General features: G+C 41.3%; 6 protein-coding genes and 1 pseudogene across 14 annotated transcripts in view; 3 read left to right on the top strand and 4 right to left on the bottom strand.

Moving 5' to 3' along the window:
- The window catches only part of dpf3 (double PHD fingers 3), a 38,813-nt gene extending 31,647 nt beyond the window's left edge, over positions 1 to 7,166 (bottom strand). For 2 of the 4 annotated variants that reach the window (XM_084081662.1, XM_084081663.1), the window contains exons 1-2: positions 7,054 to 7,166; positions 796 to 861 (exon numbers count right to left, since the gene is read on the bottom strand). In XM_084081662.1, the coding sequence (XP_083937788.1) occupies positions 796 to 861; positions 7,054 to 7,085 (98 nt within the window). In that variant the 5' untranslated portion in view covers positions 7,086 to 7,166. The remainder of the gene's footprint in view (positions 1 to 795; positions 862 to 7,053) is intronic. The other 2 variants (XM_084081664.1, XM_084081665.1) reach the window with 1 other exon arrangement.
- A 2,684-nt stretch (positions 7,167 to 9,850) lies between these two features.
- Positions 9,851 to 26,653, top strand: wdr21 (WD repeat domain 21). Of its 2 annotated transcripts, XR_014602576.1 has the most exons (14): positions 9,851 to 10,254; positions 12,980 to 13,083; positions 16,955 to 17,112; positions 18,704 to 18,786; positions 19,585 to 19,687; positions 19,863 to 20,006; positions 20,716 to 20,765; positions 21,031 to 21,110; positions 21,401 to 21,493; positions 21,837 to 21,934; positions 22,373 to 22,549; positions 22,885 to 22,999; positions 23,972 to 25,918; positions 26,283 to 26,653. XR_014602576.1 is itself a non-coding variant. In XM_084082688.1 (13 exons), exons 1-13 carry the CDS (start codon positions 10,169 to 10,171, stop codon positions 24,205 to 24,207), a joined length of 1,527 nt encoding a protein of 508 aa, XP_083938814.1. In that variant the 5' UTR covers positions 9,851 to 10,168; the 3' UTR covers positions 24,208 to 26,653. The 2 variants fall into 2 exon arrangements, 1 of the variants encoding a protein (XP_083938814.1); XM_084082688.1 differs by having other exon boundaries at positions 23,972 to 26,653.
- Positions 26,654 to 26,787: 134 nt separating this feature from the next.
- Positions 26,788 to 32,041, bottom strand: LOC311063315 (uncharacterized protein). 2 transcript variants are annotated; one of them, XM_084082689.1, is made up of 4 exons: positions 31,818 to 32,041; positions 30,679 to 30,783; positions 30,168 to 30,254; positions 26,788 to 29,628 (listed from the first exon to the last, which is right to left on the bottom strand). In XM_084082689.1, exons 1-4 carry the CDS (start codon positions 32,028 to 32,030, stop codon positions 29,482 to 29,484), a joined length of 552 nt encoding a protein of 183 aa, XP_083938815.1. In that variant the 5' UTR covers positions 32,031 to 32,041; the 3' UTR covers positions 26,788 to 29,481. The 2 variants fall into 2 exon arrangements, with proteins under 2 accessions (XP_083938815.1, XP_083938816.1); XM_084082690.1 differs by lacking the exon at positions 30,168 to 30,254.
- Positions 32,042 to 50,474: 18,433 nt separating this feature from the next.
- LOC311063835 (leukocyte elastase inhibitor-like) lies at positions 50,475 to 55,117 on the bottom strand (the record flags this gene model as incomplete). Its single annotated transcript, XM_084083444.1, has 4 exons — positions 50,475 to 51,648; positions 54,272 to 54,414; positions 54,631 to 54,719; positions 55,030 to 55,117. 4 exons carry the CDS (start codon positions 55,115 to 55,117, stop codon positions 50,475 to 50,477), a joined length of 1,494 nt encoding a protein of 497 aa, XP_083939570.1.
- A 15,950-nt stretch (positions 55,118 to 71,067) lies between these two features.
- On the bottom strand, positions 71,068 to 112,365 carry xrn2 (5'-3' exoribonuclease 2). 2 transcript variants are annotated; one of them, XM_084082922.1, is made up of 31 exons: positions 112,123 to 112,365; positions 110,985 to 111,112; positions 110,642 to 110,753; positions 110,057 to 110,168; positions 109,228 to 109,286; positions 108,898 to 108,987; positions 108,338 to 108,410; positions 107,753 to 107,803; positions 107,128 to 107,285; positions 106,061 to 106,135; positions 105,646 to 105,779; positions 104,932 to 104,989; positions 104,418 to 104,525; positions 104,108 to 104,152; positions 101,702 to 101,845; positions 101,162 to 101,206; positions 99,046 to 99,125; positions 96,384 to 96,519; positions 92,538 to 92,645; positions 91,626 to 91,715; positions 91,203 to 91,275; positions 90,611 to 90,694; positions 89,867 to 89,967; positions 89,680 to 89,759; positions 88,296 to 88,352; positions 87,958 to 88,026; positions 85,674 to 85,820; positions 83,625 to 83,755; positions 76,402 to 76,480; positions 73,428 to 73,680; positions 71,068 to 71,464 (listed from the first exon to the last, which is right to left on the bottom strand). In XM_084082922.1, exons 1-31 carry the CDS (start codon positions 112,195 to 112,197, stop codon positions 71,396 to 71,398), a joined length of 3,024 nt encoding a protein of 1,007 aa, XP_083939048.1. In that variant the 5' UTR covers positions 112,198 to 112,365; the 3' UTR covers positions 71,068 to 71,395. The 2 variants fall into 2 exon arrangements, with proteins under 2 accessions (XP_083939048.1, XP_083939049.1); XM_084082923.1 differs by lacking the exon at positions 101,162 to 101,206.
- Positions 112,366 to 112,795: 430 nt separating this feature from the next.
- LOC311063833 (disintegrin and metalloproteinase domain-containing protein 10-like) lies at positions 112,796 to 129,547 on the top strand (annotated as a pseudogene). The gene is made up of 11 exons: positions 112,796 to 112,800; positions 113,637 to 113,856; positions 114,462 to 114,722; positions 115,531 to 116,002; positions 116,226 to 116,360; positions 117,171 to 117,245; positions 121,471 to 121,571; positions 122,449 to 122,516; positions 123,173 to 123,267; positions 124,413 to 124,588; positions 127,393 to 129,547. The product of its transcript is annotated as a disintegrin and metalloproteinase domain-containing protein 10-like (transcript).
- Positions 129,548 to 133,947: 4,400 nt separating this feature from the next.
- Positions 133,948 to 142,716, top strand: LOC311063330 (paired box protein Pax-1-like). 2 transcript variants are annotated; one of them, XM_084082708.1, is made up of 6 exons: positions 133,948 to 134,127; positions 135,149 to 135,805; positions 138,669 to 138,799; positions 140,339 to 140,534; positions 141,620 to 141,705; positions 141,758 to 142,716. In XM_084082708.1, the coding sequence occupies exons 1-6, from the start codon at positions 134,124 to 134,126 to the stop codon at positions 141,767 to 141,769; spliced, it is 1,086 nt and encodes a 361-aa protein (XP_083938834.1). In that variant the 5' UTR covers positions 133,948 to 134,123; the 3' UTR covers positions 141,770 to 142,716. The 2 variants fall into 2 exon arrangements, with proteins under 2 accessions (XP_083938834.1, XP_083938833.1); XM_084082707.1 differs by having other exon boundaries at positions 133,949 to 134,127; positions 141,620 to 142,715.
- Positions 142,717 to 144,179: the final 1,463 nt, after the last annotated feature.

Here is a 144,179-nt window from a genome sequence, read left to right as displayed (position 1 = left end):
ACTCTTCAGATGACGTGTGTGTGTGTGTGTGTGTGTGTGTGTGTGTGTGTGTGTGTGTGTGTGTGTGTGTGTGTGTGTGTGTGTGTGTGTGTGACTTACACATCTGTCTGATTCTCACCACAGATTAGATAGAAACATAGATAAATGTTTCCCAATACTAAAAGACAATGGATACCCTCACATGAACCATAGCGTGTCCCTATTCTGGCGCGAACATTTGTCGAAAATAGCCCGTCTACTATAGCTCACTACGCGGCGCAACGTGTTGTGATCTTTATTGCAGATCGGTTATTGTCGCTGAAGAGATTTAGTACTGTATAGAGCAGGGGTTCTCCAACGTTTTTATACCCTATTTTACGGGGGAAATTCTTTGGCGACCTCACTGATTTATTGTGCAATTTCAAAGTTGAAATGAAGCATATTTAAAGATCAAAACATACGTTGCTAGTCTTGAATAGGAATATTTATTAGAAAATACATTTACAACGCTGTGATTGCTGTCTTATCAGCGTAGTTTAAAAGCTACGGAAGTGTTTTGTAAATGGAAGCATCGGTTGCCAGAACGTTCTTTTTTTTTTAAATAAACTAAAAAGATGTATTCACATGCTATGCATTTTTTTTAAACAAATAAAACAGACTTAAAGGGCAAGACCACTTTGGTAGAGGTTTGGGTTGTGTAGTTACCTTGCCATGATGTAACTCAAGGTGGACAAGAAATCAAAAATAATTGCTCCATTGATTAGAAATTGATCATTCAAAATATGCTGTTTTTTTTTTTATAAAAAACAAAATTACCTTCCTGTTGCTTTTACTATTTGAAGATCCGGATCCGGATCCATGGATCCAGTCCGGGTTTTCTTCCTAATAAAAATGGAAAAATCAACAGGAAGTTAAACATTTTTTATAGAAGAAAAAAACAGTACAAGGTTTTGTGATGTTCTATATCGTCTGAATCAACTTTGATTGCGTTCGTTTATGTGCTAAAAGAGTGAGTTTGAGAGCTGTTTCAGTGTACAATGTAAGTCAACGAGGAGCATATTTTGAATTATCAATTTCTAATCACTGGAGGAATTATTTTTTATTTCTCGTCCACCTTGATCTACAAGCTCACAACGCCTCGCAGCGCGAGGCGTTGTGAGCTTGTAGATCTGCTATTTTTGGCTAGTTCTCCTCAGAAAAGGGATGCTAGGGTTCAAGTGTTTAAGGTAAAATAAAAAATCCTATCACACAAAGATTTGGCGGACCCCCCGCAGTAACTCTGAGGACCCCCTAGGGGTCCCGGACCCCTTGTTGAAGACCCCTGCCCTATAGTTTGAGAACCTCTGGTATAGAGGGGAGGAAATGTAGGAGGCATGGATTAATGCTGATTCCTAAACAATTAAAACAATATGTAAAATGATTATGTTTTAGTAATATTGTTCCTGCTGTTGTACATACTGTGTCAACCAGGTGAAGAAATCACAGACTGAGGCTTTATGAAATATCCGAGACATGCAGGTTTTTATGGAAGATGCTTCTGAACGTATTGCTATGACCACTTAGTTCAAATGCTCTAATCTTTCAAAAAGCGTTAGCCTCATTATCCTCATAGCATAATTGCCTCAGTCACTTTTTGGTCAAATTGACATTTTTGCCTGGATCTACTCTCCTAACACTGGTGCATCATTGTGCCTTATTGCCTATGTCCTAAGCCAATCAGAATACTTGTTACATTTCAAAATGACTTAGGCAGAAAGTGCTTTTAAGTCAACTTAGGCATAAAAATGGGTTTTTGAATGTATTCTGTAACAAGCATTCTGATAGGTTGAGGACACTGGCAACAAGGCAGGATGAATCAGCAGTGTTAGGAGAGTAGAGTTAGGCAGATCTAAATAAAGGCACATAAACATGACTTAGGAAAATTTAGTTTTTTACTCATGATTGAAGTCAACTAGACTAGATCACTTAGGCAGAATGTGATTTTTTGTTTTGCCTTTCCTGAAAACCTTAAAATATGCATTAGGCAATTATGCTATGAGGTTAACGAAATAACCAAAACGACGCATTGAGAGCTTGTAGATAGGATGTTTTCGCTGCGTGACATGCTTCCATAGAAGACATGCCCGTCTGCCCGAATCCAAATGACTGAAATCAGTCAGACTGAGGACTTTAATCCATGAGGCGGACTAACATTGAGCCCTTGGGGCTCCCGGGTCAATTAAGTACAGGGTTTAAGTGGAAACAACAAACACAGTTTTCCCTCCATTTAATTTATTTATCGTTAATTATCTGTTGTTGTTGTATACGGTTTAAGAGCCAGATGGAGGGATATCTCCCCTCCCCCCTCCCTCCATCCATCCCTCCTCCATCTCTTCTCATCTGTCCATCTCTCTAGGCTCCTCTCTGACAGATGGACCCAGGAGGATGCTGGGACATTTCTAATCTGCAGACCCCACTCATGCACACACGTTGACCCCAGGCACACAGACAAAGGCAGACATAAACATTGGCGCAACAGACACACACACACACACACACACACACACACACACACACACGCACACACACGCAGCTTCCCCCTCAGAATAACCCATTTCACAAGATTGCAATAACTTCAAGCCATTATTCCTTCACAGAGGCCGTTCTATCAGCTCAGACAATAACAACCTTTATGATGAAACAACACCTGCTGTAAATCATCTGTGTACACACGCACACACACACACACACACACACACACACACACACACACACACACACACACACACACACACACACACACACACACACACACACACACACACACACACACACACACACACACACACACACACACACACACACGAATAGCCACCGTTTCACCCGCTGTGGCCTTCCAGGTCATCTCGCATGTTTCTTCGGAGGAGGAGGAGGAGGGGGAGGGTGGGTGACATGATAATACTAGTGTGGGGGGGATGGGGAGACGACGGGGGTCCCCTGTCTCTCAGAGCTGCGGATTAAACGACCTGATAACAGCAGACTCGTTCTCATTCTACTGCTATAACACCAAAATGTGAAATGCCCTGACAAACCGTCCACTGGTTTCTTTCAAAAAATTGGCCTGAAAAATCATCTATCAGGAGACCAGAAGGGGAGGTGAATGTAAATTCCCATCGAATGGAGGTGTCGCCGTTTTTCCTTTATCTCCTTTGTACATATAGTGTTTTGTAGTTGTTGATGACATGTATTATTGTGTTATTTGTTATGCTATGTTGATGAATTGAATAGGCTACATAGGACCACAATGGTAACACGTCCTCAGGACTTTTTTGTCTTCAGGACTTCTTTTTTTTTTTTTATTAACCACTTGAACCCTAGAATTCATTTTCTGAGGGGAACATAAGCTGAGAAATAGCAGAACTACAAGCTCATCTGAGCTTGTAGATCTGCTACTTTTGGCAAAGAGGTATAGGTGTAGAGGGAAAAAAAGAGTAAACCAAGTAAAAAAACAAACAAACACAATTTTATACAATATAGAGGGGGTCCCTGCTTCATCTCTCTCTCAGCTAGGGCGTCCTTGGGTTAAAAAAAAACATTGAAGACCCCTGCTCTACTGTATAGCAGCAGTTATCATCCACTGGAGTAGTAGTGTGGTGGTGTTTACCTGCAGAAACCCACTGCCCTCTCGCTGTATTTTGGGTGTTTTCACTTGGTTTTGGTAGACCAACAAAAAATACCACATCCCTGTCTACCAAAACAAACAGTGAAAACGGCAAAATACAGCGAGAGGGGAATGTGTTTATGCTATAATGTTTTGTCATGTAAACACATCAGGCCAAAGATATATAGTTGTACACTGTAGATTCTCACTACACAGACACATGGCGGTTTTCTTGAAAAACACTGTGTGTTAGAAGAAAACCTTCACTGTGTTTGTCCAAGAATGCAGACTGTTTTTTATAACCTCCTGTACAATAGACTGTGTGAAAACTGTCTAGCATCCCTCCGCAAGCCACACACACACGCACACGCGCACACACACACACACACACACACACACACACACACACACACACACACACACACACACACACACACACACACGCACACACACGCGCACACACACACACACACACACACACACACACACACACACACACACACACGTATGTTTATGTCACTGTACATCTGAGGACATCATCATTTTAGGACAGTAATTTTATGAATGCATGCCATAGTTACAATCCCTTGCTATTTTTAACTGTAACCCTTAGGCCAAAAATAGCAGCATCTAGGCTACAAGCTTGCAACACGTCACACTGCAATGTGTCATGCGCTTGTAGATCTTCTATTTTCGGTGTACAGCACTACTGCATGGCGCATAACTAAAGTACAAATCAGGCACAGCTCCTCAACAATGTCTATTTCTCAAATTGTGCTATACTTGTGGGGACATGTGGCCCTCACAAGTGTAGTAAAACACACACACACACACACACACACACACACACACACACACACACACACACACACACACACACACACACACACACACACACACACACACACACACACACACACACACACACACACACACACACACACACACACATTCCTCATGACAGTGGTAAACATCTGCTGTCTGGGAGTCAGACAGACAGACAGAAAGGGTTCTCACTCACTGAGTCAACACATTCATTTTAGAATTCTTTAAAAAAAATCAAATCTTCTCTTCTACAGAACCTAAGTTCTTTCTACTAGGCCTCTATCCAGATGGACACATATTCATAGATATTTGTCTTTTACAAGCCAAAAGAGTAATTGCATTGACCTGGAAGAGGCCGGATAGACCAAGCATTGCACAGTGGTTCAGGGAATTGTCTTTATGCCTACCCCTAGAAAAAATCACATATATACTTAAGGACAAATAAGAGATGTTTCAGGAGGTGTGGGGTTGTTTTATACAGTATATGGAAAATAATAATCTGCCACATTTAATGGAAGAATCTGGAGAGGAGTAGTGCTGATGTCAATGTATGTTTTTCTTTTGTTATTGTTTTTGCATTGATTGTCTTGTATGTTTTATTGTAATTGTCTTTTTTTGTTTTCTGTTGTATTTGTAATATAATGTTGAAATATGTTGTGAAAAGAAAGGAAAAAAAAAAACTTCTCTTCTAGGGGTGCTGCATGGCGCAATCCTTCGAGATGGGGGTCCACCACGGCCAAATATGTCAATTTGGGGGTCTTTAACATGAAAATGTTTGAGGACCACTGGCTACTAGTAGGCCTACTAATTAAAACCGGGAACACATCTGCGTCATTTTAGATGTTTGTGTTGGCTATTCAAAAGTAGCAGATCTACGAAATAGATTGAGAACTACTGATTTTTAGAAGGCATTTGTAGAATCGGCCTCATGCAGGTCTTAATGGGTTTTAATGTGGGACATTATGCATGACCCCAAGCAGCAGTGGAAACAGCTTGGTGGTAGCCTATACGGATACAGGATAGGTGGGAACTAGGGACATCTGGGCACCTCGATGTAAAATTGGCTATTTTGTCCAAAAAGTTAAAAAATTTAATATTTGAAAAATGGTCTTAAGAAATGTAAAGTATACATGATGTGACGGTACATCATTATCAGACTTCATTTTATCCTTCAACTTCTGCCCCCTTCATGCCCCAAAATGACTGGATAAACAGGTTGTGTAGCAATTTGTAGCAAGTGTAGAAATATTAGACCATAATTATCGAATGTTTAAGCATGAACTTCTGATCATGTATACTTTACATTTCTTAAGACCATTTTTCAAATATTGAATTGTTTTAATATTTTGGACAAAATAGCCAATTCTACATCGAGGTGCCCAGATGTCCCTATAGTGCCCACCTATCCTGTTCCCATTGTAATGACATTATCCTGCCAAAACGTTGAGCTGTGTGCATTTCTGTTCTGACAGCCTGTTCCTGATGTGGAAAACAGTGTCCTTCTTCTCATGCATGTATTATCATTGGTGAAATACATGGAATGCAATGACATTATAATGAAAGCACATCCAGAAAAGTCCTTTAAAGAGAAAGCTGTGACAAAGATGCAAACGCACAATGAATGTAACCATTCCAAGTGGCAACTTTTAGATCTGAGTGGAAACGGAAACCACTGAGCAGCAGGCAGGCTACCACTGGTGGAAAGTAACTAAGTACATTTACTCAAGTACTGTACTTACGTACATTTTTAATTTTTAATTTTATTTGTTTTACTTTACTGGGCAATTTTCAATACGTTTACTTCTACTCCACTACATCTCGGAGGCAAATATTGTACTCCACTACAATTATTTGAAAACTGTATTAGTTTACTTTGTAGATTATGATTTTTATTACAAAACATACATTAACCACTTCAGCCTTATGTACAATTCGGCCATTTGAAAATAGCCGATTTACAAGCTCTTTATCTGCTATTTTCAAAAGATTTAGCAAAATGAGTACTTCCTACTTTTGGCACTTAAAGTATATTTTGATACCAATACTTTCGTACTTTTAAAGTACATTTTGAACTCCGAACTTTTACTTGTAACAGAGTATTTCTACTTTTACTTGAGTAAAAAAATGGAGTACTTCTTCCACCACTGCGCAGGCTTAAGGCTACAACACAAGAGCGCAGATGTAACAAGGCTAATTTATGCTCCGTCCGTAGTACAACCGAACGGTGTCGCTTGCCGATCTGTTCGGCCAGCGACACCCTTGTTGTTGTGCCATGTAGCTAGTAGTCTGCAGATTCATATAAATTCAGATTTACGCGCGGAAAGATCTGGCAATAAGGCTATGCTTTTTGCGTTAGTCCCAGTAGAGTAAAAACATGCTTATTACACAGTAATTACAAACAAAGGAATTCTTACCAAAAAAAAACTCACCGAGTTTGGTTATGCATCTGTGATGTATTTGTGTATGTATGTAAAATACAGTAGTCTATTGTGAGCTCGGCATCTATCTATATAATGTGTGCACATGTCATCAATGCATGCATTCAATGCACATTTATGTGCAATTGTTTTCCCCCATGATTTGTTATTTATTTATTTTAATGTACTTACGATTTCAGAGGATTATGAATGACAGTCGCCATTTTCCTTGCAGCAGCAGCAGCAAATATTCCAAATCTCAGTGTGTAGTTTTTTGGGACGCTTTATGGAGGCTGCTGCTGTGCAGCCAATGCGGGTCCTGTGTGTGTACTGTGTGTACCACCATCAGCGTTGCCAGATCGTGTGAGAGAAATAAGCAACCATGTCTAGAAAAACAAGCCCAAAAGAAGCAACATAGGCCAGGGGTCTTCAACGTTTTCAGGCCAAGGACCCCCTAGCTGAGAGAGAGATGAAGCAGGGACCCCCTACTCTAAAATTGTGTTTTAGATAAACTCTTGCTGCTCTTTTTTCCCTCAACACCCATAACTCTTTGCCAAAAATAGCCAAAAATATCTGCTATTTTTGGCTAAAGTTCTCCTCAGAAAAGGGATACGAGGGTTCAAGTGGTTAATGTAAAAAAAACACACAAAGATTTGGGGGACCCCCTGTAGTAACTCTGAGGACCCCCTAGGGGTCCCGGACCCCTGTTGAAGACCCCTGACATAGGCACATAGGCTATTTGAAAATAGCCGATCTACAAGCTCACAACATGCGACGCGTTGTGAGCTTGTAGATCTGCTATTTTCATTCTAACAACACAAACATTCTAACAACACAAATCTGGTATATGGGGCTCCCTGGCACAAAACATTTTCAGATGGGGTTATAGGGACAAATACATATTAATGTGGGGGTCCTTGACTTGAAAATGTTTGAGAAAGACTGGTTTAAACGACATTAGGAAACAAGCCCAAAATAAGCAGCTACACTAGAAACAAGCCCCAACCATTATTTAAAAGCAACTTTACAGAAAAATAAGCCGAAAGTCGCTTATAATAAGTGGACATGGCAACGCTGGTAGCAGCCTGTACTGGCCAGGCTCCTACCAATACAACACACAGAGGCGTGGCCTCTACATCCAACTGTCACTGCCAGTGTCCCTGTAACATATACACCCACATACTGGTCATTTAGGATGGATACATAAATAGATAAATAGACAAATAGATAAATAAATAGATGAATAGATGAATAGATAGATACATAGATAAATAGATAAATAGATAAATAGATAAATAGATAAATAGATAAATAAATACATAAATAGATAGATAGATAGATAGATAGATAGATAGACAGACGAAACGACACATTTCGAGCTTGTAGATCTACTACTTTTGAATTTGAATCCTGAAAAGTAGTTTTGGACATATAAGGTTTCCACCATAAATAATACCTATATAACTACATCATAATTTACTGTCAAATTCTCAGTCTTCTTCCATAATCCATAGATATAAAGAGCTCATTAAATATTTTCAGTTCTTCAGAACAAGCTCTGGTTGTAAGGCTATGTATGTTGTTGTTTGTTTGTTAGTTTTTCTATTGGTGTAACTGAAATGTTTATCCACAAGGTCTCTTTTAAATGATTTGAATTCTCTCTCCTTGATCTGATTTGATAAAATCAGCATCCCCACCTGAAATGTATATGTTTACTAAAGAGCTGTGGTGGAAAGTAAATAAGTACATGTACTCAAGTACTTAAGTACACATTTGAGGTGTCTTTACTTTACTGGAGTATTTCCCATTTTCAATACTTTTGTTTTACTTCTACTCCACTACATGTCAGAGACAAATATTGTACTTTTTACTCCACTACATGTATTAGAAAACTTTATACTAGTTACTTTATTATTATTATTATTATTTGCAGATTTGGATTATTATTACAAAACATACAATAACCACTTACAGCCCTATTTAAACTTTGGCTATTTGAAAATAGCCGATCTACAAGCTCACAACACGTTGCTGTGACGTGTTGTGAGCTTGTAGATCTGCTATTTTCAAAAGATTTGTATACGTTTTATACATTTGAAACCTGTTAAATGGGATATTCTGCATAATGGATACCTTTACTTTTGATACTATAATTATATTTTGATGCCAATACTTTTGTTCTTTTACTCGAGTAAATTTTGAATTCTGGACTCTTACTTGTAACAGAGTAATTCTAAATTGCAGTATTGATACTTTTATTTAAGTAAAACATGTGAGTACTACTTTTACCACCACTGCTAAAGAGCTGGAGAGACGGGTGGACCTCATTTTACTGATCAAACACAGTGATTATATTAAAGCTTTGGAGGATTATTTGAACAGGCAACTGTCGTTTTCGGCATTTGGCCACAGGGGGGAGACACGCACGCACACAGGCACAAACACGCACGCACGCACACACACACACACACACACACACACACACACACACACACACACACACACACACACACACACACACACACACACACACACACACACACACACACACACACACACACACACACACACACACACACACACACACACACACACACACACACACACACACACACACACACACACACACACACACACAAGTTTGAGAACCACTGCTGTATGGCTACAATTTTATTTTAAGCATAGTTTTGTTTATTTGCACAATATGGCAACAAAAGTACAGTATAACATGTATATTCTATTATGTAATATTGTAATATTATCATTATCATTGTCACTATCATTATTATTATGATTATTACATAGTATTTTGCTTTGTTCCCAGCACAGGAGTCCACCGTGACTGGTCAACGCAACCAGATTGACACGAGTAATCAACCAATGAACGCCTCCGACGTCACGGACCGAATCAATCATGTGAGCGAATCACATTTCGGGGTAGGCGGTACCAAGTCATCACGTGACCGCAACATGGCAGCAGCAAGGTACTTTTAACATCAGAGGAGCTGTTGGAATAATAACAGAAACACTACACGCTCTGTTTTGGTAGCAATCAATGAACTGCCGTCCGTTAGTCAATTACTTGGCTTCGGTCTTTTAAATGTCCACTTGGAACGCTGGAATGATTACATATTTATTCCATATTATTTAGACAAATATATGCAGGTTAGCCTCTGAGTGCTAGCGATAGTAGCCAGGCAGTCAGGCTGCATTCTGAGTTGGTAAACACGCTGTAGTGCTGCCTGGCTGCTGCTGCTTCTCATTACAGTACAGTACAGTCACATAGGAGCTGTTCACAACTCAGGGGATGAACAGAAGGGACAGACGAGAGAGAAATCGGAGGGGATACAGTGGATCACGTCGTGAATGGCACAGGACCACACGGGAACAATGGTAAAACATTTATATTATAGGTTATTATGAGCTGTTCGTACCATAGCAAGTTAACCAGAAAACCTGGGGAAATGTTTTAGTTGCTCCACTGCGCCCCCTACAGATCTTGTCAATGGAAATATTCCATTGACCAGATCTGTAGGGGGCGCAGTTGAGTAACTAAAGTTATTTTTCCATCCGATGAAATATTTTCTTTGCTGGCCCAAAAAGTTTATTTTAGACGTGAGGTGGGGGGCTCCGAGTGTCCCCACTAAGGAAAGTAGGCTTTCAACATCTCAAACCAGTCTTTGTTTTGATGAGTAGCGAAAGTGTATTCTTGTATTTTTAATACGGACGAGATGCTGCGCTATCGGGGGTGTGCGGGCAGCGGCTGAAAAGTAACATAGTGTCAAGGAGAACTCTTTCTAACGCTATGGACCAGAGCAGCAGCTAGTTTTCCTGCAGGGGCCACATAAAAGCAAACAAAACAGAAATTGCAAATGTAATTGATTAAAAAAAAACTCAATACATTGATAGTGTGGTGATTACTAAATGCATTAATCCATAAACAATGTTTGTATGCAGTGCAGTTTATGCACGCTATTTAGTTGCGACTGCGAGCAAGTTAAATGCCATCAAAATAGTATTGTTGCAACTTTGATGCAGATAGCAGCAGCTAGCAGCTATCTGGATCAAAGTTGCAACAGCCCATTCATAGAAACAGATAAGTCCTTTCTGATTATGTCGATAAACAAACCAATATTGCTGCTGTAAGGGAAGCTTGGGTTAACTTATCCTAACCGCAAGCAACTATCTGGAATCTAGAGTTGCGATACCAACCCATGACAGCCCATTCATCCAAACAGAAAAGTCCTATCTGATTGTATTAAACAACGTTAAACTCACCAACAATGCATCTGCACGGAACGCTTGGATTATCCTCTTTAAATGAAAAGTTTGTTTCAGAAAAATACACCATAGACATTATTAAATACACCATGACGTTATATAAGCTACTTTCTGTAGATTCCGTGCAGGTGATTATTTTACTAAGTGTTGGCGTTTGGAAGCTCTCGTTGGAAATCACTCAATGGTCCTGCATACATACACCACCTGTTTCTAAATTGCACATGATTCAGGACGGTTACATGGCGGCTTTCCGACATGTCGCCTTTCCGACATGTCGCCTTTCCGACGTTAACGAACCCTATACCTAACCCTCACCCTAACCCTAACCGCACGCGGAAGCCACTAGTCGGAGTGGCGAGATGTCGGCGTGGAAGACTGTTACCATTCAGGACGCAGCAGGACGTTGCGTTAGTGAAAAGAGTTGCTTGCGGCTAGGCTAGGGTTATCCCATTTGTCTGTGTCAAGACTTTCTTTGAAAATAATCCATTTGCTGTCATGTATTTGTCAGTGAAGCGACTGATTAAAGCCATGATTTTGTCTTGTGTTCGAGTTTCACTCCTTTTAAATCACTCCAGGTCCTGCTGCATCTGCAATTTCGAAACGTGGTATGCAAGTGGTAGTAACTACTTGGATGCAAATGATTTAGTACAGTACACATTAATAAATAATAAAGTAATCCTGTTGATCAAATAATGTGTTTAAATATATATATTTTACCCAAAATGTGAATGTCTGTCTTTGTTCCTTTATTATAAACAAATCTGCAGGTTGCTCCCACACTTAGTCCAACCCTAGCACAAAAAAACACAAAGCCATCTGTTATGAAATCCTTTAGGGTCTAGGGTGGAGTTTGTAACATATAGACAGCCTTTTATAGACAGCAGATGGTGGTGATTGGATGAGGTGTGGGGCCAGGTAACAGGATGATTGACAGCTGATGAGACCTGTAGTGAGTGACAGAGGGAAGGAGAGACAGACAAGGGAAGGAATACAGAATCCTTTCTAATTTGTGTTTGCTATGCCACAAATGCGATGAGGTTTATGCAAAATATCAGTGAACAGCAATTTGTGGCTGTATCAGGGGCTAATTGCTGACATTCCAGACTCTAACCTGAGGCTGTCAGCTAGACCACAGGTTCTCAAACTTTTTCATGTCAAGGACCCCCAAATTGATATATATTTGGCCGCGAACCCCCATCTGAAAATGTGTCGTAACAGGGACCTCCAGAAAAGAAGATTTGTGTAAAAAAAAAAAAAAACTAAAATGTTTTGAATAGCCAACGTATGAAATATGGATAAAGGGGTTCAAATGATTGTGATATTGTGTTGCCAAATTTACCAAATTTAGCTGGGGACCTCCTGGAACCCCCTCAAGGACCCCTGGCGGTCCCTGGACCCCACTTTAAGAACCACTGTACTAGTGGGAATGACATTATGTCCTGCTAGACCAGTGTTTCTCAAACATTTCCCCCTATGCGAACATATTTTATGCCGTGGACCCCCATAACAGAAGATTTGCATTTGAAAACATTTCAAACATTCTCTCTCGAAAATGGCAGATCTACAAGCTCATTATGCGTTGCATCGTGACACATTCTGAGCTTGCAGATCAGCCTAAAATATAAAATAGGGGTGAAGTTGCCATTTCCGGTGCCATTTCGGGATAATGGTTGCGTTGCAAGGAGTTGCAGTTGTAACTTGTGAATCTTTGGTGTGGACTGGCCTTCATGAACACTACTGAGCTCTTGAGCTGCAAACGGTGCAGCTCTTCTATTTCTTTATTCTTTATCACTTGAACCCTATTCTAAAATAAAAATCTGTTTATTTTGACCCTCAGGCACGGCGACCCTCGACCTGGACCTTCTCAAACAGCCTCTCAGACGAGTCAAGATGGCGGCAGCTCAACCCCCTCTGCCTCTGCATCCAGCACTGAGCCCCCTGGTGAGTACAGAAAGAATAGGGGGGGGGGGGGCACAGCCAATGGTAATGACGACTACAACCCCAGAGCACACATAATTCGGGTGTTAGCCACACTTCACTGCCTACCCATTAAGTCCAGAATAGATTTTGAAATCCTTTTAACTACTTATAAAACACTACATGGGCTGTCCCTGCTTTATATCACTGACCTACTGCCCCCTAAGAACAATGTGAGATCCCTCAGGTCCTCTGACAAAGGCCTTCTGGAGATACCCGCGACCAAGCTCAAAACAAAGGGTGACCGGGTTGCTCCTTACACACCGTGGAACGCCCTACAAAAAAAAAATGCTGAGTCAGTCGACGGTTTTAAGAGCATGTTAAAAACACATTTATTTTGTGAGCATTTTGTCTCATGAAGTTTTTACCTGACTCACTGGTACAGGTCAATGTTTTGCTTTAATCCTTGTTGTATTGTATTATTACTCTATTGTGCTATTATACCCTGTTTTTAACTTGTTTTAATCTTGTTTATTTTGTGTTCAATTGTACAGCACCTTGTAACATTGTTTCCAAAGGTGCTTTATAAATAAAATGTACTTAATTACTTACTTACATCTACAAGCTCACGTGTCTTATTGCGACGCGTTGTAAGCTTATAGATCTATCAGCCATTTTCAAATAGCCAATGTACTGGATATATAGTGTATGTCATTGTGTATTTTAGTGAATGTTTCATATAGATTCTTGTAAACCATGTTTTTTCTGATCTATAGACCCAGTAGGACACAAAAAAAACGGTTTACATTTTTTTTGGCCCATAGGTGGCGCTACAGCAACCAATTCAAAACGCTAATTCGTGATTACTTACAAACTACTCATCAAATATTTATCAAATTTGATGGGTTGTTGCATCATGAGCTGAGGCACAACCTCTGAAAATTTGACCACAATCCACCTATAGCTGGCGCTACAGCAACAGATTCAATATGCAAATACACAATGGTGCAAGAGCTACCTGACGATTTTTAACAAATAGTGTATGTAGTTATGTAGCAAAAAGAAGTTAAGTGAATGTTTCATATAGATTCTTGTAAACCATGTTTTTTCTGTTCTATGGACCCAGTAGGACACAAAAAAAGCGGTTTACATTTTTTTCCCCCGCCCTGGCACTATTTTGGCACCATGGCAACATTTGGCAATGTGACGCAGTATTTTATGTCTGTCTCTATTTCTGTCAACATCATTTCTTCAAATCTGCATGGCCAATCTGCACAAATGTATGATGTGTCCCAGAAGACACCATAACATTTTCACCATGATCGGCCAATAGGTGGCGCTACAGCAACCAATTCAAAAAGCAAATTCATGATTACTTACAAACTACTCGTCGATTTTTTTAATCAAATTTGATGGGTTGTTGCATCATGAGCTGAGGCACATTACGAGGGAGCAGAGAACTTGGATTTTTTTGTGAATGAGAGGGTCAGAGGGGAAAATAACATGTGGGACAAAATGTCAAAGCTTAAGTATCGGACCTGGAAAGATGGATGCAAAACTATCAAGCTTAAGGCATCATCTGAGGTAGTCAGCTTGAAATCAACCAACTCACTGTTTGTTCGCCTGCTTCTTCGTTGCCAAGTCCTCTAGAGAACTTGACCTGCAGAACGTTGTGGGAACATACAAATTTGCGGATCACAATGCAAGCCTAATGAAGTCTGATGGTTCTCTGTTTCCGACTTCAGCCAAGTCTGCTCTTATCCATGAATTGGAAGGAGTGGTTTCAGGGACTGCATCTCCTGAAGAATTGATAGAAATGCAGAGTAGCCCATCAGCACATGTTGACCAGTATCTTGATTGATGGCATGGCAGTCGTGCAGGAGATAAATGTCCGGAAAGGTGAAATAAAATGTTGCCGAGATCTTGCAGAATGTTTTACTCGGAGTGTTGACATGAAGGCACGAGAATACACAGATATATACCTGTTATTTGACAACTATACAGTCACAAAATCCATGAAGGACCGAACAAGACAAATCCGTACAGCAGGAAGAGCATAAGACAAGGGGTACAAAGTAGAAGATTCCACACCGATCAAAGACTTCAAGGCTTTTCTAGGAACCAAGGAAACCAAGGTCAACCTTGTTCTCTACCTTGCACAAAAAGCTGTTGATCTTTGCAAACTGCCAATCACAACACACACACACACACAAGGGTGTCATGTCCACAAACACAAACATGGTGAACGTCACAAGTACACAAGAAGAGGCAGACACATTACTGGTTCTGTATGCAGTAGCAGTGAGTCGTTTAGGTAAAACACCACATATATACTCATGTGACACTGATGTGTTGGTACTTGCCCTTCGAAGGGTACCAGACCTTCAACCAGAGAGCGCAATCATCATGGGCACTGGAGATCAAAGACGGATGATAAAACTGAGACCCATCTACATGGCCATTGGTCCTGAACGAGCAGCAGCTTTGCCAGGATTTCACACGCTTACTGGTTGTGATACCACTGGTCACATCAGAGGAAAAGGAAAATCTACCTGCTTCAAATCATTCATGAAGGCTGGTGATGATGTACTCCATGCACTTGCTGAGCTTGGTGTTGGCCCTTATCCATCCTCAGAGGTGTTAGCTGGGTGTGAAAAGTTTATGTGTCAGCTCTTCAAACCTGGCTATGAATCAGCTGAAGTACTTCGGTGGCACATGTTTAAACAGCTCAAGGCCAATCAGGGTGTGGAAAAGATATGTCCAACGCAAGGGTCCATCATAGAACATATCCTGCGAGCACATTGGCAAGCAAATGTATGGGCACAAGACATTGTGGCTCAGCCAAAGGTTTTAGATCCACTATCTTTGGGATGGAGGCAGCAAGAGGATGGAAGTTGTGTCCCTGTAGTCTCAAAGGTTCCACCTGCACCAGAGGCAGTCGTAGAACTAGTCAAGTGTGCATGTGTTGCCAGCAAGTGCAGCGGCCGCTGTTCTTGCAAAGTCAATAATCTTCCATGCACAGAGCTCTGCAAATGTGAAGCTGCAGAAGATTCATGTAATAATCTTCAAGATGATGATGCTGAGAGTGATGACGATGATGCCTACAGTGATTGATTCTTTGTTGATTTGTTAAGTTGAGAATGTGTACTGTTGAGCATTCCTTTTATATATTTTTTCTCTGGAGGGGGGAGTATTATTATTTTTGTTTTCTTATTAACAAGGATCCATGTTCCATTTTATCAAAGGTTCAAGAATAAACCCTTTGAATTGAAAATAAACACTTTCTGTTTCTGTTTAAATAAGGTTTTTGTTAAAAATCGTCAGGTAGCTCTTGCACCATTGTGTATTTGCATATTGAATCTGTTGCTGTAGCGCCACCTATAGGTGGATTGTGGTCAAATTTTCAGAGGTTGTGCCTCAGCTCATGATGCAACAACCCATCAAATTTGATTGTTTGTAAGTAATCACGAATTAGCGTTTTGAATTGGTTGCTGTAGCGCCACCTATGGGCCGAAAAAAATGTAAACCGGGTTTTTTGTGTCCTACTGGGTCTATAGATAAAAAAAAACATGGTTTACAAGAATCTATATGAAACATTCACTTAACTTATTTTTGCTACATAACTACATACACTAATAGGGCTAATGTGGTTAAAGTGATTTTCATGCTGTTATATTATTTGCCTTTACCCTCTTAGTTATAACATAAGCATCACTGATTATAAATGATCAGAGATCTAATTTTGTAAATATTTTGTGAAAGCAAACAAATGATTATCCCCACAATATTGGCACTATCGTTATTGAGGTATTGGTCAAAACATTTTTTGTCTGCTTGTTTAATATAATTATTTCATTTCATTGTTCAATCCCGTCTCTTCTGTCCCTTCTTCCAGAGCTGCGAGGGTTTTACTTCGACGCGGACAAGAACCGTTATTTCCGCCTGCTGCCTGGACACAACAACTACAACCCACTGACCTGCGAACAGCTACTGGAGCGGGAGAGGGAGCGACGGAGAGCAGTGATGCTGACAAAGGACGATATGCCCAATAAAGTAGGTCTACTCTGGGAGCGCACAATCCTAGCTGTCCCATGATTAGAGCCCGACTAATGCAAGATCTGTGGGCCGTCCGATCCCGATTTTGGAGAGTCCTAGACCACCGATTACCAGTGTTTTGACCGATATAGGATAGAATAGAACATTTATATTGGCATTAAAAACGCCAACGAGGATGAACACAAAACAGCCAAAACTTGTTTCCATTGTGGTCCACTGTTTGGTCAAGAAGTGCAATTGATTTTCAAATCAATTTGAAAAACTAGATTTGATTAAAAGTTTGTATTTCTGAACATTTAACTTGCAGTATAAGCAAACAAATCTAAAATGCACATAAGGTAAACTTTATTTTATTTAGCCACTTAAGGCATATTCAAAAATGGCAGATCTACAAGCTATTTCTGAAACATTTTGAAAATGTTAAAATGACTGGGTTGAAAGTGGTTTAAAATCGACGCATTGGCTGCATAATTTGCAGATACAGATGTAATCCAAAAAGTCAAATAATGACCGATATAACGGCCAATCTGACACATCAGTCTGGCTCTACCCATGATAAGGAATTATTCCATTAATAGTAAAAGATATCGATAGAATATCCGCCGAGAAGCTAATAGCTAGTTTCAGCCCTAATCTCTACCTAGAAACATGCTCTCATCAGAGCAAGAAGAAATGTCATGCAGATATGTACAGTACTTCAACGTGGAAAGGGCGTGAATGTAGATATCGCCTCTTGTCTGGTGGAAACTAGGGATGCCACCGATTATTCGAATTTTAGAATATTCGTTACAGTCTCCATAATCGAAAATGATTTTTAAAATTCGATTTTAATAAAAAAAAAAAAAAAAAAAATTATTAAAAATATTTTATTTTTTTTTACTTTTTACTTTTTTTTTTTTTTACTTTTTACTTTTGTATGCCTTAGTTTCAATCAAAATATATGCTAATACTAATATTATAGTCTTAATAATTGTAAATGGCCACAGTTTCAGAGCGTTTCACTGTTTCAGCCCAGCCCAAACATGAACTCTGCAGCCGCACTGAGGCCCCTGCTGGAAAGCATCCCAGCCCAAACATTAACGTAACTAATAATTGGGCCGCGCAACCCAGAAATGACCGTGATAATGCTAAAACAGGAGCGAAAAAAAAAAAAAAAAAAAAAAAAAAATGTTTTTTTTTTTTTTTTTGAAAAATATTTTTCAAAAAACGGCGCCGTCGAATAATCGAAAAATATTCGCCAGGGCTGTCCGAATTTCGAATTGGCTGAAGGTCAGATTGTGGCATCCCTAGTGGAAACCTCATTTATGTCCAAAACTGTTACTTTTCAGGATTCAAATTCAAAAGCATCAAAAGTTGCAGATCCACAAGCTCAAAACACGTCGCGAATCTCGCGATCTGCTTCTTTTGATGCTTTAGTGTGACGCTGTAGTATGATCAAGTAGGGCGTTGATTTCCGAAAAAACACAAAAAGTTAACATTTGGAGAGAAGAGGTTTCTGCCCGACAGCAACGATGTATTCGCTAGGGCCTTTGTTACAGCATTTATTGATGCAACAGTGGATGTGATCATGTGTGTTACTGTTTGACAGAAAGCTCCAAGAACTGGTCTCAACACAGCTATACTGATGAACCAAAAACACCTCGGCCTGCTATCTGGGAACGCCTATTGTAGGTACTGTATCAGAGCACACACACACACACACACACACACACACACACACACACACACACACACACACACACACACACACACACACACACACACACACACACACACACACACACACACACACACACACACACACACACACGCGCGCCAAATAGCTATCAATATTAACAGACTGTATCAGTCAAACCGTGTTGCTAGGGTCCAGGTTTATTTCCTGCCAGGCAGCTACTGATATTCACGAACATAGCAACAGTAAATAAATTTGGACCCATTTAGATTGTTTTATGTGGTCAAAAGGTGAGAAAGTCTATACTGACTTGCCTATAGGCACTTCCTCTCTCGCTCTTTCTCTTCCGTAGAAAGAAAGCAGCCCATCCTCTTTGCTTTGTCACACTGTTTCTCACATTTGTTTTTTTTTAGAAGGTGTGTTATTGAGACGGATGCTTTTTTTCCTTTGCCTTGTTTATTGACTAGAATTCAGGCTTACTCTGCTTATTCTGATCTCACACTTGTAAGTGCAAGATCCGGACACACACACACACACACACACACACACACACACACACACACACACACACACACACACACACACACACTTACAGAGTGAGGGACAGATGAGCGACAATCCAATACAAAAACAAAATACAGTGGGGTCAATTTATGGGTCATTAATGTCAGCAGCATTCAGTCTCTCTATATATGTTAAAAAAGGTTGCCAGATGGTGTAAAATGTCAGAGCACACCCCCTTGTGGAGTAGAAATAGATTTGACATTTTTGATGGTTTACTGTGTGTTCTATAGGGCTGTCCATGAGGTGAAAGTGAGTGGAATGAGACGGCACAGACTGACGGTTCAGAGCTCAGACAGCAGCTACCCCGATACAGACAACTTCAGGCTGATAGTGGTAAACACACACACACACACACACACACACACACAAAATGGTGATTGGTGCATTTCTAAAGCACCTTTCAGTCTGTTTCACGAATCACACATTAGGACCTATGGCCTATCAAAATGTTTTCAGTCGTGAGATTTTATTTGGCTTTAATCCATGGCATTCTCGCCGGTCTCTCCAGGGCGACTCGGCGTGCGAGAGGGTGTTTACGGTGAACGACGTGACTCACGGCGGATGCAAGTACGGCATCATGACCTTCAAGGGCTGCAAGAGGGGCTCCATGTCTGCAGAGATGTGTGACAACCTCTACTTCACCAACCGCAAGGTGGGAACGAACACACACACACACACGATGGGATTAACGCTACTTATGTACAGTAAATCAATTATGCCACAGTTAGTTTCAGCACTCAGACAGCATCTCTATAGAATAAAGCAATAAGCCCCAAGAGGCCGTGGTTTTCTGTAGATTATACCACGGCTAAGAGGCGCAATGAGGCACGACATTATACCGTGTATACTCATATCGCAGCTCAAAAGTTGTCCCAAAATGACAGCATTCACAATTCATTGCAATAATAATAATAAACTTACAAAGCGTTTTTCGAAAACAGTGTTTACAAAGGGCTTTACAGTGCCAAGATAAAAGCCATCCATAGGGATAAACAACAATAGTCAATTTTAACCTATACATAAAGGTATATACACATATTGAAAGTACCACAATGAACACATTGAGTGCCGTTTTTTCAAATCCAACCGTCGAGTGCCATAAACGGCTATATCTGTTTTTTCACAATTCTTTTTCCACAATGATCCTAGGACTCTGTAAAATGGAATGGACGGATGTGAATCCACTCCAGTTTGGAACCGACATGTACCGGTATATGTTTTCTGAAAAGTTGACTTTATAGATATGCAGAAATGTGACGCCTCTTATTTTGCCTGTAGGTTAAATCCCCACCCTGTGCCCTTCTGAAAAATCTGAAACCTTGACCTGCTGTCTCAAACATGAACGTGTGTGTGTGTTTCAGGTGAATTCCATCTGCTGGGCGTCGGTCAGCCATCCAGACTCGCATGTGCTGTATCCTTCATTCATTCTTTGTTCCTAACAGTTTTCTGAAAAACCTATGTTGCTATATCAGTGGTTCTCAAACGTTTTTCATGTCAAGGACCCCAAAATGATATGCATTTGTCCACAGACCCCCATCTGAAAATATGTTGAATGCCAAAAACACAATTAAATCGTTAATCGCAATTATTAGTGTGACAATTAATCGTCAACTTAAATTTGTAAGCCCTAGTGGTGGTGTTGAGTGTTCCTTAACCTGAGCCCCCCCCCTGTTCAGGCTGTGTCTGGTGGGCATTGCAGAAACCCCTGGCTGTGTCAGCCTGCTGCCCGTCTCTCTGTTCAGCAACTCTAACCCAGGTCAGATAAGATCAAGAATCACTGAGTTTACTTATTTATATCTATAATAATAAATGTTTCCCTTAAAAAACCTTCGCTATCCACACGTTTCACACAGATTTAATTCCTTTGCTAAATAGTTACTGTATTGATTTGAAATCATTGTATCGTATCGCCATGAATGAACGAATATCGTCAACCATATATCGTGATGCGTATTGTATTGCTGTTAAAATGTATCGTTACACCCTTACTAATTACCCATCTGTCTCTCCTCTTTGTGTGTGTGTGTCTCTGCGTTGTGCTCTCAGACCAGCCAGGCATGTTGTGCAGTTTTAAGATCTCTACGGCGTGGTCGTGTGCCTGGTGCCTCAACCCGCAGGCAGACAAGATCTTCAGCACAGGTCAGATCAACCACAATCCCCTCTAAATACACTTTTTATTGTCACATTACTTTGTGTATAGTTTGTACTTGTCTTATGGTCTGCACTGATAAAAAATACTTGCCAAATGTCCCCACAAGTATAGCAGAATTTGAGAATTACACTTGGTTGCGTGCGGGTGTCGCCCACTGAAAATAGCTGATTTACAAGCTCACAAAATGTCGGCCCGACACCCGCATGCAACTAAGTATAACGCTTAGCTTTAGGGTTAAGGGTAAAAATGACCATGAAAAAAAACTGTCCTAAACTTTTGATGTCCTCACAAGCATAGTACAATAATACGTGTGCGTGTGTGTGTGTGCAGGTCTCTCCCGTAGGGTGATAGTGAAAGACGCAGAGACGGGGCGCACGCAGACGTACGGCGTCAGCAGTGACGTCCTGGCTCAGCAGTTTGCTCTCAGGGTGAGAAAACCGGTGTGGACTTGTAGATCTGCTAAGTAAACTCAGTCGCTTGAGTGGTTAAAATCTTAAGTCAGAGACGGCGTCGACAGAGATATTACAATTGTATATGGATTTACAATTGAAAAAATATTTGACTGTTATAAGTATGCTATTTTTGCAGAGCGACATGTTGCATGACACTTTGTCACAGAAACATAAATCAGGCTTTAAAAGGTTTGCTTCCTCCCTCACCACCATCTCTGTCCCCCACACACTCAAACCTCCTTTTCTCTCTCTCTCCCCCTCTATTCCTCTCTCCTCTTCCCCCCTCTCCATCTCACTCACTTCTTTTTTCTCCTCTCTCGCTCCCCCTCTACCCCCCTATCTCTGTCATTCTCTCTCTCACTCACTCACTCCCTCCTCCTTCCTCTTCTCTCTCCCTCCCTCCCTCCCTCTCAGGCTCCTGTGTTGTTTAATGGCTGTCGTTCGGGGGACATCTTCAGCATAGACCTGCGTCAGCGCACCAGTCGTAAGGACAGCTGGAAGTGCAGCCGCTTCCACCAGGAGTCTGCGGTCACCTCCATACGCATGCTGCACGACGAGAACTATCTGCTGGCCGCAGACATGCTGGGACAGGTCAGCGTCACGGCCCTCTCCTTGTTTCCCGTCTCTCTTCAATATGAACTGTAAAAAGAGGCAGACAAAGCTCAGAAAATCTCTCTATATATATATATTTCTGTTTGCCTTTTAGGCTAACATGACAAACTGGAGGTTGTTTATTTAATAATTGTATACTTTCTAAACATAACGGAAATAGACAATCTTTATCTGACATCAACCTGAGCCAAATGAACACGTACCCCCAGACGCAATTAGAAGAATGCATTACATCTACTTATGAATATTTGATCTATTTGATCTGTGTTTATGTAAAACCATTAGTGTGTGTGTGTGTGTGTGTGTGTGTGCAGATCAAACTGTGGGACGTGCGAGTGTCGAAGGTAGTGCAGGAGTTCAAAGGGCACAACAACGAGAGTGCCTACCTGCCCGTCCATGTCAACGAGTCAGAGGGGCTCCTCCTAGCAGGTGGGCTGCCTAGCAACCTCTGTAAACAAACGTGTCTGTTCACATGTCATCGCTGTCGGGACGAAACCTTGCATGTCCAAAACTGTTTATTTTAACCCACACACACACACACACACACACACACACGCACACAACCACTCTCCAAAATGTCAATTTGTGTGACACTTGTATGACTTAACCCATTTAGACCGGGAACCCATTTTTCGGGTTTTTACCTTTCAATCCGTGAACCCTTTTGGGGTAGTTGTTGCTATGTACAGTATGTAGCAACATAATGTTTTTAGAGTCGGCCTCAGGTCTAAATGGATTAAGCAGGGCATTTATATACTGCTAAAAACGGCAATAAAAACGTTATCTTTTTATTGAGAGAAAAAAGCCACGAAAATCCCACAATGTCACAATTTGCAAGAAAAACTAGTCAGGGCAGAAATAAGCTTCCATTATGATAATAATACGTACGATTTATATAGCGCTTTTCTAGGTACTTAAAGTCCATACATTATGTGTTTTGCTTTGATGTTATTTTTCCACAAGCGTGAGACAAAATCATGACACATTTATTCCCTACACACACACATTGGAACAGCCAGCATCCCTCTTCTTTGATTCTGATGTGCATTTCAGTGGCTCTCAAAGTGGGGTCCTTGGGGGGGGTTTCAGGGGGTCATTTTAACCACTTTATCCATATTTTATACATTGACTATGAAATTAAAATGCAGATGTACAAGCTCACAGTGTGTGCTGCAAGCTTGTACATCTGCTATTTTGTCGGGAAACAGGAAAAAATGCATCTTGAAAGCAATTGAAAAGGTTGAATAATAATAATTTTCTCTTCTGGGGGTCCCTGGCACAATGTTTTCAGACGGGGGTCTGCGACCAAATGCATATCAATTTGTTGGTCCTTGGCACGACAAAGTTTGAGAAGTAACTGGTCTATTTATTTCACTTCTCTCTCTCTGTGTGTCTCCACAGTGGGTCAGGACTGTTACACCAGGCTGTGGAGTCTGAGTGACGGTCTGCTGCTCAGGACCATCCCCTCGCCTCACCCCGCCGCCAGGGACCTCATCCCCAGCGTGCAGTTCTCCTCTCAGCTGGGGGGCCGCGGGGGCGCGCCCGGCCTGCTCATGGCCGTCAAACACGACCTCTACTACTTCCCTTACAACACGGACTACCAGGACGCTGCGCCGCAGCAGCAGCAGAGCGCCTGAACTGGAACTGGAAACCGGACCGGACTGGGTTCTGAACTGGTCTGGGTTTGTAGGTATAGGGCTGAGCGATATGGGCAATTTCTGACTAAAACGGAGGTCTTCAACACGCGGTACGGGACACCTAAGGGGGTCCTCAGAATTACTACAGGGGGGTCTCCAAATCTTTGTGTGACAGGAACCTTTATTATTTTATTTAAGTTAACCACTTGAACCCTAGCATCCCTATATTCTGAGGGTAACATTAGCCGAAAATAGCAGCTCTACAATCTCACAACACGTTGCAGCTTGTAGATCGGCTATTTTCAGCAAAGAGGTTTGGTGTGGATGAAAAAGGAGCAGACCAAGTACAGAGCCTATAAGGTCAAGTTTACTAAGTGTTGAGAGTTTTAAATGTCTGGAAATACACTGATGATAGTGCTGTCAAACAAATCTATGAAAAAGTTTAATATGCAACACAATTGTATACAATATGTAGTGGGGGTCCCTGCCTCATCTCTCTCTCAACTAATAAGGGGTCCATGCATGGCCTGAAAAACGTTGAAGTCAAAACCCCTGGCCTAAAACATCGATATAGATAATGTGACGATGATATCAGTTTAATTTTCAGGTCTCCAAATAAATAAAAAAACACCAAAATACCCGATCTGCAAGTTCACTTCGCTATTTGTGGACCCCCAGTTTGGCATGCATAAGGCCATGGACCCCCGTAACTCAAGAGAGTCCATTTGGTTCCATTTTGCACCCTCGCAGAGTTAGTCCTGCAAGGGTCCATTTGGTTCCTATAACTATCAATAATTTAGCTGGGGACCCGTCCCCGCCAAGGACCCACTTTGAGAACCACTTAAAATAAGGCGTAAGTGATTAAAACCAGGGAAATATAACATAACACTAATGTCATAAGCCTATATTATGATATCCCAAATCCCAGATGTTATCGAGTCTCTTATGAATATATATTGATTGTCCAGCCCTATGGCCCAGCCCAGACCGCGTTCTGAACCAAGCCCGTTCCCGGGTTCCAGGAACCGTGATGCGTGAGTTGGCTCTCATGCCAGTGCCACACGCATCCCACAGCTTTTGCAAGAGGGAAAAAAACAAACGGGAGCTATGCTAAATTTACCGTTTATAAGAATGTCTATGGCCTCCAGTGACTCACAAACACACACACACATCAAGCTGTTTTTCTGGACTCTAATCTGCCTCAGCTGTGGGCTCGGTCTGCAGGACCCCCGCGGTGGAGCCACGCTTCAAACTACAGCCAACTGACAGAGCATCCATCACTATCTGAAGAGATATATACCGCTGGTTCTCAAACTTTTTTGATTTCAAGGACCCCCGGGTTTGGTATGAATTAGGGCGCGAACCCTTTTAACTCTGGGAATGCACCAACAGTATTGGTCCATTTGGTCCTATTTGTATACTCTCAGTGACAAACCTCTTAAAGGTCCATTTGGTTCCTGACTATCAATAATGTAGTCGGGGACCCCCTGGATCCGCCTCGAGCACCACTCGGGGGTCCCAGGACGGACAAAAAAAAAACAGACAGACCATGTGACCGCAGTTTTACATTCAGAGACTGCTGATGATACATCACCTGTATATCAAACTATCATTATTGACATACGTTATGGAAAAGAATTATGCACAATGCAGAGGCTAACTAGCTTTATTTTTATCATTGTTTGGGGCATTTTTATTTTGTATAGCAGTGGTTCTCAAACTTTTTCATGTCAAGGACCCCCAAATTGAGACTTATTAGACTTATTACGGCTCTAGCAGTGATTCTCAACCATTTCAAGGACCCCCAGTTTGACATGCATTAGCTACGGACCCCCATTTAATGGCATTTCTATCTCTTGGACCCCAATTTATATTGTAAAATCTATGTTGATTTAACTCTGAGAGTGTACAACGGGTCCATTTGGTTCCATTTGTACACTCTCAGAGTTACAGACCCATAGGGGTCCATTTGGTGCCTAATCTATCATTTAACTGGGGACCCCCTGGAACTCCCTCAAGGACCCCTAGGGGTCCCCGGACCCCACTTTGAGAACCAATGCTGTATAGGACAGGAGAGTGTAGAGACAGGAAACGCAGGGCAGAAAGACGGTTGATGTGCGCACTTTGAGAACCACTGCCTAGTCTTCCTGGGATCTTGAGCATAGTAAATCTACCTAGAAACCACAGTCAGTCAGACTCAGACACATACGCGTTTTATGTTTCCCCAAAAGGTTGAACGTTCTATTGAAATCCATGTTTTTAAGGACAGCTTGTAGCTAATGTTAGCTTAGATAACATTAATACAGTACAATTTTGATCATGCATATGCATTTTGAACGGTGATGAGACCTTGACCTTGCGGTTATCTGAAAATTAATGCACACCCTCCCGCCAATCCGAATCTGTTTTTCTCGGGGGCAGTATAATAAATCATGAATATAATCTCCATATCGCAAGAGTTTGCCTTTGTTACAATAGGAAAATCATTTGGCAAAGTATTGTGTTGCTGTGTATATCGAATCTGAGGCCTACAAATCACTACGAATCAAGTTTCAGGAAATCTTTCCTCGTTTCATTGTTTTTTTTCTTGACGACAAAAATGTTTTGTTCATGTATCCCTGAATATATCACAATATTGTCACTGTCAGGTGGAAACCTAGCATGTCCAAAATGTTGCAATGGATCCAATGTAGTTTAGTCAAAAGCTCTTAATGTTAATACTTACCATTGGTTAAATATTTATAAAGCCCACGGACAGACTTAACCACTTTCAACCTTGACATCCCTATTTTGGGAATGTTATCATAAGTGAACAAACAAAAAACAGCATATCTTCAAGCTCATAACATGTCACGTTGCAAGCTTGAAGATCGGCTACTTTTGTGTAAAACATGGCATTTATTTATTTTTTAAACGCAAGGTGCAATATGGAGATAAAAGGTTTCTGACTGACAGTGGCGAATGGCGATGTGAAGAATGAATCCTGATTTATTTTGTTCATCTCTTGCAACATTACCGGACGTGTTCGCGTCTAACTCAGTCTGACTTCAACAATCAACTTTTTTTTTTCCTTCAAAATAGTAAAACATGCATAAAATGTTTATAGGAATAAGGCAGTGTGCAAGATAGGACCCATAAACCTTACATTCTCAGGAGTACACAGTAGGATACAGTAGGAATGCCACATTCGGTAATTGGCCCTAGACCTAGAAAGGTGTAATTATACATTTTTAATTGGATTTGTGTGTGGGGGGTGGGAAGCAAACACGCAAACAGTACAAGTGTGTTAATTAGAAGGGAAGGGGTAAGGTGTGGTGGTGAAGGGCTCGGGGCAGGTGGAGGGTGCGTGATGGCTTTTGAGGTTGCAGTGCAGAGATGGATAGCCTCAGGGTATCTGGTGGCAGAATCCAGTGGTTCTCAAACTTTTTTAATTTAGATTAGTCCCCACTCCTTGGGGTGTTTTTTGTCTCTGTATATTTGCACATTATGTGAAATTTTCCCTCAGCATTTACCCATCCCATAACTACTAGGAGCTGATGGACAGGTTTATTACGTGTGCCACTACGGCGGCAATAGCAACGGCTGCTTTCTGAGGAACCAGAGATCCAAATTCATAATCAATTTAAGGGTAGCATTAGGTAGCAGCAATACAGCCTGCTGATAAGGTTATGATCAAGGTTTCAGGGCAGGTGGAGGTAGCCTGGTTCCAGACGAATCTGCCATTGCAGAAATAAATTGCCCTCGGCAGACTAGGATTAGGTCTGGCCCCTCTCAATAAAGATTGGATTTCTCTCCCTCCGAAGTTGTGAGGGACCAGTCAGGGCCCAGTATGCAAATGTGGTTTCACAGTACTTAAGTAAATGTACTTGGTTACTTTCCACCACTGTCTGGGGCCCATGGATTCCTCCACCCTCTTCTCAGCTGTGGTGAGTTACCTAGTGAGACTGCTCCTCTCCAAGTGACTTCCAGACCCTCTGCACAGTGGAATCTGACTGGAAATAGATTTCAGTTTCAGATTATTATTTTTTTAAATAAATGAATGCAATTCCTGCAGTGTGCAGGAATACGTTATTCAGTACCGTTACTTTTGTCCAACTCACCTGTACAGGACAGTTTGAATGTGTGAACATTTCTTTCTTAAAGGCTTTAGTCAGTGCTACAAGAGTAAACAGATGTATGGCCACCACGTTGGGGAAAAGTAGCTTTGAGGCATGTTTTTATTGTCTAAAATAAAGCCATGTTCTCGTTTGAACTCCAGACATTATCCACAGAATCAGGTTGGGACGTTGTGTGGAGCTGACCCTTTCACACATGAACGTGTTGAAAGCTCCTCCCAATTTAACATGAGGGAGAGATGCGAGGAGGACTTGTGATATTTTCTTTTATCCATTTACTTCCATAGAACATGACGGACTGTTATGACTATAAGCTCTGTAAATAAACATAAAAGAAAACCATTATTGAATTTGTACGTTTATTTCACATGCTGAAATGTTTATACTGATGAGTAGGGTCTCCCCAGTTGATTAATCTGTCGGTTTTGTCTTAGTCCAGAGATTCTACCAGGGGGGTCCCCAGATGATTTGCTTAATGTGCAACATTGTTTTCTCACTCAACGGTAAACAAAGCAACATACAGTAGAAGTGTATTCAGGGTATCTGCACATTTCTAAAGTTACAATTTAAGGACTTTTTAATACCGCTAAAATTAAACAAAGTACACCATTTCTGTGTCAATAGCAATCAACGTCTGCTATAATAAATGTCTTACGTTGGCTAAATTGTGAATTACCTGAGAAAGAGGCAAAACTTTTGAAAATAGCTAATCTGTGGAACCGAGTCAAACTAAATGTAAAGCCTCAACTCCAACAATTCCAAGTGCTTGTCAGGTTGGGGGTCCCCAGTTCAAATATGATTTTTTGGGGGGGTCGAGGCCTGAAAGGGTTGAGAACCACTGCACTAGTCCATCAATCTGGGAACCCATCAGCAAAAACAAAGAATCTGGGTTCTCAGATTTGAGAATTGACTCTGAGACTCTTATTTTATTGTGAATCTTGGAGGAGGCAGCAAATACAAATTTGTAACGGCTAATTTCACTATTTAATTATGTTTGCGTTTCTTTTCTTTCTTTCTTTTTAAGCCATTTCACAAAAGGGGGCAGAGGCTAGTCTATTTGGGGCTCCTTGATATGGATTAGTACATAAACTCAATATAGAGTGAAAGTATAGTCATATTACATAGCATTCAAGCAGTGTATCCCCTTCATTTTAGATATTTAACTGATGTATTCATCTGGAATCACATCATCTTCAATTAGACTCCTTGTGGTTAGGTTGTCATTGTGTATCGGTCTGCTGGCTCTCATCAAACCACCCATTCCAGGGAGTTTAGTGGTGCAGTGTTTATCCCATGTGGCGTGACGCTGAAACAAAACAATAGGGACACATGTCTTAGTGGTTTTCAAAGTGGGGGTCCCCAGGGGAGCAAATTCTAAAGGAGAAGGAAAATAAATTAAAATAAATACACACACACACACACACACACACACACACACACACACACACACACACACACACACACACACACACACACAAATTCAATTGTGCCAGTTTATTCACTTTCAACCTGGTGTTCCTATTCCAAAACATTTTTGAAAATAGCTCAAATAGATGATCTGCAAGCTCACCCAGTGAGACATTGCATATCTGCTATTTTAGCTTTTTCTAATGCCATTTCACAATGGGGAAGGCAATGGCTATTTGGAGGTCCTTGGCATGGATACGTTTGGGAACCCTTTATGCAGTAGTTTGAAGGTCAGCATGTAATTATATACTAATAATAGCAATAATTACAGTAGGTAGGTACCAGCATCCATATTCTATGGAGAACATTAGCCAAACATCTGTTGTATGGAGATAAGAGGTTTCCACCCGACAGAAGATGATAGGTTGAAAGGTTTACCTTCTTTTCGTCTCTTTTGCGAACACAGTCAATGAAAGGATCGCTGGTGTTTGGATCCGGGCTACAAACCAAACATCGGACCTGGAGCTGACAGACACAATTAAAGCACAGACAGATGTGGAGCTATACTGAAACAGCTTCTGTCAACTTCAAACATGGCTTGTTTTAAGAATAGGGTTTTGTGTGTGAAAATAACAGATCTATAAGCTATAAATTAGCCAATAAGATTGGCTAATTTCACTATTTGTGAAATAGGGCTTAATTGGTTAATGCATGATGTATTTTTTGGGTCCCAGAGATCCCTTCCAAGAAAAGTAGAGTCAAAACTACAATTGTCTTTGAAATGTAGTGGCGTCAAAGTGAAAAGTATAAAAAAAAACTCTTGTAAAGTACAGATACTCAAAAATGTGTACTCAAGTAAATGTACGTCACATTTTAGGTTTGTTTATTTGTCACACTCCATTATGGTGAACCTTCATAGCTTCATACTGGATGCACTGCATTCACACACCTGTTTGAATGGACACGAGGGCCGGTGTCTGTGTACTTTTGCACCGCTGGCCTTTCTGCACACTGTGTTCTTTAAACGCACATCGACTCTCACCCGGGGTGTGACCTACAAGAGGATGACAAACGTTAACACCTTTATCTGTGGTTTTCATTTCCTTCTTAAGCCCAATTTATACTTTGTCACAGCGCATCATGTTCTGAGTTTGTATATTGGCTATGTTCGGTATGCTACACTTTGGCAGAGGTTTGGGTTGTGAAGTCATGATGTAACCCACAAACAAACATTTGGTGAGATAGAGATAGTAGTTTATCCATTGATTAGAAATTGATATTCCAAAAACAGGTTTCCTCAATGACTTACATTGCACAGTGAATCAGGTCACAAAGTCACTCTTTTAGCACATAAACACAAACAAAGCACTACTGACAGTATATAACATTACAAAAAACAGAATAGCAGTATTTTCTTTTTAATAAACATCCCGATGTGAAGTAAGTGGTGGTTTTGATTTGTTTATTTTGCTCTCTTATTACTGACTCCATATTATGATGCCGTATTACTGACTCCCGTTTGGTCACATCTTGTCGCAAGAAGTCACTATAGCACTATTTGGAAGTGCAAATATGTTGACCTACTGCCTTATATTGCCCTATTACTGACTCCCTATTGCCTTATGCTGCCTTAAGTTATTACTGACTCTCTTCTGCCTTATGCTGCCTTATTACTGACTGCCTACTGTCTTATGCAGCTATACGCTTACACACATGGATTGCCGGCCTGTGTGCCAGGTGTGCATGTGTGTCTTTAAGTGGCACGTGTGTGTGTGAGTGGTGCATTGTGCCTCCTGTTAGTGTAATTAGTTGCAGCTTTTTGCTATCTGTCGCAGCTGTTTATACAGTGCTCAGACATACAGTAAAGACATACAAACACACAAAGTGACTTGTAGAAGCGGCCGGCACCGCTCACAAATGTCAGCAGTTACAATACATTATATCAGCTCTTTCAGAAGAGAATACACTCGTAACATACAGTACAGTATAAGCTACATTTATGAAAACAACAAAAAAATACACCATGCATAAATTATGATTAAAGGCACTTGAATAAAAAATAATAAAAAACAAATGCAACAACATTACCTGTGCGAATTCACCAATCTCATTGAAATTCAGATGGCCAAAACTAAGCTGTTGATTTGCTTTATCAATCGCCAGATCAACAAACTTCTTCAGGCCAGGGTCCAGCAGGCTGTAGTTGCTGTCATGCTCCTGTCCTGATGTCAGGCACACAACAGCGGTCAGGAATAACGTGGATAAACTAACTCTCATCATATTCTCCAACAACAACAACATACAGTAGACCTTCAGAGTCAATTGTTGTGTGGAGTTGGTCAAACCTTGAGCCAGAGGACATACAAAGAGCAGCAGCTGTTTGTGTGATCTATTCTCGTTTTTTTGGCACCGGTCAAAGTTCAGTGGGGGAAGTGTGGCGATCGAGGTTGGCATTTCAATGTCTATCTAAACCAGAGGTCTTCAACGTTTTCAGGCCAAGGACCCCCAAGCTGAGAGAGAGATGAAGCAGGGACCCCCTACTCTATATTCTATAAAATTGTGTTTCAGATTTAACTTTTTTTGTTTACTTGGTCTGCTCTTTTTTCCCTCTACACCAAACACCTCTATGCCAAGAAAATAGCCGATCTACAAGTAGATCGGCTATTTTTTTTGGTAAAGTTCTCCTTAGAAAAGGGATGCTAGGGTTCAAGTGGTTAAGGTAAAAAAAAAAATCATATCACACAAATATTTGGCGGACCCCCTGTAGTAACTCTAAGGACCCCCTACAGGTCCCGGACCCCCTGTTGAAGACCTCTGATCTAAACTAAAGGATTGAGAGCCGACAACAGTTTCCTCGGCTGAATGAAGAATGAAGATTTATTTATTATTTATCTATTATAAGTTTATTTGTCACTAATTCAGGTTCAAGCAGCGAAATGCAAGTGTGGTCCGCAAAATACTGTGCAACACCTACATGGCAATCCTACTATAATTCTAGTAACCTCTGTCCGTAGTGGTGAGTGAGTGAGTGAGTGAGTAGGTGAAGCTACCCGGTTCTCCTCAGTAGCTGGACCAATTGCTCTGATTTTGCACACAGCCATTGACCATTACCATCTGAACTTAACTGTGAAGCCCGTTTTTCAATTTCATCAAATCTCAGCTTCTTATTAGCGTTTTTGTGTCAAACACTGTCGCCATGGTTACGGGGCTGCCCAGCTATGGGACGAACTGCCTCCCGGGTTGCCAGATCATGTGCGCATATCCCCCCACGGATGCGCAGCGCCGACCGGGTATGGTCTAGTAACAATAATAACCAAAAGATGAGAAGTTGAGAGGAAGCCTTGTGAAGAAATTCTATAGCAGCAATCGCATAATATTACAGATGCAAAAAGCATCACACACAGGGTAATTGTTTGCCCTGGACAGTGTCTGACACAGACAGGTTTACACCGTAGAATAAAGATTTTTTTCCCCACAAACTACATGTCATGTAATGTCAGTTTGTTCTTTGAAAATGTGTAACAAATAAGTTTAATGTTTTAATCCACTTAATGAAGTCAGATTGTATATTTATATTGCTGTGTTTTAACCCACTGTATTGATTCATTTCTGGTCCCCTGAACTCCTCTTAGATGCTGCTACAGTGGCCTTTGTGTCTGGGCATAATAAACTACTTGTGTGTTTGTATGTTTTTTTTGTGTGTTAATACTCCTGTCACGAGGCAGCCCGTGCCCTATAGGGAACGGTCATATAGGGCGGAGCCTCGCCCAGAATGACGTATTCCGGTCGCCATTTTGGTGTCTACACTGTAAGTACATTTACTCAAGTACTGTTATTAAGTACAATTTTGAGGTGCTTTTACTTTACTGGAGTATTTCCAATTTGTTATACTTTTACTTCTACCCCACTACAACTCAGAGGCAAATATTGTACTTTTACTCCACTACAATTATTTGAAAACTTTAGTTACTAGTTACTTTGTAGATTTTAATTATTATAAGCAAAACATTAACCACTTCAGCCCTATTTTAACGTTTGGCTATTTTGAAAAAGTTGCTGTAGATCTGCTATTTTCAAAAGATTTTAATACATTTTATACATACTGTATGATACCTTGTGAAACGGGACATTCTACATAATGAGTATTTTTTACTTTTGGTGCTTTAAAGGTAGGGTAAGTGATTTACTTTTGTTAAAATAAGTGTTAAATAGCTCTATATTCTGATAGTACTGATTGCTATAGAGTGTTTGTTCAGTAAAAGGAGTCTCAGGTCTCTCCAGGACTTTATTAAACAGAAAATGCATTTTCAATGCTCTCTCCTGATTGGCTTAAACTTTGTCACCTACCTGAAAATGTACTATATTCTGTTTACTAAAGAGCTGGAGAGACCCCTGTGACCGAACAAACACTCTGTAGCAATGATTACTATCAGAATATAGTACTTCAACCTTTAAAAGAAAAAAGAAAAAATCACTACCCTACCTTTAAGTATTATTTTGATGCCAATACTTTTGTACTTTTACTCAAGACATCTACATTGCAGTACTGATACCTTCACTTAAGTCAAACATTTGAGTACTTTTTCCAACGAACGGCCAAACTCCGTCTGATCAACAACACAACAGATGTTTATATTTTGATTGTGTGCTCTCATGCTCGTTTGAGCCAAGGGCCCAGCTTAACAGTTTTACATTGAGGCTAATACGGAAGAGACAGTTCATATGAATGGCCTGTAGTTTCGCTGTTTTACCCCTGCTAGTGTGAGAAAGAATTGATCTTAACGCAAGCGGATGGGTTTGTGACAAACTTTAGACTAGATTTTCTTACCTTAATACAAATTGTCATAAATACTATATGCTTCCAGTCTCTAGTTTAAAGTCTCCTTTCAATCATCATGACAGTGGCGTCGTTAGGCGGGGGCTTCGGTGGCTATAGCCACCAATGTTTTATCCAAAGCAACCAATAAAAAAAAAATAAAATAAAAAAAGTCACGCGCGTGAGCGGGGGAGGCGCGCGTGCACGTGCCCGTTGCCTGCGGGCCCCCAACCTAGTAGAGACCTAGCGACGCGTCTGCATCATGATGTGCGTTTTGGTAAACTATGGTCCCATTTATTTTAAAATTGACGATAAAGTAGGTTATGCTCTAGGAGGGGCGGGATGATTTGATTGACAAGCTACACAACCAATAACCGTAGGCATTGACATTTTACAGGGGGCAGTTTTGAATTGCAGCCACCTGTAAGTGCTCTTTAGAGCGGTTTGGAAGGAGAATAGGGATTTACACTCCTTTACGACTGTTGGTAGGGCGTTCCACATTTTTGTGGCATAGCAGGAGAACAACTGTAACCACTTGTTTGTTTGTGGTGTGGATTACACTGATCTCGTTCAACCCAGAAAAGAGCACCTGTCTGCAGTTTGCAACTGGTCCTAGACAAGTCCTCTAAGTACCCAAATGGCTACTTTGCTTAACAGGTTTACAAGTGAGTGTGCAAATCCGTCCTCACTCCTCGCATAGGATAGGCTACACGTACACGGTAATCAACACAACACGGTAATCAACACATTTTGGGTTCAGCAGCCACTGCTGCCAGTATCCTATCTGCACGCAACAATGACCCAGCCACCGTCGAAGAAGAGAAAGATACTCGTTCAAATCAAACTTTTAGTTTCAGCTCCTATAGCCTAATTCAAGGCATTTGAAGCACTGTAGCACTTGCCTTATCACTTGCCCTAGCCTCGATGACCTTGCAGGCTTATGCAAAGTCATCATTGTCGACCTGGCATCCTATATAGTTTCAATGTACAGATTTTTTTTTTTTTTTTGTATATTCTACGGTTAGACTGATGATAGGTTCTTGGTTTACCTATGATCCTAGATGACTATTTCTATGCATTTGATGTATGACCTTGTGTTGTCCTTGCTTAATGTAAATCGCTCTGGATTAAGAGCGTCTGCTAAATGCCTAAATTGTATTTAGTAACCCCTGTTACGGCCCTGGGTGTTACATAATGATACTGTATGGCTGCTCTGTCTGATGACATCCAGGTCACAACACACATCGTCACTGTCGGGCAGAAAACCCTGATCTTCATATTTTAACTTTTTGTGTTTTTCTCCTCCCGACAGAGACTGGTTCAATGTTGTGACAGAGCTGTGTACCGCAAAACATGATGGGATGTGAATACTACAACTACTACTACTACTATTATTAATTATTAGGCTACTACTATTGTAACCATCATCACTATTACCACTACTGTTACTACTACTACTAAGTAATAGTGCTTCAGCCTAACACAAATATTGCCTAGTTAGTATCGTATCAGGGCTGACCATGATACCGTTAATACTTTCATGACGCTGACCACGATACTGGCAACAATATTGACCACAATACTGATCTGATACTGACATGATACTGACCATGATACTGATTACTGACCATGATACTGACCATGATACTGATTATTACTGACCATGATACTAACATGATACTGATGACTGACCATACTGGCATGATACTGACATGAGGCTGATTACCGACCATGATACTGACCATGACACTAACATGATACTGATTACCGACCATGATACTGACCTTGACACTAACATGACACTGATGACTGACCATACTGGCATGATACTGACATGAGACTGATTACCGATACCGACCATGATACTGACCATGATACTAACATGATACTGATGACTGACCATACTGGCATGATACTGACATGAGACTGATTACCGACCATGATACTGACCATGATACTGTTCACTTACTGACCATGATATTGAACATGATACTCAAAACACCCTGCTTCACGTAATTAAGCCTGTAATAACGTAATGTAAGTAAAAATAATAACTAACTAGAAAAAGTGCTCCTCGGAGCACAAGTCTCCGCCAGCAGACTTGTGTTGGGAATGTTGGGAATGTTCTAATTCTTATGTTCTAATTCTTACAGCCATTTCGTGATTATTCCTGTCTTACCTCACTTTGAAAGAGGCACAGACTCTTTCAAAGTGACACATGTATTTATAGGCCGCTATACGTCACTAGCCAATCAGATCACACTATTTCACCGTATTGCCACGTGTCACGTGAGGCCTGACCAATGTTAGCTTGTTTCACGGAAAGTGAAAACAATGTCTCCTGGCGGAGACAAAAAAATAAACAGAGAAAGAAAGGGGGGCATGGCCATATATGGGCATATACTGATCAGGCATCTCCATATATGGGCAAAAAGGGGACAAGGACTGACATAGAGATCTCCATATATGGGTCTACTGTAATTTCACAAGACATAGTACTTGTAGACGTTCGGGCCGCTACGCGGCCCGAACGTCTAGCGTGGCGCGTCGTTCACTTTGCAGTGCCACCTTACAGGCACCTCACAGTGTGAGAGAGAGTTTTGTGCTCTCCTAAATCCACGGCAGGCTTTGAAAGTACCCACTTCAGAAAGAGGTGACGTGCATCACCTCTCCAATGACCAAAACCCACTTTGTGATTACTCAGACCTGGTATGGCAGACCTGTGGGGAGTGTGCAGTGGTGTACAATGTGAAAAGATAGTTGAAATCGCAGGAGATGAAGAAAGGTCGTCATTGTGGTGGAGAGAGTTCTTGTGGTGGAGAGAGTTCCTTGTATAGATTATTACTATTTATCACTATGGAAGCCGTCGAACTGGTGCGATCTGACGGCATCCTAGAATTTATAGGTAGGATGTGATGTCATGTGATGTCATGCTGTCGTGAGATTACGTCACACTGGCGTTGTCATCGTGATGTCAGATTACGTCACACCGTCACACTGGCGTCGCATACGGACAACCGACATGGCGCAGGATTCAAATTGTATATATATAGATACAGATCAATAGGCTGAAAATGCTCTAATAAGTCTTAACTTTATATTCAAGTTGCACTGTTTCAGCTGGAAGTGAGAGTCCACATTCTAGTGAATGCAGCAGCCTAGAGGGTGGAGCCAAAAGTACACCGTACGTATGTCACTGATCACATGACCTCAACCATCAATTCTCCAGTTCTAGGCAGCACAGAAGGGGGGGCTTTTTTTCTTATTTCCACACAACAGCTCTAAGGTGTATTAAAGACATAGTTCAATGTTGAAAATGAGTGGTATTCCCCTTTAAGGTAACCTTAAGGTTAAGTAGGGTGACTATATTTTAAAAAAACAAACTGGGACCCTTAATCACTTAAATCCGAAATAACCGCTCTACAAGCTCTCACAACGCATTGTGATGACCCTTACAGATCAATTTGGTTGCATCTCAGTAAGAGTTAAATCAACACTGAGGAGATAAAAAACACAACATGGCATCAAATAGGGATCCGTGGTCTAATCTATCAAACCAGGGGTCTTAGAAATTAATAAGGTTGAGAATCACTGAACCATAGCCCAGTCTATATTTTTAAATCCCTTGATTTAAAAATCAAGGGATTTTAAGTGATGAGGTTATCACATCTGTCTTGATGAGTTTATCAACACATCTTTGAAGATGCTTCTTGATAAGTACCTTCAATTGAAACCTCTGCATCTTCCTGTTCAACAGAAAGTCCAGCCTGTCGTTCAGTTCTTTCTCCTCCTTCCTAAGCTCATCGATTTCGGTATCTTTTGCGTTTGTGTCTTTTGTCAACCTGACTATTATCTCGTCCTTTTTGAATAAGTTGTTCTTCAGCCTCGTATTCTCGGCTGTAGATGTCTCCAAAGTAATTTTTCTTTCCAGGAGCGTCTTTCGCTGTACCTGCATTTCGGTCCTTGTGGCGGTCAGCTCGCAGTCCAACTCGTCGCCCCAAATCTGCGCTGTGGAAAGATTTTCGCTGATCACCTTTTTTCCTGCACACAGTTCGTCTCTCTCCCTCATCCAGGTGTTGTCTCTCACAGCCATCTCGTTGCTGAAGTTCTTATCCATGGTGTTCTTCTCAACTCCCCAAAGTCGCTCCTGGGAGACCCAATCTTTCTTCATGCAGTCCAGTTCACGCTCCAATTTGATTTTCTCCTCTGTAGTGTCCGCCAAAGACTTTTGGTTGGAGACGAGGGAGAGTTGGACTTGTTGGAATTTGGCCATTATAGTATTCAGTTTTTCCTCCGTGTCTTTGACTTTCTGCATTAAAGTGTTAAACCTCTGCGCCAACGCCTGATATTCTCTAGATTGTTCCTGTTTCTCCTTTATAAACCTGTCGTTCACTTCCATTTCGTCCTTGATGTACTGGAACTCATTTATCAGCTCCCTGAAGTGATCCTGGAAATCTTCCATGCTGAGCTTTTGCTCCATAAGTATGGTGTTTAACATATCCTGGATGGCAACTATGTGCTGGTGGAGATTCTCTTTCTCTTCCTTGGTATCGGTGCCTACTTCCTTACATTTTCTTTCTAAGTCCTCATGGTTTAAGATGAGTGTCTGTTTAATTTCAGTGAACGTGGTCATTGTGGTGGTCAGCGTATCCCTAATGACTTGCATCTCCTGTTTCTCCGCTTTCACTTGGTGGTTCTTCAAGATGATCTGGTTAATGTGCTCTGCCGCCTGGCGAGCTTCCGTTAGCTCCTGAGACAAAGTCTCCTTTTCTGCAATCAGCTCAGGCAGCTCCAGTTTGGGCTTTGGCAAGACCACTCGGTTAATCTCTGCGGCTGTCTGCTGGGGTGCAACCAGTTCCTCCCCGAGCTGGTCCTTGTCCATACTCTTCGGAGTCTCGCTGTTGAAGTATGGGTTCTGAGCGCCTGTACTGGGATACCGCCCAAGTGCTCCTGAGTAACGTCCGACTCCTGCTGGGTACTGTCCGACTGCTCCTGGGTACTGTCCAACTCCTGCTGGGTACTGTGTGACTGCTCCTGGGTACTGTCCAACTCCTGCTGGGTACTGTGTGACTGCTCCTGGGTACTGTCCAACTCCTGCTGGGTACTGTGTGACTGCTCCTGGGTACTGTCCAACTCCTGCTGGGTACTGTGTGACTGCTCCTGGGTACTGTCCAACTCCTGCTGGGTACTGTGTGACTGCTCCTGGGTACTGTCCAACTCCTGTTGAGTACTGTCCAACTCCTGTTGAGTACCGACCAACTCCTGCTGAGTACTGTCCGACTGCCCCTGGGTACCGCCGAATTGCGGAGAACATGTCAACCCTCTCTCTCTCTTCTGTCTGGCCGGCTAAGATCTGCTCCTCGCTCAGTTCGTCACTCCTCTCCCTCAAAGACTCATCTCTGAAGATGGAGGGTGAATGCTGTCCCCCCTGGTGGTCGAGACTCTGCCCGTAGACTGTTTTAAAACTCTGCACACGGTATCTAAACAACCTTTTTGCGTGCCTGGCCGGTCTGTGATCTTTCTTCTGTGTTTCATTGTCACATATCATGCTATACATGATCCGAAACCGAAGAAGTTCACTCTTGTATGCTTATATCTATTCTATAATTATTGTTATTTTATTATTATTATTATTAAGACCTAAAATTGGAATATTAACTGACAATGAGAACATAACACACTCTTATATAGAGAGCTCAATAGCTTATGCACGTACCTAGTGACGTAAATGCCCAAATTGGTACAACAGCACAGCACACCCACCGTCGTGTTGATTGGCTGCCGCCTCGGTTTATGATGTCTGTCTTTTAGTTTGTATGGTCCACATATATACATACATGTTTCCCATATCACGTGTCACAAATATTCAATGTACAGGCGAGCTAACATTAGCTACCAAGCTAATGTATAATGTTAAAGGAGCACATTTTCAACCTTCATACAATTGGTCCTAACTGATGCTCATTATACGATGGAACCATTTCCGTCTACTCACTCTGTGTCTCACTGGAGGGGTATGGACAGTTCAGAGACCTGCTTATTAAAGTCTCCGGCCACCACAAAAACACATTCTGGCTGAGCAGTCTCTTTTTCACTGATGGCTTTGTGCAGCTCGCTCAGTGCTGTGTCTATACTGGCCCTTGGATGTATATAGACACCAATAAAGACAACAGCACTGAACTCCCTGGGAAGCCAGAATGGTCTGAGTTGGATCATTATATATTCCACGTCTGGACAGCAGAGGGAGCCAATGATCTGTGCATCAGAACACCAGGAGTCCATGACGTAGACACAGACTCCTCCCCCTTTTTCCTTACCTGTCAGCCGTTTAGTCCTGTCCACCTGGAAGTGTGAGTAGCTAGGGAGCTCTATCGCTGACTGGGGACCTCAGCGTCCAGCCACGTCTCAGAGAGACAAACAATTCCAGTGTTCCTTGTCTCTCCCTGAAACCGCATCCGCGCACGTAGTTTCGTCATCTTGTTGTCCAGCGAGTTGACGTTGGCGAGGAGTATCGATGGCAATGGGAGCCTACCCGCACGGTTCCTCGCCCGTACCAGGATCCCAGCGCGTCTGCCTCGGTACCTTCCTCTCCGGAGTTTTCTCCGACGCCGCCGGTTATTTTGGTTAATTCGGTTCAAAAAGTGTACTCCATGAAGTGTAGATGTCAGAGGTAATTTTGTCTTTTATTTAAGGGAAAATCAAGGTTGCTCTAATGAAAATTTGATGAACTCCATTTCCATGACACATATCATTTAAAGTAACAAAAATAAGCACTTTATTTAGGAATAAGGAAGGTAGAAGGAAGGCGGTGGGGGGACCCACCCAGCCTGGGTCCCCCACCTCGCGCTCGCGGTGGTCGCGAGGTGCGGGGGACTAGACTGATTTTATTTTATTTTTATTATCATTTTATTTTTTTATTTTTTTTGCTGGACTGAATAGTGGGGGGACACAGTGTCCTTTAATTAAACAGGCGCTGGCGCCACTGTGGCTTTGTCCAAGCCCAAGTCCGTCTCGATGAGACGTGCGACATTTCTTACAAGATGCTTCTTGATAAGTACCTTCAATTGAAACCTCTGCTTCTTCCTGTTCAACAGAAAGTCCAGCCTGTCGTTCAGTGCTTTCTCCTCCATCTTAAGCTCATTGAATTCGGTATCTTTTGCGTTTGTGTCTTTTGTCAACCTGACTATTATCTCGTCCTTTTTGAATAAGTTGTTCTTCAGCCTCGTATTCTCGGCTGTAGATGTCTCCAAAGAAATTTTTCTTTCCAGGAGCGTCTTTCGCTGTACCTGCATTTCGGTCCTTGTGGCGGTCAGCTCGCAGTCCAACTCGTCGCCCCAAATCTGCGCTGTGGAAAGATTTTCGCTGATCACCTTTTTTCCTGCATACAGTTCGTCTCTCTCCCTCATCCAAGTGTTGTCTCTCACAGCCATCTCGTTGCTGAAGTTCTTATCCATGGTGTTCTTCTCAACTCCCCAAAGTCGCTCCTGGGCGACCCAATCTTTCTTCATGCTGTCCAGTTCACGCTCCAATCTGATTTTCTCCTCTGTAGTGTCCGCCAAAGACTTTTGGTTGGAGAGAAGGGAGAGTTGGACTTGTTGGAATTTGGCCATTATAGTATTCAGTTTTTCCTCCATGTCTTTGACTTTCTGCATTAAAGTGTTAAACCTCTGCACCAACGCCTGATATTCTCTAGACTGTTCCTGTTTCGCCTTTATAAACTTGTCGTTCACTTCCATATCGTCCTTGATGTACTGGAACTCATTTATCAGCTCCCTGAAGTGATCCTGGAAATCTTCCATGCTGAGCTTTTGCTCCGTAACTATGGTGTTTAACATATTCTGGATGGCAACTATGTGCTGGTGGAGATTCTCTTTCTCTTCCTTGGTATCGGTGCCTACTTCCTTACATTTTCTTTCTAAGTCCTCATGGTTTAAGATGAGTGTCTGTTTAATTTCAGTGAACGTGGTCATTGTGGTGGTCAGCGTATCCCTCATGACTTGCATCTCCTGTTTCTCCGCTTTCAGTTGGTGGTTCTTCAAGATGATCTGGTTAATCTGCTCTGCCGCCTGGCGAGCTTCCGTTAGCTCCTGAGACAAAGTCTCCTTTTCTGCAATCAGCTCAGGCAGCTCCAGTTTGGGCTTTGGCAAGACCACTCGGTTAATCTCTGCGGCTGTCTGCTGGGGTGCGACCAGTTCCTCCCCGAGCTGGTCCTTGTCCATACTCTTCGGAGTCTCGTTGTTGAAGTATGGGTTCTGAGCGCCTGTACCGGGATACCGCCCAAGTGCTCCTGAGTAACGTCCGACTCCTGCTGGGTACTGTCCGACTGCTCCTGGGTACTGTGTGACTGCTCGTGGGTACTGTCCAACTCCTGCTGGGTACTGTGTGACTGCTCCTGGGTACTGTCCAACTCCTGCTGGGTACTGTGTGACTGCTCCTGGGTACTGTCCAACTCCTGTTGAGTACTGTCCGACTGCCCCTGGGTACCGCCGAATTGCGGAGAACATGTCAACCCTATCTCTCGGACTCTCATTCTTGACCAACGGCTGTTGTCCACCGGCTGCAGTCTGGCGAACCGAGTTCAGCTGCTCCTCGGTCAGAGTCTCAAACAATGGCCGCTGTCCAACCGCTTCTGTCTGGCTAGCTAAGATCTGCTCCTCGCTCAGTTCGTCACTCCTCCCCCTCAAAGACTCATCTCCGAAGATGGAGGGTGAATGCTGTCCCCCCTGGTGGTCAAGACTCTGCCCGTAGACTGTTTTAAAACTCTGCACACGGTATCTAAACAACCTTTTTGCGTGGCTGGCCGGTCTGTGATCTTTCTTCTGTGTTTCATTGTCACATATCATGCTATACATGATCCGAAACCGAAGAATCTCACTCTTGTATGCTTATATCTAATCTATTATTAGTATTAATTAATTATTATTAGTATTTTATTAGTATTATTAAGACCTAAAATTTGAATATTAACTGATGATGAGGACATAACACACTCGTTCTTATATAGAGAGCTCAATAGCCTATGCACGTACCTAGTGACGTCAATGCCCAAATTGGTACAACAGCACACCCACCGTCGTGTTGATTGGCTGCCGCCATGGACAAATTCCTGCCTCGGTTTATGATGTCTGTCTTTTAGTTTTCATGGTCCAGTCATGCTGACAGTCATAAATGTTTCCCATATCACGTGTCACAAATATTCAATGTACAGGCGAGCTAACATTAGCTACCAAGCTAATGTATAATGTTAAAGGAGCACTTCACCCATTTTCAACCTTCATATAATTGGTCCTCACTAATGCTCATTAAAAGATGGAACCATTTCCGTCAAGCCAACTACAGCCTGTCTCTTCCTAGAAAGTTAGCATGCACGCAGACCACCAGTGAGCCACAGAGTGAGTAGACAAAAATACTGCCATTTTATAATGAGCGAGCATTAGTGAGGACCAATTATCTATATACTATTATTATATATACTTAACTCCTAAAAGAAAGTTTGTAAACTTTATTTCAGTTGATTATTTCTCCCCTTCAATAATAACAAAATTGGCATAGTATTTTATATTAGTCACCTTCACAACGAGGTACAACTTGTAAGGATCGTGCATTCGTGGAATGCGCAACACAGCTAACCGTGTGTGTAGCGCCCCCAAAACATTTGCCCTATTGCACGGGCCTTATGCTGAATGGACAAACGTGGCATGTTGATGCTTGGAGCACAACACAAACTCATCAAAGTTGCAGGACCCATGCTGAGGTGCCAGTCACACACTAGCCTCGATCTCCAGGCTTTTATTGTTTAGTTTTGACTGGCACACACCCACCAGCACCTGAAGCTCAAAACAAGGGTGAATACCAAGAGAAGTGGATTTTGGCGAATTTGTTGGGGGTGCTACCCACACACGGTTAGCTGTGTTGCTCATTCCACGAATGCACAGTATTTACAAGTTGTACCTTTTTGTAAAGGTGACTAATCAGGCTTTCCAACAATATAAAATACAAGTCCATGTCCATTAGTGTTGTGATGTGAACCTGTTGCTGTCATGTGAGTGTGTTTGTACAACGCTTCAGTAGTAACACCATTGCTTAGTTACGATTATTCTCCACCAGGCGGTGCAAAGCGTCTTTGTTGCCAAATAATGTTGAAAATGGACCACAAAGGTTTAATGTTGTGCAGAGAATTAAGTTATAATATAGCTACTCTAATATACACGTGAATTCATCTTTACTAGCTTTGTTTAATAGAGAATACATACAACTTTATTCCATTGCTTTAAACAGCATTTTTTGATGGTCCGGATTTACTCAAATTGTTATTGGTTCACTGGTGAGCCACGTGACCAGGGAGCGTCTAGTAAAGCCGAATGTAATTCTTCGCCGCACGACGGTGTCACGCCCCAAAAATAGCCGACGGCGGCTCATGTGGGAAAACCAAGGCATTGGATGCGTGGGTAATGGTGGGTAATGAATGATGACAAATAATAACAGATTCATGACTGCAACAAATAGCGTAAGTAGTGTTATACTTATGCTATGAGGGCTGCTGGGGACTGCTGGGGAAACTGGACGACATGCAGGGGCAATTCTGCAAATAGACCCCATGGCCATTCAATGTGCCAACGCCTGATCAGAACGCCTCACAAAGCGAGGCGTTCTGATCAGCTATTTTCACAATTGTTGCCTCTTTCTTATATTATTTGACAATTTGGCCAATGTTTGACCAGTTTTTGAGTGGTGCCAACCACTCCTACATTTGACTTTGTCCGTGTGTCCGTATGTCCGTCCGTACGTATGAGCACGGCTGACTGGTCAAGCTTGACGTGACACTTGACAATATGTTGTCACGTGTCACGTGACAACATATTGTTGCTGATTGCAACACAAGGATGCAACCAGTTACACTTTCAAAGGCACCACTCTCTTCACACTGGGTGTGATTTTTAGAATACTTTTGACGCAGTAATGGTTTTTCTTCTAGGTATTAAAAAGGTCCTTAAGGTGTCACTTCACTGTCATCTGCACCCCCAAAAGAAAAATCTTGTTGGGACCCACAGGTTGAGAACCACTGGTCTAAGAGGATATCGCACCAGAGGAGTCGGAGTGCGATGGTAACAAAACGTTTATATATGTATTTTTATCAGTCCATCTATCTGTATAATGACTACATCCCATTACAGACGACAGAGCTATTAGTGGAAGGCAAATATTGCTGGCCACTAATTAGACCTAATGAGAATGAATGGCTACTTGACACAGCTGTGTGAGAATAGATTACATGCTCTAATATAGAGATTCCACTAGCAGAGCCTGGCATGGCATTTTCTCTAAGGGTTTTTACATAGGACAACACAGTGTAGCATGGCAGTTTTTTAAGGGGTTTTACATTGGACAATACAGTGTAGCATGGCAGTTTTTTAAGGGTTTTTACATTGTACAATACAGTGTAGCATGGCAGTTTTTTAAGGGTTTTTACATTGGACAACACAGTGTAGCATGGCATTTTTGTAATGGTTTTTACATTAGATAGATTTATATGCTTTATCAATCAATTGTTTGGATGACATTGTGTAAGCATTTTGTGTGTGAATCCTTTGCCAGACATTTCCTTTTTATCCAGCATTGTAAAATGCACAAAGCAATGTGCATTTTAAGGCGGTGTGCCAAACTTCCATTAACAATAATTGAATCCCACTTGGGCGACCCCCCCCTCGCAGTTAGGGGGGCTAGGGGTACAGAGCCATGTTTATTATTAAAACGCTGTCTACTCTAAACTCATTCTCTATGTTTCAGTGCTAATGGCCAGGTAAGAAGACCCTTGGCAGAGCAATCATAGCAGAGTTGCTTTGGAGCCTCCAGTCGGACGCGTCTCTAGCTTTTTAAGTGAGGGACGAGAGTGAGATTCATTGAGATGAATTTAGACCGATTAAAATGCATTATGGGGTGTCGGTGCGGCGGCGCTTTGCAAGCCGACCTTTTCAATTAAAGGCGTGAGAGGAGGATCCATGGCTAATTTCATAGCCGTGTGTTTGGTTTGGGTGTCTGACTGTCTACGACAGTGGTTCTCAACCTGTGGGTCGGAACCCCCAGGGGTGGGGGGGGGGTGGCGTACCCAGATGACAGTGAAGTGACAATTTAACACGAGGTAATACATGAAATGCATATAGAAATATTAATCTAGGATCATAGGTAAACCAAGAACCTATCATCAGTCTAAACCAGTGGTTTTCAACCAGTGGTCCGGGGACCACCAGTGGTCCTTGAGGGGGTTCCAGGTGGTCCCCAGCTAAATGATGGAGAGGTGGTAACCAAATGGACCCTTATAGATCTTTAACTCTTGAGGGCGTAAAATGAAACCAAATGGACCCTTACGGGTCCATTTGGTTTCATTTTACGCTCTCAAGAGTTAAATAATTGTTTAACATCTTAACGTAACTTAATTTACAAGAAGTCTACACAATCAGAGAATGTAGAAGAATTGTTATTTTGATCTTATCCAACAACAACAAAATATTCTTATACGTTATGGGTCTGAGAGTCTAAATCTCATCAAATGGTGGTCCTTGGCTCAAATGCCCAGTAAATAATGGTCCTTGACCTGAAAAAGGTTGAAAACCACTGGTCTAAACAGTATAATGTCAAAAACATGATCTGTAAATTGAAACTATACACACTATAGGATGCCAGATCAACAAATGAACCTGGTATCGTATCTGTCTACATAACATGCTTAGTATCTAAATTACATTTTAACCTTCAAGGTCGTCAAGGGGGCAAGTGCTACGACAAACTGGAGCAATGGGAAAGAACTGTTCCAGTGTGTTTTACCGACTTGTTATCAACAGGAGTAGTTTTTAAATAATTCACCCCATCCCTCGTGTGTGTGTGTGTGTGTGTGTGTGTGTGTGTGTGTGTGTGTGTGTGTGTGTGTGTGTGTGTGTGTGTGTGTGTGTGTGTGTGTGTGTGTGTGTTGGGGGGGGGCGTGAAAGTGAGAGCTTATGTGCATGAATTATGTGTGAATCTTTGTGTGCTCACTTGCATGCATGAGTGTCTGCTGTGTGTGTGTGTGTGTGTGTGTGTGTGTGTGTGTGTGTGTGTGTGTGTGTGTGTGTGTGTGTGTGTGTGTGTGTGTGTGTGTGTGTGTGTGTGTGTGTGCAATACATGATGTGTACAAAATTGTATGAGCTTTTATAGAGCACACAGCAGGCAATTCCTGTATTGAGAGAAGATCAGGAGAATAAATTGCTCCGTTCCCCTCTACATTGTCACACAGCACTCTCCTGTTAATTCACATGCCCTCTCTAACAAAGGAGCTGATGGCTCTTTCCTGTTGTTCTGGGGTCTGAGGCCCCGGGTTCCACACACGTACACCCCACTAGGGATTTTATTATATTTCTAATGTCCTTTTAACAATATGGAACAATTGATGTATAATTCGATTTCATTATATCCTGGTATTGATCTGACCTTGTGTTGCTTATTTTATCAAGTTCTGTGCAGCTGTGTGTGTCGCTACCCCCTCGCTGTACCACTGTGTCTAATCTATCTTTGATATAGGCTATAATAGGCCTTGTTATGTTGACTGCCGCATTTACTTTTAAAAGGGATAGTTCACCCCCAAAAAGACTTTTTTTCCTATCGATTAGTCACCCCATGGAGACTTGTGACGCGTTGTGAGCTTGCCGATCGGCTATTTTCAGCGAATGCTTTCCCCACAATAACAGAAAACTGAAAAACACTAGCATAGAGCCCTGAGGGACTCCGCTCAACCATATGGGGTTTAAGTGGTTAAAGCAGTGTTTTCCCAACCATGGGTTGTTCTGGGACCAAGACCCCAGAACCTCGGAGGATTGTTGAAGCCTGCATGGCGGACAAATCTGGTACTGCAAGACCTCCGCAATTTAAAACGCTACTGCGCATGCCTCTATCGTCTGACACCAAAGTTGGAGCCAATTCCGGACCAGACGTGTAGAGGGATGAGGGATTAGGGAATCAGGCTTTTCACTTTCAAACTCTGGAGGCCAATCATAGCCAATCAGAATGCAATATAAAGAATTGTGAATGATACATATTTATCCAGATATAATGTGTACACATTTCTAAGAGTTTTGGGCACAATCTGTAAATAGAAGCGAAAACTGTGTTTTGAAGAAAAAATAAGGGTCCGTTTGGTTCCATTTGCACACCCTCAGAGTTATGGTGGTCCTTGAAATTAAAACGTTAGAGACACACCAGCATTGTAATTGTGTAGCAGACGTGAAGTCCACATACCAAGCTATTACAGTGGAATAAAACGGGTTCCAGAAACGGTTCCTTGATGTTAGATCCGGTTTCGGATTCCACCCCTAGTTTTATATGGATGATTATCTGTGCAGGAACGAAACCAGTCCACTAGGGGGCACAGTCACACAGGAGAGACGCTCTTCATGTTCTGTTCAACTGATGAAGAAAGTTCACTCTTTCCATCAAAACCAGTAGGAAGTTCAACACCACAGAATTGATACCAGTCTCGCTGTAAACTACTGTTAATTGCCGTGTCATAAAAATGGGTCCTCAAATTGGACTGCAGACCTATGTTTGGGAAACACTGCACTATGGGCATCAGAGGGAATTGCTGGTGGAGTTGCTACAGGTCCTGGCTCATCCCTGTTTAACATGTAATGATGTAGCTGGAACCTGATTGATCTTAAAGATAGATTACTTAAGTAAAAGTAACAATACCACAATCTAGAAATACTCAGTAAAAGTAAAAGTCCGGTATTTAAAAATGTCTTGAGTAAAAGTACAAAAGTATTGGCATCAAAACATACTTAAAGTACCAAAAGTAAAAGTACTCATTATGCAGAATGTCCCATTTCACAAGTTCAATAATATGTAAATCTTCTGAGCTTGTATATCGTCTATTTTCAAATAGCCGAGGTATATGGCTAAAGCGGTTAGTGCATGTTTTGAAATAATAATACAAATCTACAAAGTAACTAGTTACTAGTTTTCAAATAATTGTAGTGGAGTAAAAGTACAATATTTGCCTCTGAGATGTAGAGAAGTAAAACATGTAGAGAAGGAAAATTGGAAATATTCCAGTACGTAAAAAATACCTAAAAATTGTACTCAAGTACAGTACTTGAGTACATGCACTTAGTTACTTTCCACCACTGTCAACAAGTAAAAAAAAATAGAACAGGTCCATTTCTGGACCAAATGGCAGACCACATCAAGTCAAATCATGTCTAACAATAAAAACTAGGATATTACTGTATGTGGATCTCGGGATCCACATAGAAACGGTGTGGTCTAATGTGGACGTGGAACGTCATGTGACATCAGTCATCTATGACATCAGTCGTCTTTGAATTGTCATAGACGTCATCTATGATGTCAAGTGAAAAGAGTGGGGTACTTATTGCCAATGGCAGCATGCAGACCAACTTTGGTGCTGCTCGGTCCAGTGATTTGCAAGATTAGCTTTGGACACACACAGACCCTCTCATAAGGGATTAGCTTCTAGCAGAGCCACAAGTACCAAAAGTAAAAGTACTAAAATGTTTGATATACAAGCTCACAACGCGTTGTGAGATTGCAGAACGGCTATTTTCAAATTATAAAACATAGCTAAAGTGGTTAATGTATGTTTTATAATGTGATAATTTATATCTGCAAAGTAACTAGTAACTAAAGTTTTCAAATAATTGCAGTGGAGTAAAAGTACAACATTTGCCTCTGAGATGTAGTGGAGTAGAAGTAAAAGTATAGACAATTGGAAATACTCCAATAAAGTAAAAGTACCTCAAAATTGTACTTAAGTACAGTACTTGAGTAAATGTACTTAGTTACTTTACACCGCTGGTATGTATGCTGTCTATGTTGTATTAAGCCTTATCCACATTAATTCCTTCCCCGTTCTTTACAGGCTTTAAGCTGAAATACTACCCAGCTCAAGGAGGGGAGCAGTATCTGCCTGCAAAGAGGATGCTCATGGTGGAGTTGTGACGGATGAAGAAGAGGAAGGGGTGGTCGGCGATGAAGATAGGAGGGATCTTGGCATCGGCGGAACGGACGGCAGCAATGGCGGCAGTGGCGGCTGCTGCCTCTGTGCCCTGCTCGACAACCTCCACGAAAGCCTTGTGCACCACCTTGGAAAGCACCAGGTCGTTGGCCGGGGACATGCCGGAGAAGTCGCTCCGGTCTTCGTCAAAGGCGTCCACCATGCCCATCTTGATCAAGACCTTTTCCATGTCAATCGTCTCCTCTATCTTGAAACGAGGCAGGCCCACCAGAACCCGTGTCTGAGCCATCGTGCCTGAATTGGTCCAGTCCACAAACTTCTCATAGGTTAGCTCCTTCTCGACCTTCTCCAGGCCCGTCGTATCGTCCTCTATCTCGACGGGCAGGAAAATGAGCATGCTGAGGTCTTTCCCCGTGTAGGGCAGCTCCAGGAGCCGACATCTGACCTCAGCGATGAAGGCGAGGGGAAACCTAGATTCCTGGTACATCATTTTCACCGGCTTGCTTTCGGTCTTGCCGAGTCTGAACTGATCTTCCGTGGTGCTGCCCTTATGGAACGACTTGTCCCACTTGTTTCTGAAGTAGACGGCATTGGCCAACACCAGTCTGGTACTGCTATCCACCACTCCCCAGGCAAGCAGGTCCTTGATCTTATCTTGTGTCTGTTTCTCCACCCAGCCGTTTATGTTCAGCCTGGCTCCTTCTGCGTCGTTCACAAAGTCCACAGACTCCAGCTGTGCGTCGTAGTGTTTCCTGGTGGCACTTAAGAACTCCTTGACAAACTGGTAGGACTGCTCCCCGTACAGGCGGTTGGCCAGGCTGAGGCCGTAGGACTTCCCGGGCTTGTTCAGGTCACGCATGAGCTCGGAGAAGTATGTGTGAACGTCATCCTTGACCTTAAGGAAATGCAGGACGTCTGACATCTGTGCGGCCGTGTTTCCACCGGCCCCCAGAAACACCATGGCCAGAGCAGAGGATATGCTGATAGGACAGTAGAACACGTTGCCAGAGTAGTCGTTTTCTGTCAGCTGTTTGAACAGAGCCAGGGAGAACCTGTTGCAGGCCGCTGTCAAGGGGGTTGGTCTGACTTTGAACCAACGCCCCCTTGTGATAAATATCCCAAAATTACTCTTAACCAATATCCAAATGGTACCCCCACAGAGTAAAAATATTAAAACTTTATACCCCGCTGAAATGGTACCCCCACAGAGTAAAAATATTAAAACTTTATACCCCGCTGACAAGGGGGTCAGTAGCATTGTGATCAATATCGTTACCCATTTCCTAATGTTACAGCTCTTATCTAAAATCCAAATGGTACTCCCACAAAGTAAAAATATTAAAACTTTATAATATAACCTCATGTTTGTAAAACTACATAAAACGGGTTGACTGGGAACTGGATGGGTGCCTGTAGTGTTGACCAACAAGAACGTTACCAAAAATATACAGTAACTTGACCTTACAATCTAGGTGTGGTTGCCAAAAGGAATAGTGCTTGACAGATTTGTCCTTCAATATCGACTATAATCGTTGCACTTAGAAGCATTTCAGGCCAAGGTTGGTCGATATTGCTCTCGATAACGCTGCATGGTCCGTTTTTAAGCTGAGCTGCCTTGGCACTGGCGTCGTCACAATGTCGTTCTGTGTCAGCCTTGCATGGAGGTGCCAAAAATGGAGTTCTATGACATCAGACTGACCTATAGGGTGACCTACAATCAGTTTTTCATGCGTCACATGACGATCACTGGTGGTGGCAGGGGAACAGTGAACCGCTGCAGCCGCACATATCCGAGTAGATGTAAACAAACACAGTGGATGTAAACAAACACAGTGGATGTAAACAAACACAGTGGAACACAGTGGCTGTAAACAAACACTACAGTATATGTCTCACTACATCTCACTACATGTCTCACTACATGTTTAAACACATTACATAAAATATGAAGCTGCACATAATACTGTTTCTGGCCATTATAAATCCACTGTTAAGGCCCTACATCTGATGGCAAGACATGGATCACAAACAGTCCCCACCTAAAAAGCCTTTTAAGCTGTAGTCATCATTAAGTGAAGTCCGGTGTCATAGTATTAAGTGTACAAAATATCATCATCTCTCAACATCCACATCTGATGTTGGGAGTCGCTCGCCACTCAGTTTGTATTGTTCCTCTGTTCTTTCTCTCATTCTTGCTACTCTCTCATTGTGTTATCCTCCAGTCTCTCTGTCTTTCATTCTTGCCATCCTCCAGTCTCTTTTTCTTTGTGTCTCATTTTTGCTGTTGTCCAGTCTCCCTCTCTCTCTCTCCCTCTCTCTCCACTGTGTAGTGACTCTTTCAGATGACATGTCTACTGAGTATCTGCCGACCAGGATCTTTCATCTCTCTCCTTCATCACAAATAGAATCAGCTCAGTCAGCACAGCTCCCACCTCGACTGTTTCCCATGGCGACCACATGGATGCATGATCCCATGGTCCCACTCCACTGTTTGTCCACTTAATAGCCTCTTTATCTCTTCTCCTTTTCTCATGTGAGTTTGGATTACTTTAGGCCGTTTTTGTTGTTGCTTTATTTAGATGGTAGAGTGTACAGACAGTAATATGAGGATAGAGATGGACACTGACACGCAAGTGTTAACCAGACTCAAACCTGGGGTGTTGCAATTAACTTGACACGCTATCCAGTTATCTACCGGATGACAGGCTTTTGATTAAACTTCAAGATATATAACTATCCTTTTTAGACGGTATTTCACCTGAACTGTGCTGCTTAACAGCCAATCAACTCACAGTAATAACATAACCTATGCTGTAGGTATAAAAAACTTCAACAATTTACATTAAAGGTAGGGTAAGTGATTTTCTTTGGTTAAAATAAGTGTTAAATAGCTCTATATTCTGATAGTACTCAGTGCTATAGAATGTTTGTTCAGTAAAAGGAGTCTCCTTGTCTCTCCAGCTCTTTATAAAACAGAAAATGTATTTTCGTTTCAGTTTCAGTTATCCAATCAGGATAGAGAACTCAATCAGGAAATAAATTAAACAAGTGAAATGTTGAAAGGTTTAAAAAAAAAAAAAATGCTGGCAGTGGGCAAACACAGCCAGGAATAAATCTGGCAGTGAATGAGTTAAGAGCCAGGGAGGATATATCACTGTGTAACCCTATTAAAAACAAGAAGGTTAGTGTGTTTGGAGCTGGATGTTGAGGAAGAAGTTATATGGCTGCTATAGCTAACCTTTATATTATAGGCCTACCATCACTTATAATACTTCTACAATACGTTAGGATATTTGACAGCTTGTAAGAGCCTAAATGTCTCCACTAGGCCTAATAACTATTGTTTTGGTACAGCCTAACTTGTTATGGTTCAGTTTGTCCTTCAGGCAGCTACAGTATAACTATGATCTCTGCCTTGTGCTCGAGGCAGAACTACCGTACCACTGACATGAGTGTTAATGTACTTCTGACCATGATATCATGTACATGAAGCATAACCACCTCCACCTAGAGTATTGTCTCGACTCCTATGTGCCTTATCAATTGCTGATCGATCCAGAATTCCACGACAGTGTTCAATCAGTATTCATACCATAACCAGCTGACATTTAATAACTACAATGTGGGCTGTGGCTGGTCAACTAAAACGCTAGCCTGGAGAAGAGAGTGTGTGAGACATTTCAACATTTCAAGTGAGAGAGTGAGTAATGACTTGTCACTGCATACCGGAGGATCCAGGTGCACACAGACAGACAGGTGGGGTACAGGGTTCTCCAGCACACAGGCAGGTGGGGTACTGGGTTCTCTAGCACACAGGCAGGTGGGGTACTGGGTTCTCTAGCACACAGACAGGTGGGGTACTGGGTTCTCTAGCACACAGACAGGTGGGGTACTGGGTTCTCTAGCACACAGACAGGTGGGGTACTGGGTTCTCTAGCACACAGACAGGTGGGGTACTGGGTTCTCTAGCACACAGACAGGTGGGGTACTGGGTTCTCTAGCACACAGACAGGTGGGGTACTGGGTTCTCTAGCACACAGACAGGTGGGGTACTGGGTTCTCTAGCACACAGACAGGTGGGGTACTGGGTTCTCTAGCACACAGACAGCCAGCCATAGCGGCCTGGCAGCGAGATCAAAGCGTGTCAAAACTATCTCTATGAGTCTGGCAATACCTATACAGACAATTACATCTAATCCAAGTTTTAAAAGTGTTATTTTTACCCAGTGCAAGACACCATGAAAAACTGTAAATGAAGTGACATACTTTTAACCACAATTAATTAAATTAAATATCATCGTTGGCAGCCATGGCCATGAATTTGTCCATATTATGAAATGTCCACGTTCACATGTTGCATGATCACACACACACACACACACACACACACACACACACACACACACACACACACACACACACACACACACACACACAGCAATCACAATAACTTATACTGACAAACACAATAATCAGTGACGTACCCAGGGCTGCCACCCCTCCTGGATACTGCAGGTGTTTCCTGGATTCTTGGATTCGACCACATCTCCTTCTGGACTCCTGGATTGTCATTATTCCCTGATTTCTCCTGGATTTGGTATCAAACTCCCAAAATTCACCAGAACACAGGAAATTACTCTGTGGTCAGTGTATGCAATCATAGAGAGATATTCACTTTTAAGTAATGAGGCGAGGCTACAGTTCATTGACTATCAAATGATGGTAACATTGTACCTCTAAGAGAAACTCTAGGGGGTTTGACCTTCAGTGATTTTTAATATTATCCTCTAAAACACATTCTAGAATATTCAGGAGTTGTTACTGTTCTTTTTTTAACTGTATTTATCGTATTTTATAGAGACTTTATGTTGAAGGTGCTCCGAGTCCTTTCACCTCTGTGTTTGTTCTGACATGCCCAAAGCCAACAGGTGATTTCAATGTTACTGTGATTAGGGTAACATGATATCTGCCCCTTCAACAGACCACAATGCAAAGAACAGTAGATGGCACACTATTACACCATACAAATACAATATGTCATTGGTTCTCAAAGTGGGGTCCGGGGACCCCCAGGGGTCCTTGGGGGGTACCTGGGGGCGCCCAGCAAAATTAGTTAATATAGCGTGACAATCATTTTAACCACTTTAACCATATTTTATACTTTAGCTATTCAAAAATAGCAGATCTACAATAGCGCAGCACCGAGTGCTGCGCTATGAGCTTGTAGATCTACAACATTAACGCGTGGATTCATTTGGACCCAATTGCTCTATTGCTATGACTATAATACTCCAACTTTACAATATTATACCCTGTAGGCAGTGGTGGGAAAAGTACTCAAATGTTTTGCTTAAGTAAAAGTATCAATACTGCAACGTAGACAATTGAATGTCAAGTGAATGTCCGTAATTAAAAATTGACTTGAGTAAAAGTACAAAAGTATTGGTATCAAAATGTAAAAAGTAGAAAGTACTCATTATGCAGAATGTCCCATTTCACAAGTCTTATAAAATGTAAAGATCGTTTGAAAATCAGATACAAGCTCACAATGCCTCACACTGCAACCCTGCGTTTACATGGACAGGTTTATTCCACTTCAATTCGGAATGAATGCTCATTCAGAATAGAATTGCTCATGTAAACGCATCGGTATGGCCATACCGGTCTGATCCGAATGAAATTTCATTCGGGTTTGAAGGGCTGGTATATACCGATAGAATCGGGCTACATTGCCCATGTAAACGCACTGGTATCAGACTGGTATACATTTGTTCTTTTGCGCATGTGTCATTGGCTAGCGCGGTGCTTCTGGGTGGGGGGGAGAGGCGCAAGCCATGTGGAGTCTGGCGCTCCAAGCCCAAGTCGCAGACGCGCGTAGTTCTCCGCCGACCGGCTCCTCCTCCGGGTCAGCAGCAAATATAACAGGAGCTGATTTTGCTGCATTAAACTCATCAATAGCAGACCAATGGCCGTAGCCAGGATGCGGTGTGCTTCCATTATCAAACCTTCTCTCTACCTTCTCTATCTTAACTTGTTTTATTGTCTCTCTTCTCTTCTTCCTCATTTACCTATATAGCTGGCAGCTTTGATTGAGTGTGAGCTGTGGCTTGTTATTATTTCTCTCTGGCAGCCGTGACTTAAGGCCTTGGCTACACGTACATGGATCTTTTACTAAACGGATATTTTAGTCCTCCGTTTTTAAAAAGAATCCCTGGCCACATGACAAAGATAAACAAAAATCCCTGTCCACACGTAGACGCAGAAACGCATCGATCAGCTGCATGTTTCAATTTTATATCAGATTTTATATTTACATTGATTTTATAATTATATATATGAGGGGCCAAATACAATAGCTGCATTATTTTAATAGCATACGTGAACAGCATACGTGAACATAAACGAAAACAACATTATTAGGGCTCAGCTGCAGCGCAAACAGTAGCCATGGTTCACATGACGCTGTCGAGTCTCTGGTTTATAGTGGTGTTCGTTTTTTTTTTACATTGCCAACTCTCACATGTACATAAACGTTCAGATTTCAAATATAAAGTGCTTACCCCTGAGCCATGGATGTTACAAGGCAATCCGGACGTGATAAGTACCCGTATCTCCCGTATTGTTCAATAAAAAGCATTTTAATCCCATCGCCAGCCATTTTCTTTTTCTGTTCTTTTATTTTGGTAATGTATCAGAGTGCAATACACCTTCCAACCATTGGTGTCGCATGGTTGAAAGCATCGGAGAAAATTTGGAGAAAATGGCCGACGATCGGATTAAAATGCTTTTTATTGAACAATACGGGAGATACGGGTACTTATCGCGGTCCGGATCGCCTTGTAATGTCCGTGGCTCAGGGGTAAGCACTTTATATTTGAAATGTGAACGTTTATGTACATGTGAGAGTTGGCAATGTAAAAACATCGAACACCACTATAAAGCAGGGACTCTCGGCACCGGGGCGATTGTGTTTTAGGACGACAGACCCCACATTCAATCTGTGTGCGCGCCGTGTGTTCTACTTGGCGCAGAGAAAGAGGGTTTTCGTCACACACTGAATGAGCTACTTTTCCCACCACTGTCTTATTATTAAGTATGACATTATTTAGCCATAAATGAGCGTGCCTTGTTTCATAGACTGTAAGTGTTGCTCTCTCTCTCTCTTCATTTATTATTATAATGACCATGAGCGGTCCGGTTTATGTATTATTGTACTATTTATTATTATAATGACCATGTGCGAATGCGCGATGACGTCATCGTTTCTCAAAATCTCCGGATTACATGTCCACACAGATCCACTGAAACGCATGTTTTGGAAAACCTTCACTTATTTATCCGTTTACAAAAATATCCGTTTTAGCGGCCAAAAACACCGTTTGCGTGTGGCTGGAAGGCCCAAACGCACACAAAAATGTGCGTTTAGAAAAAGATCCATGTACGTGTAGCCAAAATTGTTATTATTCATTACCAAGGCTGCCAGAGGTAAATAATACATATGTTTACCTGTCAAACACCCCCGCCCCCCCCCCCCCTCCCCCTCCCCCCGTCCCCAACCCGGCCCGAAGCACTCTGCGCATGACCAGAGTTCTATTCCGAATGAATGCTTTGCTCATGTAAACGATTGAGGAACAGGAATACTTTTATTCAGGTGCCATGTAAACAGTTGGGTATACATTTCTATTCGGAATGAGTTCATTCTGAATGAATAAATATTGTGCATGTAAACGCACCCAATGTGAGCTAGCCTGGGACCAGAAAGAGAATCAAAATCTACAAAGTAACTAGTAGCCTAACTAAAGTTTTCAAATAACTGTAGTGGAGTAAAAGTACAATATTTTCCTCTGAGATGTAGACTGTGGAGTAGAAGTAAAGTTACTGAAAATTGGGAAATACTCCAGTAAAGTAAAAATACCTCAAAATATACTATATTAAGTACAGTACTTGAGTAAATGTACTTAGTTACTTTACAACACTGCCTGCAGGTGAATGTAGTGCCAGTGAATTGACTTCCACTCAGAAAATAAAATTAGTCCTATATTAGGCCCTCAAGTTTAGGAGACGTGTAATGTGAACAAACAGCCGCCTGCGTAACCAGGGCAAATCATTGCTTTTTTTAATGTTTAGAAAAATGTGATTGATACGTCTGCGATAAGCCGATAACAGAAAGTATTTGGGCACGATTAATTGATGTAATTAATGTTATTAATAATTCATTTATTAATTAATGTAAAAGTATCTGGCAGGATTACACGATTGACTTGTGCATTACAGAAATACCTTATATGACATAATAAATACGTTCAATGTAAATGCATATTCACTATTAAAAAGGAAAATATGTGTCAAAAGAAAGAAAGCGGATTGATTTATAAAATTAGATTTAAGACTTGAGAGAATAGGAAAAAATATAGATATCTAAAATAAATATAAAATACGACAATAAGGTTACAGTGCAGAGCCAGAAATGAATAAATAACCTCAAAGGCAGCATGCACTGCAGCAACAGAAACGTCTTCATCAGCTTTGATTATATTCTATTGTTGCAGACCTGCCGTTTGTTCTATTATGTGGCGCATTAAAACATAGGTTTTTAACCTTTTCAGGCCATGACCACCCCAAAACAATCATATTTAAACTGGGGACCACAGGTTGAGAACCACTGGCCTAGATCACAGAAAAGTCCAAATTATTTGGCGGCAATATGTTTTTTTTTAACATCTAGGCATATCAGCACATCAATAAAATATGGTAATATGTTCTAACAGGCCAATAAAACATAATTACTTGCAAGCAAAGGCATCAAATAAAATAATTTAGTCTTTGTGTCCGAGTCATGTTTGTGCAAACAGAACCCCCCCTCCCCACACACACGCACGCGCGCGCACACACACACACACACACACACACACACACACACACACACACACACACACACACACACACACACACACACACACACACACACACACACACACACACACACACACACACACACACACACACACACACTTCAGGCATCGCGTGGAAGACTTAATGGGTGTCAGATGGAAACCTTGTATGTCCAAAACCATTTTTTTTAATTATTTTTGAACATGATTAAATAGTGAAAATAGCTGATCATCACGCTCACAACGTATCGTATAGTGACGCGCTGTGTGAGCTTGGAGATCTGCTATTTTCACTACTTTTGTGTGACACTCTTGTATGATGAAGTATGACAACAGAAAAATATGGAGATATGAGGTTTCTGCCCGACAGCATTATCTGAGGACGTGCTATAGGCCTATGCCCCGCAAAGCTGTTTCAACATTCAACTGCTTCATACTTTACAATCATGAAATATATAATTATGTATGGGCTACATTACACAGCAGTGGGTCGGGGACCCATTTGTATGGTAAATCGTCCTTTTTCGTGTTATGTTTCCTGTTTTCCTCTTTTTTTAAATTAATGATTATTTCAAAATATAGGCTATTTATTGTTTGGCCTAAAACTTGCATGTTCACTGCGCCTGTCCTGTTTTGAAAGAACAACAAGACAGATCATGCAATAAAAAGATTATCATTATTATTATTATTATTTTATTATTATTATTATTATTATGTATGACTATTTATTATTAGTATTATAAATTGATTAATGAATTAACCAATTGATTATTATAGTTTAAAAAATGTTTTACCGGATGGTTCCCTTATTGCCAATTGAGTATTTTGGTTTCTGTTGCAATTTAAAAGGCCTAGGCTACTACTACTAGTTGGTATAATGATCTGATGTTAGCAATTTACCAAATTAATCCCATAACGTGTGATTTGAGATTACGAAATTTACAAATAAAGGACTGAAAGAGACATTTTAGACTAATATGTTTTTGGTATAACTTTGGCGTTTATATAGGCAAAAGGTGGAATAAAGCTATAGTCAAATTGTCAAAAAGTCAGTTTAAAATTGTCAAATAATAACTATGATGAATGATGACCCAAACTAACAGAGCAAAACTCCCAGTGTTCATTTGTCAGTTTGTAACTCTGAGAGGCAAATGTAACCAAATAGACCTGCTGGCATGCATGGGTTCATTTGGTTAGTTACATTATTAAACTAACACTTAGGATTCTTACAGACTCAGAAAGGTCTGTCTGCAACAACCGGGTGAAACCAATCTGATATGCTCTCAATTCAAAACGCCATCTATTCCATCTCGATCTTTTCTATTTAATAAAGGGGACATTTTCTCCTCCTAGAATGTCATCGTTATCGTTGTTAGGGAGGGGAGGGGGGAGGGGGGGCTCTTACCGTTGCTCCGCCCCCCCGTGAGCGTCACAAACCAGCTGCCGAGTGAAGAAAGAAGATTTTGGACATTTCAAACTCCATCTCCTCAGTCCTCAGTCCAAAAAAGGCGATCAATTTGGAATGGATCTCCTCCTCAAGTACCGATTCGAGTCTTTACCCACTGCACGCCTAAATACCGGGAGATAAAAAAAATAAGCAAAAACAAACAAATATCATCCTGTTTCTAGTAAGAGAATCTATAGTCCAGTTAGTCCTATAGGAAAAGGACCTTTGACTTTTTGGAGCTACTTCTGTGGACCAGCCTGGATGATGATGATACATCAGTCAAATTAACTTCACATTTGAGGACATTTTAACATTGCAACAAAATCCTGGCTTTTGGAAACTGTTCCAGTAGGACTTGGGTATGTTATACTTAAAATGTTAAGCATTTTTTATTAAGGGCTGTTTTTTAATCTATTTTAAAAATGTCTTTGTTACGAAAATTGTTTTTTTTTTCTAAATTGTATTTTTTATTTGTCTCTCACTCGATGGGAATTGTCATGTTTTTTTGTTTGTATAAGGACCAAAATGGAAAACAAGTCCTGGACTGGTTTTTATCCTTGAAATGTGTTAACCATGACGATTTCGTTGCTGTCAGGCAGAAACCTCGCATGTCCAAAACCATTACTTTTCAGGAAATGGGAATAAAAAAGAGCGTGCGTTCTAATTGATCCAATTGATTGAAATTTGTATTAGGCAAAAGAATGTATGAATGTAGTTATTGTCACAAGCTCCTGTTAATATTTTTCATAGGCCAATTATTTATTTAAAAAAAACACGGAATCACTTTACCACTTTCAGTTGTTTTTTTAATTCAAAAATAGCAAAATAAATGATCTACAAGAATGAGATGCAATGATGTTTTGCATATTATTGTATATTTGTCTGTCATAATGTTTCGATGGAAACAAGCCAGGCTTTCTTGGGTTTAAAATCCTCTGAGTAGACCTTGTATTGAACTGTACTTTCTTGTCCTTTTTTTTTTGTTGCAAACTGCTAATAATGTATTCAATCAATCAATTATTCAAAAGTTGTGAGCTTGTAGATCAAATATTGTTTTACTTCAGTGTGACACTTTTGTATGACGAATTACAGAATTCAATAATACGAAAAGAAAATTGAAATCTGGGGGATACGAGGTTTCTTGGCCGACAGCGACGATATGTAATATGTGATTATTATTGCTTGTCAAATAAACTAGGCTAAATCCAAATCCGTTGTGTTCCGTGCAGAGCGGGAGGTGTCGCCATGTCCCTGAGCCCGAAGCACTCCACTCCCTTCTCCGTTCAAGGTTATTTATTATAGTTCTGCATTTGTCATTAGTTTTAATATTTGTTTTCGTTGCGACTTTTGTGTTTTCAATTTCAGTTTAGTTTTGATTCTTTTTTGTTGCTGTTTTTAAGTGGGTGTGCTAGTTTAGTTCCGTTTTTATTTGTTGAAAATACTTTGTTTAGATTAGTTTTTATTAGTTACAATTTTTTTTTTATAATAATAATAATATACATAATAATATATACATATATTGTGTAATATGGGTGTAGTCAGGTGTAGACCACCAGCTTATAGGTCGCCTATTTTTGCAATTTTTGAAGATTTTTGACAAATAAAACCATTTAAAACCATAAGGCCATTTCTCTATGATTTTAATTCATTTTTGTTAGTTTTGTAAAAACAGTTTTGTTTTTTCAAACATAGTTTGGTTTTTAAAGCCTCCTTTTTTGTGTGTGTGTTAGTTTTAATGAACTTGCTATTCAAAAATAGCAGATATACAAGCTCATAGTGCGGCACCGAGGGCTGCTCTATGAGCTTGTAGATCTGCTATTTATTTATTTTAATTCGTGAAGATTTTGTGCAAATCTTTGAACATATATATATTTTATAGGGAACATTGCTGGGGGGGGGCTGGAACAACATATTTTGAGATGAGGGTGGTCCGCGGCCAAATACATATCATTTGGGACCCCAATTTATATTGTAAACGTTAATCTAACTCTGACTACAAAGTACAAATGGAACCATATGGACCCTAACGGGTCCATTTGGTTCCATTTGTAGGTCTATACTCTCAGAGTTACAGACCCATAAGGGTCCATTTGGTTCCAAACTAAATAACCATCATTTAGCTGGGGACCCCCTGGAACTCCCTCAAGTACCCCTGGGGGTCCCCGGACCCCAGTTTGAGAACCAATGACTTAGAAGACATTTGTAAGAACGTCTCTCTTTCTGCAGACATCCTGAGTCCCATAGAGGAGAGCTATAGGATCAAGTTCGGCGGATCGATGGACGCCGGCGGGGGGGCGACGACCACGGTGGTGTACCGGCAGAGCCAGGCCTCTCCGCCGGGCATACAGCAGCACACCACCGGCTCTACTTCTTCTTCTTACCACCACCACCATCATCACCATCAGTTCTCCTCCCCCGGGACCACCATGGCGGGGGGGCCCTACTGTAACGGAGGAATCAGTAACTGTAACGGAGGGATAAGTAACTGTAACGGAGGGATCGGCAACTGTAACGGAGGGATCGGCAACTGTAACGGAGGGATCGGTAACATAGGCGAGCTGCCGTCCTACCAGGAGACGGTGAGAACGGGAGGCGGAGGCCCGGCGGCCGCGTGGTACAGCAACCCAGAACCCCGATATCCCACAAGTAAGTTCAATATGGCTCTATTCACGGCAGCCATATTGTGAAGACATTCACAGGTGTTACCAATGATACTAATGAAGGCTCTGTTCCATTCTGGTCAAACAGAGTCAGGGTACTGATGTTGGCCCACTGGAAACACTCTGTTACACCAGTGGGTCTACAGTTGGGGTCCAGGGACCCTCATGGGCTTCCAAATGGCCCCTTACAGGTGTGTAACTCTGAGAGTGTACAAATGGAACCAAATGCACCCGTAAGGGTTCATTTGGTTCCATTTGTACACTCTCAGAGTTATGGGGGTCGTGGAAACCACTGTGCTACACTACATGGAACAGAGCCTTCATTAATATCATTGGTAACACCTGTGAAGGAAGTCATAATACGGCTGCTGTGCATAGAGCCTATTCACTTAACCACTTAAATTAGTATTTCACCTAAAAATTACTTATTTTCTATCAATTACACATCCATGAAGCATTGAATTCATGGAGATGTTTTTGTTTTTGTCCCAGTCCTATGCCAATAATTTGATGACCCGAGGAGACTCAAAGGAGACTTTTTGAGTCAAAAACAAAAACTCTCCATGAATTCAATGCTTCATGGGGTGTGTAATTGATAGAAAATACGTCTTTTTTTTGGGGGGGGGTGAACTACTCCTTTAAACCCTATATTGAGCGGAGTCCATCAGGGCTCAATAGTGTATTTTCTGTTTTCTGTTATTGTGGGGGAAGCTTTGGCTGAAAATAACCGATCGACAAGCTCACAAGGCATTGCAACGCAAACGCAAGGCAGTTGTGAGCTTGTCGATCTGCTATTTTATGCGAAAGCTTTCTTCCCCACAATATGGATGCTGGGGTTTAAGTGGTTCAAAGGAGCTTTATTGGCATTAGAAAAAATACATTTAGCATACATTGCCAAAGCAAGTGTCAAAACATAATTAAAACAATTTAAGAAAATAGATGGGGGAAGTGTAGCTTACCGTTGGAGGGATTGCATTAAACAGAGCTATGTCACATTGCGACGTTATATACATACAGGGTATAATTTATAAACAAATAGCAGCAATCTTTTGCAGTTCTGGGACAGTTAATTATTCTATTATTCATGTCTGGCAGTCAGGTGGAAAAACCTTGCATCTCCAAAACAGTTAGTACTTTTCAGAGTCAATGGGGGGAAAATTTTACCAGTTTTTCCAATGGATCCAATTGTTATTTTGTCAGGAGGTGTTAATATAGGCCTAATTTTTATTGGTTAAATATTTATAAAAGCCATTCACTTTCGGTTATTTCTGTTCCCCAAAAATAGCAGATCTACAAGCTCACCTTGAGCTATAAGATGTGCTATTTTTGCTATACTTTGTGTGACACGTAGTATAGGGCATTCATTTACAGATACAAGGTTGCCTGACAACAACACTAGTATTAGCCTATTATTTATGTTGTATTTTGAAAAAGGCAGCGTTTTGATCACTTCAAACCAAATGTGTCTGAAATAAAAATCCTTTACGTTAACGGTGGATTAATAAATAAATATAGAAAAAATAATAATACATCTCACCGGTACAGAATGAGATAGATACAGAATACACAAATACAGATATAGGCTAAATACATATAGTCTACATAGTTATTAAACAACTACATCTTAAAAAACATCAATTACATATCACAATAGGCCTACATGTAGGCTGACAATTCCAATGTTAAAAAGGTGTGCACCTGTTCCACCCCTAGAAACAAAAATATGTTTGGCTAATGTAGTTCACAAATTATTGACCACTGAATAATAATAATAATTTGGCACAAACAGTAAGTTGATTATGCAAAAAAATCTCATCATAGGCCTATATATAACCATTCTATAATCCTCAAAATGTTGTCAAAATGAATTAGAAATAATCTTTCTCTCTTTTCATAAACTATTTGTATTAAATAAGAAAGCCACGTGGTGTGCATTATTATTATTAGTATTATAAGAAATGCAGTGCATCATTTCCACATTGATTTAATAGACTCATTTTATTTGTCAAGATTGTGGCAAAGGACTAAGTCAGTCCTTTGCCACAATGATCTGAACAAAATAGGCTAAATGCAAGACAGACCAAATATCACATCACAATGTGATCTATATAAAAGTTGTAACTATAAACACTATACCTGATGTGTGATATCTTACAGTTATCGACCAACTCAATAAAATCACTTAACTGCATGGCAAAAAAAAAACACCATTCTGAATCTAGTTCATCATATATACTCTATGTAGCCTACATAGGCAAGGAAAAGGAAAATCCTATTTGTGAGAATGTATTCATTTGTAACTCCAAGAGTGTGTATTATGAAACCAAATCAATTTGCTTTCAGTTACATAAGCTAGACTTACCACTTAAACCCCAGCATCCTTATTGCATGCATGGGGAAGACTTTTGCAGGAAAATAGCAGATCGACAAGCTCACAACTGAGCTTGTCACTCGGCTATTTTCAGCGAAAGCTTTCCCCTAACAAAAAGCGCGCGCGTGTGTGTGTGTGTGTGTGTGTGTGTGCGCGCGCGCGTTTTTGATTGTTTGAATACTTTATTGGAAATGCAAAAAGCACGACTGTGTCCCATAGACCTGCAGGCGATTCTACGTCTTCTAAATCCTGACAGTTTTCTGAAAACACGTAGAAGATCTACAAGCTCATAGTGAGGCACTCAATGCTGCACCTTGAGCTTGTAGATCTGCTATTTTTGAATAGCCAAAGTATAAAACATGAATAAAATCTAAAATGACACATAAGATGCTTTAATTCCAGGTCTAAATGGGTTCAGACGTGACAATAAAGCTGATCAATTCTGATTCTTGGTATAACAATAAAGTTTCCAGGTTCATGGGGGGATCCGGCGTGAACATGAACATGGCTAGCATGTCCGCCCTGGCGGGGATGGACCACCACCACCACCACGCCCACAAGTCCCACATGGTGTGCGCGTCCACGCTGCACCACGCCGTGGCGCCGTGCAGGAGGCGGCGGCGCGTCCTGTTCTCTCAGGCCCAGGTCTACGAGCTGGAGAGACGGTTCAAGCAGCAGAAGTACCTGTCGGCGCCGGAGAGAGAGCACCTGGCCGGCATGGTGCACCTGACCCCGACCCAGGTAGCCTATATCATCGGTTCTCAAAGTGGGGTCCGGGGACCCCCAGGGGTACTTGAGGGGGTTCCAGGGGGTCCCCAGCTAAATGATGGATAGGAATCAAATGGACCCTTATGGGTCTGTAACTCTGAGAGTGTACAAATGGAACCAAATGGACCCTTATGGGTCTGTAACTCTGAGAGTGTACAAATGGAACCAAATGGACCCTTATGGGTCTGTAACTCTGAGTGTGTACAAATGGAACCAAATGGACCCTAACGGGTCCATTTGGTTCCATTTGTACACTCTCAGAGTTAAATTAACATTGATTTTACAATATAAATTGGGGTCCCAGGGATAGAAATGCCATTAAATGAGGGTCCGTAGCCAAATGCATGTCAAACTGGGGGTCCTTGAAATTAAAATGGTTGAGAATCACTGCTAGAGAGCCGTAAAAACCTTCTCTTATGGGGGTCCCTGGCATATCTTTTCGAATGGGGGTCCGCGGGCTAATAAGTGTCAATTTGGGGGTCCTTGACATGAAAAAGTTTTAGAGCCACTGGCCTATATCCTCTATACGGCAATCTCAATCTTTTCAGGCCGTGACCCCCCCAAAATAATCATATTTGAACTGTGGGGACCCCCCAAAATAATCATATCGTTAGCCTCATATAGCACAATTGCTTAACTCATATTTTTAAGGTTTCCAGGAGAGGAAAAAAAATAAAAATAACTCTACTCTCCTAACACTGCTGATTCATCCTGCCTTATTGCCAATATCCTCAGGCCTATCAGAATGCTTGTTACATTCAAAATCATTTCTGCCTAAGTCAAAAATGTTGACTTAAAATGACTTACTGCCCATAGTCATTTTTAGAATGTAACAAGCATTCTGAGCTGAGGACTAGGCAATAAAGCACAATGCAGTGGCAAAAATGTAAATTTGAGTTAAGTATTTGATTCAAGTCTCCATGGGGTGACTAATCGATAGAAAAAAAGTCATTTTGGGGGTGAACTATCCCTTTAATCCTCTTAGCATCCTTTTGTATAGAACTGTACTTTCTGTGCTTTTCTTTTTGGGGCAAACTTTTAATAAAGTATTCAATCAATCAATCAATCAGGTGAAGATCTGGTTCCAGAACCACCGCTACAAGATGAAGCGGCAGGTCAAGGACAAGACGGCCCAGCAGCAGCTACAGGACAATGGAGGAGGAGGTGGTCTGGTGGTGGTGAAGGGTGACCCGGGCGGCAGCCTGCCGCCCGGGTCACCCTTCACCACCACCAGACCCGGCGGTGGCGGTAATAATAATAATAAGAACGGTCAACAACAGAACCCACCGGACACCGCGGCCGCCTCAGCCATTGGCCAACCGCAGCATCAACACCAGAACCAGAACCTCCACCATCATCACCTGCTGCACGTCAACAACCCGTTGTCTCTGACGACGACGACGGCCTCCGCCACCGAGGGGCTGGAGGAGGAGGAGGAGGAGGATGGGGAGGGGGACATGTCCGTGACCCCGAGCCCCCCATCATCACGGCAAATCCCCCCGTCGGCGGTGGGGCTGTCGCTGCACCACGCGCAGATAAACGCCACCAGCCATCATCATCACACGGACGGGGGGCTGATTGATAATTACAGCATGATCAACTCTAACCTACTGTACGGACGGACCTGGTAGAACGTGACGAAAAGGAGAGGAGACCCCACGTGTGACTTTACATTTTAAAAGGGATAGTTCACCCTCAAAATGACTTTTTGTCTGTCGATTAGTCACCCCATGGAGACTTGAATTCATGGACATTTTTTTGTTTTTGTTAAGCCAATAATTTGATGACAAGCAGTGGGTTCCGGTAGGAGACACAAAGAGTCTCCTTTGTGTCTCCTACCGGAACCGCTGCCTACCAGTCCGCTGGTCATCAAATTATTGGCTTAACAAAAACAAAAAAATGTCCATGAATTCAAGTCTCCATGGGGTGACTAATCGATGGAAAAAAAGTCATTTTGGGGGTGAACTATCCCTTTAACCTTTTATTCTTGATCCTGGACGCAGTTGTCAAGTTGGATGATGAAGGGAATCAATTAAAAACAGTGATTCTCTACATTTTTACCATGTCATGGACCCCCAGTTTGATATGCATTATTAGGCCATGGACTTGATGCCATTTTTTCTTTTTACTCTGGGACCTCAATTGACACAGTAAAATCCTGTGTTTATTTAACTCTGAGAGTGTACAAATGGAACCAAATGGACCCTTAAATGGAACCAAATTTTGTACACTCTTCAGTGACAGACCCCTAAGGGGGGTGGGGGTCGGGACCCGACGATGAGAACCAGTGAATTGAAAAATGAAGTTAAAGGCACTGGAGAAGATAAGCTGAGGAAATGGATTCATGCAACCTTTTCAATAAATGACCTTCCACTCTTCATTCAAAACAAAGCTTGGGTTCGGTTGTTCTGAGGAAGATAATTGAAAAGAATTCTGCCAATATGTATATTGTAGAGCAATGAACTTGAACTGTGTATTGCAGACATTCCTCCATGGTGACTGTATTTTGTTTCTGTCCTAAAAACGACATAAATTTGTAAAGTTTCTTTTTGTAAAATTACATTTGTGATTGCTGCTGAAAACTGCTTAAAAACAACCACAAAGACAAATCAACATTGTTGTGTGAGTGTAGGTTATTGACAGCTATTGCCAGTGGTGGAAAAAGTACTTTTTTTTTTACTTAAGTAAAAGTATCAATACTGCAATGTAGAAATAGTAAAAGTCTGGTGATCTAGATTTACTTGAGTTAAAGTACAAAAGTATTGGCATCAAAATATACTTGAAGTACCACAAGTAAAAGTACTCATTATGCAGAATTTCACAATCATATGTATAAAGTTGATTAAAATCTTTCGAAAATAGAAGATCTGCAAGCCCCACAACGCATCGCAATGTGACACGTTGTGGGGTTGTAGATCGGTTATTTCCTAATAGCCAAAGTTTAAATAGGGCTGAAGTTGTAAATGTGTTTTGTAATAATAATTCAAATCTACAAATTAACTAGTAACTAGTTTTAAAACATCTGTAGTGGAGTAATAAGTACAATATTTGCCTCTGAGATGTAGTGGAATAGAAGTTAAAGCATTGAAAATTGGAAATATACTCAAGTAAAGTCAAAGTACCTCAAAATTGTACTTAAGTAACTTGAGTAAATGTAATTAGTTACATTCCACCACTGGCTACGGCAGACTTCACGTCACTTATCGCAGGTTTATGTGAATTAAACCGGAGGTAAAAAGTCTCTCATTTTGTTTGTGGGTCATCAATCATTTGATTGTGGTTACAGCGCAAAGAAAGTCATTTCAATGGATAGCATGGATTTAGGTTCTTAGTCGCCACAACTTGATTAGTCATTTTCACAAGATTAAAGAATAATAGGGTCAAACTATGAATATCATACATGTTCAGAAGCATCTTTCATAAACATTAATGAGAAAAGGTTAAAGCCTCAATCTGCAATTTCTTCAACTGGTTGACAACTGGCTGTATGTAGAACAACAAGAACACAGATTTAGAATGATAATACCCAAATATCATAAGTCTACATTATTGTGATAATTGTTTAGGAGACAGTGTTAGTGTGGAGGACTCTTTTTTTATGTAAAAAAGCTAAATTGAAAAAAATCCAATATCTTAAAAAATAGCAGATATACAAGCTTGTAGAGCTTGTAGATCTGCTATGTTTGTATAGCCAACATATAAATGGATAAACTGATTCAAATGATTGCAAAGCTATATTAACTACTTTTGCTGGGGACCCCCTGGAATCCTCTCAATGAACCTGGGGGTCCCCAGACTCCGCAACGATTTGGAGTAACTGGAGTAAAATGTGTCGCATATCAAAATAAGTGTTTTCTTTCATAAGCCAGCATATGTATATATATGTAAAATATACAAAGTGAAAGTATGATTTTATGCTTGGAAAATGCAACACGGTGGTTGATTTCACTTTATTGTTCAGTAGGCAAACATTGATAGTAAATTAGACTGTGGTCAATACAGGATGAGAGAATGCAACAAAACGGGCATAGGATTAACCCTGCCTGCTGACAAAATGTGACAAATGGTATCAACGTTAACGTAAAGCAGTCTATATAATGCTTACATTAAACATAATTATAGGCTATACTGCAAACTGTGATATGATTTTGAAACCCCAAACAGACATTGCAACTGTTGAACTTAACTGGTTCAACAGTACTTATTGGTTTATGCATTAGATTTTTTTTGGAATCGATTTGTAACTGCAGTAAAAGACCAAATATTTCAAATAAATATGTGAAATCATTCACAATTTTGTGAGAACAAAAAAAAAATATTTGGAAAAAAAAGAAAAATAATCTTAAAATAATTATTTGATTTGGAAGAGAAAGACCAATCACAAGTTGAGATTTAAATTCATGTTTATTACATAATGTAACAAATTTAAAACATCGTGTTTGGAGAAATCTCTCAAAATCTCAAAGAAAAAAAAAACCCTAAATAAAAACAAAACGACAGCAGTTGTCGTCAATAACTATAACTTGTATTTCACATGACGTCCATAAAAGAAAAAAAAAATCTCTACAGGACATTTTTACTTTTAGCGGAGCACAGAGAGCGAGAACAAAAAGAAAAAACGTTTCACAAGTAAACATTGAGGGAAAAACTGACGGACATGAAAGAGCTTCATGTACAAAAATCCTGGCCCCGCGCGAGTCCATCTGTGTCATTTTAGTTCCAGTTGTATCTTCTAGAAGGTGGTGGAGCGGCATAGCCACCCCTGGAGGAAGAGCCATAACCCTGCGACACAAACATTGATACGAGTTATGAGCTTGTAGATCTGCTATTTTTTTTAAATCATGACATTTTGTGAAAATCTTTATATATATTTTTTAAGCCAACCTTTGTAACTCAAATCTTTGCTTCTGGGGATTCTACAAATGTCTTCTAAATCCTAACAGACCCCCAAAATTATATGCATTTGGCCGCGGACCCCCATCTCAAAATATTTTGTTCCAGGCAGGGACCCCCAGAAGCAAATATTGAAGTTAAAAATGTTCGCTTTAAAGATATATATTCAAAGGTTTGCACAAATAAAAAAAATGCTGATCTACAAGCTCATAGCGCGGCACTCTACAAATGTCTTCTGAATCCTAAAATGTGGCTATATCAGTGGTGCTCATACGTTTTCATGTCAACCCCCAAAATTATATGTATTTGGCCGATGACCCCCATCTGAAAATATTTTGTTCCAGGGACCACCAGAAGCAAAAAATGTAGTTAAAAATCTTCGCGTTAAAAATACACAAATTCAAAGATTTGCAAAAATGTTCACGTTTTTTCAAAAATAGCAGATCTACAAGCTCATAGTGAGGCACGAAGTGACGCGCTATGAGCTTGTATATCTGATATTTTTGAATAGCTAAAATCTAAAATGACAGATGCTTTACCGGTTTTAATGTGTTAACACAGTGGTTCTCAAACTTTTCCAAGAACCCTCAAAGTGTACAATTTACATTTGTACACTCTCAAAAGAGTTACAGACTTCTAAGGGTCCATTCAAGGAACCCTGAGGGTCCCTCGACTCCACTTTTGAGAACCACTGATTTAACACATTCATTTACAGCATCATGGGTTCTTCTGTACAGGAAAAGGACCTCCAAGTTTGATTATGCATGAGGGCACAGACCGCCAAAATAAAATCTCTTCATCTCTGAAACCCCCAGTCTACACTGTAAAATCCTCAATATTTATGTAGCTCTACAAGGAGCCCTTCAACGACTCAAGTGGACGACAAAGGTCAGACCTTAACTGTAATGACAGCGGTGAACGATATCGTTTTGGATCTCTTTCAGGGCCATTTTAATGAACGCTCACAGCCAACCGAAATCCAAATTCACAGGACTGCACGTTGTTTATGGAACGTTATCGTTCGTTCGTGTGGACGGTTCACAAACAGAACATTGTCTTCGTTATTGTCAGCAAAGAAATACATTTGTTTCAGTCAAGATTTCAGGTATATTTTGTTGCAGTCAGGCATAAAGCTCTCGATTCTTTTTGTAATGTAGCTTATATTGTAGCTCAGGGTTAGGCTTGTAGATCTGCTATTTTTGAAAGATTTAGAAATCTTTGAATATATATATATTTTTCAAAGCGAACATCTTTAACACAAATCTTTGCTTCTGGGGGGGTCCCTGGAACAAAATATTTTGATTCTACAAATGTCTTCTAAATCCTAACAATTAAAAAAAAAAAAAACATATGTTGTTATATCAGTGGTGCTCACACCTTTTCTTGTCAAGGACCCCCAAAATTATATGTTTTTGGCCGCTGACCCCCATCAAAATATGTTGTTCCAGGGACCCCCCAGAAGCAAAGATTTGAGTCAAATTATTATTTTTTTTAAAAGGCCAGGGCCGTAGCGTGACGGTCCAGGCACCCTAGGCTGCAATGCCAGCCTGACAGCGTGTCACGGGTTCGACTCCCGTTCCCGACGGCCTTTGCTGCGTGTCACCCCCCCCCCCCCCCCCCCCACCCCATCTCTCTCCCCATTTCCCGTCAGCCTTCTTCCCCTATCCCTCTCTAAAATAAAGGCATAAAAAGCTGCAAAAAAAGCTATGAGCTTGTACTGTATATCTGCTATTTTTGAATAGCCAAAGAAATCTTAAAATGACAGATGCGTTCCTGGATTGAATGTGTTAAAGTGACAATGTTGTGACATACACATATAGACTGTATGGCATCAGGGGGCCGTGTGTCTCACCTGCTGTTGCTGCTGTCCTCCTCTGTCATCACGCCGGTCGTCTCTGCGTTGCTGCTGGTGGTGACCTTGTTGCTGGTCGTAACGCTGGTGGTAGTTCCCCCCTCCACCACCTCCACCACCATGTCCACCTCCTCCTCCTCCACGGGACTGGTTCTGGTTGTAGGCTCCTGTCTGTGACTGCATGGCCCGGTCCCAGCCTCCGTGACTTCCTCCTCCTCCACCACCTCCTCCACCACCACCTCCGTACTGTGGTCTGTGAGGTGCAATACAATACAATATACACTCAATAACAGATCATCCATTAAGTGAGTTAGGGCTGGGATTTATGCCTCGATTACCATTAATGAACTCTCAACCTCGTTTTTTCCCCCGTAAATTAACGCCCTAACTTCAGCATTCTACAGCGTCACCAAAGGTATCAAAAGTAAAAACTTGTTTTGAGCTTGTGGGATCTGCAACTTTTTATACTTTTGAATTTGAATCCTGAAAAGAAACAGTTTTGGACATATGAGGTTTCCATCCGACAGACGATTTAAAGAACAAATAATGAAAATAGCCGGTTCTGCAGGCTTGCTTATTCAAAGTACAGGTTAAGAAAAGGCCACTTGAAAGAAAAGTGATATTGTGTGAGGCTGGTAGATTGAATAATTCTTGCAGGCAACAGACAGCAGAGTAAACGCCAGAAAAAGTTGTCTTTGTCAGGAAATTCAGTATTTAAAGATTCAGATTCAGACGGCAGACTGAATCCGATGAGGAGTCCCAAATATGGGGCTGATGACGGTGCTACCATTTTGTTTACCCGCCATGAAATGTATAGTTATTTACATACAAAGCATTTCTTCAAAATTACATTCTTTCATCCTGCTAATCAGAGATGTGGACATAAGCATTAGGTAAAGACAACTTCTACTGTCCCTGTTAGTTTACACTGTTTTATTTAATTTAAGTGTTTCTGTTGGTTTTAGAAGGAGAGCTATAAGCATCAACAAGATAGTGTGGCTAAATAACTACACTGGTAATTCTTTTTTATTTTCTTAAAAATAACCACCCCAAAGCGACAAAATATAATATATTGTGCATGTGCGTTTTTTCCCCCCGCAAGTTTACCCGGTACATCCCAAACTTCTATAAAATGTCTTCCATTTTCACTCCGTTACTGAATTTTGTTTAGTCCTTGTTAAGTCCTTGGGGGAGAGGGGGGGGATTCCATTCAATCATGGTCAAGTATGGCTGATGGCACTGATCAAACGGAGCGAAAGACCTTTTGAAATTTCTATCGTTTCAACTTCGAAATGACCTCGGCGAGACCCCCCCCGCTGACTGCCATTTACCCCGGGGATCCAGGCCTCAAAGGGATGAAACAGCCACTCGTATGGGACGACTTAGAGCTTCCTAGATCCATGAAAGAACGTAGAGTATGAAATGAAACATATCGTTGGCTGTCGGGTGGGAAAAGCGTTAGGTTTTCAGGAACCGGGGAAAAAAAGAACCATGTCTTCCAAAGAATCCCACTTTCAGTTACTTTAAAGAAAAGTTAAAAAATACATCCAAAATGTATATGGAATTTACGTAGCTTTTTCTATGTATTAAAAAAAATAGCAAACAGCAAATGTGTCGCGTTTGCGGATCTTCTACTTTTGATGATTTCGTGTGACGCTGTAGTACGATTAAGTAGGGCGTTAATTTACGCAAAAAGTTAAAATATAAGAGGTTTCTGCCCAACAATATGAGGTTCTTCCCGCCCCCCCCCCACCTTTCCTGAAAGGTTTTGGACATACAAGCTTTCTGCTCGACAGCAACGATATTCACACAGAGTCATCCTCTCCACCCCTGCAGTGAGGCCACCACATTGCTCCGTTGACGTCGGCACGCCGCCAAACGCGGCGGGCGAGGCCCTCCAAGCGCACAGACGGCCGACACAATGTGTCGATCCGTAAGCAAACCCCAAGCATATTAAAAAAAAAGTCTCAACTCATTCACCGCAATGAAGCATGAGAACAGAAAAGGCAAAGGAAACGAGGACAGAAAAAAAAAAAAGCCAAACGCGGCAGTCCCCCATCCATCCCTTATTACTGAACCAGGTCACATACCGGCCCAACGGCGAGCTTAAGCACTGCGCCGGAATCCATAATCCCTCTCTTTGCCACCGTCCCCCCCCCCAAAAAAAGTTCACTAATGCATTTCATTTCGTTTCAGGGTCCGCTTTCTTAACGTAGCTAAAGAAACTGTTTTCAGTGTGTGGGGATAATAACTAAGTGACCCTGAGGTTGACACAAAGCCACAATGGAAGCCGGGCGGGCAGGTTCTGGGAGAGAGAGAGAATCAATAGAAGAGGAGCTGAGATGATACAACCTCAACAGCATTAGTGATGGCTCATTACGTTACACAAACCTCCTCCAGAGAAATCTGTTTTAGCGCACCAAGAAAAGAAGCTTCACGTTTAAAAAAGACCCACCCCCCTCCCCCCTCCACAGAGGCTGCAGGTGGATTCCTATGGGGATGAGCAACCAGAGCTTCAGACATCGGCATGTTTAAATTACAGTTAATTCTAGCGGGGGGGAAGGAGGGAGGGGGGCACAACAATACTACTTCATTTCCTGAGTACTCGCCGACACAGAGGGAAGCTTGCACAAAAGAATCTCAAAAAGTTTAATCTTCATACTTTAAATCACTGCCACCATCTTTGGGACAAAAGTGTTTGTATTTGACTACTACAACATCATCAGTGTTTGACACAGAGACAAACTACTGGCTGAGCACACCTTCTACACAGCTTCTTCCAGAGGATAACAGCAGGTATAGTCAAAGTATGGTCTCTCTACTGTTGGCTCGAGACCATGTCTTCAACCACGGAAAAGCCTACCTGACTATAGGAGAAGTTAACAGAAAAGCCTACCTGACTATAGGAGAAGTTAACAGAAAAGCCTACCTGACTATAGGAGAGGTTAACAGAAAAGACTTAGCGTTTGCTCACCTTGGGAACGGGGGTTGTTGGTTGAAGAGTGGAGGAACGCCCAGCAAGCTGCCCTGCCCCTGCCCCTGCTGCCTGGAATCTGGACAGACCAAAGACAGTTTCATGAGGTTAGGTTGTGTTGAGTTAAGCCTCTCTTAAGGACCTCTCTTAAGCACCCATCGCTACAGAGTGTGGCATAAAAACATTACGTGACCTTTCAAAAAAACATGGACTACTATGAAACTTTTTAAATATCAACTGTGTTGATTAAATCCACAAGGACAGAAGGGCTGCCAATAAGTGGTTCTTCTACTGAGCTACATTGTGTGTAAAATTAAATTCATGAAGACTTGACAAACTCCATCAAAACATTAGATCTATGTTCGAATGCCCGAGGGAGGCAGAAATCCTAACGGCCACAAAATGCCAGAAAAATACTTCAGATTCCAGATCCCTTTTGTCCCTTTACACACCGTTTAAAACGATGACACGTGAGAACGTCCTCTGGGGGGGCTTTTGTTTAGCCAGAATTCATCCGAATGGTTTAGAAATCATTTCGGCGACATGCCACAAAAAGAGACGCCACTAGGGGTTAATGTGGTTATGACCCGATTCATCTCCGAGCCGTAACCCCGATATCTATAAAGCCACTGTTTTTAAATCTTTTATGGTACGATAACACAGAACCAATCAGTCGCTGTGTGGTAATAATACAAAAATATATAAATAAATAGGTAAGCTCTATTCACTATGACAAATCACAGTGGAGGGGGCGTGTGGGGGTGTACAGAGATGGAGAGAGAGAGGGGTAGAGAGAGGCAGAGCAAGCGAGAGGGAAACGTCGAGCGAGCGAGCGAGCACACACACACACACACACACACACCATTTGCATTTTTGCTTGTTGAGAAAATGAAATAAGCATTCAGCCCGTGGCATTGTGGGTAAACTCAAGTACCTCTGGTTCCATCACCGCAAGCTCCTTTACAAAGACACTTAACCCATTAAAACCGGGAACGCGCATCTGTGTAACCACTTTAACCATAATTTTATACTTTAGCCATTTAAAAGATAGCAGATCTACAAGCTCATAGAGCTTGTAGATCTGCTATTTTTTTTTTTATCGTGAAGATTGGTGCAAATCTTTGAATGTATATATAATTTTTTTAAAGGGACATTTTTTTAACTCAAATCTTTGCTTCTAGGGGGGGTCCCTGGAACATCATATTTTGAGATGGGGGTCCGTGGCCAAATACATATTATTTGGGGAGTCCTTGACATGAAAAAGTTTGATTATAGCAACATAAGTTTTTTTAACATATTTTTGAAAAAAATAGCAGATCTACAAGCTTATAGCGCGACATTGCCGTGCTATGAGCTTGTATATCTGCTATTTTTTTAATAGCCGATGCAAAAATCTCAAACGACACGGATGCTTTCCCGGTTTTTATGTGTTAAAAAAGGGAAAGAGACACAGAGACGTGGGTGGGGGTAGGGTGGGGGTGGGGGGGACAAAAAAGAAAAGTAGCAACTGGCTTCATCCGTGTTCCACCGTTGCCAGGGCGATGACCAGCTGCAAACTCAGGACTTGGCTTGTTTATTATAGCAGTGTTTCTCAAAAGTGGGGTCTGGGGACCCTCCAGGGCGGTCCCCAGGTAAATTATGATTACATTAATATAGTTAGGAACCAAATACTCCCTTACAGGTCTATAACTCAAGAGTGTTCAAATGAAAACCAAATGGACCTGTTTAACGGGTCCATTCGAACACTCGGGAGTTATGGGGGTCCGCGGCCTAATGTATACCAAACTGGGGGTCCATGGAATGAAAAGGTTTTTGACAGTCTTACATTTTTACTAATGTAGTAGTTCAAAGTGTTAAACACAGAACTGATTAAGTCATTTGAAACCTGGTTTGTTAAGCCTTACATCATTGCTGTTGGCAGAAACCTCTTATCTCCAATTTTTTTTACTTTTTGTCCTTTTTCGTAAATTAATGCCGTACTTGATCATACTACAGCGTCACACACAAAAGTAGCAGATCCACAAGCTCACAACAGTTTTGGACATGTGAGGTTTTTCCACCCGACGGACGATTATACACTTTGTCATACGACGGCTAGAAAAATAGCGATGCGTTGGGAGCTTGTAACTCTCTATTTGAAACACACATTTGTGGAAGTGTGTCAGTGGCCTGCGGACAATGTGCACAATATTAATATATAATATAATCATATATAATATAATAATACAATACGAGATTAGCTCCAGACACACAGACCCTCTTCTAGACAGCTCGCCTCTGAGGAAATGTTTTTCAAAGACAAAGAAAGCAAAAATAGCTGATCTAGAAGCTCACAACGCAGTTTTTTTTTATATCACTCACATGCTTTCTAAGTGAAGTTAAACTGTATTGATCTCCTTGGGTGGAAATGGGCTTTTAATCTCGCTAGAAAATCCTAACTAGCATAAGGACCAGTTGCATAACAAAGAGAACTTTTCTTTTTTTAAATTCCAATACCTTCAAATTAACAGTCTTAATCTACACAAACAAACTGTAAAAACTTTCCGTCCGTAATATTACCGAGCCCAGGAATGGGATTAAACCGAGACAAGTGGGCCTTATTCAGGGTCCCCGACGAGGCTTTGCCTTTGTCCAGAAAGCACTTCTCCTTCTGGACCAATGGCCAGGCTGGCCCAGTAATCAGTCCTGGAGGCTTTTGGTCCGGTGGGGCTTTTGTGATGCTGGAGGTCCGGGGGTCCCCCTGTTTGCTGATTAGCAGTCTACGGGAACAGGGTTTGCTAATGAGATGGTCGAGTGGCCGAGTGGGCCCCACTGGATGTCCCCCCCCCCCCGCCCCCACACACACACACGCACGTTTGTATTACTAGACTTGGGAGGACCTCAATATTTTGGGACGACGATTTAAAAAATATATAATTTGTAGCTTTTTTCCTTTCATGTCAATTATAACATTATGTCGTGAGCTTGTAGATTAGCTGTTTTCGGTGCAGCAACTAAGGCATCACGCATAACTCCAACCATAACCACTAAACCAAAACTTAAAATTATGCCTAATCCTAAACCCCCAACCTGAATCTTTTCCTAGCAAACATAGAATAAATAAATAAAACGTTCTGACTGAGGAACCAGGAAACATTGTCCTCACAATGTCTTATTTCTCAAATTCTACAATACTTGGGGAGGAGGGAGTGTATGGACATTTGGCCCTCACAATTAATAGTAATAATATCGTCTCGGGGTGGAAACCTCATATGTCCTAAACTGTTACTTTTCAGGATAAAAAAAAAGCAGATCTACAAGCTCAAAATGTGACGCGCTGCGTTTCGAGCTTGTGGATCTGCTAATTTTATTATGCTTTTGTGTGCCGCTGTAGTATGATCAAGTAAGGCGTTAATTTACGAAAAAACACAAAAATGGAGATAAGAGTTTTCTGCCCGACAGCAGTGATTTACAATTAAAAGGTACACACACACACACACACACACACACACACCGTCTCTATACCCTGATGAAAGTGTCCGTGAGGACACGCTGATGAAAAGGAGGATGAAACCAAAGTTAACTTGCCACTTGTGGCGGCGGGGCTACCCCCTGCGGCGATGTGTCAACACGGTGACACTGAAACATGTCGGGGGGTCTTTGTCCGCTTGCAGCCCACCGGCTGGAAGCTAATAACCCACCAAAGCAGCCTCCACTGGTGGCCATTGTTGTCCTAAACAACGGCACTGACACCAAGCTTTAATCGGGGGGGGGGGGGGGGGTGCACAAAAAGTAACATTTTATCATCCGAACCGACCGACAGGCTGTGGAGATGGAGGAGAAAGCGTGAATGTTCACCGCTTTCAGTGGTTGAAGAAGTACTTTTTGTTTTTGGCTTAACCAACTTAAACCGGGCAAGCATCTGTGATTTAGAATAGTGGTTTAGATTGCAAAAATAGCTGATACACAAGCACACAGTGCTGCGAGCTTGTACATCTGCTATTTTTGAAAGATATCAAATGTTTGGAATTTTTTTGATAAAGATTTTTTTTCACAAATCTTCTCTTCTGTGGTTCCCTGGCACAAAACATTTTCAGATGGGGGTCCGCGGCCATATATCAATGTGGGGGTCCTTGGCACAAAAACGTTTGTAGAATACCTCAGGTCTTAATGGGTTAATGGATAAAGTAAAATATAGTAATAGTATAATGTAGGAATACTGTTACAAGTAAAGCCCTGTATTATTATTTTCTACTTGAGAGTAAAAGTTAAAAAAAAAGTTGTAGTCATTTAGTAGACTATCCCATTAAAACGTTTTAAAGAATTGCCAAAATCTTTTGAAAATAGCAGATCTACATCCAAGCTTACAGGGAAAATATTACAGTTTATCTGTTTAGTCCCAGTTTACTTACCATCACAAGGCAATCTTCTGTATTTGTGGCATGGGTATGTCTTTACCACCACCAACAGTTATCTAGATCTTATTTTTGCTATTCGTCATGTGACAAATTATATGGTTAAGTGGTTGAGCTTAATTTATATGACGCGACATGTTAGCTTGAAGATCAGTTCTTGTTGGCAAGTGACACGTCATACTACGGAGTAAATTAGGCATTAAACTGAAATATCACATTAGGAATTTTATAATCCACCTGTGTGCCTGTGAGCATAAAGCTCTTGAAACACCGGGGGAGCGTGACCAATATACAATGTGGAAATACGTCAGCCAACATTTCCACCAACTATTAATTTGGTGAGGCCTCATTTCATCATACAGGTTGACACTTTTATTTTCACCGAAAAATCGACCTCCTTTCGCAAAATAAATGCTCTTTAAATGATGTCTCTTTAATCGGCCACCTAATATCCGCGTTGTGTGAAATGCGCTCACAACATGAACAGGCAGTTTAAATTAAGTTTGAATTAATCGTGCAAAATAAATAAACGTTTCCAGGTGTGTAAAAGGCCTTTTTTTTTTTAAACTGTTACTTTCCTGCCCTTGGTTGCAAACCCCCCCAGACCCCCTAGATGGATACACTGGAGTGGTTGGTATTGTCGCTGGACTAATTTGAAAAGGCTTGGGAGCGAGACGCGCAGTTTGTTTGTGGCGGGCTTGTAATCCCGGGGCGTTAATAATACAGTGACGGCAGTGTGTTTTAGGGATTTGAGGCGTAAGCCTCTGTTGCCTTTTGTCTCGGAGCGGAGCGGCTGCCCACAAGCCTTTTCAGATCATTGTTAAATAGATTGACAGGTGTCTCTGCTGTGTAAAAGCCTCAGTTATACTTAGTCAGTAAATAGCATATCTACGCGTTGTGAGCTTGTTTATCTGCTATTTAATGCATGCAACTCAGGCTTAAGTCATCCCATTGAGTCATCATTGGTACAATCAGGAGCCATGGTTCTCCCAACCCCCCCCCCCCCCCCCTTCTTACATCTGACAAATCTAAGAACCTCCCGCACGTAAATGCACGCATGAACACAAGTACAATCTTGCGTTTTTCAAACATGTTGACCGCATAGGCGCCGTAATACTTCTCATACAACGAATATTTTACAAGCTTGTAAGATCTCTAGTTTCACTATTTTTGAGTTTTTTTTTGAAAGATTCAGAGAAAATGTAATGACCCCCAAAAAAAAGCAAGTCATGATTTTGTGCAACATGATGTGTAAAATGTCGGAGAGCCTCCCAAACCGACAAGCCCCGTTTTGAAAGGTGGGTCTGTTTGGTGGTAGGCTGTTAACTTTGGAGGTACCCCTTGTGGGGGGAGGGGTGGGGGGGCTGATCTGGAGGATGTAGTGGTAGTTATAATTGGGGTCCGGTTGGGTGGTCCGTTTTGAAGTGGTGTTTGTGAAGGAGATAACCAAACAGGACAAACTCGGTGACAAAAGGTAATGATGATGTGAGAAGAGCTGCTCGCCTGCTTGCTGCTAATTGTGTTTTTGGAAATGTACGCTTAATGGAGAAAAACACAGCAGGTTTTATAATATCTCATTGCTGTCGGGCAGAAACCCCTTATCTCCATATTCTAACTTTTTTAGTTTTTTGGGCAGGATAAGAGCCTCGTAATATGATTAGTTGGCTGGTTTTATTTTTAAGTCTACTTACAGGAAGTAGATGGACTAGATTTGAAGTACATGACACACCAGAGTTGTTAACCGACGCTATAAAGGGAAGAAAAGACAAACGCAGAAGGCTCGAAAGCAAATAATTTGCGTCGACTTTCAGGGGGCTGGCCTAGAATGAACTGCAATACTGCTTTAAATGATTATGGGATAAACATAACCCACTTATGCAACCCCTCCAGGCAAATCAATTCTTACTTTTCAGTCTTACTTTAAAATAAGCTAGAAAAATAACTGCCCACAGCACAATTCCACATCTCTGATAGTGAATATTATACAAAACTAAAATAAACCACCAAATGGAAGGTATCAAAAAAAAAAAAAAAAAAAGACAAAATAAAAATGACCCGACAATTACCGACGGCCCACACTCACTTTCCACCATGATCGCCTTTATCAAACTGACTCTTTCAGGGCCACAACAAAGCTCTGCTAGAGCTTTGCACTAATTGGCAAGTTTAAGACCCAAGAATGGACAACCCACGGTCCCCCAGAGGAGCCAACAGACTCCCTCATTTGCATCAAGTGCCTCCGGAATAGCGTGGAGTCCCCCTGGTGGGCCGTGAGCGCCGCGGTCCGAAGGACATTATTCATCGACTTCAAAGTCAGACAGAAGGACAACAGAGTCTCAAAGTCTCTCTACCATCCTCTCTCTCTCTACCTCTTGCAGGCGCACACACACACACACACACACGCGCGCGTGTGCGCGCGCGCGTGTGCGTGCGTGCGTGCGTGCGTGCGTGCGATTTGATTAGCCATTGTGCATTCCCTTCCCACACAGTAAAATCCTCAGTGTTAAGTCACAAATAAAACCAAATCGCGATGCATTGTAGATCGGCTATTTTTGCTACTTTTGCGTGACACAGTAGTATGAAGTAGTAGGGCATTCATTTACAAAAAAAGAAAAAATAGTCTTTTTGGTGGAAACCTCATACAGTATGTCGAAAACTTACTTCTCAGGATTTCAAGATCTACAAGCTCAAAAAACGGTGTTTTGAGCAGCGTTTCGAACTTCCAGAAATAAGAGGTTTCTGCCAGAGAGCAACGATATGGAGTTTAAATATGGACATACAAGGTCTCTGCTTTCCGCTTTCGTACGTGTGTGCGTGCGCGGTCCTTACGTGGGTTATGTTGGCGGTGACCTCCTCCTCCACCTCCTCCACCTCCTCGGTAGTTTCCTTGGTTTCCATAGTTGCCAGGGGGCGGGGCATTGCTGTATTGCCCTTGCCCGCCTCCTCTGTTGAGGCTGTGACTGTAAATGACAACGCAGAGCGTCAAAGTATGAACACATTATCTGTAAAAGACAACGCAGAGCGTCAAAGTATTAACACATCTGTGAGAACACAACGTTAAAATGATCACACTGTTTGGTTAACATTAGAATGGGCAGACAGTAGGCAAGCTGAGAGGGAGACATTGTAGGAGAGACAGACGGTAGGTAAGCTGAGAGACAAGACAGTGACGGAGAGACAGACAGTAGGTAAGCTGAGAGGGAGACGGTGACGGAGAGACGGTAGGAAAGCTGAGAGGGAGACAGCAGATAGTGACTGAGGGACAGACAATAGGTAAGCTGAGAGGGAGACATTGTAGGAGAGACAGACAGAAGGGGGAGACTGTAATGGATGACAGTAGGAAAGCTGAGAGAGAGAGACAGTGACGGAGAGACAGTAGGAAAGCTGAGAGGGAGACAGTGACGAAGAGGACCAGACAGTAGGACAACTTAGACGGACAAAGTGAAGGAGAGACAGACAGTAGGAGAGCTGAGGGGGAGACGGTGTAGGAGAGACAGACAATTTGAAAGCTGAGGGGGAGAGAGACAGACAGTAGGAAAGCTTAACTCATTGGCTGCCAGCTTTTTGAATTTTTACCTACAGCTGGCTGCCAGACTTTTTCAATGAGAAAAAAAAAGCACTTAGGAGCCGAGATACAGAATTTTTAAGTTTTCAGTTATAAGGAAGTGTCTGGGAGCAAAACTCTTCGGAAAATCATATCTCCTTGGTCTTTGGGTTTAAAAAAAAAAAAAAAAAAAAAAAAAAAAAAAAAAAAAAAAAACTTTTATTTTGAATTTTTTTTTTTTTGTTGAAAGAACGCAGATCTGCGTCAATGGCAGCCAACGGGCTTTTGCGCAAATGAACGCAGATCTGCGTCAATGGCAGCCAATGTGTTAAGACGGACCAAGCAAAGGTGATACAGTTAGTAGGAAAGCTTTAGTCCAGATGTTCCATTAAGCCCGTTTCTTGATCAGATTATCAGCATTTTGGACTAAAGAGCTTAAGATCCTCATCAACCATGACAGCTCAGCGGAGACAATTTACACACTTACAACAGATCCTACCATTTTAAAAAGCGCACTTCACTTCAAGCCACTTTTTAGACATTGAGAATTTTGAGCTAGTTTTATGCCTGTTACCGTAACGCACAATGTCATTTTATGTTCATAAACAATTTCATGGTTGGAGCAGTCAGCGCTTTGTAGTGCATCTCTATTCATAGATTTGTTTTCCATACGTTTTCCCACACAATGCAGTGAAATCTGGTTGGGAGTGCATTAGAGAGACGTGGCGCATTCTAACTCTTCAGCATCAAACAGGATTTGCCAGTCACGTTTTACGCGTCAATTATTTCCACACTTGATGCAAGTTAATTTCAGTGCCAGTTAATAAAAAAAAAAAGTGGTATAGTTAAGGTAGATATGAGGTTGGCTGGTTGTCAGATGCTAACATTAGCTTGGGTAATAGCTGTTTAATACCTGGCCTACAGGTTTTTCTGAACAGAAACAACATTAACACACCAGAGTATTAAAGAGATGTAAAAGGATGATCTGATAATTTCATGTCTGGGGTGGAACCTGTTTAACTCATTCCCTGCCAGACTTATTTCTGGCTGTGTTTGCCCACTGCCAGCGATTTATAACTTTTTTTATAACTTTAAAAATTCACTTTTTTTCTTTTTTCATTATGATCGCATGTCCAATCGTTTCTAAACACACAGGCGAGTCGTTTTCGAAAGAAAGAAAAAAAGAGGGAAACCCTAAAAAAAAAGTTTATATAATCAAATAAATCCATTAGTTTGATTAACTATTACACACTGAATCAGCAGACCAAGACAGAACCAACACATGACTGTACTTTGGCCAACTGATCTATGAATGCGAGTGACTCCGCCCTTACCCGAGAGCCCTGAAACCTGATTGGTCGAGGTGGACTTGCTTCCTGTTGGGATTGAAGCCTAGCTGGGGTCTAAAGCCACCGCCGCCTCTGTAGCCGCCTTGCTGCCCTCTCTCAAAGTCCCCTGGTTTCAACACCTTTTCGGGCATCCTGAACAACAACAAAACAACAATTCAATTCAATCTTTATTTCAGACTCAGGGTCCATACAACAATACATTATGACAGTTACTCATTGCTAAAACTCAAATAAAAGCAACGTATAAAACAGAACAAAACAAAACATAAAAACACATAAAACAAGAAGACAGGCCTTCTACAGCTGCTCACAGTCTGTAGAGGCTGTTACGCCAATGTTTCCATATCATGGACGAGAACCTAGTGGAGCTCATGATAGGATTAATTAAAATCTTAATAACATAATTGTCAGACTCTTCAAGACGACATATGAATTTGTACATTAAGTTTCTTAACAGGGCTTGACAGGTAGGTACCCCCAAGTTAACAAACAGCTGACTGGCACTGTGCCATCTTGGTACCCTCACCAGCAATCGTAGAGCATCATTATATGCTACTTTGAGTTTTTGCATGCTGCTAACCTTGTAATTACTCCATAGGTGAGCCGTATACAAAGGTGTACAGAAAGCTTTAAAAAGTGATACCATGACATGTACAGAACATTTGTGAAATTTCTTCATTAGTATGTTTGCCTGAGCATACAGTTTGGATCGTTGTCTATTGATGTCTTTGTCATCTGTGAGATCATCAGAGATATAGTAGTCTCGCGTAGCCAGACCCCACAGAAAATGAAAAACAGCGACCTCTGCTTTTCTGATATTCTGTGGAGTCTGGCCGGAAGATAATGTTAGACTAGAGCGCAGGGAAACACCGGTTTCTTGTCTGCCTATTGCGCATCACTTCCGGTTGGTGCGGCTACGTTTTCATTCCCACTAACAATATTTCTACACGGAACACTAACACCACTTCTCCCAGAGAACATGGATGGTTTTGGTTATAAGCCCACTTGTTTCTATGATGAAAGAGTAATTTAAAATGTGAATATCTTTCCGTGGTTTTGTCCGCTCCGAGGACGCTATTGTTAAATTAGTTTCGGCTAGTTTCGAGGGGGGGAGGGTGGACCATAGTGGACGGACACGTGAATCCCGCCCACTACATTTGATTGGGTAAAGCGCGGCCTCCTTCCTGATCTGAAGGCACGCCCACTTGTTGCCATTGCGCACACGTTATGACGAACCGCTCCGACAGATTCCACCGCAGGTCAGAATCTGTTCTTGAGAGATTAGAGATATAGTGACCCAGATACTTAATCTCACTGCACACAGAAAGTATGTTGCTACTGAGAATAACATTAGGGAATACAGCCCTTCTATCCTCCTTACTTCGTACAATCATGATGCTACTCTTTTTGGCATTATACTTAATATTAAATTCAATGCCATACTGAGAACACACCCTCAGAAGCTGTTGTAAGCCTGCACTGTACGGAGAAAAGATAATTAAATCATCCGCATACATAAGGTGGTTGACAACAGAATCCCCTATGACACAACCAGTATTACACAGGTTCAGATTCCTTGACAGGTCGTCCATGTATAAATTAAACAATAGGGGAGATAAAATCCCCCCTTGAACAATAAATCAATGCCTTCTTTTTCCCCATTTCTTCTCAGATCGTTTCTAATGACGTGGAATTGTCATGAATAACCAGTGGTGTAAAGTAACTAAGTACATTTACTCCAGTAAAGTACCTCAATTTTACTTAAGTACAGTACTTGACTATTTCCAATTTTCAATACTTTTACTCCACTACTTCTCAGAGGCAAATATTGTACTTTTACTCCACTACAATTATTTGAAAACTTTAGTTACTCGTTACATTGTAGATTTTGATTATTATTACAAAAAAATACATTAACCACTTCAGCCCTATATATATTTCGGCCATTTTAAAATAGCCGATCTACAAGCTCACACATTGTGAGCTTGTAGATTCCAGACGCATTGAGCACCTGAACTAGACAGATAGAATATCGTTGCTGTCGGGCAGAAACCTCCCATCTCCATATTTTAACTTTGCGTGTTTTTTCGTAAATTAACTTGATCATACTATAGCGTCACACAAAAGCATCGAAAGTTAGTAGATCTTGAGCTTGCACATCTGCTACCATTTTTTTATTTGAATCCTGAAAACTAACAGTTTTGGACATGTGAGGTTTCCACCCGACAGAGACGATATAATGGAATACATGACATTTAGAATGACTCACTTGGCTCCATTTAGGACAATAGCCTTGAACACATGTCCAAGTGGAAACTGCGGGTCTTGAAACTTAACCCTAGGGGAAATACAAAATAAAACAGTACGGTTTAGGTAAATAAATAAAAAATCTTAACGAAGAATGTATGCTGAAAATATATTTGTTAAGTGTGAACCCTCGAATTTATGCCATGCAAACATCTGCCTTATTTATATGTCATGCAATCACCTGTATTGATTTCTCTTTCCATTTCTATATCTCCATCTTTCACTATCTCTCTCTCTCTCACACACACACACACACACACACACACACACGTCTACTGAGATATAGATCAAAGTGTTTACCCGATGGCGCTGTTCTGTGCGATGTCACGCAGCTGGGGTATAGGAGACTCCACCGGCCTGAAAGAAGGTTTAAACAAAAACTCAGTCATCAGTCCCAGTGTCTGGGCCATGCAGCCTGCCCTGGAGGACAAGGTACATGTGCTGTAGGGCAGTTGTTCTAAACCTGTGGGCCGTGAGGATAGTGCAAGTGGGCGCCCAATTCATTGGACAAAAGATATTTATTATCATCTTTTCCGACTGTTCCCCTACAGGGGTCGCCACAGCGAATCATCTGCCTCCATCTCACCTTGTCCTCTGCCTCCTGCTCTCTCACTCCAACTAACTTCATGTCCTCTTTCACTACATCCATAAATATCCTCTTTGGTCTTCCTCCTCCTGCCTGGCAGTTCCAACCCTTAGCATCCTTACTACCGATATACTCACTATCCCTCCTCTGTACATGTCCAAACCATCTCAGTCTGGCCTCTCCAAAACATCTAACATGCGCTGTCCCTCTGATGTACTCGTTCCTGATCCTATCCATCCTTGTTACTCCCAGAGAGAACCTCAACATGTTAAGTCTCTAATTCCTCCAGCTCTGCTTCCTGTCTTTTCCTCAGTGCGACTGTCTCTACCATACAACATAGCTGGTTCTCACCACCGTCTTGTACACGTTTCCTTTCATTCTTGCTGATACTTTCCTATCACACATCACACTTTTCTCCACAGTTTCAAACCTGCTTGCACATATTTCTTCACCTCTTTTCCACGCTCTGGAATGTTGACCCTTAAAAAAAAGTACTTAAAATCCTTCTTTTCCTCTACTCCCTGTAACCTCACTGTTCCACTTGGGTTCCTCTCATTCACACACATGCATTCTCTTACTGCGGCCAACCTTCATTCCTCTCTTTTCCAGGGCATATCTCCACCTCTCTAGATTTTCCTCTACCTGCTCCCTGCTCTCACTACAGATCACAATGCCATCCACAAACATCATGGTCCATGGGGATTCCTGTCTAACTTCATCCGAACGAGAAGGGGCTCAGCGCTGATCCTTGATGCAAACCCACTTCCACCTTGAACTCCTCTGTCACACCTCACCACTGTCTTACAACTCTATAACCGTAATATAAAAAAATGTATAACAAAAAAAGGAATGCCATGGCATTTTTTCTTTAAAACCTTGAAAACTATTTTGTTTCCATTGGTCAAAGCCTGAACACGATTGATTGATTATTAAAATAAAAATGCTCTGAAAATGCACAGCCTTTCAAGTGGGCCCTGATTCAGAAAGAGTTGCTGTAGTACTGCTACTGTACTGCTGTAGGACCAAAAAAACAACATCATCATGAACTTGCATGAAATGTACGGGAAGACTGAAGATGAAGAGGGGGGTGTTCCTTACTTATCTGGTAGGATGGGGTTTTCGTCCAGGTTTAATAAGCCTTGGATTCCATGACACAGCTCAGGTGACATCTCTGTTCCCTGGACGACATAAAAAAAGCATACACGTCGTGTGAGCTTGAACTTTTGCACCACTCATTTGTATCGACATAAAAGGAGAGCATTGTGTGTGTGCTTGTTTTCCGTACCTCGATGGATGCCTCTGAGCGGTAGAGTTCCTGGATGAAGTCACAGAGCGGGTGGCTCTTCCCTACAAACAGCATATCACTGCCCAGGCTGTTCCTCCTCACTGCAACACAATACAAACACCCTCTGTCGCTTAACCAAGTGCCGTCGTAGAGCTAGAGGGACGTGTCACCTGCGCGTAAACCTAACCTTAATCAAAGATTGTTAATGAAGATACACCATCCCAACTGGAGCCACTAGAGGCGAAATGGTACACAAAGCCTACAAATGGTCTCCTAAGTGGCCGCCGTCTGACGGCAGATCTTGCGAACGTCCAATGTTGACCGGTGCAAGATCCTGCGAGAGTGTGTTGCTGAGACAGACAGAGATGTCGATAATACAGTTTATTTTCTCCCGATTTGTCTCGCCATTTTAGTTTAAAAATGATGGGAATATTGTGTGGCTTGTGACGATCGGGTCCAATATTTAGTTCTTTGACCATGGAGCTAAAGAATGGTTCATAAGCTGTGTTCACGTTCACTCTCCCATTGAAATTAATAGACTCCAATCTGCCTCCTAAAAAGGCGTCCGCCCACTTCAGATACGGAAAGTAAACCGGAGATGTCATGTCTTGCTATTTCCGTCTTGGCCTTAACCCTAACCTCATTAAAACTATGCCTGCCAGGAAGCCAATCAGACACAGGTAAGGCGGGTCTATCCTATAACGTTGGTGGAATCCATAATAACATCCTCTCATGTGTACTCACCCTCTTCAGGGCTCAGGTCTTTGTAGACTTCAGCCAAGGCCGCTCTCAGCCTGCGTTCGTCCACAAACGGCAACAACGCCACACCTTCAAACACAACAGAGAATACATTTTAATAAACACCATGAATCGTACTGAAGCAGTTAAAATTGCAGATCTACAAGCAAAATAGCCTATAACGACAGGCCCTAAAATAGGGATGCCAGGGTTATTGTGGTAAACAGAAATGTACATACTATAACATACAGTTTCCAGAAAACAATGTTTTTTCATATATTGATATGGAAATGGCGGCTGTACATGTAGCAAATTGTAATGGAAGAATCATGACGAGTGGAGGAAACCGATAGTTGTACATGCATACAATGTCTTGTATAAAACACTTATTCAAATGCCATATTCTAACATAGGCATCGTTATGTTTCGTTTTCCTCCAGATTATTGGAATTCCAGCATTTCAAATGACCCATTGCCCCGTTTTCAAAAACAACTGGCTTCATACAATCATACGGTTACATATTCACACCCGAGGGCAGAAAACCAGTCTTTCACTGTAGTGCCACAAGGGATGCCCAGTAAAACAGGGACAGCTTACCCTGCCAGGCGTATTTCTTTCCGTTCAAATCGATGGCAAAGTCATCGGGGTAGAAGTCAATGATCGAGGACTCCTGGTTCACAGAGAGAGATTACAGAACATATTTAATGCAAACAATGATTCTTATAGCCCTTAGGACGAATTTATGCTGTGTCGCACGTCATGAGACACGGCGGTGTCGCATGCTGAAATTCAGTGGTGGAAAGTAACTAAGTACATTTACTCCAAAGTACTGTACTTGAGTACAACTGTGAGGTACTTTAATGGAGTATTTCCAATTTTCTGTACTTTTACTTCTACTCCACTACACCCCAGAGACAAATATTGTACTTTCACTCCACTACAATTATTTGAAAACTTTCATTACTAGTTACTTTGTAGATTTTTAATTATTATTACAAAACAACTGTGTGAACTTCTTACCGGACTGTTCATGAGATTCCTCCATGTTTCTGGTAGGAAGTTGCCGCTGGCCGCAGGAAACACTCCCATCAGCTGCTCCAGGGGTTTGAACTGAGAACATCAACAAGCATGCAGAAGATCAGAAACACGATCCACATCGTTGCCGTCGGGCAGCCCGAGTCAACTTGCGGGTGCTGGACACGAAAACGTTTGAGAAACATTTGCCACCATTTTAGACCCTTTTACCTTATTCACCGTCATTTTATACTCATATACTGTAGACCAAGGGTCTTCAACAGGGGGTCCGGGACCCCTAGGGGGTCCTCAGAGCTACTATAGGGGGTCCGCCAAATCTTTGTGTGATAGGATTTTGTTTTTTTACATTAACCACTTGAACCCTAGAATTCCTTTTCTGAGGGGAACATTAGCCAAAAATAGCAGATATACAAGCTCTCAACGCCTCGCGCTGCGAGGCGTTGAGAGCTTGTAGATCGGCTATTTATGGCAAAGAGGCTTTAGGTGTAGAGGGAAAAAAGAGCAGACTAAGTCAAATAAAACCTTTAATCTGAAACAATTTTATACAATATAGAGTAGGGGGTCTCTGCTTCATCTCTCTCTCTCAGCTAGGGGGTCCTTGGCCTGAAAACGTTGAAGACCCCTGCTGTAGACCCTTGATTTAGGTGAGCCATTGACAATACTGTTGACTACTGTCTGCCTGCACATTGGCTACCTAAATCAAACGCACCCATTATTTACACTTAAGTTTATTCCACCCGCCTGCGGTTTTTGATCTGAAGCAGAAAACAAACTCAACAAAATCAGCCTCTGACAGAATATCTTTAAAAAAATATCAACAAATGAGCCGATTACGCACAAAGGGCATCATTACCTGGAGCAGCAAACTGTAAAGGAAAGGGAAAAGCTGACTCTCACCGGTTTGGTTTCCTTCTCGAACTCGGAGAACATCCCTTTGATGTCTTTGAAGTCGGAGGCGAACGGAGCGTAGTGGAACGGGAAGTACCACTTCCACGAAGCACAGCCCTGTCAGGCGGAACACAAACACATGGTCAAATGTATGCTGGGATACGGTCTGACCGCATCCGTTTGTGACTGGATCTTTATCCATTGCCTTTAAAAAAGGTGCAGTAAGTGATAAATTAAGTGTTATAAATCGCTCTATATTAGTAGTAATCATTGGCTTGCTATAGTACATGGGTCTCCCCAGCTTTTTCCTAAACAAAAACAGTGCATTTTCAGGTTGGGATATAAATAAGGAGAGAGAACTCATACAGGATAAACAGGTTAAATGGTTAGTGGTGACAAAGAAATGCACAGACATAATTTAAACTAGAACACTATATAATTCGAAGCTGATAAATGGGTGCCCTCATCTGTAGGTTGTTGATGTTTATGCATTTTTTCCCGCCACCCTTTAAAAAAAAAATCTACATAGAATACAATGTGATCCACATGCCTGATGATCGTATTACTGGCGAGCATACAGAGAGGATGATGGACAACCACCTCGGACACAGCCCATGTAAAACTCCCGTCTTTGCCCTTTATCAGACAAGTTTCCTCTATACCATGTAGCTTAAAATACAATCCCAGATGGACTGCTGCAGCTGACATTTAAATATCTCTGCAGATTACTTCAGTCTTTCTAAAGCTGGGTGGAAGGGAGTGAATTCTATTGGACAAAACACAGCTGCTTGGTAGGACTTTACAACCCCCCAAAAATCTGCTATACGTATAAATGCTTATATAGTGGCCAGATATGAGGAAAAAAATGCATGTACTTAATTCAGTCTGACCAGAAGCAAGGATATGAAGTATCCCCACTGACCATAAACATTAATGACCCCCCACAACAAATTCAATAGTGCTTCTAAGACCGGAGGTAGTAGATTTTGTGATATCTGGTTTGGGATATCCAAATTATCTGTCCAAAGTGTTGGACAGATAAATGTCATGACAGTCTGCCCGTTAGATTTAGAGATATCTAGTGTCAGGCTGTACAATTGTGGCAAAATGAACCAAATGGACCCTTTCCTGGTTCCGTTTGTACACTCTCAGAGTTATATTAACACTGAGGATTTTGCAGTGTAGATTGGGGTCCCAGAGACAAAAAATGTAAAGAGAAATTGGTATCAAATGGGGGTCTGTGGCCTAATGCATATTATCCCATTAAAAACGGGACAGCATCTGTGTCATTTTAGATTTTAGCGTTAGATGTACAAGCTCTGCTATTTTTGAACATTTTTGAAACATCTTGAAAGTGTGAGAACTACTGATTTTTTAGATGGCATTTGTAGAATCAGCCTCAGGTAATAAGTGGGTTAGACTGGGGGTCCATATAATGGAAAAGGTTGAGAAACACTGCACTAGAGGGAAAGGCCACGGGGGGAGGGGAAGGGGGTCACCAAGATAAGTAGGGTTAATTGTCCGGGAGCATCATGGTTCACAACAGATTCCGTTGCAATCCAGCCAAACGGTTTTCAAGATACTGCCATCATTCATGCTCTCCAGATAATGAACCCAAAGCATTTGATTTTAGTGACCCAATGACCTTGCCTCTAGCACCACCCGCAGGCCAAAATGTGAAGTCTGCACACGCTTCCGTGAGATGCTGGCATTTCCAGAATACACCGTGCCCTGTCACCAACCAATGACAGCGCGATGAGAGAGAGAATGTACGCTGAGGTAACCGGAACGATCGCCCCCAAAACACACTTGCCCCCATTTATTACTGAGGTTACGTTTAGGAGTACCTGGTGGCGACCGTTCCCAGGTCACCAGACTTGATCCGGGGCCGCCGTGTTTTGGGGGGGCATTCATGTAACCGGAATGTGCCGCAAGATGTCATAAAAGTTTATATCCAGGCCATATAGCTATATATTAAGGCACGTGTTGTGTTGTTACTATTATTAGGCATCGGGAAGGAGAGCTTAGTCTGACATCATTCTTCCTCATTTGTGAAACGTAGGCCTCGTTAGTTATAGGCTGCAGACTACGCATTAAAAAAGATCCGAAAAAAATCGATCGACACATCGATAAATGCCCCCGACACGTCGACGCCCAAAATACTGAGTCGTTAACCTCCCTAAGGTGGAACGCGCCAGCGCTTCCGTTCTCGTGAGCGATGTGGCTTTTAAAGCTCAAACTCATCAGGGAGGCGTGAATGTGCGACAGAGGCGAGCAGACACGTCCCCGCCTGTCCCCCCCCCCCCCCCCCCCCCGAAGAGAAGGACCTCACAATAATAATTAATTCACACAGAGACCCCCCCCCCCCCACCCCCGCATCTCAGGGGACGCCGGCCGCCCACCGCCGAGCATGTGGCTCGACACAGTCGCCATCGTTACGCACACAGCCCAATTACGGCACGCAAATCCTCCAATGTCACCACAGACACACACTTTGCATGGTGTTACTATACGTGTGAGGACATTTAGCGCATTAAGACCCGAGGCCGATTCTACAAAATAATGTCTTCTAAACCAGTAGTTCTCTTTCAAGATTTTTCAAAAAATGTAAAAACTGGCAGATGTACAAGCTCGCAAGCGCAGCAAGTGACAAGCAGTGAGCTTGTATATCTGCTATTTCTGAATAGCCAACGCAAAAATCTAAAATGACAGATTTCTAAAATGACAGATTTTTACAATAACCCTCATTAGCCGACATACAAGCCCAAAACGCAGCGTGTGACGTGTTGCACACTTGTAGATCTATTTTCAGTGCACAACAGTATAAATCAGGCACAACTCCAACCCCCTAAATCTAACCTCTAAATGTCTAATCCTAACCGTGACGTGACCCAACTTTTCCCATTTGTAAACTTTTTTCTTAACCATAAAACAACCATTTCTCATATGTGGAATAGAAACATTGTCCTCCTCACAATGTCTTATTTCTCAAATTCTACTATACTTGTGGGGACATTTGGCCCTCACACACACACACACACACACACACACACTCATGCCTAATACATCAGGGTTCTGCTGGAGAGGGCCCAGGGCTAATTATTCCATTTGGAGATAAAAGATCATTGTTTTACAACAATAAAATGATTTAGACTGTAATGAAAGGGCAAACAATAACCGGGAGGAACACTCAAATATACACGACACAGTGGCTCTGTGGGGAATCCCTCTGAGCTCACAACCAAACAACCTTCTGGCACTTGGACCTGTAACTCAAACCTTGACTCGTCTATTACATCACGTGTACTGCCTGGCTTTTAACTTTGGTTGAACGCTGTTGTTTTGAACCCATTAAGACCTGAGTTTTCAGAAAACACTAAACCATGGGTCTTCAACGTTTTCAGGCCAAGGAGCCCCTAGCTGAGAGGGATGAAGCAGGGACCCCCTCTATATTGTATAAAATTGTGTTTCAGAAAAACTTTTGCTGCTCTTTTCCCCTCTACACCTATAACTCTTTGCCAAAAATAGCCGATCTACAAGCTCACAATGCCTCGCGCTGCGAGGCTTTGTGAGCTTGTAGATCTGCTATTTTTCGCTAAAGTTCTCCTCAGAAAAGGTGTACTAGGGTTCAAGTGGTTAATGTAAAAAAAATCATATCACATAAAGATTTGGCGGACCCCCTGTAGTAACTCTGAGGACCCCCTAGGGGTCCCGGACCCCCTGTTGAGGACCCCTGCACTAAACTATTTTATATTCATTTTTTTGCAACATCTAAAATGACAGATGCTTTCCCAGTTTCAAAGGTATAACAACGTATAGGTTTTCCCAGTCTTAGGGGTTAGGGGGACAACGGACCTGGTAGTAGTACTGCAGCACCCAGCAGAGACCCTCCACGTACGACTTCACCACCTTCTTCTTGAACTCTTCGTCGGTGGCATCCACGTCAAACTTGGTCTTATAATACCGCTGCTTCCACCCCTCCTCCCATAACCTGCAAAATACAAACACCAGCACAACAAAACATCATTATTTATGCTTTTTCTCTTCATTAGTATTATTATTACACTTTAGCCACACAGTAGTCCATGTTGGCAAGACATGGGGGCCACTTCCTTACGTCCTTCACAGGTGTTACAGGTGATATACGGTTCCAGCAACAATATTAAAGTGTATGAATCAAGTTGAACATACAGTCTAATATAGTGTATATAAATAAAGTGGAGTGGCTACAATGGCATGGACTTGGATGCTGCACACACACACACACACACAATTATTACATAAGCGTCTGATCGCAATTATTTGACATACTCGCAATCACTTTGCATAATAGTCAGAATCATTTCCATGTTGAAATATTTTCATACATCTTCCAAAAAGAACTATAAAACTATAAAAAATAGCCGATCTACTAGCTCGGAACGCGTCGCATTGTTGTGAGCCATTTCCACTTTCCATTCTGAATGTATAGTTATTTAACATGTCAGCCATTTATTTGAATATTGAAATTATTCGTCATATCCAAAAATATACATGTCAAATTGGTCAAAAGTCAAAAAATGAAATGTAATTTTTAAGGCCAAAAAAGACAATTAAAATTGTTAATCACAATCATTTGTGTGACAATTAATCAAGTGAAATTTCATAACCATGACAACCCTATAAAACACACAAACCTCTTATCTCCATATTTTAACCCATTAAGACCTGGAACGCATCTGTGTCACTTTAGATTTCGTTGGCTATTCAAAAATAGCAGATATACAAGCTCATAGCGCGGCACCGAGTGCCGCGCTATGAGCTTGTATATCTGCTATTTTTGAAAAATTGTGAAAACATTTTTTTTTATATTTTTTTCAAAAATCTGTTAGGATTTAGAAATCATTTTTTGAATCGCCCTCAGGCCTTAATGGGTTAACTGTTTTTTCATAGATTAACACTCTACTTGATCATACTACAGCGTCGCACAAAAGCACCAAAAGTAGCAGATCCACAAATGTGAGCTCTATCCATCTGCTACTTTTTGCCATTTTTGAAATTTGAATCCTGAAAAGCAACAGTTTTGGACATACGAGGTTTCCACCCGACAGAGACGCCGATAATCAAGGAGCCCCAAGGCAGCATCTGTCTCGTCAGTGGTGGCGGGGCAGCGAGGCCCGCGGGGAGAGCCCGGCGACAGGCCGGAAAGCCTCCATGAATACCAATTTAGCCCCGCGGATTTAGGAGGCTTTAGCGAAACATGTCGCAGAGGAATTTGGACAGAATATGACTGCTTTCCATGTTAATCACGTCCGGGGGGGGGGGGGGGGGGGGGGGGGGGGGTGTAGGGGCGTTGATGATTGCAGGGCACTAGAGGAATAAAACGGCTTGTACACAGCAGCACACACAAAGGTGACTCATTTTGGACATTTATACACGTAAATGATTCAGTTTCTTCAACTTGTATTGTCTTTAGGGGCGCAATGGTTAAATCAAACAATTTGAATACAATAATTCCTTTTTCTAAAATAGCAGAGCTTGTAAATCGGCTATTTTTGATTAATCAATGTAGTTGATTTAGAAAGAAAATCCATAAAGAACGTTCTTTTCGATTCATTGGATAATGAATGAAAAACATATATTAAAAACACGATTCTCGATAATTAAATTCATCTGAAAATAAGTAATCGACAATCGCTACGGAAATAACCAATACTGGCAGCCCCAATTGCCTACAGAAATTCATAATTGAGTTCATCATTAAATGCTCCTCAACTAAACAGGTCTGCTGATGGTAGGATTGTTAAACTTGACCAGGAGATTCTGAAGGAAGATTGTGCACAGGTTTGATATGGTTTTGCCAATGACAAGCCACTCATTTAATGTTAAAGGGATAGTCACCCCCAAATTCACAGAATAATCGAATATTCGACTATCAATCCCCTATTCGACCACTGTACATCAAAGTCGATTATTCAGATATTATTTTTCATATTATTCATTTCTCTTTATTTAAAAAATAAATTAATTTAGCAGTGGCTTATTTTCTACAGTAAATAAGCAGCTGTGAGCTCTGGTGTTGGTAGTTCTCCTAATCCATTCATGGTTGATTCATTTCATACTGTACGTTGCCTGCGCTGCGCTGAAAGCCCACCTGCTTTTTAAAAGCAGAAAAAAACATGGCTCTTCACTCAAATGGTGACAACTACAGTGTTTAAATACTTACTATTGGTGAGTTTATTAATGTAGTGTGTTTAACAAGTTAGATTGGAGACGTGTGGTGACGTCCAGGCACAGTATAACCAGTTTGGTAGGACACTACAGTAGCTCTTGGCACTTCTCAGGGCACGCGGTTCCGGTAGGAGACACAAAGAGTCTCCTACCGGAACCGCTGCCAACAGGTCCGCTGGTCACCAAATTATTGGCTTAGGAATGCGACAAAAAAAAATCTCTCCATGGGGTGACTAGTCGATAGAAAAATAAGTATTTTACAGACGCAAACCAGCCAAAAACACCTGAGAGGAGTGGGTGGACGTACCTGACGTTGTCTTCAGGTTCGGGCTCGCTGTCGCTGTCCTCCGCTTTCCTCTTCACTCCTCTGCCATCTGCACTGTCACCCTGCAGGGCACCGACCAAAAACATCAAAACATTTCCAATAGCAGTAAAATAGCATACAAGCTCACATGTCGCAGGGTGATGCGTTCAATCTTCCATTATGAAATTATAGTTACATTCCTTCAAAAAGTATAAAACACGAGAAAACATAATCAGTGGGAAGTACTTATGTGGCCTATTGGTGGTGTGTACAAGACATTTGGCACTGATGATCGGTCAAGGCAAGGGGTTTTGCAAGATTAGCTCCAGACACACAAGCATTTTCAGACAGCAAGACTCCTTAAGTCACGTCGTAAAAATGCATCACTGACTTATTCTTTTTCATTTTTACTCATACGTCAAAGTCAATGTTATGTCATAGACCTTCTAAAAATGTTTCATGTCAAGGAACCCCAAATTAATATGGATTTGGCTGTGGACCCCCATCTGAAAATATTTTGAGGTAGGGGCCCCAATACAAGATTTGTGCCGTTCAAAAATATTCCCCATTTTTCAAGATCTCCTTTAAAAATTGCTGATCTATTGTAGATGGGCCATTTTCAAAAAGCTGATGTATACAGGGTTAAAGTGGTTGAACTGATTTGTTGACCCCTTGGACCTCCTGACATAGATCAGTGGTGCTCAACCTTTTCAGGCCACGACCCCCCAAAATAATCATATTATCCCCCTGGGGGTCCCGACCCACAGGTTGAGAACCACCGTCATAGATGACTGACGCAACCCAGAAATCTGCAATACTCGGTTTTAACCGGTTAAATAAATAAAAGTGCCTTGCACCTGCATTAAGACCAGAGATGACAGCCGTTTTAAATGAAAAGCAGTCAGAGGCGGCTATTACAGTCTATCGCCACAAGATGGCTGTCCACTACATTATGGGCCCTTGAGGCAAATTGTAATCTAATCACAACTTTGGTCTGTTGCAATACATTTTATTTTTCATCATAGCTACGGGTGCAACTTCCTCCTTTTAATAGGCCTTTTAATGGGATCTCACTCGCAGTGGTCCGCATCTCAGCAACACTGGTTGCTCCATTCATTTGTGTGTGATCATCCTACCACCACAAACCACCAGCATCTGCACGTTCTCTAAACCAGTGGTTCTTAAATTTTTCAGGCCTCGACCCTGCAAAATCATCATATTTGAACTGGGGACCCACCAAAATATTCATATTTGAACTGGGGAACCCCCCACTCCGACGAGCGCTTGGAATAGTAGGAGTTGAAGCAGTCAATTTTGGTTGACTCAGTTCCACAGATAAATATTGTGAAAACAGCAGATCTACAAGTTCACAACCACTGGCAACGCAAGCCATTGTGAGCTTGTAGATCTGCAATTTTCACCACTTTTGCCACTTCCTAACACTATTTGACAGTTTGGCTAATGGTTGAACAGTTTTTGATAGAATAGTTTGTCGATTACTTTTGATGCAGTAATGGTTTACTTTTTTTTGTATTGAAAAGGTGTTAAGTTCTTAAATTGTCACTTCACTGTCATCTGGGGACCCTCCCAAAATCATGGAGTCCCACAGGTTGAGAACCACTGCTCTAAAAAACTGTGTTGTAAGGTCCGCCAGTCCGGTATAGCCTCCTTTGAGAATAACTTTCTCCCAGGCAGCTCACACTGTGGATCCAACTTCCCAACCATATTTTTTAATTCCTTTTTTTCTCACTGTGTGGAAAGCTGTGGCACACAATGCGCTGTACCCTGCATGCTGTACTGTACTTTAAGCAAAGGCAGCTAAGATCACAGGCTGTTGTTCAGACGGTCCTCCATCAGTTTGCTTCAAGCTCACTCAATTTGAAGCCATACATTTAAAAAAAAAGATTTGATCAAGTGGACGTATTGCCGTCGATAGCCAACACTTTTATTTAAGCAGAGCTTGTAAATTGACTTATGAACGTTAGTTGGCTCGTGACATGGTTTTGCTGACCAACCGAAGCCATGTTAATATTCTCCTTTTGTATTCCTATTCATGAATATTAATAGAAGTCATGAATATGAATAGAAGTGAAGCTGTAACATTTTAAAGTGTTCGTACCTGTCCTCCGTTCTTTATCATGGCCTTCAGAGACTGGGCTGCATCCTGGACAACCATGAACCAGATCAAAATAATCATTTCACAATCATAATATAATATTTTTTTATTTATTTTTAACCGTCTAAATGTCTGGTATTACACTGGTTCTCAAACCCCCAGGGGATCCCTGAGGGGGTTCCAGGGGGTTCCCAGCAAAATGAGCAACAGTTTAAAACCTTAGGCTGCATTTTATTTCGTCTCTTATAGGGGCCCTGGCACAAAGTATTTTCGAACGGGGGTCTCTGGCTTAATACATATGAATTTGGGTTGCCTTGACATGAAAATGTTTGAGAACCACTGTTGTACTATAGTTCCAACTTTAGACAATTTGGCATTTAGTAGACACCGTTATCCAGAGCGACTTATAAGTGCAAGATCAGAGTTACCAACTCTGGTCAACAAAGTAAATAATCACATACATAAATAGAGTGCATAAAGAACAACGTAGGGCCTCAGAGAAAATATGAAGAAACAAGTCTAAGAAACAATGAATGTGTATACCTTGTTGTGCTGCTCGCTGGGCTGCATCCTCATGTCGTAGGCCTGTTGTCGGGCGTTGTGCACAGCCCCGGGTCTGTCTCTGCCACCCAGGGCCTGGGGGGCAAACTGACCCGTGGTCATGTAGGCTGGAGCCTGATGCTCGGCCTGCACAAAAAAAATGAAAACAACAACAATGGCTTACACGGGAACTGTTGAACATTTATAGTAACAGTTAACCCATTTAGACCGGGAACCCCTATATGTAACTTTACCTTTCAATACGGGAATCCCTTTTGGGCCCGTTGTACAGTATATAGCAACATGCATTTTTTTGTAATTCTTGAATAACTATGTGAAGTTTTTCAGAAAACTTAAAAACTAGGGGTGTGCCGATACACTAATTTCACCAAACGATACGATACGATATTTGGCTCACAACTTCGATACGATTTCGATACGATACGATACGCACTTTTTTTATTATGAAAATATATGGAGGAGAAAAAAAGAAAATGCAAACAAATAATTCTGTTTTTGCATTATTCAGACATGCAAACTTGTAGCTTTTCAGCTACAATAGCCGTTTTGAATCCAAATAGTATGACACCTGACCCGAAAAAAAAACATTTTGTCACTCTTTTCACTTCGGGGACGTTTGCATGCCTGATTATTATGATTGTAAAAAAAAAAAAAAAAAACGATATTTTTTTTTTCCAAAACGATACATATCGTCGCGAAAACGTATCGCGATATATCGCGGGACGATATATCGGCACACCCCTATTAAAAACGTTTTTAGAATTGGCCTCACGTCTAAATGGGTTAATCCAACTAATTGATTTAATCTAATTTAATTAATGAATCATTGATATACATACATAGAAAATACAATCATGAAGTAGAAACACTTAGAATTGATTTCTAAATTTTGCACATTTTTAGTGTGGTTGCCCAACAGGGCAACCAGACTATAGTACTCTATACACTTTATTTATTTCCATCTTTATAGATAAACTTTTTTCAAACCGCATCTCCTCCCACAGTTTTCATCCCCCAATGTTGTGCCATATGTCAAAATGACCGTCTAAATCGGGAATCGTGTGCTTGTATTTTGCTAAGAGATTGGTTGAATAGTTTAATTGATATTAATTTATTAGTGCCATTAAATGTCCCCATCCGCTTTAATGGAAAAGTGAAAAAACTCAAATTCAAGTATTTTTTTCTCAGAAACCGTAAGAGCTAGAGTTATCAGATTTGGAGGGATAATTCATAATATTGTTCGAAATTATTGAAAAAAATATCACACCATTCGGCCTCATGGTGGCGCTATAACAGCCCCCTTTACGTTTTGGCCTGTAACTCTTGAACCGTAGGTCCGAAAATCAAAATTTCTTTTCACCTGGATTCCTTGGGTCACTACGCATCTCCCCATATAGGCCACGCCCATTTGCGTCAGGATAGATTTTTTGATATTGATTTATTTCTGCATTAAATTTCCCCATCCACTTTAATGGGAATTGCAAAAACTCCCATTCAAGTATTTTTTTCTCGGAAACCGTAAGGGCTACAGTTACAAGATTTGGAGGGAAGGTTAATAGTTTTTTGCGAAATTATTATGAAAATAATCACACCAGTCGGCCACATGGTGGCGCTATAACAGCCCACTTTACCTTTTGGCCTATAACTCTTGAACCGTAGGTCGTAAAATCAAAATTTCTTTTTCCCTGGATTCCTTGGGTCATTACGCATCTCCCCATATAGGCCACGCCCATTTGCGTCAGGATAGATTTTCCGCCATTTTGAATTTTCTTCAAAACACACTTTTTGCTCCTTTTCCTACAATTTTTTTCCAAATCTCACACAAATCGGTACACGTGATCTCTGAGCCCATGCGGTAAACATATCCAAACGGCATTTTCATAGACCTTACCGTTCGTCCGTAAATGGCTTCCAAAGTTAGCGGGAGGGGCCCGTTTTACCAAAAATGCCAGAAATCACGAACGAAACGTCCGGTCAATCCCAAATTCAAATCACATGTCGAGGGTGGTTTACTCAACAAATTCCCAAAAGCATTTCTACTTTGACCCATAGGGGGCGCCACAAATGCGCAAAATGTAACCGTTTGATGCAAAAACATTATTTCGGGGTGGATCGATCCTTTCAAAATGAAACGCAAGCGATCTCATGAGAGACGTGACAATGTAATTGGCGCAGCCTCCGACGTTATTCCTCCCGGCCTATTCCTCGAGTCCCGGCGGCCGCGACCCGCGACCGGCGTCGGCGCAACCACACTCTGCAATTTCCCCGGAATTGCGACGCGTCTAGTTTTTTTTGCACTTTAACAAAAAGAAATCAGTTAAAATGTCATCCATCTTACTCCATCCATTTACTCATTCATTTATTCATATGTCTGTCTGTTACACTCACCTTCATTCTTTTCTTCTTCTCCTTCATCCTTCTCTTGAAGCCTTCCTAAAAGATGGGGGAAAAAACGGTAGAGGAGTTCAAGAAAACAAAACGGTAGAGTTCAGTGTCACCGAGAGTTCTTGTCTTTCACAGGGTTCATGGTGCTAGGTGATATGACTTCATATCAACAGCACTATTATTTCAAACTTTTGCCTCGATTACGTATTTCGTGAAAATAAGTCGGCAATTAGTTCTAAATATCGATTTGGATATATTTTCGGTTAATTGCCCAGACCTAGTTCCAGAGAAGCCAGTTAGAGGCAGATCTTACGTCATCCTGTTTGCGTTTCCTGAAGATGTTGTCTTCAGCCACACCGACCGCCTGCATGATCAGCTCAACTCTCTCCAGGTTGACAAAGCCGTTGTGCGTCAGGTAGCCCTGAGGACAGACACACACACAGCTGGTGAGGACAAGTAGAGATATACATTGATACAACAAAGCTGGACTGCGGCATTCATCAGTGAGTGAGTAAGTCAGCCTTGCCGAGCCATAAGGCCCATAGGTCAGGAGTCTATCTCCTGTTTCTGTAGCGTGAGGCAGCTTCATGTACATCCCCCCAGCCATGATGTAAAAAGTACACCTCAAAGCTTATAGCTCAAAGTTCATGACCAGGTTTCAGATAAACAAAATGACACACGGATGTAAATAGAACTTAGTCTACATCTTTATCAACAGACACCTCTGCTGGAGATGAGGAGTATTTGTCTCTATTATATTGTTTAGATAGTTTCTGCATTTTCTGCATTTTCTGCATTTACAATCAATCAGTGCAGATGATACTTACTCCAGTTTTGTGTACCACGTCTTTGTAGATGCCCACCAGTCTGTCTATTGCACCCTCCCTGAAATGATAAACACAACAGACCAACTTAGACAGTCTTTTCAACAGTTCTTCAATTGATAACAAGAAACGTTGAATTGCCAGAGAAACAAAATGGGTCATTACAGCAACAGACAATAGCTCAAATACAAGCTTATAACGTGTCGCATTGTCATCTGCTACTTTCGCTATTTTTTAAAGTTTTCACCTATAATGACATTCCCAAAATAGGGAGGGACGACACAGGTTGAAAGTAGTTTAAATACAGTAAACTGTGCGTAATGTAGTTCCTTTTTCCAAAAGCTAACATACCCATTTTCTCTAATGGGTCAGTTTCCCATAGATTTTTAAAGCAAACATTTGTAACTCAAATCTTTGCTTCTGGGGGTCCCTGGAACAAAATATTTTGAGATGAGGGTCTGCGGCCAAATACATATACATTTTTGGGTCCTTGACATGAAAAAGATTGAGAACCACTGACATAGTAACATACGTTTTTTCAAAAAACAGTTAGGATTTAGAAGACATTTTGTAGAATCAGCCTCAGGTCTTAATGGGTCAAGCAAGGGGAAACTTCACCCGGAACAGAAAAATAGGTATGCCACCTTCTGGGAACCTGGGACTACATTTATCCGGTTAGGTACAGTATATACATTTAAAAACTCAACTCCAACTCACCTGATCTCTAAGGACGGTAAGTGAGGGAGGAAGTCGTTACCGACGAAGAAGCACATGAACACCCAGTCATCAACACTTCTCTCAAAGTCGAAGGGGAACGGCAGACTGGCCATGGTGAGCTCTTTCTCCAGATACTGCACAAGGAAAGAGTGAACATCAGTGATAGAATAAAAGTACTCCCATTTTACGCTGTATTTTTTACATAACAGTAAGAAATACCATAATGTAGAAATACTCGGTTACAATTTAACGGTCCTGTATTCAAATTGTATTATTTGAGTAAAAGTGCAAAAGTATTGGCATCAAAATATACTCAAAGTAACTCATGCAGAATATCCCACTTCACAATAGCAACGCTAGGGTTCAAGTGGTAGTGTGGTGTGTGTGTGTGTGTGTGTGTCTGTCTCTTCCATACCTCGCGCAAAACACAGAGTCTGATGAAGATGAACTCGCATTCAGATACTGGCATGGCGTCTGCAAACTGGTCATGCTGGAATAATGAACGATAAAGGACAAGGTCAGAGAGAGAGAATCCACTGGAGGGCTTCTAAAAGCTTCTTAGGACGACATGACACGTTGGTTTTCTGTTGCTTGTGGGAACTAAAGAAGAATGGTTTAACTAATGCCTATCCAAAACCATCCAAATAGAATATGGAATGTGTAAGCTCTCTCGCACAACATCAAGATCTGGGGGCAGCAGAAGCCAAAAGGTTAGAGAAGCATGCTTGTGGCTGAAAGGGTTCCCAGTTCGATTCTGCTGAGCAAGGCACTGAACCCCAAACAACCTGCTCCAGTGGAGGGGCTCAGTGGCAAACAGCATAAGACTAGAGATGTACCGATAAAATGTTTTCCTTGACAATTCCGATACCCATAACTTGCGTATGGGTCGATACTGAATACCGATCCGATACCAGTGTCATTTAAAAAGAATCTAGGACAAGTGGCCCTCAAAGTGGGGTCCAGGGATTCTCTAGGTTCCTTGGGGGGGGGGGGGGGGGGGGGGGGTTTCCAAATGGACCCTTACAGGTCTGTCACTCTGAGTGTATACAAATGGGTTATGGGGGTACTTGAAATGTTAAAGTTTGAGAACCACTGATCTAGGAATAAATAAACATTCCATTAATAATTGTTAAAGTGCAGCTACAAGTTTGTAAAAATAATGTAAATAGTACAGCAAGAGAATGCTTCAGCATTCAAAATAATTGATGACTGTAAATGACATATCATGTGATAAATTACATGATATTGGAATGACATACTCGCAGATACTGATACCAGCATTTTAGGCAGTATCGGCAGCTTTTCCGATGGTATTGGTATCGGAACAACTCAACCTAACACTGAGGATGTACTGGCCAGTTCCCAGGTTTTAAAGTCTGTGTCTGTGTGATTGTGAAGCAGCCAGGCCGATGCTGAAAAAGAACATTAACGTTCAGCAAACCTCCCTTGGATAAATAAAGACAAAAAACAAATAATAATCACCTCTCCCTGTTTCTCCCGGGCCGTTCCACAGCAGTCTTTGAGCTCATGACCCATCTGATTACACAGCGCACAGGGCCGAGGTTGGTTGGGTTTAAACTCCTCTCTGATGATGGTGAAGTTTGGCTCGTGAGTAGCCAGGCCCAGCATGATCAGATCAGCTGATCAAATAGCAAAGATGATGATAAACATTAGAAACAAAGTGGGATAAGATTAATGCAATGCTAGTTGTGAGGTTCCGTCGATATGCGCACGTGTGTGTGTGTGTGTGTGTGTGCGCGCATGCGCACGCTGTCAGCTTGGAATCTTGTATGGCCAAAGTCATTGCTTTTCAGGAAATTGAACAAAGAGCATGTGTTCCAAATCATACAATGTACTGTAGTTTTTACAACGTCACAAGGTCAAATACAAGGTTTTTGGCCATGATGACATACACAACACATAATATGTATGTTCTAAGTGGCATGCATGTATGATTAAATCTACGTTTACACAACTATGACGCAAGAAGAGGTGGCTTTTTTTCTTCTTTTTTTGTGCGACGAATTTGACAAAAAATACAGCTCTTTAAGGGACATAGTTCAGTGTGTGTGTGTGTGTGTGTGTGTGTGCAGGGGAGGGGGCTTACCGTCAGCTCCGCACAGGCAGTGATGTGTGTTGGGGTCGTGGTTGGGCTGAGCTGTTGAAGTAAACACACAGGTGAGACAACACAAATCTCAGACAGGTTTTTATTTCTGATAGGTGGGATTTTGAGTTTTGAGTCTCATGCCGTGCCCACACTTGCAGTGACAAATTGACATGCTATTCAATGGAAAACAGCGACATCAAGCTACAAAGAGACGCCAGGCACTTTGAAAAAAGCTCTTCAAAGAGGCAGTTAAGTGTCAATCAATCAAGTGTTCTTGTTTCACCATTTCCACTCCTCTTCTCTCCTCACAATTCCTCCTCTGTTCTCAAATATTTTCATATCAAGGACCCCCAAATTTACATTGAAATTTTAAATGTAAAGGGAAGAAAAACAAGGTCCGCCACAGTGTAGCTAGCCACAAATGGACGTTTTGGTAGCTTTGTTGCTGGCCCGGTAGTGTGAACAGGGCATTATCCACACAACAGCTTTGAGCTTGTGATCAATTCTCTTCACGGGGGCACAAATCCATTCAACCAAAAGTTACTCCGACACATCAGAGTAACCAGAAGGTCCCTCCTACAGTACCTCTCTGTCTTCTGATGTAGTCCATGATCTTGTGTTCTCCCTCTCCAGGAACACTGGCGTCGGACAAGACCACCTGAAAAGACAAACAGCCGCTAATGAAATGCCTTCTTTTACGGACCACTCGCTAGTGCAGTGGTTCTCGGACATTTTCTAGTCAAGGACCCCCCAAATTGATATGAGTTTAGTCGCGGTGAACCCCCATCTGAACAGAGCTTGTGCCATAAGATTTGTGTTAAAAAAAAAAGCAGCAATATTATTCAAAAAAATAATTCACAATTAAGTATAAAATAGGGTTATAGTAGCAAAACTATTAACTCATTTTGCAGGGGACCCCCTGGCACCACCTCAAGGACCCCTGGGGTTCCCCAGACCTTACTTTGAGAATGAGTGGTTACTAAAGCCTAATTCGACTATCATCGTATAAATGAAGCTTAATTCAGATTATATAAGACATGCTACATAAATGGCAATTCAAAAATTGTCAAAAATTACACACACATGTTGGGTGCTTGTGCATGGTTAGAGAAAGAGCGTGGAGTGCTGTGCTGAGTTGTACTCACTGTGATGTTCCGCCATCCAGGGTCGTTGCTCAGTCTGTCTGCGCAGTAGTAGCGAAGACAATTAGCAAGGTTGTCCATAAACTCGGTTCCCTAGATACACACACACAAAAATATATGTCATAAGATTCTGATAGCTCATTCACCTTGAACCGTTCCGTTGATTATAATAACCACCGCTACGCTAGGTTTTGATTGTAAGTTAACATTTTTTATTAGAATTGTGAGTTAACCTTGTTGCTAATCGTTGGCATCCGTGTTCCAAAAGAAATAACACACTTGAGGCTGTCATTAAAAGAACCACAATGAAAAAATGATATTTGTCCAACTTACTGGAGTAATGCAGTTGCTGTCAAACCTCTCCTTTATCTGATCGGGTGGCAGGTATCCTCCTAAAGATGGTAGGAACAAGACGTAGAGTTAAGTGTACTTGGAGCATTTAGCAGACTGGGTGTTGAAGACAGAAGTTGTCAAATGTTATCACATTGAGGAATGAACTAACTTCATTAGTTAACATTTGAACCTTAGCATCCCCTATTCTGGGGGAAACATTAACTGAAAATAGGCAATCTACAATCTTGTAGATCGGCTACTCTCACCAAAGAGAATTGGTGTAGAGGGAAAAAGAAGAGCAGACAAAGCACAGAGCCAACTCTGATCAAGTTTTCTAAGTATAGAGGGTTTAAGTGGTCTTAAGTCTCTCAGGGAAGGAACAAACATTGCAGTCTTAAAACCCTATATACTTCAGATGTCCGGGTTGCCCCGGGGTTCTATAGAGCGTGCCAAAAATCCTGAAGGGGGCGTCAACAAGTGTCTTTTGGTAGCGGCGGACATCTTTGAGGGGTAAAAACCAGGTTGACTTAACATTGCCCCCCTCAAGTATGTCTGCAGCTACTATGCCACGCCCCCCTGTGGTGACGAGTCGTTGGCACGCTCTATACTTGGTCTACTTCTTTTTTCCCCTCTACACTAAAGCTCTTTGACACAAATAGCCGCTCTACAAGCTCAAAATGTTCACCCCAGAATAGGGAAGCTAGAGTTCATGTGGTTAAAGATGCATATAAAACAGAATAAGACTAACTGGGAGTCAATATATTAGATGCTGATTAAATGTAGCCGACGATCGATGACACCAATATATCAAGAGACAATCAACACATGCCTTTCTTGATGACCTCCTCTCGCACTCGCTCCTTCTCCACCATTAGCTCCGCCCCCTCTTTGGAAGCGCGGAATCTTCTGGAGCGCTGTTGGTTCATCTTGGCACGAGGAGCCTGGTCGGGGTTAAGGACGAAAGCGCTTCATTTATGACACATCCTGGGTCTATTTTGAGCACAGGTACTGTGTGTGTGTAACACTGCATGACGTGACCGTTTGACATCAGACCTGATCAGATGCATCATCAATATACACAGGCAATTTTGTTGTTTGGTTAATTTAAACACCAGTATTTTCAGGGCAAACTGTTTCAGCATTACCTATCTCAGCAGGCGCTACTGTGCAGTTTGTACTAGTAGTAAGTAGTAATTCTCAGGAAAATCACTGCTTATCAATTAATGGATGATGACTGATTAATAAGGTGAATCAACGATCGATTAATTAAACATTTGCATTCCCTAATAGACATATATATTAGCACCATACATCTTCCAAAATATGAACGTTTGGGCTTGCACAGGTTTCAGTCGATGACAGTAGAGTATAGTTCTTCTAAGCCTTGTTCAATGGAGTCTGGTTCATTACTCACCACTCCATCTATAGCCATGTAAAGGACCCTCCTGGGTCGGACGATATTGAACAGGCGATCGATGTACTCAAAGATGAGCACCATCATCTCGTCCTCATTTTTGGGTGCAGGCCTGCAGACAAATTTAAAAACAGAACTCGTTACGAAAACATGGGTTAGACTTACTGCATACTTCTGCTGTCGGGCATAAACTTTGTATCTCCATTTTTTTTTACTTTTTATGTTTTTTTGTTGTTGTAAATTAATGCCCTCCCGACAGAGACGATATATAACCTAAAATGACACGGATGCTTTCCCGATTTAATGGGTTTTAAAGAAGGTGCAGAGATGGAAGGGGACTGACTTGTCTTCAGGGTGACTGCAGGGGTGGATGATTCCATTCATGTCCAGGTACAGGTTGTCGAACTCCGTCTCGTTGGGATTGGGCTTGCTGGTGTCCACCGGTACGCGGACTCCATTGCACTCCTTGGACTGTGGAGAGAAGATATTAAAAAATATATATCATAAATCAGGGGTCTTCAACAGGGCGTCCGTGACCCCTAGGGGGTTCTCAGAGTTACTACAGGGGGCCGCAAAATCTTTGTGCTAGAACCCTAGTATTCTTATACTGAGGAGAACTTAAGCCGAAAATAGCAGATCTACAAGCTCACAAGTTGTGAGCTTGTAGATCGGCAAAGAGGTTTGGTGTAGGTGGGGAATAAAGCAGACTAAGTGCAGAGTGAAAGGTCAAGTTTGCTAAGTATAGACTAGACGGTTTAAGTGGTTAAATCTCCAAAAATACACTGTCCAATCGGTCTATGAATCTATAACCTATGAAAAAAGTTTAATCTGCAACACAATGTTATACAATATGCAGTGGGGGTCCCTGCTACATCTCTCTCTCACCTAAGGGGTCCTTAGACTGACAAATGTTGAAGTCCCCTGTTATAAATAATTACAGTGTTTCTATTCCCCGCCTTCCTAGTTTACATTATTCATGCAATTTTCAACAAAATGCCACAAAAACAACAAAGCGCCTAACAAATGTAATAGTAATGCACTGTAAACCAGTGTTTCTCAAACTTCTTCGCGCTGAAGACCCCACAATTGATATACATTAGGCTGCGGACCCCCAGAGGAGAAGATTTATGATGGCGCGACGCGCTATGAGCTTGTAGATCTGCCATTTTTTCATTCAAAAAAGGTGCCCAAATAACATATGTCTTTTTTTTTAAGCGAACAACTCAACTAAAACATTCTATGGTTCTGGGGGTCCCTAGAACAAAAAATATTTTCAGATGGGGGTCCGTGGCCAAACACATATAATTGTGTGGCCTTGACATGATATACAGCAACATTTCTCACAAAACTGCTGGGATATAAGAAGACATTTAGTAGAATAGGCCTCAGGCTAAGGTCTTAATAACGTGGTTCATTCTAATAACAATACAAACACACCGCGCAGCGTCACGTATTAGCACGATGCTAACAGGCTAACCCACCTTCTCCTCCGTGCAGTGGACGACGATGGTCGAATACTTTCTGCTCAGCCATCGGAAGAACGCCGGGACTCCCATCTATTATTCTCCACTGAACAACAACAGGTGTTAGATAACAACAACACAGCAAGAAGAAACAACCAACGAAACGTATAGAATAGGTTTCTTTTAAAACAAAAACAAGCAGATGAGATGTTGTTGTTGTAACAGCATCGATTAGCGTGAATGTGATAACATGCTGCAGCGGCCCCATACATACATGTACTGTGTCCGGGTCACACCGAGAGCGAGAGTCTGGTTTCCGCCTAAAACACTTGATCACTCCCCGCGAGTCACAGTGCCCCCCGCTGGAGAGAGAGAGAGAGAGATAGAGAGATAGAGCAGGGGTCTTCAACGCTTTCAGGCCAAGGACCCCCTAGCTGAGAGAGAGATGAAGCAGGGACCCCCTCTATATCGTATAAAATTGTGTTTCAGATAAACATTTGCTGCTCTTTTTTTCCCTGTGTGTGTGTGTGTGTGTGTGTGTGTGTGTGTGTGTGTGTGTGTGTGTGTGTGTGTGTGTGTGTGTGTGTGTGTGTGTGTGTGTGTGTGTGTGTGTGTGTGTGTGTGTGTTTTAAACAAGCTTAGTAATTTGTACTTCCATGTACTGTTGTACTGACAAAGAGTAATATTATGGATGAGGTAAAACTTATTTTTTCTCCCCTATCCTAGCCTATCGTTTTGGATTGTACTTGCATTTAGGATAGCAGAGTTTGATAGTCTTCTATCTAGATTGTAATCCAGATTCCAGACGTGTGCATAGATTTCAAATGATGTTATGTTATGTTTATTTATTTGACATGGACATCACAATCACATTGGACGAACCAGATGCATTGCTTAAAGTGTAGCGACGTGTTGTGAGCTTGTAGATCTGCTACTTTCAAAGGATTTTATACATTTGCAGCCTTGTGAAATGGGAAATATTCTGTGTAATAAGTACTTTTACTTTTGGTACTCTTTTGTAAACCAGACTTTTACTTTCTAGTATTTCTACATTGTGGTATTTATTGATACTTTTTTTCACTCAAGTAGAAGATGTGAGATACTTCTTCCACCACTGGTCCCATCGCAGGAGAAGAATCAGATCTGACCTGTCCTGTCCTGACCAGATCCTGCCTGCTGTAGATATAGGGGCAGCCCTGGTAGTGGGTGCCAGGGGTGGAAAAAGTACTCACATTTCTTTACTTAAGTAAAAGTATCAATACTGCAATGTAGAAATACTCTGTTACGAGTAAAAGTACGGAATTCAAAATGTGCTTGAGTAAAAGTACAAAAGTATTGGTATCAAAATGTAAAGTACCAAAAGTCATCATAGGCATCCGTCCATCAGTGATGACAATGGGTTGTGTCTGAAGGGTTAGTTTTTCTCTGGAGTGACTGTCTCTAGTGCAGTTGGCGCAGACGAATGGGGAAGGGTCTGGTACTGGAGTGGGGGCTGCTTCAAGCAGTTTCCTCTTCTGTCTCTTTGCCTGCAGCAAGGAGGAGATGTGTCTCTCCTCGGCACGGCGAGTTCCTGTAGTAACAGTCTGCCTCCAAACGCCAAGGCCTTTTGCAGCTTCCTCCCAGTTGTTGTGTGGTCAATGCAATGCCTGCCTGGCCTGCTTCATATCACGTTTGCAGACGTCCTTGAAGCGCAAGCGTGGGAGACCGAGAGGTCTGGAGCCTGCTGACAGCTCACCGTACAGGACAGCTCTGGTAGTCAAAGTATAGTCATTATGCAGAATGTCCCATTTCACAAGTTTTCAAATGTATAAAAATATTTTGAAAATAGCAGATCTACAAGCTCACAATGCATCGCATCGCGACGCATTGTGAGCTTGTAGATCAGCAATTTTCAAATGGTCAAAATGTATATAGGGCTGAAGTGGTTAATGTATGTTTTGTAATAATAATCCAAATCTACAAAGTAACTAGTAACTAAAGTTTTCAAATAATTGCAGTGGAGTAAAAGCATAATATTTGCCTCTGAGATGTAGTGAAGTAGAAATAAAAGTACGTAAAATTGGAAATACCTCAAAATTGTACTTGAGTAAATGTAGGCTACTTAGTTACTTTACACCACTGGGTGCTGCTTGGGCGGTGTCAGGGAGCGAACAGCGTTTTCCTATCGCTTGACAGTAGCGGGGGGGCGGGGGTTTGTTCTGCTTATGCTGAGATGCTCTCAGCAGGAGGAGCAATGCTCTGACTAAATAAGTGTAGAGGAACATCTTGTGGAGTTTCAGCTACTATGCATCCCAGAAATTAGTACAGTAGATGAAAGCCATTTGATAGCATGCCTCTACTATGTGTATCAATATCAGGGGGTAGATGAGGACCAGGGGGAGAGGAACCAAGTCATTGTGAAGGTGGAGGAATGTGTCACTGGCCAGGTGGAGATGTTCCAGATGGAGAGGAACCAAGTGATTGTGAAGGTGGAGGAATGTGCCACTGGCCAGGTGGAGATGTTCACATGGACCAGCAGCACCATCAGAGATGGAGGAGAAGATGCTCTTACATCTCCTACCGGAGGCCTGGAGGCTCACAGTGATGGGAAAGTGGCTGGAAATCCCAGTGTAACAGAGGTCAGTGGAATTGTTGTCATTCAATGTGACGTGTGTGTGTGTGTGTGTGTGTGTGTGTGTGTGTGTGTGTGTGTGTGTGTGTGTGTGTGTGTGTGTGTGTGTGTGTGTGTGTGTGTGTGTGTGTGTGTGTGTGTGTGTGTGTGTGTGTGTGTGTGTGTGTGTGTGTGTGTGTGTGTGTGCTCTATGAAAATTCTAAGGAGGCTTTATGAAAGATTGATTGCTTTCTTGTGACAACGTATCACAATCCTATATTAAAATTGGCTTAAGGGAGGACGGACGGACGGACCTCTGGTCCAGGTGAAACCAGAACCAGCACAGATTAAAGGTGAACAGCAGGAGGAACTACTTCAAAGACCACAGGAGGCTGATCGGTTAACATTGACATTAGACAGATGTACATATGGATCCGGATATGTTAGCCGTATGGAATATGCAGGTACATCACTTTCTCACGCATCTCTCTGTGTCTCTCTCTCTCTCTCTCTCTCTCTCTCTCTCTCTCTCTCTCTCTCTCTCTCTCTCTCTCTCTCTCTCTCTCTCTCTCTCTCTCTCTCTCTCTCTCTCTGCTTCTGTAGAGCTGTTCGTTCATTGTAGCTGGGTTATCAAGTAGCTTGTCTGTTTCAAATAGTTAGCACCCTCTCAAGCTTAAACACTATATAGGCCTACAGTAGAAGGGAGAAAGAATAATAGTCAACTCTAACTTATCTTTTGTCCAGAGTTCCATCACCTGCCTGTTTGCCCCCCTGAACACAAGGAGAGGAACTCCAGTCTGGTCCAGAAGGAACCAGAGCCTCCACAGATTAAACAGGAACAGGAAGAGGAGCCACTTCAGAGACCAGTGGAGGCTGCTGGGTCACTAGCAGTGAAAACTGAAGACGACGATGAAAACATGACAGAGACAGAGCCTGTGGCCAGCAACTCAACTGAACACATAAAAACACAAGCTGACGTAGAGGACTGTGGAGCATCACAAGTTCCAACCAGCGATGGCCGGCCCCTCTCTTCACACAGTTCTGATGAAGACGTCACTGGAGACCGTGATGAGTTGGAGGAGAACAGGGAAGACCAGTCAGCTTTAGACAAACCGAACTCTCACAAGGCGCAGAATGTGAAGGGACGGCGCTTGGCTTTGCGCAACAAGCTGGCCCGGGGCCGGAAATCATCAAAACAAAGTCCATCCACGAGGACTGACACAGGGAAGAAAAGCTGTACTTGTACAGAGTGTGGCAAAGTCTTTGGATGCACAAGTTATCTGAAACGACACATGAGGACTCATACAGGTAAAAAAAAAAAAAAAACTTTACACGTATTATTACTCGACTATATGTGTTTGTAATGTTAACAAGGAACAGTACAATATTTAGCATTGTAAATATGCTTGAATTATAACAAACATAGACAGTTCATTCATTTTAAATGTCCAATCATCTCTAAACATCAGGCAATCACTGTGTTCCAGGAATATGTTGATCTGACAGTCATTTGCTTCTAACTGCCCATCAGGTCTGAAGTCTAAAGCTGTTCTGAAGAGACACAGGACTGGTCAGGTAAAAACCTGCTCGCCTCGGCCAAGTGAGGAAGAGGAGGAGGAGGAGGAGGAAGAGAAGGAAAATGAAGACGGGACCCCTCGTCTGTCTGGTATTCATTTATTTCTCAACTTTCTTCTTGTGTTTGTAATGTTAACAAGCAAAAGTCCAACAGCTATGTGATTATGCTCTACTGAAATATAGACAGTTTATTCATTTTAAAGGGCAAGACCACTTTGGTAGAGGTTTGGGTTGTGTGTGAAATCAAAAATAATTGCTCCATTAATTAGACATTGATAATTCAAAATATGCTCCTCATTGACTTACATTGTACGGTAAAACAGCTCTCAAAGTCACTCTTTTAGCACATAAATGAACACAAACAAAGTTGATTCAGACAAAATAGAACATCACCAAACCCAGTACTGTTTTCTTTTTTAAATAAAAATGTTAACTTCCTGTTGATTTTGCTATTTTATTAAGAAGAAAACCTGGACTGGATTCGCGGATCCGAATCCGGATCTTCAAATAGTAAAATCAGCAGGAAGTTAACATTTTTATTTTAAAAAAACAGTACTGGGTTTGGTGATGTTCTATATTGTCTGAATCAGCTTTGTTCGTGTTCGTTTACGTGCTTAAAGAGTGACTTTGAGAGCTGTTTTACCGTACAATGTAAGTCAATGAGGAGCACATTTGGAATTATCAATTTCTAATCAATGGAGCAATTATTTTTGATTTCTTGTCCACCTTTGGAGTTGCATCATGGCAAGGTAAATACACAACCCAAACCTCTACCAAAGTGGTCTTGCCCTTTAAATGTCCAATACTCCCTAAACATCAGACAATCACTGTTGGGTATAGAGTTCTCTGAATATAAATGATAACTGCCCCCCCACCCCCCCCCCCCCCCCTCCCCCACCAGGAAAGAACTCTTCACCTCGACCAAGCGATGAAGAGGAAGAGGGAGAAGACGAAGAGTGGACTCCTGATCTCTCTGGTATGTGTACACTATTACCAAAGTACAGTAGTACTTAATATTGTTTCAGAAGTTTTATTCAGCTAGAAGTAGTGTTAGTTAACTCAAAGTAGTGCCCATATCCAGTTCTTTTTTTTAATGGGTCTACTCTGTACATGACAATTGCTTTTCATAAGTTCAGATCAACATGTTGTGCTTGTAGATAGTTGGCAGCCATGGTTTAACTGAGATTATAGGTGTGAATACCACTCCTGTTCTGCAAGTCTGTCCTTGAACTTAAGACAACTCAGTGGATAGCTACAGTTATGGACATTGTGGTTAAAGCCATAGCACATAATTGGGTTACCAATGAATGTATCCCAAGTGAAAAAATAATATACTAAATGTATTTTTCAGAAGTATACTTAATATACTCTTTTTGTACTTGATAAATTACATTTAAATTGTGTTATTTTGGAACCACTTAAGTAGTACTTAGTATATTAAAAGTTGAACTAAAGATATGCTAAAACATATCTTTAATATACTTTTATGTACTTTCCCCCCCCAAAAAAATACAATTTAATTACAACTTTACTTAACTGAAGTACAATTGCTGAAGTATACTATCATTACATTTATAGTGCATTACAAATACATATCAAGTACTAAATAAATATATATAGAGTATATAGCAATTATGCTTAAAATATACAATCAATGTATTACAAATATACTTGGAGTATAAAATAAATGAATGTGAAGTATACTTTTAATAGTTTCAAGTATACTATCAATGTAATAATACAGTATTTAAACTACAATCCAAATGTGCTAAAATATACTTTCAATGTAATAATAATGTATTTCAACTACAACTCAATTTAACTAAATGTACACAGTTAGTTAATTTAGAATATACTATTATTACATTGAAAGTATATTTTAAGCATAATTGCTATGTACTCTATATTTATTTATTTAGTACTTGATATGTATTGGTAATACACTATAAATTGAATGATAGCACACTTTAATGACATCAGCAAAACTGTACTTCAGATACTATAAGTATATTTGTAATTAAATTGTATTTTTTGTGGGGGAGAAAGTACATAAAAGTATATTAAAGATATGTTTTAGCTTATCTGTAGTGCAACTTTTGGTATATTAAGTACAACTTAAATGTTTCCAATCAACATAATTTAAATTGAATTTTATAAAAAAGTACAAATGAGTATATTCAATATTCTTCTGTGAAATGTAATTTAATATTTTTTTCAAAATAACCCTACACGAATGGAAGAGCAATGTAACATGAAGGCTTGAGGTTTAGTTGTCTGTAAGAGCTATGACAACTCTCAATTGATACAACCTTCAACAACACACTCACGCTATATTTAATGATGTGAAAAGGGGAGAGAGACTCACCAAACAAACAGACATTTACACTCATGGTTTTACTAACAAATGACATAAAATACCATAAATCACCAAATAGCACCACAACAAAACACTAAACTCAATAACCCATAACATAACCGCACTACGCATTCCCATATTCAAATAATAACACAAATAAGAACAATAACACAAATTTCCCAGCATGCACTGCGCCTCAGTGCATGCTGGGAAATGGACTTCCTCTAGCCACCATAAATGTAATGATAGTATACTTTAATGACATCAGCAAAAGTGTCCTTCAGATAGATACTGTAAGTATATTTGTAATTAAAGTATATATATATTTAATTAAATAAAAATGTGCTTTTCAAAAGTGTATTCATATAATGTTTATTTTTTGTTTAACTTAAGTACATTTAATGTTAAATATATTTAAATGATTATAGTATAAGTGCTTTTACAGTATATTTATAGTAGATTATCCTCAATATGCACTTATTTTAAGATATACTATAATATACTTATTAAAAGTATACTTTTCACAAAAACGATTTAAAATATGTTCAAGTATATATTTTTGTAAGTATGTTGATGTCTATTTTATTGAAGTTTCACTTAAGTACTACTTCGTAAAAGTACACTTTTCATCAGTGCAGTTATAATATAAGGCTGAAAAAATATACCGAAAAAGCATTATACTTAAAGTTTGCTTTAGTATACTTTTTAAGTATACTATCATGAATATGTTCCCGGATGCTATTAGTAATATACTTCTTAACGTTATACTTGTAATATACTTGTTTTAAAGTGCATTCAATACATACTTCTACAAAGCACATGAAATACTAACTAAGCACATTTTGTTTAAAGTTTACTAATGTGCTTTGTCAAAATATATTTTTAATGCACTTTAAAACATGTATATTACAAGTATAATGTTAAGAGGTATATTACTAATAGCATCCAGGAGTAATATACTTCTTGAAATTATACTTGTTATATTATATTATACTTGTTTTAAAGTGCATTCAAAATATATTTTTACAAAGCACATTAGTAAACTTAAAAAAAGTGTGCTAAATTACAAATTAATTTATGTTAGTATTTAATGTGCTTTGTAGAAATATGTTTTGAATGCACTTTAAAACAGGTATATTAGAAGTATAATGTTAAGAAGTATATTACTAATAGCATCTGGAACATATTCATAAATAGTATACTTATAAAGTATAGTAAAGCAAACTTTAAGTATAATACTTTTTCAGTATATTTTTTCAGCCTTATACTATAAATACACTGATGAAAAGTGAACTTTTACGAAGTAGTACTTAAGTGAAACTTCAATAAAATAGGCATTAACATACTTACAAAAATATATACTTGAACATATTTTAAATAGTTTTTGTGAAAAGTATACTTTTAATAAGCATATTATAGTATATCTTAAAATAAGTGTATATTGAGGATAATTTGCTATGAATATACTTTAAAAGCACTTAAAATATAATAATTAAAAATATATTTAACATTAAATGTACTTAAGTTAAACAACAATTCAACAGTATATGAATAGACTTTTGAAAAGTACATTTTTATTTAATTAAATATATATTTTTTGTTTAGTACACTTTGAACAATGTGCTAAATTACAACTTAATTCATGTTGACATTAAATTTGCTTTGTAGAAATATATTTTGAATACACTCTGACTATATTTGCTAAAATATATTTTGCCCAAAAATGCACTGTTAGTATGCTTTGACAAAAGTTCAAATTGACAATTAACATACTTTTTGTGCTAAAAGTATACTTTAGCACAAAAAAAATACATTTTTTTTTCACTTGGGATTAGTCAACAATCCAGCGTTTGTATCATTGTACACCTTACCTTCTAGGTGTGTGTGTGTGTGTGTGTGTGTGTGTGTGTGTGTGTGTGTGTGTGTGTGTGTGTGTGTGTGTGTGTGTGTGTGTGTGTGTGTGTGTGTGTGTGTGTGTGTGTGTGTGTGTCTGCGCGTGCGTGCGTGCGTGCGTGCGTGCGTGTGTGTGTATGTGTGTGTGTGTGTGTGTGTGTGTGTGTGTGTGTGTGTGTGTGTGTGTTACAGGTGGTCAGGTGATGGAAGGAGTAGCAGAGTGTTCCAGTGACAGAAAGCTCAGGAAACGGTCAGAAATTAAATACACAGAACCGGAAGTTCCAGACGACGAACATTACTACTGTAGGTCATCTTTGGCTGCGTCCAAAATCACATTCTACATGCTACACACTAATCTGTATGTACTAATCTGTATCACATCATTTTGAGTGCATACAGGACACAATGGTATTATGTTTAATTTCTGACATACTGAACAGACCAAGTGGAATGTTAGGAAAGTGCCCCATCTTGTGACAAAGCAGAGGTACTACGGCATACATGCTCCCATTTCATCACAGTGTATTTGCCTTATTCTTGGCCCTCCTCCAGGGGAAGGAGGAAACACATGGTCGCCTATTGGAAATGTTATTGGTTTAAACAAATAAGTACATTCTTCTACAGTAGCTGTGTGTAATAGAAGAGTAATTGACATTATGCCAGAGGTTTGGTTACTGCACGCCATGTATGTTGTAGTCGTTGGAACTATACCACTGCATTTATACCATCTGTGTCCAGTATTGCATACTGTAAGATTTCCAGAATTTAGGATGCATTTCATGTACTATTGAGTAGCTACTAAACTTTCAAACATACACATTTGGCTTACTAAATAGTATGGTACGTGCATGCGTGTGTGCGTGTGTGCGTGTGCGCGTGTGCGTACGTGCGTGCGTGCGTGCATGTGTGTGCGTGTGTCCAGTCTGTGATCGGTGTGGGGAGTTCTTTTTAGAGAAATGTGAGGTACACGGAGAGCCTAAATTCATCGAGGACACAGATATAGCTAAAGGAGAGACTAACCGAGCCAGGAAGACCCTGCCTCCTGAATTTAAGGTATACCGTATTCACTAAAAAACAATAACATATAAGCTAACACACACTATGTTAATATATGCCTCCCTCCCTGTCTTTCTCTAACTGTGTGTGTGTGTGTGTGTGTGTGTGTGTGTGTGTGTGTGTGTGTGTGTGTGTGTGTGTGTGTGTGTGTGTGTGTGTGTGTGTGTGTGTTTGTGTGTGTGTGTGTGTGTGTGTGTGTGTGTGTGTGTGTGTGTGTGTGTGTGTGTGTGTGTGTGTGTGTGTGTGTGTGTGTGTGTGTGTGTGTGCGTGAGGCGTGTGTGTGCTTTCAGATTAGAAAGTCACGCATTCGAGGTGCAGGTCAAGGAGTGTTTTACTGTGGAGACTCTAAGCTTCCTGTCGGGACTCACTTTGGTCCTTATGAAGGACTGAAGACTGGCAAAGAGGAGGCTGTAGAGAGTGGATACTCCTGGGTGGTGAGTCTGTGTGTGTGTGTGTGTGTGTGTGTGTGTGTGTGTGTGTGTGTGTGTGTGCGTGCGTGCGTGCGTGCGTGCGTGCGTGCGTGCGTGCGTGCGTGCGTGCGTGCGTGCGTGCGTGCGTGCGTGCGTGCGTGCGTGCGTGCGTGCGTGCGTGGGGAGTAAAATGTGTTAGTAGAAATTCTGGCCTAATGGTAGCACTAGAGGCAATACCACTGGGTCAGCTATGTGTATACGATATGATATTTGTATGTCATACAGTATAGAGAAAGGCCTTTATATCAGTATACCCTAGGTTCATATAGACAGATGTTTTTATGTCAGCATGAACGTATATGTAAGTAGACTTGTGGCCTTAGGTCAGGAGCCTATCTCCTGTTTCTCACTGAGCTGGTATGTCAGTATACTTAAACATAAATAATGTGTTTATTTTTCTTTAGATCCGCAGGGAGAGAAACCGTTATGACTACATTGATGCTAAGGACGAGACTTGGTCCAACTGGATGAGGTAGGACATAATTTTCTGGTTGTAAACTCTTGTAGATCAATGCTTTCTCCCACAAACTATTAGTTTACATCTATACATATCAATATACGGTATAAATGCAGTATGTAGACCTCAGATTATAGATACAAATATATCTTTAGAGCTTGTACCAGGCACAGAAAAAGACAGACCTTCAACCTCCACTCAGGAACAACAGGTTCCTGCCTGACCTCTGCACACAGGCTTGTAATCAGGAAACAGGCATCAGAAATATCCTAAAATTAATCCTACAACAGGCAGTCCGTGTAGTGATGATAAAATATTCTGTTCAATTTGGAGACCAATATCTTTTGTATGTTTTGTGTATAGGGTCTATTTTTTTGTTTTTAGGTACATACAAATTGAAAATTGTATATGTGCTGTGCTGTGTGTGTGTGTGTGTGTGTGTGTGTGTGTGTGTGTGTGTGTGTGTGTGTGTGTGTGTGTGTGTGTGTGTGTGTGTGTGTGTGTGTGCGTGCGTGCGTGCGTGCGTGCGTGCGTGCGTGCGTGCGTGCGTGCGTGCGTGCGTGTGTGTGTGTCAGGTATGTGAACTGTGCTCGTAATGAAACAGAACAGAACCTGATAGCGTTCCAGCATCGAGGACGGGTCTTGTATCGTTGTTGTCGTCCTGTGGCCAGGGGAGAAGAGCTGCTTGTATGGTACGGAGATGAGTATGCAAAGGAACTGGGAATCATCTTTGATGAGCTGTGGAACAATAAGAGCACTGTTAAAGGTAACCATCTATCTGTCTGTTAAATGTAACTTGAATGTCTGAGTAGTGTATCTATCTATTACGAATTAAACTAAAGTAGATTGCTTACGTAGCTCATGCAGGTCTGATGAGAACACGTTGGGTTTTGTCTTTGTTTTGTTTTATTTTTTGTTTTCTTGGGGGGGGGGGGGAGAGCCTACTTAAGTACAGTACTTGAGTAAAAGTACTTTTTTACTCGTTGAACAAAACAAAGGAAAGTAAAGACCATGCCTAGAGGCTGTCTGGGACCTGTTTGGACATACTGTTAACTAAGCCGGTTAGCTACTGTAAAAGACTTGATAGCTAGATAACCTAGCACTGTTGGCTACCATTACCGTTAAGGATTATCTAACAAAAGTGTCAACACATAGTAACAGATAAGGCAATGTCAGCTATATGTTACAACATCGTTGCATGCAGTGTGAACAAACTACAACATCATCTAACAAAAAAAAATTAGGAATCTGAAATGTTTTACTCTACAGTTGATGTTGTCGACAAAAATGTATTTTGGCGGGCCTTGATGGCGTCTGATGGCTGATTTTACACCTGGTTGCATTCTGAAATTAGCTCTTAACGTGTCGCGCTGCGCTTCTCCACCAGTCCTTCCCTAACATTTTAGTCTAGTTTTTATTTCGTTTTTATTTAGTTTTCGTCAGTGAAAAAAGGTAGTCGACAAACATTTTCCGTCATACTGTAGTTTTAGTCTACGAAATTAACACTGCCGTACTGTCCTGTTCCTGTGGCTGTGGTTGAGGCTGAGGTGTGTGGTAATCCTCTTCTTGGTTACAATGTCTGTGTGCATAATCCAATACCACCAGACAGACCAGTCGGTGAGTCAGGTACAGAGGCATGAGGCAGGCACCTGATGGGGTAAAAAGCGTAGTTGATTGTTGCTGCCAGGGGCTTTGTGGCCGGGGCCCTCGGAGCTTCGGGCCAAGGGCTGAAGCCCTGTGAGCCTGATGCGTTAATCCGGGGCCGCCTTCGCTTCATTTTAATGCAACAAAAAATGGGGTTGAGGTGAACCAGAACCTAAAATGTCTAGTTTTGACACATTTTATCCCCCTTCTATAATCTCTCTTCCTCTCTTTCACGCCCCCCCCCCTCCCCCCCCCTCTCTCTCTCAGGAGTCTTGTCCAAGTCTTCCCAGGCTCAGGTCTTCTCCTGTTCTGAGTGTCCATACGCCTTCACGTCTCACGTCTTCCTCCATAAACACTTGAAGAGGAGCCACAACGACATCTACTGCCAAATGCTGAGGAGTGGACACATCACCTCAGCAGCCTTTCAGCCAATCAACGGCTCTGTAACCAGCCAGAAACCAGGAGGCACAGACCAACCAAGATCTTGCAGTGGTCAGCAGTCTACCAAGACTTTAACTCAGCCTAGAGAAGTAGAGACACATCGCATGTCTTACGCAGGAAAGAAAAAACATGCCTGTAAACAATGTGACAAGAGTTTCAGTAAGTTAAGTCAACTGGAGGGACACCAGCGTGTCCACACTGGAGAAAAACCTTTCCAGTGTAGCCAGTGTAACAAGAGTTTTAGTCAGTCACCTAACCTGAAAAGACATCAGCGTGTCCACACTGGAGTAAAACCATTCCAGTGTAGCCAGTGTAACAAGAGTTTTAGTCAGTCACAACACCTGAACACACACCAGCGTGTCCATACTGGAGAAAAACCTTTCCAGTGTAGCCAGTGTAACAAGAGTTTTAGTCAGTCACAAGAACTGAACAGACACCAGTGTGTCCATACTGGAGAAAAGCCATTCCAGTGTAGCCAGTGTAGCAAGAGTTTTAGACAGTCACCTAACCTGAACAGACACCAGCGTGTCCACACTGGAGAAAAACCTTACATCTGTAAACAGTGTCACAGGAGTTTCACTCTGTCACATAACCTGATAAAGCACCTGCATATTCACACCAAGGGACAAACATGTCCACTGTAAATGGTGTGAGAATTAAACAGCTGTATGCCGGTAGGGAGGCGGTTATACAAGTAACATATTATATACTACTTAATACTTTATAAAAAAGAGAGAAAACACAAAGATATAATTTAAAGAATTAGAAAGTGTATATATTATGAATTGAAAGAGAATTGAGGGCACAACTGCACAGGTCTATAGGTTCACTTCCTGGCGCTCCAACACATGTAATTGTCAGGTTTTGTTAGCAAATTAAAATTCATATGTTTGCAATAAAAATATCATAAAAACAAAGCTCTTGTGTGTATCAGACCAGATGGAACCATCATAGAAGTTCTCATCTGTCTTGCACTTCTCTTATCTGTGTGTGTGTGTGTGTGTGTGTGTGTGTGTGTGTGTGTGTGTGTGTGTGTGTGTGTGTGTGTGTGTGTGTGTGTGTGTGTGTGTGTGTGCGTGTGTGCGTGTGTGCGTGTGTGCGTGTGTGCGTGCGTGCGTGCGTGCGTGCGTGTGCCACTCAATTGTATACTATCACAAGCTGCAATCAACAAGACAAAAAAAGCAGCGCTGATGGGAGAGACTAAAATATATTTTGCTCGTTGGTGGGCAAAGCCTGTCTGGGTGGTGTGTGTGTGGGGGGGGGGGGAGTAATTACTGTCAGAGCCAAATTATTCTAATGTCTTGCTCTTTGTAGAGCATCATGCAAGATATCATGCTAGTATCACAACGCAAGGGTCTTAAAGGATGACGTCACCCATTTTCAACCTGTCTTCATATAATAGGTCCTCACTAATGCTCATGATAAAATGGTACAATTCTTTTCTACTCAGTCTGTGTCTCAGAGGAGGGCTGTGGACAGTTCAGAATCCCATCTACCAGTGACATCATCGATGGGGAATCCAAGCGAATACAAACTGCAGGCTTTGCGATCATCTTACAAATGAACATTTTGAAATCTTGTTGGGAAAAAAAATCCTGCCTAATGATGATGTCACTGGTAGACAGGTTTCTGGACTGTCCACAGCCCTCCTCTGAGAAACAGACTGAGTAGGAAGAAATTGTACCATTTTATCATGAGCATTAGTTAGGACCTATTATATGAGGATAGGTTGAAAATGGGTGAAGTCGTCCTTTAATGAGGAGCTTCTATTGAGTTGCTTTTCGTGATTTTCTTTTCAGACGTTCAGTCAGCTACATTGCTGTTTTCTAATTGTGCAGAAGTAAACATCAAACCTCTAAATTGGAGGTCTAAAGCAATAGAATCAACACATTCCAAACACACCCATAGCAGGGGCGTGGCATTATTATAGTGTGTCTATTCACCTGTTTCCTAGGCTGTGTGTTTTCCACTTCCTGTCGGATTTCATTGGATATCATTAGTCATCTGACCAGTTTCATTGTATTTCATTGCATTGGATCAAATCGACAGGAAGTGGAACACAAACAGGATGTGAAAAGCCTAGGAAACAGGTGAATAGGCCTCCTTACGTTTTTACAGTCATTCTGTATTTTTGTATTATTTGTATGTGTCATGTATTTTTGAATCTCACAAGTCACTTGTTTGTTTGGTTTACTAACCTCAGGCACTTAATAGGCCCTGCAGTGGCCTGTATTTACGTATATTGAGTTGGCTCTGTGTGATCATCTTATAAACTGTAATGTAATTGCATTCTATTTCACATAGTACTTGTCCTTTCCTGGTACCCTAATAACAATACTGAGTACTCATTGTTAGCTTCCAAGGTGATGACAGAGGCACCTGTACTCATTTGGACTTGATTGCATCATACACTATTTATACCTCACTTCCTGTTGTATTGTCCTGTTAGTTTGAAACACGTCCGTTGTTCAGCTGGCTATTTTCTCATTTTCATATCTGTTGACAACCCTAATATATGTGTATATAGTTCTCATATCTCAACTGCATCAGCTCTGAGAGAGAATGACCACATGGGGATGACACACTTGTCAGTGATCTGACGTCACAATAACCTTATCATCAGTAGTGCTACGTCACTGGCTGCTTGCTCAAAAGATGATGAATGTGAATGATGTCAAAATGGGATAGTTGTGGGTTTTGAGTTTTGCATGCTGTTAGAAAAGCAATTTTTTGCCATATGTAGACAGTTATGAAGGCATACAATGTGATATGTGTACAGCTGTTGCTTTTGGTTTGCTGTCTACAGACTATTAGAGGACAATATACTAATCCTCTCAACAAATACATCCGCCATCATGAGGGCCTGTCCTATGACACAGAAGCCCTGCGCCTGCAGTCACTAGTCAAAAACAACACGCTGCAGCTGGACTTCTACTCTCATGGAAGGCACTTTAAGTTGCAGATGACGAGGGACACCTCCACCTTTTCTCCAGATCTCACCATAAAGGTATCAGGAGAGGATCTGCCCTTGGATATAGGCTATATCGACTTCATTTACACTGGACAAACATTTGGTGAAAATGGCACCTATACCTATGCTCATGGGTCAGTGATTGATGGCCGTTTCGAGGGCTCCATCAACACACACGAAGGCACGTACTACGTAGAACCCTCTGAGAGGTACTTCAAAGAGAGGAATGTGTCCTATCACTCTGTCATCTATCACGAGGATGACATCATTCATCCGGAGGGTGGCTATGGTAACCACTCGGTGTGGATGCAGGAGGACCAGGCGTCAGCAGTGGAGGCGGAGGACACAGTTAGCAAGCTGCTGGTGGACAGAGGTCACAGTCCAGTCACCCTACTACAGAGGAAGGACAAGACCACCTGTGAGCTCTTGATCCAGACGGACCACCTCTTCTACAACTACTACGGCACAAAGAGGAAGGTCATGGATGAGATCAACAGCCACGTGAAGACTCTCAACTCCATTTTTCAGAAAACAGATTTCAATGGCATCCACAACATCAACTTTGTGGTGAAAAGGATTATAATCAACACTACCAGCGCCATGGGGGACGAGTCCAATCCTTTCCGCTTTCACAACATCAGCGGTAGGACATTTTTGGACCTCTTCTCACAACAGAACCACGATAGTTACTGTCTGGCCTATGCCTTCACCTACAGAGACTTTGAGAAGGGGGTGACTGGCAGGGCTTGGAAACCCGAGTTGGAACCAAAACTACGGCCCGGGGGCATCTGCGAGAAGCATAGGTTCTTTGGTTTTGATAAGTCGTGGAAATCTCTGAACGCGGGCATCATTACTGTGAAGAACTACGACAGGCATGTCCCTCCCAAGGTCTCACATATCACCCTCGCCCATGAGGTCGGACACAGCTTTGGCTCTCCTCACGACGATACACCTGAATGCACCCCGGGAACACAGGAGGGGAACTACATCATGTTTCCCTACCAAATCGACACATCGGGGGACAAGCCCAACCACAGGAGGTTCTCGCCATGCAGCATCAACGCCATCAGCGAGGTCCTTAAGGAGAGGATGAAGATCTGCTTTGTTGAAGCTGGCCAGCCTATCTGTGGTAATGGGCTAGTGGAGAAAGATGAACAGTGTGACTGTGGCTACAGTGATCAGTGCGAAGAATCCTGCTGCTATAGCGCTGATGAGGACGATGACAAGAGGTGCAAACTAAAACCCGGGAAAGAATGCAGTCCCAGTCAGGGTTCTTGCTGTGACCCAGCGACATGCGATTTAAAGCCCAAAGGTGACAGCTGCAGACTGGAATCGGAGTGTGCCCATGAAAGCATGTGTAACGGTACACACGTGAGGTGCCCTCCCTCACAATTCAAGGCCGACTTCAATACCACCTGCAATGGAAACACACAAGTCTGCCTCAATGGGGTTTGCGCAGGTTCCATCTGTCAGAAACATGGTCTGGAGGCGTGCACCTGTGCGAGCCCAGAAGGCGTGGATGAGAAAGCCCTGCAGTGCTATGTCTGCTGCATGGAGAAAATGAAGCCAGACACCTGCCAGAGCACAGACTCTGAGAAATGGGTCAGTTTCTTCAAAAGGAAGCTCATAACTCTGCAGCCTGGATCACCCTGCAATGACCTCAAGGGCTACTGTGACGTGTTCTCGAAGTGTCGCCCGGTGGACGCAGACGGGCCTCTGTTAAAGCTGCTGAAGAACCTTTTTAATCCAGAGCTGTACAAGACCATTGCTGAGTGGATGGTGGCTAACTGGTGGGCAGTGCTGTTCATGGGTATTGCTTACATTGAGTTGACGTCTACCTTCCTTAGGTTCTATAGCGTCCAGACACCCAGCAGCAACCCTAAGCTGCCTCCACCCCTGCCACTGCCAGGTACGTACGTTGAAGAGAAGAGCCCAGCCACAGTCCCGGGGCTGGATACGGACGTCTTATCTTTGCCTTGATTCCTCCTAATGCCTACAATGGGAACTCTTTAGTACAAAAAGTTATCTTTATTCACCACCTGCAAAACTCTGGAAAACCTCCTCTCTCTGGAGAACGGCTTCACTTTCTCTGGCCCAACAAACTGATGCAGTATACCTCTGCTAAGAGTTATATGATCAGCGGTTCACACAACTTTTCCCACGCATGGCTCTGTAGGAGGCTAGCCGTCTACAATGTTGACTTCCACTGCATAATCCCTAATCGGCACGTCACGCCATTATCCACATTTTGGTCTACTAAAGAGGGGGGCCCAGTACCTTCAGAGTACAGTGGAAACACAGATGAAAAGTGGGTAGAGAAGAGCTGGGTAAAGACAAAGGTGAGCTGATACTAGATACTGAAAAGCGGCATAAGAGGGTGTCTGTCTGTCTGTCTGTCTGTCTGTCTGTCTGTCTGTCTGGAGGTACTCTTGCAAACCACTGGGCCGATTTGCGCCAGATTTCTTGTGCAAATACAACCACCCCAAATATTGAATTAACATACCTTACCATACAGATTGGACAAAACGAACGATACAACGAATGCAGTGTCAGCAAAGCCTGCGGAATCATCAAAGACCCAAGCCAACCCAACCATGGACCATTTCAGATGAATCCTCATGTAAAATGGCTACGCAGTCTCAGGGCCACTGGTAGCAGACTGCTGAAAAGCTTCTTCCCCCGTACAATCAGGCACATGAAAGATCTGACAAGATCCCTCACACCTCCCTCACCTGTCTTTTTTGCACCTAAATATGCTTGTCTATTCCTGCATAATCTGTTGTATATAGAAAGTACTGTGGCAGCCACTAATAAATGTTGATGGTATATATAATATGCCAAGCTTGTAAGTACATTGTAAATCTATTTTTGGGGCGGTGTAGCCGCCCCCTATAAGTGAGTTTTGGACACTGACCAATCCTGCACCGTGATTGGCCAATAGTCTACAACGCATTGTATACCCCTAACCCTTCCATTGTTAATGCAAATCGATACTTTTGCAAAGTCAGCCAATCACATTACAGCTAGTGTCATCACCACTAACTGTAATGTGATTGGCTGACTTTGCAAATTCAGGACTGTGATTGGCTAGCGAAACACATGACACATGTGCAGCCCTATGAATAGCAGTATGGACTTTAATCATTTATCCTTTTTTAAGGTGAGTCATGTTGTGATGACCACACACCGCCCACTTCACACTGGGTGTGATTTTTATTATCCTATTAGTATAAATATACCAACTTTTTTGCTCGTTTTTCTCTTTCTCTTTCCTTTTCTTCAATTAGTAGTGTTATTATTATCTACTATGCTGCTACATTATTATGAAGGAAGCCGAACAAAGAATATGTTTTATACGATGTAACAATAAATATAATTGAAAAAAGTTACATAATACTCCTTTTTAACTTAAATAATATTGATACATGGATATTCCCAAAATATTAGGAATATTAATTGTATTAATTATATTATTTTCTTATTAATAATATTCTTTAGCATTTTGTTTTACTGTAATGTTGTAATCGTCTCTATTTCACTGGAGGCTGAAACAAAATAGAACCTTACTGCATGCTTGAGATTGTTACTTTGAAATAATTTGTAGTTTTTGAAATATTTAGCTTTTTTTCTTTTCACCTGTTTGCAGTCATGTTACTTCAACATGCGTTAACTTACAGACTCCATTTCAATGTAAAAATGTAAAGCTATCTAGGACTTTTTTATAACGTTTATACTTTTGGAGCTATCCCACTTCAAACCACATTTTCTTCAGCTCAGTTTGAATGCATGATTAAAGGAACACTCTCAACGTTTTGCTCATCAACATATGGTTTTCAGTGGTAAAAGGTAACAAAGAACATTTACACTGAATGAAGGTGATGATCAATTTCCCTAAATGAATGAATTAATGTATATATGAATTAATGTATTCATTAAGGCAAGTTAAAATGATAATCATACACTCTTCCTCTCTCTGTAACACACACACGCGCGCGCACGCGCACACACACACACACACACACACACACACACACACACACACACACACACACACACTCTCACTCACTCACTCACTCACTCACTCACTCACTCACTCACTCACTCACTCACTCACTCACTCACTCACTCACTCACTCACTCACTCACTCACTCACTCACTCACTCACTCACTCACTCACTCACTCACTCACTCACACACACACACACACACACACACACACACACACACACACACACACACACACACACACACACACACACACACACACACACACACACACACACACACACACACACACACACACACACACACACAATGGTGTTAGTGAGGCGTTATGATCCTGGCTCCTGGTAAATCTTCAATGGGAAAAAGAGATCCACTCTAAAAATAGGTTTGGAACAGATTCCAGTGCCATTTCATAGCCATCACAAATGTAGGTCACACATGCGACCAGTAGAGGGGGCCTTTGTACTATACAAGTATACCTCACACCTGCAAAAACTGTTTCATTTTAGGATTCTAAAATAGCGAATTTATATTATAATCATATTAGGTGATATATATATATATATATATATATATATATATATATATATATATATATATATATATATATATATATATATATATATATATATATATATATATATATATATATATATATATATATATATATATATATACATACATATATATGCTTTTTTTGTACTAATTAAACGCTATCCTCTATTGGTAAGAATAATATTGGATAACAAAATAATAATATAACATTGTTTGAAGGTTGCAGGGTGACCTAATTAGAATGACTGCCTCACAATGCAAAGATTTCAAGTTCAATCCCTGCTAGATCCATGTGTCCTGAAGCACTGAAACTCCTATTTCCCCATGAGTATATAGGCTACACATTCTGAATATAGGAACTCATTAAAATAAAAACATATCTATATCTTAGTAGTTGTATTCGTACATTCTGTGACATAATATAATAATACTATAAAGTCGCTATTTTCAGTGAAGATATTTGGTGTAGAGGGAAAAAATACTAGCCTGATTATCAGACTATATCGCAGGGCCAAGGGGGGAAAGAGTATAGGGGACCAAGCTATTAAAGGGACCACATTAAGAAGTGATCACTTGAAACCTATAGCATCCTGATAGTGGGGCAGCGGGGCTAACATTCGGCAAAAATTGCCAAACCGCATGCTTAGGTCGCTATTTTAGGTGAAGATAGAGCAAAGACAAGAGGGAATGTTAATAACATTCCTAATTTGATAACATTATGTTATCAAATTGTAGGCCTACTCATGCTTTCTAAGTAGCATACAAGAATTGGGAAAGGACTGATTCATATTTTTGACATGCAATTCAACCTGAATTAGGCCTAAATTATATAGACCATATCTGAAATCGCATGCACGGCCACGAAGAATAAAGCTGCTGCAAATGAACGGCAATTTGAACGCTTTATTTCAAAAGTGTATACGTTCAAAGTTATTTGGTACCGAGCCATAACATAAGTGTTCTCTCACTTCTCTGTAATAAAAATGCAAAAGCAGTGAGCTCACATCAGCTGACACATCTTTTAAAAAGCCGGATGCCTTGATCAAATGCAAATAAGGCCTATTACAAGTCCAGGGCGTTTAATCAGAAACAAATAAACTGTTATGCCAAGTGAAATTAGCTTTTTAGCTCCATTTTATAGCATTATAGTAGTGTGTAGAATATATTTTAGGAGGCTTTGGAAAGACACCATCACGGGCAGAATTAAACAGTAGGTAATAAACCAATTGTCAGTTTCTGAATGAATACTTTTACAGACATTTAATTGATTCAAAACAGCAACGTCGTGTGAACTTTTCGAGGGCAACAGACTATATTGTTCACCTCGACCCTGTTTGACCAACTGCCGTCGTCAACCTCTCCAAATGGGACAGGTTATAGAACATTGTTTCCCAAACAGTGGGTCGGGACCTATATTTGGGTCGCAGACCAATTTTAATGTTTTTTTTGTTTTTCTTCATATCCATTTTTTTTATCACAACTTTTCATCAATTAAAAACAACTTTTTTTTTTGTTTTTAAGTTTGGGAACCACTTAGAAGACTATTAGCCTAATTTAGGCTCCGCCTTAGGGAAACTGTTGTATGATGATGTTTAAATCTGTCTTAAAATGATCCCTGGCTAATAAGCCTTATATACCTTAATACATTATAATTGCCCTCTAAAAAAAATGTAAAAACACCTTAAATATTGTATTTATTTTTAGAAATAGTTCATCTTTTACTCAAGCGGGACGATCTGTCCCAAGTTGATGATGTCACGGTTACAGACCCAGTGACCAAACACAGACTTTAGCTCATCCGAACGCCACTGACGTAAAACAGAGGACGCCTCAACATTCTAAATCCCTCGAAGCCTCCAAGCTCCAGGATGGACATTCGTCCATTCAGTCTCCATGGCGAGGACGATCATCTCAGTCCGTGTGAAACGCGTCGTCGCTTGGACTTTAATCCACGTCTAATGCAGAGACAGACGTTCCTCCACCACTGGTGAAGGAAGCGGAGCCAATGGGTAAAGTAACCTTGTAGATTTGCATAATTTAACCGCAAGATATAACTAAAAGTAGAGCCTCCTTTGCACTGCATTATGGCAATAGAAGCGCCTATTGTAGTATGGCTTCACAACGGGGCGTTACAGTAAACTATCAGGCCCGTGGTTACAGGCTCTAAATCGCATTTTACGCATTAAAATACAATTAAATACTTGTTTGCATGGGATACAGGATAGGTGGGCACTATCTGGGCACCTCGATGTAACATTGGCTATTTTGATATATACATATTTTTCAAATAGCCTACTTTATTTTTTAACATTTTGGGGAAGAAATAGCCAATTTAACACCAAGGTGCCCACTCTTCCTTGGTGCCCACCTATCCTGTTACCATGTGGTGCACTGAAAAGAGCTGATCTACAAGCTCACAATGCTTTGCAGAACAACGCACTGAACTTGTATAGGTCTGCTATATTTTCAGTATTATGCAATATGGCACACAACCAAGTATTATTTATCACCTTTCCTGCTAAGTCTGGCGTTAAAAAATAGGCTAAAGTTAAAAGGTTCGTTGTAAAGGCACTAGATTTTCTTATATTACAATAAAGCTGAATTAATATTTCTACGTGAACACTATTCTATTCTATTCTATTCTATTCTTATGTGTGGTGTTGTGTAAGCTGTGTTGTGTTGTGTTGTGTTTGTTTGACTCAGATAAATATTGTGAAATCTTGTGAAAATAGCAGATCTACAAGCTCACAACGCCTCCCGTTGCCTTGTGAGCTTGTAGATCTGCTATTTTCTCACAATATTTGCGTCTTTCTTATATTATTTCTCAATTTTGGTTCGACCAGTTTTTAGTTTGTTGATTACTTTTGATGCAGTAGCCTAGTGGTATTTTTTCCTTTCTTTACTTTCCTGTTTTTTAGGTATTAAAAAAAGGTCTTAAAAGTCCTTAAATTGAAACAGTCACTTCATCATGATGTGTAGGCCTATACCTACCACTACTAATCACCACGCCGCGGTCCTCGCCTCATGCAGATCAGACCTACGGCGAGGTGAACCAGCTCGGCGGCGTGTTCGTCAACGGCCGGCCTCTCCCCAACGCCGTGCGGATCCGCATCGTGGAGCTGGCGCAGCTCGGCATCCGACCGTGCGACATCAGCCGGCAGCTGCGCGTCTCGCACGGCTGCGTGAGCAAGATCCTGGCGCGGTACCACGACACGGGCTCCATCCTGCCGGGCGCCATCGGCGGCAGCAAGCCCCGCGTCACCACGCCCAACGTGGTGAAGAGCATCCGGGACTACAAGCACGGCGACCCGGGGATATTCGCGTGGGAGATCCGCGACCGGCTGCTGTCGGACGCCGTGTGCGACAAGTACAACGTCCCGTCGGTCAGCTCCATCAGCCGCATTCTAAGGAACAAGATCGGGAGTCTTTCCCAGCCCGGCGGTCCCTATGATGAGGACGGCGGCGGTAAACCGACTCATCATCATCATCCTGGACCGCAGCTCTCTCCCTATAACCACATGTACCCCTATGCCTCCTACCCGGGGGCCATGTCGCCCACCGCGGGGGGTAAGATCGGCAGCGGAGGCCCCGGCGGGGGGCCAGTTCATGGCCTCTCCCGGGCTTGTTGGCCCTCGGTGCACACGGTCACCAACATCCTCGGTATCCGGGCGTTCATGGACCCTGCAGGTTGGTTGGAAATGAATTAATGTAAATGTATTTAACCCTTTAAGACCTGCAACTATAAGACCCGATTCTAAACATGTCTTCTGAATCCTGACAGTTTTCTGAAAAAAACTATGTTGCTATATCAGTGGCGCTCAAACTTTTGCATGTCAATATTTTGGCCCATGGACTCCCGCATCTCAAAATATTTTGTTCCAGGGACCCCCAACACATACACAAATGTTCGCTCTAAAAAATACATTATGTAAAAGATATTACATTTGTGCAAATATATTATTTGCACACATTTTGAATTAATATTTTGGGGTATTTTTATAATAGCAGATCTACAAGCTCATAGTGCTGCTATGAGCTTGTAGATCTGCTATTTTTGAATAGCCAGAGTATAACATGGTTAAAGTGGTTAAAGTCTAAAATGACACAAATAGATGTTTTTTTGTGACATATTACTGCTGGGTTTGAAGTTGAATTCCCAAGTTGGCTAACGTGATCATTTCAAACCAAAACTGTTGTCAAAATACTTTGATATAGATTTAAGCCTTTATCATTCGTTTCCTTGAGTTGTATTTAATGGCACAGGAATTACAAGTTCAAAACCTGCAGAAATGTATGAAATAAATATGTATCTGCCGTGTTCAGGTGGTCTATTTAAAATATAGCACGAATAGAAACATGCATCAAAACGTATTTGTATGTTCAAGCTAATGCAGTCAATTAATAAATGTAAATGATTTAGCCATGGAGAATAGATGAGGACTGCAAAGGGGAATTGAACTCGTTATAATAATGATAATAATCATAACAATTATTATTATTATTATTATTATTAGCTATATTCCCGCAGTCCTTGAGGAATAAAGCTTTTTATGCTTAATCATTATAACTCACTCAGGAAAAGATAAAAACGTTGTTTTTATCTTTATCTTAACGGCTAATGTTCAGAAAATAATATTTTAACCATAAAATAGGCCGACCAGTAGACAATTTGGATTCTCACGATTACATATCTAATCTAGTACCTATTTTTTTTTTAAAGCAATACATTCACATTGCATTTGCAAGACACAGGGATAAAATAACATATCAGCTTCAGTAAGAATATGTGCCACATTCAGAATACATTTACAAAAGGTGTTTCGTATTTAAGGTTAAAAAATGTCTGTCGTTGAGATTCTCTCACGACCAGTGGTGAGCTGTGGATTTTTGAACTAAGGGTACTGTATTTTATGACGTCACGTGCGCGCGCACGTGCGCAGGCATGTGCACATAGCCACTTACTAATACTGTATTCAACATGTGATTATTAATGTATTTATATTTCTTATTATTTTGTTGCATTGTTAATTTGTTGTTTTTATTTTTGTTTCAATTAATCAATTATTTTATTTTCCTTTTAGTTTTATATAAAAGCCCTTTACATAGACTCACCCACACATAAGCAGTTAAAATAATCAGACAACTTGTCTTTGTCTTGTCTCAGAGAACTGGGTCCTCTGCTAAGCAATCCCCCTCACACTCTGCAGTGCACATTCAATTCAAGTCCGTGTCTTTTCTCGAGTAGCCTAATGTTATGCAAAGCAGCCAGGTAGACGCTATTGAGAATGTCTCGCCACTGACGGCGCGAACCTTCAGAGGCTATTGTTTAAACTTTAAGGCGTTAACGACGGCCGCTGACGGTGAGTGCATGTGGAGCACGCGCGAGCCCCCAGCCCCCACAGTCTCAGAACTAAGGGTACGCCGTACCCGCCCGTACCCCCTAGAGCTCAACCCTGCTCACGACCGGGAAAGCATCTGTGTCATTTTAGATGTCTTTGGCTATTCATAGCAGATCTACAAGCTCATAGTGTGGCACCGAGTGCCACGCTATAAGCTTTTTTGAAAAATCTTGAAATGTGTGCACATCTTTGAATATATATATTTAAAGCGAACATTTTTAACTCAAATCTTTGCTTCTTCATCCCTGGAACAAAAATATTTTGAGATGGGGGTCCGCGGCCAAATTCACATCATTTTGGGGGTCCTTGACATGAAAAGGTGTGACAACCGATATAGAAGCATGCGTTTTTCAGAAAACTGTTAGAAGACATTTGTAGAATCGGCCTCAGGTCTCAATGGATGACACAGGCCCGCTTATAAGAGACACTTCTTCAGGTATATGGGATCCTGTTCGATGGCTAAAGTTTTTTGCATGCGTCTTGTTAACCTAGAATCTCCCCCGTAAATGCTTAAATAAAAACATCTGTTTAACATAAAACGCACTGCAGGCTGGGCTGAGTCTGAGGAATTTTCTACCTAAAATGCATGTCTGAACCCAAGTGGACCCAACAACGGGTCTAACAATAGAAGCGCCATTGTTTCAATTTCTAGCTAAATATAAGTTACACTTCAGTGTCATTTCCAGTAAACATGGAATAAACATTAAATCCACATTCACCATTTAGATTTGATAGTAAGTAGGCCTGTAGCCTATATGGCATGCAGATGCAGTCTCGAGAGAGTAGAAGTTGTAATGTTGCGTTATAAAGCCTGCACTGTTTCCCAAAAACCGGGTCGAGACCCATTTGTGGGTCGTGGAATAAAATCCCCCCCCAAAAATAATAAATAAATCATGAATTAAAAACAAATCGAGTAATTTTTCAAAAAATAATTTCATGAATAAATACATTCCATAAATTAGAAAACAAATGTTTAAAGAAGTAGTGAAAATAGCCAATCTACAAGCTCACAACGTGTAGCGATGCGATGCTTGGGTCCTGGGGAGACACATTTCTCGAGCCAAAAAAGGTTTGGGAACCACTGGCCCACTAGGCTATTATAAAAAGCCCAATTTTTCACCATTAAAACGTCCCTGCATATTTTTCCACAGCCGTAGCTGCTGGATCCGAAGGATACTCGCCCAAAATGGAGGAGTGGGCCAACGTTAACCGAGCACCGTTTGCTACCGGTGTGAATGGAATAATAGACAAATCATCCACAGAAGACATAAAGTACTCCCAGGTAGGCCTACATTTGTTATTGTTTTCAGTTAAGGCGCCGAGGCAGCCAGTGAAGAGTGGAATGTTTGTTGGATAATGAGTCAATTAATGAAAGTATCAATAAGAACTTCCCCACTAGCCCCTTTCTTTCTTTTTTCATCTTTTCTTTCATTATTTCTTTACTTCTTTATTTCTTTATTTCTTTATTTATGGGGGGGGGGGGGCAGATAAAGAAGTGTCTTAAAAAATGTCCTTAAGAAAAATAAAAGAGGGCTTAAATATGTTCTGTAAGTTGGGGCATTACCTATGACATCTTTAATATTGTACCTTGTCCAAAAAAAAAACCCTATCCTTTCAGGAAAGAAATCATTAAAAAAAAGAGCCATGTGTTCCAATTTGCATGGATCCAATGTAGTTATTATATAGTTTTAATATTTATAAAAAAACAGAGACATAATAAATCTCTTTCACAGTCCCTTTTCAAAATGCTTTTTTTTTTCTTGATCGGCTAACTTTTGTAAATCGTGTGAAACTCTTGTATGATGGCAAATTAGCCAGCCTACAAAATATAGCATATAGGGTATCAATTTCCAGCTCGGTCAGGTCCACTGTCCTTTAGTCCAGTAGAAAAATAAAAAGGAAAGAAAGAAATGTCTCAATGGATGGAGGGGTAGAAATGAAAGAAAAATCAGTGTCAAAGTGAGAGATCACCAAATTATTTGGGGATCTCTCACTATTTTTGATTTGGGCCAAATCAAAAATACAACAGCAGCAATAGTTTTGCCTATGAATATAAATATTCATTGCCCAAACATTACAGGGACGCCCGGTTGGAAGTGGTTGAAGGCAAGTGATATTTTATGGTACAACAGATATGTTTTTGTTAAAAAAGCTATGCTCTATAACAGTAGGCTATAATCACCGTGTTTGTTAAGTAGGCCTATAACAGGTCTCACCGTCTCTCCTTACCCTCCTTCAAAACCGCCATAAAAGAGCACCTGTCTGCAATTTGTAAATGGTCCTAGAAAAGCCCTCTATGATCTTGTTTATTATTGTATATTATTGTATGTCTTTAAATTAATTGAAGCATTACACAGGACCACAATGGAAACAAGCCCTAAAGGGCTTTTTGTGTTATCCTTTTAACAATCATTGTAAACCGTACCTCTGTACAAATTGCAAACTGTTAATAAAGTATTCAATGAATCAATGAATCAATGAATCAATGAATCAATGAATCAATGAATCAATGAATCAATCTCAAGCTCTTTAATAAATAGAAAATATATATTTGTTTTACAATCAGGGTGGGTGCACCTCCAATTTGATAGTGTTCCAGTTCCAATTTTGTGAGTTTCAATCACTTCCATTTCATTTTTTTCATTTTCCTCTCCTCCGATTGGATACAATTGGTATCCCAACCTGAAAATGTGTTTTCTGTTTACTAAAGAGCTGGAAGGCCACTGTTACTGAACAAACACTCTATAGCGATTATACAGCTATTTAACTTTTTTTTTTTTTTTTTTTTACTTTAAATCCCTCCTCTGTTCTTGTCTCTCAGTCTCCATCTAACCTCAGCGGTTACGTCCCAGCCTGTGCCTACTCCTCACCGTCCCAGTACGGAGTGTATGGGCCCTCAGCTGGGGCCTACTGGTCCTCCGCCCAGCCCCAGAACCAAGGGTTGAGCCACCTCCCCAGTGCTGCTGCAGGAGACGTCCTCACACCTCACATGTCTTTTAAACACTCTGCTAGAGAGAGTAAGTCTGGATTTATGCACCTGCTTTTCATTCAGTTTGTTTGTTTGTTTTTAAATTATTTAACTGTCTCTCTAAATATAATAGAAAGTGTAAACATTTTTAGAAGCTCATCTTGCTTTGTCTTTATAGGAGGATATTAAAGAGAAACTGTATGAAATTCTGTTTTATAAATAGCACTGGCACCCCCAATTTAAACAAAATAGCAGCATCTCCAGTTAAAGAGTGTTTATCGTTAAATAGATATTTTATGCGGACAAATTCCTCATTTTCATTCAATCCAAGTGTGTACAAATACCATTTGTACACACGCTCCAAGTTAAATTACTCTGGATTTTATTGTGCAGGAAAGGTTGCTAATTCTTTACTCATACTTTCCAGTATTTTACGTTTTGTTAATTTAGCTAACATAAAAGTTGCCTCAAACGTTAGTTAGTCCCAAGAGAGAAATGTTAGGGGTCCTAGGTTTTACTTTTAGTGTAAAAAAAGAATTGTCCAATACATTTATTTATTATTAGTATATGTGTTAGTAGTGCTGTTGCAGAAAAGAGGTTTGAAAGTGGAGAATTCATCTGGTGATGCTTATATGACCATAAACGATTCCTCAAATCATGGCCTGATGACAGAAGAATGAACCCATGTGTCTCATAATGTCATAATTATAATAATTACATATTTAAGCACGTAAACCAGCATGTCAGTATGTGACTTCAACAGAGATCAGCAAGGTAGTTTATCATCATTATAGAATTGTCTCTCAAATCACAAGCAAACTATGCACACATTTTTTTAAATATCAAATATTGAATTGTGTCATGCCTTTGTATCTGCGTGTGTGTGTGTGTGTGTGTGTGTGTGTGTGTGTGTGTGTGTGTGTGTGTATGTGTGTGTGTGTGTGTGTGTGTGTGCATGTGTGTGTGCATGTGCGTGCGCGTGCGTGTGCGTGTAATTTTAAAATGTTTAAATAAAGTGCACTGATGAAATGAGATCTGGTTGACAACTCCAAAGGAGATGATGATGACGATGATGACCATGATGATGATGATGATTTTAACATTTTTATTCACTTTTTTTGTCTTTGCCCACAGGCAGCAGAAAGCCCCCCAGTCCTTTAAACAAGCACCATCATCATCATCATCATCAGGACGGCCTTCATCACCACGCTGCCCTCTCTCTGTCCACTACAGCCTCCTGACCAGCAAAACCCCCATGTCTCTCTGTCCATTACAGCCTCCTGACCAGCCTCTCATTTCTCTGTTGCAACACTCTCTCACTCCTCAAAACATCTTTGTGACTTCTTGGGGACAGACATCCCAAGAAGTCAAAAGGTGACTGGAAGGGGGGGCAAACACGTCAAGGCACTTCTGTACTCCAGGAAAGCGGAAGTGCAGTTCTCAGACCCAAGACGTAAAAGGGTCTTTACGATTTTTCAAGGGGTCTGCCAAAAAACTGTTAAAACGACGGCGGAGAGCCGCCCGAAGCGGACTTCAGCCACGAGAGGCACCGCCGCCGAGTCACAGAATCGTAACTCATATCCCCCCTAGTCAACATGCCTTGCCGTATTTGCCCCCCCCCCTCTTTCAGTCAGCGTTTGACTTATTGGGATGTCCATCCCAAGAAATCACCCGTGTGACTTATTGGGGCGTTCTAACTGCATGGGACACTTCACCACGAATCACACACATGGACCATATGGGACGTTAAAGTGACGTAATACGCAAGGTCATGTGGTCTTTCCCTGATTCTCCACCTTTCCAATTTCAAGGATTATTTTTTTTTATCTCTGGGACCCCAACTCCATTTGGTTCCATTTGTACACTCTCAGAGTTACAGACCCATAAGGGTCCATTTGGACCCCTGTTGGTCCCCAAATCCGACGTTGAGAGAAAGTGTTTTATTTCATTTATATTTTTTTATGGAGTAGGCCTATATGCAGCTCTGTAATCAGAATGTTGGGAGCAACTGAGAAACATTTAAATTAAACTAGTTTGCATTTCCATCAGACTCTCTCGATCAAGTGTTCCAACTGATGACTTGAAAGGCGAAACCTGAAATCCCATTGGAACGTTGTACATTTTTTGTAAAGTAGGCTATATATCGGCAAAGCTGTAAGTATATTTTTCTATAACTGTGCTTAATAAAGGGCATGCAAAAAAAAAAAAACAAGTCTATGTGTTAAGGAGATGGATGTGTGGGAAAGAGAACTTAATCAATTGTTCATTGTTAATTATTATGTAATTACACATTTCAAATGACATCATGATTAAATAATGATTTGTGTGTAGGCCTATGTGCATATATATATATATATATATATATATATATATATATATATATATATATATATATATATATATATATATATATATATATATATATGTATATGTATATATATATATAATATATGTACATATATATATGTGTGTGTGTGTGTGTGTGTGTGTGTGTGTGTGTGTGTGTGTGTGTGTGTGTGTGTGTGTGTGTGTGTATCCTAATTATTATCCGTTTAATGTCTATCCAAGCAGATTAATGTAGTTAATGATGCACCTCTAGAGATGCTCTCTCTCTCTCTCTCTCTCTCTCTCTCTCTCTCTCTCTCTCTCTCTCTCTCTCTCTCTCTCTCTCTCTCTCTCTCTCTCTCTCTCTCTCTCTCTCTCTCTCTCTCTCTCTCTCTCTCTCTCTCTCTCTCGGCCTCGTGCCATGGTCGGGTCGCACGAGCCTCTCTTTTCACGAGCCTTGCAAAAGACGTTTGCTTAATTGATTCATACCCCATCGCGCGCGAGCCGAGGGCGTCGCTTAATTGCCCAAAATAACTGATCTACTTAATCATGAGTACTTTTTTTTATTTAATTGTGAGTACTTTTTCCACCACTGATCTTTGGATAATCTATTAGCCTATATGAGCGCTGGGACGAGTTGAGATTTATGCACGGCCCGGGGGCTTTCAGTGTTTCAGTGAATGGAGAAACAAACCGTGATATAGGCCTGCCTCTAAATGACAAATAGGCCTATATTTATTTTGCAAAGGGCTTACATGCAAAGGATTTTCTCAAGTGTATCACGAACTAAACGTTTTATTCTTGGCAATAATTACAATTATGCAATATGTTACAGACCAAAACTTAGCCTATAGGCCTATGGCCTGTGTTAACAAACAAAGCATTTTAAATCATTGTATTAGGCTATATGATATTGCTATAATGATTTAGTTGAATAATCTAACCTTTGGGGATACTAGGCTACTACATAATAGTAATAATAAGGTAATATTGCACTGTAATACTTTTGTACTTTTACTCAAGTACATTTTGAATTCCATACATGTACCGGAGTATTTCTACATTGCAGTAGCCTATTGATACTTTTACTTAAGTAAACAATGTGAGTATTCTTCTTCCACCACTAGTGGGCTAATAGCTATAGCTCTAGTCTATTCAACGCGCTTTAACGCTTTAGTGCCCAATCAATCACACCACACGCATTATTCACACACCGACAGCGGAGTGCAAGGCATCAACCTGCTCATCGGGAGCCGTTCTTTTTGGCAAGCCACACTGTGGTAAACTCAGGGGCGTCACGGCCATTCACTGTGCGTACGACGCGACACCCTCACTCTCACAGATCCGTGATTTCATACCCCCCACTTTT

The sequence above is a fragment of the Gymnoscopelus microlampas genome (assembly GCF_963454915.1).
Source record: "Gymnoscopelus microlampas genome assembly, chromosome: 16".
Lineage (NCBI taxonomy): Eukaryota > Metazoa > Chordata > Actinopteri > Myctophiformes > Myctophidae > Gymnoscopelus > Gymnoscopelus microlampas.
This window is presented reverse-complemented; position numbering and strand designations above follow the sequence as displayed.

Excerpts from the sequence above, each read along its gene's own strand:
- wdr21 (XM_084082688.1), top strand. The coding sequence starts at position 10,169 with ATGAACAGAAGGGACAGACGAGAGAGAAATCGGAGGGGATACAGTGGA. Across the intron at positions 10,255-12,979 it reads AGGACCACACGGGAACAATG|GCACGGCGACCCTCGACCTG; the intron begins GTAAAACATTTA and ends TTTGACCCTCAG. Across the intron at positions 13,084-16,954 it reads ATCCAGCACTGAGCCCCCTG|AGCTGCGAGGGTTTTACTTC; the intron begins GTGAGTACAGAA and ends CCCTTCTTCCAG.
- LOC311063315 (XM_084082689.1), bottom strand. The coding sequence starts at position 32,030 with ATGTTGTTGTTGTTGGAGAATATGATGAGAGTTAGTTTATCCACGTTA. Across the intron at positions 30,255-30,678 it reads CCTCGTGTCCATTCAAACAG|CTCCAGGTCCGATGTTTGGT; the intron begins GTGTGTGAATGC and ends TGTGTCTGTCAG. Across the intron at positions 29,629-30,167 it reads GCAAAAGAGACGAAAAGAAG|CGTCACGCCACATGGGATAA; the intron begins GTAAACCTTTCA and ends GTTTTGTTTCAG.
- xrn2 (XM_084082922.1), bottom strand. The coding sequence starts at position 112,197 with ATGGGAGTCCCGGCGTTCTTCCGATGGCTGAGCAGAAAGTATTCGACC. Across the intron at positions 106,136-107,127 it reads CCCGGGAGAAACAGGGAGAG|CATGACCAGTTTGCAGACGC; the intron begins GTGATTATTATT and ends TCATTATTCCAG. Across the intron at positions 90,695-91,202 it reads AAAGAAATACGCCTGGCAGG|GTGTGGCGTTGTTGCCGTTT; the intron begins GTAAGCTGTCCC and ends TTGTGTTTGAAG.
- LOC311063330 (XM_084082707.1), top strand. Across the intron at positions 138,800-140,338 it reads AAGACATAAAGTACTCCCAG|TCTCCATCTAACCTCAGCGG; the intron begins GTAGGCCTACAT and ends CTTGTCTCTCAG. Across the intron at positions 140,535-141,619 it reads TAAACACTCTGCTAGAGAGA|GCAGCAGAAAGCCCCCCAGT; the intron begins GTAAGTCTGGAT and ends CTTTGCCCACAG.